General features: G+C 45.2%; 6 protein-coding genes, 3 long non-coding RNA genes and 1 pseudogene across 12 annotated transcripts in view; all 10 read right to left on the reverse strand.

The window, feature by feature from the left end:
- Nucleotides 1-6,711: 6,711 nt before the first annotated feature.
- Nucleotides 6,712-8,389, reverse strand: LOC133231110 (uncharacterized). The gene is made up of 3 exons (XR_009731033.1): nucleotides 8,371-8,389; nucleotides 7,562-7,614; nucleotides 6,712-7,451 (listed from the first exon to the last, which is right to left on the reverse strand). It is a non-coding gene; the product is annotated as an uncharacterized LOC133231110 (long non-coding RNA).
- Nucleotides 8,390-8,403: 14 nt separating this feature from the next.
- On the reverse strand, nucleotides 8,404-13,961 carry LOC133229484 (putative killer cell immunoglobulin-like receptor-like protein KIR3DX1). Its single transcript, XM_061385850.1, has 6 exons — nucleotides 13,928-13,961; nucleotides 13,750-13,785; nucleotides 12,359-12,625; nucleotides 11,183-11,482; nucleotides 9,232-9,839; nucleotides 8,404-8,488 (listed from the first exon to the last, which is right to left on the reverse strand). Exons 1-5 carry the CDS (start codon nucleotides 13,959-13,961, stop codon nucleotides 9,334-9,336), a joined length of 1,143 nt encoding a protein of 380 aa, XP_061241834.1. The 3' UTR covers nucleotides 8,404-8,488; nucleotides 9,232-9,333.
- Nucleotides 13,962-38,186: 24,225 nt separating this feature from the next.
- Nucleotides 38,187-42,916, reverse strand: LOC133229485 (killer cell immunoglobulin-like receptor 2DS5). The gene is made up of 7 exons (XM_061385852.1): nucleotides 42,805-42,916; nucleotides 42,417-42,737; nucleotides 40,772-41,071; nucleotides 40,464-40,514; nucleotides 39,602-39,719; nucleotides 38,793-38,845; nucleotides 38,187-38,682 (listed from the first exon to the last, which is right to left on the reverse strand). The coding sequence occupies exons 1-6, from the start codon at nucleotides 42,914-42,916 to the stop codon at nucleotides 38,794-38,796; spliced, it is 954 nt and encodes a 317-aa protein (XP_061241836.1). The 3' UTR covers nucleotides 38,187-38,682; nucleotide 38,793.
- Nucleotides 42,917-50,370: 7,454 nt separating this feature from the next.
- Nucleotides 50,371-60,121, reverse strand: LOC133231112 (uncharacterized). 2 transcript variants are annotated; one of them, XR_009731035.1, is made up of 3 exons: nucleotides 59,488-60,121; nucleotides 57,462-58,349; nucleotides 50,371-52,690 (listed from the first exon to the last, which is right to left on the reverse strand). It is a non-coding gene; the product is annotated as an uncharacterized LOC133231112 (long non-coding RNA). The 2 variants fall into 2 exon arrangements; XR_009731034.1 differs by lacking the exon at nucleotides 50,371-52,690 and adding an exon at nucleotides 55,937-57,191.
- A 10,011-nt stretch (nucleotides 60,122-70,132) lies between these two features.
- Nucleotides 70,133-84,171, reverse strand: LOC133231111 (killer cell immunoglobulin-like receptor 2DS2). Of its 3 annotated transcripts, XM_061389365.1 has the most exons (6): nucleotides 83,337-84,171; nucleotides 77,323-77,622; nucleotides 76,289-76,339; nucleotides 75,422-75,544; nucleotides 74,613-74,665; nucleotides 70,133-74,501 (listed from the first exon to the last, which is right to left on the reverse strand). In XM_061389365.1, exons 1-6 carry the CDS (start codon nucleotides 84,085-84,087, stop codon nucleotides 74,379-74,381), a joined length of 1,401 nt encoding a protein of 466 aa, XP_061245349.1. In that variant the 5' UTR covers nucleotides 84,088-84,171; the 3' UTR covers nucleotides 70,133-74,378. The 3 variants fall into 3 exon arrangements, with proteins under 3 accessions (XP_061245349.1, XP_061245348.1, XP_061245350.1); XM_061389364.1 differs by having other exon boundaries at nucleotides 70,133-74,665; nucleotides 83,337-84,165; XM_061389366.1 differs by lacking the exon at nucleotides 77,323-77,622 and having other exon boundaries at nucleotides 70,133-74,665; nucleotides 83,337-84,129.
- A 10,840-nt stretch (nucleotides 84,172-95,011) lies between these two features.
- LOC133229486 (killer cell immunoglobulin-like receptor 2DS1) lies at nucleotides 95,012-99,408 on the reverse strand (annotated as a pseudogene).
- Nucleotides 99,409-106,410: 7,002 nt separating this feature from the next.
- LOC133229487 (putative killer cell immunoglobulin-like receptor like protein KIR3DP1) lies at nucleotides 106,411-113,779 on the reverse strand. The gene is made up of 8 exons (XM_061385853.1): nucleotides 113,746-113,779; nucleotides 112,152-112,418; nucleotides 110,956-111,255; nucleotides 109,632-109,931; nucleotides 108,610-108,660; nucleotides 107,749-107,871; nucleotides 106,973-107,025; nucleotides 106,411-106,861 (listed from the first exon to the last, which is right to left on the reverse strand). Exons 1-8 carry the CDS (start codon nucleotides 113,777-113,779, stop codon nucleotides 106,706-106,708), a joined length of 1,284 nt encoding a protein of 427 aa, XP_061241837.1. The 3' UTR covers nucleotides 106,411-106,705.
- A 9,470-nt stretch (nucleotides 113,780-123,249) lies between these two features.
- LOC133229488 (putative killer cell immunoglobulin-like receptor-like protein KIR3DX1) lies at nucleotides 123,250-129,749 on the reverse strand. Its single transcript, XM_061385854.1, has 7 exons — nucleotides 129,184-129,749; nucleotides 129,006-129,041; nucleotides 127,588-127,854; nucleotides 126,392-126,691; nucleotides 125,068-125,367; nucleotides 123,984-124,096; nucleotides 123,250-123,309 (listed from the first exon to the last, which is right to left on the reverse strand). Exons 1-7 carry the CDS (start codon nucleotides 129,215-129,217, stop codon nucleotides 123,250-123,252), a joined length of 1,110 nt encoding a protein of 369 aa, XP_061241838.1. The 5' UTR covers nucleotides 129,218-129,749.
- Nucleotides 129,750-137,300: 7,551 nt separating this feature from the next.
- On the reverse strand, nucleotides 137,301-138,751 carry LOC133231114 (uncharacterized). The gene is made up of 3 exons (XR_009731036.1): nucleotides 138,646-138,751; nucleotides 137,793-137,845; nucleotides 137,301-137,683 (listed from the first exon to the last, which is right to left on the reverse strand). It is a non-coding gene; the product is annotated as an uncharacterized LOC133231114 (long non-coding RNA).
- A 1,452-nt stretch (nucleotides 138,752-140,203) lies between these two features.
- The window catches only part of LOC133231113 (killer cell immunoglobulin-like receptor 2DS2), a 2,271-nt gene continuing 16 nt past the window's right edge, over nucleotides 140,204-142,458 (reverse strand). Inside the window, exons 1-2 of the mRNA XM_061389367.1 lie at nucleotides 141,862-142,458; nucleotides 140,204-140,821 (exon numbers count right to left, since the gene is read on the reverse strand). The exon at nucleotides 141,862-142,458 is cut by the window's right edge and continues 16 nt beyond it. Of these exons, the coding sequence (XP_061245351.1) occupies nucleotides 140,376-140,821; nucleotides 141,862-142,342 (927 nt within the window). The 5' untranslated portion in view covers nucleotides 142,343-142,458 and the 3' untranslated portion in view covers nucleotides 140,204-140,375. The remainder of the gene's footprint in view (nucleotides 140,822-141,861) is intronic.

A 142,458-nucleotide genomic window follows, 5' to 3' on the forward strand; every position in this document is an offset into this window, starting at 1 on the left:
CCAGTTCTTAATCCCCGGGACCTATGAGTATTATCCTGTATGGTAACAGGGGCTTCAAAAATGGAACTAATTTAAGAATTTTCACATGGAGAGATTATCCTGGTTTATTTGGGTAGGTCCTAAATGTAATCACAAGTGTCCTTAATAAATGTATACGGAGGGAGATTCAAAGACAGAGAAGAAAAAACCATGTGATGATGCAAGGAGAGGGAGAAAAGATGATGTGATTCAAAGCCATGAGCTAAAGAATGAAGATGGCCACCATAAGCTGGAAAAGGCAAAGAAATGTTTGTCCCTTAGAGCCTCCAAAAGTTGCGTGGCCCCTCTTACATCTTGATTTCAGCCCAGAGAAATCCATTTCAACTTCCAGAACTGTAAGGGAATAAATACATGTTGTTATAAACCACCTGGACTGTGGTAATTTGTTTCAGCAGCCATAGGAAACTGATGCAGTCACCATTCATGAGGAACATTGCACTAATACATGGTAAAAAAAAAAATTAAACCTTTTTTTTTTGCAACCGTTCAAAAATGTATAATGATTGATATTCTATTCAAAGAATCTGACAGCTTTTTTGTCTACGAACACAGTGTTATGATAAGGCAAATGGATTTTTGAATCCAACTGAAGTTTTTTCTAGCAAGTATTTTAAAATAATGTTGAGGCTTTAATTTGTAAAACACACGTGCGTTGTTGGATCAGTCAAGCTGAAACTACTTTGGATGACATTAAGAGGGCACATCAGCTGCAAACAATCAGAAGAATCTGATGTCTGTGAAGTCAGAGTTTCAGAGCCATCAGAGTTGCACCATCTTGGAGCTCCATGCTGGTGACAATGTGCTGAGTACAGCCAAGGATGTATTCTACCATCTGGACGTCTACTTCAGCAGCCAACTGCTGAGCGTACTGCTATTCACCTTGGATAAGAGGCCTAGTGGAACTACTAGACATTTCTTTTTTTCTTCTTCTTCTTCTTTTCCTTTTTTTTTTTTTAAATTTTATTTTATTTTTAAACTTTACATAATTGTATTAGTTTTGCCAAATATCAAAATGAATCCGCCACAGGCATACCTGTGTTCCCCATCCTGAGCCCTCCTCCCTCCTCCCTCCCCACACCATCCCTCTGGGTCGTCCCAGTGCACCAGCCCCAAGCATCCAGTATCGTGCATCGAACCTGGACTGGCAACTCGTTTCTTACATGATATTCTACATGTTTCAATGTCACTCTCCCAAATCTCCCCACCCTCTCCCTCTCCCACAGAGTCCATAAGACTGATCTATACATCAGTGTCTCTTTTGCTGTCTCGTACACAGGGTTATTGTTGCCATCTTTCTAAATTCCATAGATATGCGTTAGTATACTGTATTGGTGTTTTTCTTTCTGGCTTACTTCACTCTGTATAATAGGCTCCAGTTTCATCCACCTCATTAGAACTGCTTCAAATGTATTCTTTTTAATGGCTGAGTAATACTCCATTGTGTATATGTACCACAGCTTTCTTATCCATTCATCTGCTGATGGGCATCTAGGTTGCTTCCATGTCCTGGCTATTATAAACAGTGCTGCAATGGCTTAAAAAACTGGAAATAGAACTGCCTTATGATCCAGCAATCCCACTGTTGGGCATACACACTGAGGAAACCAGAAGGGAAAGAGACACGTGTACCCCAATGTTCATCTCAGCACTGTTTATTTTTATTTTTTTAATTTTAAATTTATTATTTTAATTGGTGCTCATGCTTTACTCCGGAGAAGGCAATGGCACCCCACTCCAGTACTTTTGCCTGGAAAATCCCTTGGACAGAGGAGCCTGGTGGGCTGTAGTCCATGGGGTTGCTAGAGACACGACTGAGCGACTTCACTTTCACTTTTCACTTTCATGCATTGGAGAAGGAAATGGCAACCCACTCCAGTGTTCTTGCCTGGAGAATCCCAGGGACGGGGGAGCCTGGTGGGCTGCCATCTATGGGGTCGCACAGAGTCGGACACAACCGAAGCGACTTAGCAGCAGCAGCATGCTTTACTCATTCTATGTATAAATAGATTTCATCTGCTAATCCCAAGCTTCCAGTTCTTCCCTCCTTGGCAACCACAAGCCTGTTCTCTATGTCTGTGAGTCTGTTCCTGTTTCATTGATATGTTCCTTTTAGATTCCACATATGGGTGATATCACATGAAAATTGTCTTTCTCTTTCTGTCTTCTTCACTTAATATGTTAATCTCTAGGTTCATCCATGCTGCTACAAATGACATTATTTCATTTTTTAAACATCTGAATGGTATTCCATTCTCTGTGTGTATAAACATATACATCTTCTTTATCCATTCATTTCTCGATGGACAATTAGACTGTTCCCATGTCTTGGCTATCGTAAGTTTTGCTGCTATGAACATAGGGGCGCATGAATCTTTTCAAGGTATAGTCTTTTTACAGATATATGGTCGGGAATTGAAATTGTTGGATCATATGGAAACTCTGTTTTTACTTTTTTGAGGAACTTCCATACTGTTTTCCACGGTGACTGCACCAGTTTCCACTCCACCAACTGTGTAAGAGGGTTTCCCTCTTCTCCACACCCTTTCCAGCATGTTATTCACCAACTGTCTAATGATGGCCATTCTGATCACTATGAGGTGGTACCTCCTTGCAGTGTCGATTTGCCTTTCTCTACTAATGAGCAATGCTGAGCATCTTTTCATATGCCTGTTGGCCATCTGCATATCTTCTTTTAAACCACAGATATCAATTGTGAGAGTGACGTCTATGGATTTTGGCTAAAATGAATGACACCTCTGCTAATGTCTCATGAATGTGCTCTGATTCCAACCTCATGTTGCTTGTCAAGGAACAGAGTGATGAGGTCTTCAGGAAAGGAATAGTGACTTCATTTGGAAGGTCAGCAGACCAAGGTACAGTGAACTTCTGCCCCAAAGAATCGTCTTATCTGAGGTAGATGGGCTTTTTGGGGAGTGAGAGGGATGGTCAAACAGTGTTTACTGAATGTAAAATAACCCTACCCCATGTGGAAGAAAATTCCAAGGAAAAGAGAGAAGAATACAGATTAAACACCCACATGTGTGAACTCACACTTTCACACTTACACACACACTTACACACACACACACACACACACACACACACACACAGTAAAAGAGGAGGAGGTGTGGCTGGTTATTGCAGTGTTTTAATTAACTAATTAATGGCTGTGCTGGCTCTTCGTTGCTGTGCACAGGCTTTCTCTAGTTGTAGGAAGGGGGCTGCCCTTTTCTGTGGTTCAGGGTCTCTCACCACTGTGGCTTCTCTTGTTGTGAAGCACCTGCTCTAGGCACATGGGCTTGTGGCCCATGGGCTTAACTATCCCGAGGCATGTGGAATCTTCCCAGTCCTGGGATCGGGCCTGTGTCCCCTACACTGACAGGCATTTCCCAACCACTGGACCACCAGAGAAACCCTGTTGCAAGCTTTTTTCCCCCCTAATTTATTTATTTTTAGTTTAAGGACAACTACAATATTGTTAGTTTCTGCCATACATCAACATGGATCAGCCATAGCTATAGTTATGTCCCCCCCACTGGGGAAATCTTTTATTTCTGGAATTCTTTTTTCTTGAAGCTGTCCATGCAGGTCTGGTCATAATGTCCCTTTAAACCCCTGACAAGACAAAAGGTCTGTTTGTTCTGCCACTTTTTATCTCTATATGAATGGGAAAGTGTTATACCTTTTAAGTTCAGAGCCTTGAGAATAGTTTAGTCCCTCAGTCGTGTCTGACTCTTTGTGATCCCATGGGCTGCAACCCACCAGACTCCTCTTTCCATGGGGGTTCTCTAGGCAAGAATGCTGGGGTGGGTTGCCATTTCCTGCTCCAGGAGATCTTCCCAACTCAGGGATCGACTCAGGTCTCCTATGCTGCAGGCATATTCTTTATCATCTGAGTCACCAGGAAAGCCCACCAGTAACATAATGTGATTCAATATTTCCTCCCACAATTAACATTGCCATTGTTTTCCATTTACTTTTATCATGGACATGGTGGGATTTTGGCATCATGCTTTCACTCTCAGTGTAGCATAACACTGATGTGGCATATACCATAGATTTAAAAATAGAAGTATGAATACAATGCTAGATTTCTAATAAAACAATAAAGATATGCAACAAGCAACAAAGATTTACTATATAGCACAGGAACTATATGCAATATCTTGTAATAACCTAAAAAGGAGAATAATCTGAAAAATTATGTATGCATGTTTGTATAACTGAAAATCACCTTGCTGTGCACCTGAAACATTGTAAGTCAACTACACTTCAATAAAATATGTATATGATGAGATTAAAAAATGGAACCAGTGAAATAAATAAATTTTAAAACAAAATGAAAGAAAATGAAGTCACTCAGTCGTGTCCAACTCTTTGCAACCCTATGCGCTGTAGGCTGGCAGGCTCTAATGTTCATGGGATTTTCCAGGCAAGAATACTAGAGTGGGTTGCCATTTCCTTCTCCAAATAGTGCATGCCAACTGCAGCATACTCCCTGATGGTCTGTGTACTCACTCTCACATTCCAACTCTGCATACGGTGTATTCACATGGGCACCCTGAGCTGCCCCAAAGAGCCTGAACCCAGATGGTGAGTTTGTGGAAGGCCCTGGAAGGAAGTCAGAGGCTGAGTCCCAGAATCTCCCCACCCCTCACTCCCCAGCTCATCTCAGGAGCCCTTCCAGGTTTCACCAGCATCACTCTAGAATCTCAGGTCTCCCACCTCGCCCCCTACCAACTTCCCATGACTCAAGTGACATATGGGTCCCAGGAGACCCAGGAGGACCCACCTGCAAGGTTCGGGGCTTCTCGCCCAGACTCAGCCCTGCAAGTGAGAGATTTGCCACTGAAAGCTTGGGCTGATTCTCTCCCCATCAGGATCCCTGGCCCCTCCAGCTGTCTGAGCCCTGAAGTTCCCGTGAGGTGGGGGCAGGGTGGGCGTCCTGTGCCCTCCTGCAGTCCTCTCCCTGCCCTGCACATCTGGCCAAGGAGAGAAGCTCAGAGAGGACGGAAGGCATGTCTGCAGCTCTGAGCGCCCAGCCACCCCCGCCCCCACACTGTACAGATGAGGAGACCACGGGGCCCTAGAGGACAAACAGGATGTGGTCCCTGGAGGCCTGCCGCCACCCTTCAGAGTTCCCACGGCTGTGGACTCACAGCAGGGGGCAGGCCCTCCGTGGACCTGGCTCTGATGTCTCCAGGCAGGGCTCAAGAGGCATCTCAGCCCAGACCTCAGGTCTCAACTCTTTCTCTTTCTGCCTGGTCTGACCCCCTGCTCCAGAGGGTGGGACCCAGTTTCTCGTCCTGAGTCAGCTGTGACAGCCTGGCTCCAAATAAGACTCAGAACTTTATTTTCCCAGTCCCCTCCAGAAATGGAATTTACTTCTCATCTTCAGTCAGTTCATAAATTATTGCAGAGCACCTACTGTGTACCAGGCATTGGTGCCACACAGCAGAAATACACCCATGACCCAGGTACACCCATCTTCTGTGTGTGGTTGAAGAACTCAGATTCTGCAGAATGAAGGCATCAAATGCTAACATTCAATTATTATTTTTTTTTTAAGAAGTAATCTGAGAACAACTGGGGTTCAAATCTACACTGTGAACATTCAGAAAAATGAAGATCATGACTTTGGTCCCTCACCTAGAGGCAAGGGGAAAAAAAGGAAAAAAAAAAAAACCAATGGATAATTAGGGGAAACATGGAAACAGTGACAGTAGCAACACAGGAGCCCCAGAATGTCTTCACTTTAAGCGATCCTGACATTTCTTGGTAAAAGAGTTCTTGGGCGGTTTAGTTCTAAGCCAGGAGAGACATCACACACAGAGAGCTCAGTGAGCAACTAAGGCTCCGTGGAGCTTGATTTTCATCCCATTTGCCACTCAGTTCACACCGGGGTCCTCATGGTGTTATCCTCTTCAGCCCTCCACTTGGTTGAGCCAAGCCACATTGTGCCAACAGTTGATAACTTAAAAGGCACAAGATTCTCAAATCCTTGGCTTTGGAGAAAAGAAGCAGAAAAGACTAAACATGTGAATATCGATGGATTAACACAACATTTGCAAAGCCTCGCTGGGGCAGGTGTTCTCTCTGCAGCCCTCAGTGATCTGGCGTGGAATGTCCAGTAGTATTATCTGTGATGAGGGCCTTTTAAAACATCTGCTCTGTCCAGCACCTTGGCACCTGGCCACATGATGCTCCTGAGCACTTGAAATGTGGTGGGTGTGGCTGAAGAACTGAATGCTTTACTTCGTAGAGTCATTGTCTGTACCACGCGGCTGGGTAAGTACTTTATCGGCCAGTGCAGATCCAGACTAGGGGCATCTTGTTGTCTTGTTTCTACCCCTGGAACCCCAGCATCCTCAGTGCACACGGCTGGGAAAAGGCCGAGGGGCCTTCCCTGATGGCTCAGTGGTAAAGAATCCGCCTGCCAATGCAAGAGATATGAGAGACGTGGGTTCGATCCCTGGGTCAAGAAGATCCCCTTGAGAAGGGAATGGCAACTCACTCCAGGATTCTTGCCTGGAGAATCCCATGCACCTAGGAGCCTAGAGAGCTACACAATATCATGGGTCTGCCATGAGTCGGACATGACTGAAATGACTTAGCATGTAAACACACAGCCTCGTGTGGCAAGAGGCACCACACTAGATATCTCAGACAGAATATACTTCATCTTTTTATTTGGCCAACTTGCATTGCTTTTGTTATTGTTTCATGGAAGGCATTTTGTTTTAAATATAGCAGTCTGCACATGTCAATCTTAAACTTCCAATCTATCTCTCCCCTCATCCTTCCCCTCTGTAACTCTAAGTTTGTTCTCTAAGTCTACAAGTCTGTTTCTGTCTTGTAAACAAGTTCATTTTTGTAAGCTATTACTGAACAGAGGTTGTTTTAAATTGGCTTTATTTTATTTTAAACTGAATAATTTGAGGACTCAACTTGCAAATTGTTATGCTTTACTGGAATATTTGAAAAAGTAGGATGATCATGGTAAGCTACCCAGTATGTGCAATTGATTAGAATAACTTCTCCCAAAAGGTTACATAGTTAAAACAGAGTATTAGAATACCCATGGGATTACTAAGAGGTGGTGGGATTTTTGGAGACTATCCTATAATTGTTTTACTCCACTGTTCTACTCAGAGCTGCAGGGCTGCTTTGGAGGAGGAGAAGGAGTGCCCATGGAGGAACCCCTTTAAAAAGAGATGTAGCTCTTCAATTTTTAACATTCTGTGTGCTCAAAGGATGGGGCCAGGTCAGGGTCAGCATGGTCTTGGTTTGCATCGAATTCCTCATAGATAGTAGTCTCGGCAGAGCGGTGCATGAGGCTCAGGAATGAACACTGTCTCAGAGAGGGTCCTGTGGTTCAAGTGGGTGAATATCACATCCTCTGCTGATGGGTCCTGAGAGGAAGGAGATGTGAATGATGAAATGAAATGTGATCTTCGAAGGCTGGGGCATTGGGCATTGGAGGGGCTCAGGCTATGGCAAGGGTTTGGGTGGAAGGACTCACCTCACCATTCACTGTTCTGTCTTCTTTGGGCTCTCCTTCCATGATGGCAACATCTGCGAATGGAAGAGAGTCAAGGCTCTTGGGGTGGGGGCGATTCTTCTAGACCTCCATATCTTTGGTGGAGACATCAAAGCCAAAAAAAGCAGGGGTGTGCCCCAGGTTGCTGAGTCTGTCTACTCCACTAAATTTAAAAAAAATCCCATATACAAGCCCAGCCACTGACAGACTCTCTCAAGAATCTGTTGAAACCCAAGAAGTCCATCCTACATATTCTGTTATGGACCATTGTCTAATGCATATCAGCAGATTCCCGAGATCATAAAGGGGAGAAGAACGGATGGCTGTGGTTGAAGGGCAGAACAGGCCTTGGAATGTTCCTGGGGACCCAGGGATAAAGGGTCAACCTTCCAGTGCAGAGAGTATGGGTTCTATCCTAGGTAGGAGAACTGAGATCCCACATGCCTTGAAGCAACTATCCTCAATGCTGCAACTGCTGAGCCCACGAGCTCTGGAGCCTTGAACTGCACCCCAGCACAGCAGTGAGGATCCCTCATGCTGCAGCTGAGACCTGATGCAGCTAAGAATAAATTAACACATATTTTCATAAAAAGAACAGGGTTCCATGGGTCTCTGGAATATATTCATTCAGGGAGTACAACAATGGAAATCACTTTTTAACCTACAGGAAGTGAAAACGCCATTCTCTGCTATGAGCCCACCTCCCCCTCTGTCAGATGACACTGTGCTTCCCTCCTTCAGACTTATGATTGTGGGAGAACACCAGTGACAGTTTGGCTCTTCATACTTACTTTATGGGTAACCAGTGACATTCAAGAACAGCAAGGAAGATGCTGGTATAGATGAAGGCTACGGAGAGCCTAAGGAGAAGGTGCAGCTGGCTGGAGTGGCCTTGAGGAAGCCGTGCTTCTGCCAACGATCAAAGGGAAGAAGGTCTGGTTATTCGTTGCATCCACCCTGCCCCTACACACAGGAGTTATTGTATCCTTGTGTCAAAGTGTGTCAGCAGCTCTCAACCTGATCAGTATGGTCTCCACTTCCCAGGAGGTACCACAGCATCCAGGAGAGATGCTAGCAGTAGATGAAGTAAAGAGGCCATGGAAGACCAGCAGCGGTCTGAAACCAGGTCCCCCAGGCACCAATGCAGTTTATCTCTGCTGCCCCATGTGACAAGGCATGGTGATTTTGCATGAATGGGGACTGCTTTAATCCTCCATATATTTCCCCCTCCATCCACATATACCTGGAATGGAATCCTCAAGAAGACATGACACTTCTATTTCTGAACTGTGGAATGTTTAGTTCATAAAACACTAACAGAGGAATAGCACATATGAAGGTGCTCCCTAAAACTCTCCCCTTGTCCCCTGCATCCTTCCCCAGAGATACTGGTGGAGGGAGGGTAAGCATCTCCCTTAAGCATGGGGTCAAATCACTTGGTCTCGCTTTGTTCACTTTAGAAATTCCCAGTCCCAGAGAATGAGAAACTCAATGCCCTCTCTGGTTCTAATACAGACCATGATCTCAAATGCTGACATGACAGGGATGTTGAGGAGCCCAAAGTCACAACTGGGAGGTGGTAGAATGAACATTCACACAGGGACCCTCTGTCTTCTCAGAAATTTGTTGAGATAGGAGACTGTCTTGCTTACCTTCTGTGGTGTGTGGATCCATGATTGATGGGCAAGTAGTTGTAGTGGATCCTTAGAGAAAAAAGCCAGAAGGGGTGAACAGTAACTCTTCACTATGATCCGTCAGGCTTGGGTGGCCCTGCATGACTGGCTCATAGCTTCACTGAGGTACGAAGGCCCCTTCACCACTACAAGGCTGTGATCCATGTGGAGGAGATAGTGAAGGACAGAGGAGTCTGTTGTGCTGCAGGCCTCAGGGTGGCAAAGGGTTGGACAACATAGCGTCTGAACAGGAACAACAAAGCATGGGCCAGGAAGAGGTTGCTCACCTGTGACAGACAGGAACAGTGGGTCGCTGGAGTTTGACCACGAGTAGGGAGAGCGAGTGAAAGAGCCGTAACACCTGTAGACCCCGCTGTGGGCTGGGGTCCCAGGACCCAGAGGGAACTCTGCCTGGAGTGCTCTGCGGGGGCTCTGCCCTCCAGCGAGATGGCGTCCAAGGTTCACCCCCTCCCTGAGCAAATGGAACTGGTCAAAGGCACTCTCGGAGCTGCAGACCAAGGTCACGTTCTCTCCTGACCTCACCATGGGGCCCCCTTGGGCTGAGAGAGAGGGTTTTTTGGACAGACCTGGAAGGAGGAGAGCTTGATCTTAGAGCACAAAGTAACTCTACTCCTAAGTAGAGGACTAAAGCCTGAAGTGTGCAACAAGAGCAGCACTGCAATGAGAAGGCCGCCCACCGCCAGGAGAGAAAGCCCCACAGTAAGGGGTACCCAGCACAGAGAGGGTGGGTTGATTTGGGAGAATGGCATTGAAACATGTATAATATCATATATGAAACGAGTCACCAGTCCAGGTTCGAATCTTGATACTGGATGCTTGGGGCTGGTGCACTGGGACGACCCAGAGGGATGGTATGGGGAGGGAGGAGGGAGGAGGCTACAGGGTGGGGAACACATGTATACCTGTGGTGGATTCATGTTGATATATGGCAAAACCAATACAATATTGTAAAGTTAAAAAAACAATAAATAAAAAAAGAAAACTTAGAAATAACTTTAAAAATGGAGTGTCATTTAAAATCCTTTTAAAAAATAAATAATTTTTAAAATGGATTGTCATTTAATATTCTTTTTTAAAGAAAGAATATATGTATATGAATAACTGAATCACTCTGTTGTACAACAGGAATTAACAACATCTGAAATCAACTAGACTTCAACAAGCATAAATAAGATAAAATAAATTATAAAAATCAACCAGATGTGCCATTCTCTTGAAATAAGCAGACTACTACTAAATAGACTACTAACTACTGCTGGGGACCATCAGCAAACATGGCATTGACCCAGAAGAAGAGATTATGGAGTGAAAATTGCCAGAATCTCATTAATCTTTGACCACCTCTTTCTGGAGGGCGTGTTCAGTGCTGCCCTGCCCACCCCCAAAGGCTGGAAGGGATGGTTTAGCGGGGATGGTTGGAGGGACCACTCCCCCCGCCCCTTTGTGCAGAAGGACGCGTTAAACCGCGACGCTGAGCAATGTCAGGGTGTCAACCTCCATCACGATCACCCAGGGGCTGGACAGCAAGGGCGTCTGGTACCACAATGTGCTGCTGACAGAGGAAGGGAGCTCTGACATGAAAGCAGGAAACCAACCCCTTAACCAGCCATCGTTGGCTGCCTGAGCGGGGAATTTCCTGGGTCCCTGCTCTGGTTCATTTTTCTCTATTGGTCGTTCTTTCATGTTCTTGGTCCTTCAGTCTGTCACCAGCTGTGTCTTCTTAGCACATGGCAGGGACTCTGTTCTCTTTTCCCTTCCGTGTTCACACCTCCTCTCTCTCTGGTTTGTTCCCTCTCCTGAGATTTTGAGTGTCTCTGCACGCCTGTCATTCTCTCCCAGTACTGATGCTGGACTGGACACCAGACCTTCTGTGACACAGAGAGCAGAAGGGACGTATGGCCACACTCACCTGTGATCATGATGTCCACGGGGTCACTGGGGGCTGACCACTCATAGGGGGATCTTCTGAGAGAGCCGTAGCATCTGTAGGTGCTGGCACTCGCCAAAGTCATGGGGCCAATGGAGAAGTCAGCTGGGGCATACCCACCAGTGAGCATCTCTCCATGTCTCTGGAAATGCCCTGTGCTGTTTTCATGGTGCAGGATAAACTTGTCAAACATCACCAGTGAGTGACAGCGGAGGGTCACATTGTCTCCCTGCTGCACGAGGGGCCCTGGGTGGGCTGAGATGGAGGGTTTTGTGAACACACCTAGGAACAAAAGGTTGTGAGCTTCAGTGAGTCACCCACCTTGGCCCTTCCGCTGACATCTGAAGGTGTAAAACTCCTCCCCATTTACCAGCAGAGCCAATTACCCTTCCTGTGTGTTTTGTTGCATTCTCTTTAGCCTTGTTCTTGGACTTTGGCTCATGTTTCTTTTTGTTCAAGACCTCTGCCTCCTCTGTGCTCATTCTAAGCTCTTTAGCTGTTGGATCTGCTCTGGGGTTCATGCATGCTTACTCAGTCACTTCAGTTGAGTCCGACTCTGTGCAACTCCATGGACTGTAGCCAGCCAGGCTCCTCTGCCCATGGGATTCTCCAGTTGAGAATACTGGAGTGGGTTACCATGCTCTCAGCTTCATCCCATCCCTAATATGCGTGGTGGCGGCTGGGGTGGGTCTGAGGATGCATACCCTGGCTCCCTTCACACTCATCTAGAATGTGGGCGCTGACTGCAGGACATTGGGGTGGAGGTGGAGAAAAGGGAACATTTTCCCATCTGTGTCCCCACCTCATGCCTCTGAGACATTCCTGAGACTTCTCCCTGGGGCTCCAGCTCCTTCAAATGGGATTATAGATCCCTACCGGGTGGCAGGTGCTGGATCAGGGTTGTGCCCCATCCTCCCTGCTGGCAGGCAGTGGCAGCATCCTGTCTAACTCATGCCTAGGGAGGCTCCTCCTTCCTGCCCTGGGGCACCCCATCCCTCTATTCGACACCCTGAGTTTAAACTCTCAGAGTGGGTTCTCTTTCCCTGGTTTGGTCCTGGCTGGGAGTCCTGAGGAAGTCTTGCTCTGCATGGGCAAGTGGACCTAGGGTAGGATTGCCTGCAGGCACGGCTGTACTGGGCTGGGCTGGACCCCTCCTACCTGAGACCACAATCTGCAGGGGGTCACTGGGTGCAGACCAGTAGGCTTCAGAACATGTGTAGGACCCGGCATGTTCTCCGGTCACCGGGCCAAGGGTGAAGTTATTGAAATGATGTCCATGGAGCTCAGGCAAACGCCTTTCCCCATCTGTTTTGAACAGTCTGAATCTCTTAAGTGGGGAATGGGAGTGACACTGAAGAGTCACAGTCTGTCCTAAGGGAACCACGGGGCTTGGCCAGGCGGACAAAGACAGCTTCTCATATTCACCTAGGAGAGAAGGAGACACAGGCTTTGAGTAGAAAATGGGAACACTCAGCTCTCCCCACAGCCCTCGTGGGTGGGCTTCCCCTTTAATTCTTTGAACTCTCCTCCCCTAACGTGCATCACCCTGATGCTCAAGGACACCTGGGGCTTGGGGACAGACAGAGATACAGTCAATCCAGGACGGACATCATGGAAATTCTCAGGACATGAATCACTCCTTGGGTTGACAAAATGTTGAGAAGCTTTCTCTCAAAACACAAAAAACCTGGGCTGTACAGTGGTTAGGACTTGGCACTTTCTCTGCCAAGGGCCCACGTTGAAACCCTGATCAGGGAAAGATCTCACAAGCTGCATGATGAAGGCAAAATAAAATACCACAGAAAAATTGATGCATGGACAAGAAGTGAAAGGACTTCCCTGTTGCATTTGTTGTAGCTCAAAATGGTAAAGAATCTTCTGCAAGGCAGGAGACCAGGGTTCAGTCCCTGAGATGGCAAGATCCCCTGGATAAGGAAATGGCAACCACCTCCATATTCTTGCCTGGAGAATCCTATGGACAGAGGAGCCTGGTGAGCTACAGTCCATGGGGTCAAAAGGAGTAGGACATGACTGACTAACACTAACACAACAAAGCAGTGAAAAAGCCACTAGACTAAAAAGAAGGAAGTAAACCTTGAACCTCGCTCCTTTGTTAGCTAACCTACATCAAATGTGTGATAAGGTCCAAGTGGCCCTGCCTGATGACCAGACCTTTCCCTGGGGTCAGGTCTAGTGGGCGGTTCTGTAGATCCTGTTGTTAAGGGCCAGTTGGAGATGCCAGGAGCCAGCTTGTGGGGGAGGGTCTGTGGGCTGCAGCCTCTTGCTCCCCTCTCATGATAGAAATGACACTCAGTGGGCCTAGCTCCCAGCTCCCAGACTTCACACTGTGCCTTCAGGTCCAGAGTCCAGAGCTGGACTAACCTCTGGGGAGAGTGAAGATGACTATCAAGGCCAATAGGAGGACCTGGGATCCACAGGGTAGATGGCTCTCGCTGTACTGACAGGGGTCTCACCCCGGCCCCCAGTGTCATCTGCATCAGCCCCAACTACTTTGCTCAACAGAGAAATAAGGGATGGGGAGGACTCACCCACAGCTGCCCAGTTCCTCAGACTCACACAGAATCCTAGAAGGAAAAGCATGTCAGAGAAGGCTTGTCCTGATGGACCCCACGCTCCTTGCACCCTCATCCAGGGAACCTGGTCAGTGGTGTGAAGACCCCCCGGTTTCCACCATAACCCTCTCCGACTGTGTCTTTCTGGACTCACCGAGACTCAGGAGGCTGAGGAGTGTGGGGCACATGGCTCTGCTTCTGTGAGACAGGAGGCAGAACTGAGCAAAGCTGACAGAGGCACAGGATGCGGAAGCAGGCGGTGTTGTTGTTACAGTCAGCCTGGGTCATGTCACATGGGAAGATGGCCAGCCTTTTCTCACTCCAGGGATGGAAGTCTGACCTGAGCCACATCACGGAGCATGCCTCATGACCCGATCGTCACTTTTTGTTTCCCTAAACACTATAAACCTAAGAGGATTCAGACAGATCTTACTGCCTTTAGGAAGTAGTAACGGTGATTCAGTGTATCTCATGCAGGATGCTTTTCCCAAGCTCATGATAAATCTCATTAACCTTAACTCTTCAAAGAAGAGAAATCACATGTTCCCACCTCGTATGTCAGGCTCAGTGCAGGTTGCCAATTAAAGACTCATTAATACTTTTATTCTGCATTCTTTTTTTCCCCTATTTTTTCCTTTATTTTCTTTTATTTTTTAACTTTACAATATTGTATTGGTTTTGCCATATATCAACATGAATCTGGCACAGGTACACGTGTTCCCTATCCTGAACCCTCCTTCTCCCCAAACCATCCCGCTGGGTTATGGGAGGACCAGACATGCATATTATGGCTCTTTGAACATATGAAAAAATTCTATATTGTAATATATGTGATTAAGAAACTGTGTTAGTTTCAGATGTACAACAAAGTGAATCAGTGATACATATACATGCATCTATTGCTTTTCAAATTCTTTTCCCACTTAAGTAGTTACAGAATATTATGTAGAATTCTCTGTTTTATACAGTAGGTCCCTGTGGTCATGCGTTTTTAATATAGCCTTGTGTATACGTCAGTCCCAAACTTCCAATCTAACCTCCCCCTGACACTATCCCCCTGGTAACCGTAAGTTCATTCTCTGTGAGTCTGTGTTGTAAATAAGTTCATTTTTTTAGATGTCACAAATAAATGATATCATGTGATATTTGTCTTTCTCTGACTCTTCTTCATCTGAAATTATTTCGTGACTGTGAGTGGAAACTTCGCACACACAACACTCTCTATCTCTCTCTCTTCGTCCCTTTCCAATCCAAGGACCACACACGTACACAAAGATAATGTGTGTAAAGATGACTGTGGTGTTTTTTTGGGAGGGGGATTTGTTCTGCCTGAAAAGGTGGACAACCTTACTTCCGAGATACTCAAAGGTACACAAATATGTCAAGTAGAGACTTCCAAGCTCCAAAATGCTTGAGTGAGGAGCGTGTCCAGAACAATCAACTCCAAACTGGGGCAAAATGGCCCAGCTGTTTCAGGACTCCAAGGGCAGACATACACCCAGTTCAGCTGTTGTTCATAGACAGGAAAGAACCTCAGTAAGGGCAGCGATTCCACACCGTTTTTCTGGGGTTGGGGGTCGTTAAGATTAGTGATGCTTTGTAAGTAATAAATCTGGTCTCCCCTTGATCATTATGTATGTAATGGAGTAACAGTACAGTCGCTTTTCTTAAAATTTCCTCTTGTTTACTTAATATCATGTTTCAGAATTCGTCTGTATTCTTTGTCATTTCAGTTTGTGCATTTTTACTGCCATGTAATGTTTCATTGCAGATATAGAAACCACAAATTTTTAAAAATTAAAAAAAATTATTGTAGTATAATTCATTTCTGCTGTATAGCACATTGATTCAGCTCGACATATATATTCTTTCCTTTATGATTTATGCCAGGATACTGAATAAAATTCCCTGTGCCATACTGTAGGACCTCATTCTTTATCCATTCTGTGTATAAATAGATTTGATCTGCTAATCCCAAGCTCCCAGTCCTTCCCTCCTTGGCAACCACAAGCCTGTTCTCTATGTCTGTGAGTCTGTTCCTGTTTCATTGATATGTTCCTTTTAGATTCCACACATGGGTGATATCACAGAAAATTGTCTTTCTCTTTCTGTCTACTTCACTTAATATGTTAATCTCCAGGTTCATCCACGCTGCTGAAAATGGCATGATTTCATTTTTTTTAATGTCTGAGTGGTATTCCATTCTCTGTCTGTATAAGCATATACATCTTCTTTATCCAATCATCAGTCAGTGGACAATTAGGCTGTTCCCATGTCTTGGCTATTGTAAGTTTTGCTGCTATAGGCATAGGGGTGCATGAGTCATTTCAAGGTATAGTGTTTTTTCTAGATGTATGCTCGGGACTGGAATTGTTGGATCACATGGAAACTCTGTTTTTACTTTTTTTGAGGAACTTCCATACTGTTTTCAGCAGTGGCTGCACCAGTTTCCACTCCCCCAACAGTGTAAGGGGATTTCCCTCTTCTCCACACCCACTCCAGCATCTATTATTCATCAACTGTCTAATGATGGCCATTCTGATCGCTATGAGGTGGTGCCTCCTTGCAGTATCCATTTGCCTTTCTCTACTAATGAGCAATGCTGAGCATCTTTTCATATGCCTGTTGGCCATCTGCATATCTTCTTTTAAACCACAGATATCAATTGTGAGAGTGACGTCTATGGATTTTGTCTAAAATGAACGACATCTCTGCTAATGTCTCATGAATGTGCTCTGAGTCCAACCTCACGTTGTTTGTCAAGGGACAGAGTGATGAGGTCTTCAGGAAAAGAATAGTGACTTTATTGGAAAGCCAGCAGGCCAAGGAGATAGTGAACTTGTGCCCCATAGAATCATCTTAACTGACTTAGATGGGCTTTCTGGGGAGTGAGATTGATGGTCAAACAGTGTTTACTGAATGTAAAATAACCCTAGCCCATGAGGAAGAAAATTCCAAGAAAAGAGAACAATACACATTAAACACCCATGTGTGAACTCACACTTTCACACTTACACACACACACACACACATACACACACACTAAAACAGGAGAAGGTGTTGCTGGTTGTTGCAGTGTTTTAATTAACTAGTTAATGGCTGTGCTGGGTCTTCGTCACTGTGCACAGGCTTTTCTAGTTGTGGGCAGGGGGGCTGCTCTTTGCTGTGTGCACGGTCTCTTATCGCTGTGGCTTCTCTTGTTGTGGAGCACCCGCTCTAGGCACATGGGCTTGAGGTCCACTGGCTTAACAGCCCCGAGGCATGTGGAATCTTCTCTGTCCTGGGATCGGGCCCGTGTCCCCTACATGGGCAGGCAGATTCCCAACCAGTGGACCAGCAGGGAAGCCCTGTTGCAAGCTTTTTTCCCCCTTAATTTATTTATGTTTAATTAAAGGGCAATTACAATACTGTGATGGTTTCTGCCATACATCAGCATGGATCAGCCATAGCTATACTTATGTCCCCTCCACTGTGGAAATCTTTTAATCCTGGAATCCTTTGTTCTCCAAGCTGTCCATGCAGATCTGGTCATTAAGCCCCTGACAATGCAAAAGGTTCTGTCTGTTCTGTCACTTTTTATCTCTATACGAATGGGAAAGTGTTATACCTTTTAAGTTCAGAGCCTTGAGAATAGTTTAGGCCCTTAGTCATGTCTGACTCTTTGTGATCCCATGGGCTGCAACCCACCAGACTCCTCTGTTCATGGGGGTTCTCCAGGCAAGAATGCTGGGGTGGGTTGCTATTTCCAGCTCCAGGAGATCGTCCCAACTGAGGGATCGACTCAGGTCTCCTGTGTTGCAGGCAGAGTCTTTATCATCTGAGTCACCAGGAAAGCCCACCAGTAAAATAATGTGATTCAATATTTCCTCCCACAATTAACATTGCCATTGTTTCCCATTTACTTTTATCATGGACATGGTGGGATTTTGGCATCATGCTTTCACTCTCAGTGTAGCATAACACTGACGTGGTATACCTGTGGTGGATTCATTTCGATATTTGGCAAAACTAATACAATATTGTAAAGTTTAAAAATAAAATAAAATTAAAAAAAAGAAAAAAAATAAAAATAGAAGTATGAATACAATGCTAGATTTCTATTTTTTTTAAAAAATGTATGCAACAAGCAAAAAAGATTTACTGTATAGCATGGAGAACTATAGTCAATAAATTGTAATAACCTAAAATGGAAAATAATCTGAAAAATAATGTTTGTGTGCTTTATAACTGAAAATCACCTTGCTGTACACCTGAAACATTGTAAGTCAACTACACTTCAATAAAATATGTATATGATGAGATTAAAAAATGGAACCAGTAAAATAAATAAATTTTAAAACAAGATGAAAGAAAATGAAGTCACTCAGCCGTGTCCGACCCTTTGCAACCCTATGGACTGTAGGCTGGCAGGCTCCAATGTTCATGGGATTTTGCAGACAAGAATACTGGAATGCATTGCCATTTCCTTCTCCAAATAATGCAGGCCAACTGCAGCATACTCCCTGATGGTCTGTGTACTCACTGTCACATTCCAACTCTGCCTAGGGTGTATTCACATGGGAACCCGAGCTGCCCAAAAGAGTCTCAGCCCAGATGGTAGGTTTGTGGAAGGTCCCTGGAAGGAAATCAGAGGCTGAGTCCCAGGACTTCCCCACCCCTCACTCCCCAGCTCATCTCATGAGCCCTTCCAGGTTTCACCAGCATCACTCTAGAATCCCAGTGCCCTGACCTTGCCCCCTACCAACTTCCTGGGACTCAAGTGAGATATGGGTCCCAGGAGACCCAGGAGGACTCACCTGCAGGGTTAGGGGTCCTCTGGCCCAGATTCAGCCCTGGAACTGAAAGATTTGCTGCTGAAAGCTTGGGCCAATTCTCTCCCCATCAGGATCCCTGGCCCCTCACGCTGTCTGAACCCTGAGGTTCCCATGAACTGGGGACAGGGTGGGCATCATGTGCCCTCCTGCAGTGCCCTCCCTGCTCTGCACAACTGGCCGAGGAGAAGAAGCTCAGAGAAGATGGAAGGCATGTCTACAGCTCTGAGTGCCCAGCTGCCCCTGCCCCTGCCCTGTACAGATGAGGAGACCACGGGGCCCTAGAGGACAAACAGGATGTGGTCCCTGGGGGGCTGCCACCACCCCTCAGGGTTCCCACGGCCATGGACTCACAACAGGGTGCAGCCCCTCCGTGGACCTTGCTCTGATGTCTCCAGGCAGGGTTTAGGAGGCATCTCAGCCCAGACATGAGGTCTCAGCTCTTTCTCTTTCTACCTGGTCTAACCCCCTGCTCCAGAGGGTGGGACCAAGGTTCTCATTCTGAATCAGCCCTGGACAGTTTGGCTCCAAATAAGACTCAGAACTTTATTTTCCCTGTCCCCTACAGAAATGGAATTTACTTCTCACCTTTGATCAGTTCACAAATTATTGCAGAGACCTACTCTGTACCAGGCATTGGTGCCACACAGCAGAAATACACCCAGGACCCAGGTAAACCCATGTTCTATAGCTGGCTGAAGAATTGAGATTCTGCAGAATGCAGGCATCAAATGCTAACATTCAATTATTTTTTTAAAAGAAGATATATAAGAATAACTGGGGTTCATGTCTACACTGTGAACATGCAGAAGAAGGAAGATTATGACATCTGGTCCCTGAACCTAAAGGTCAAAAACAAATAAGGATAATTAGGGGAAAAAATGGAAACAGTGACAGTAGCAACACAGGAGCCCCAGAATGTCTTCACTTTAAGTGATCCTGACATTTCTTGGTAAAAGAGTTCTTGATAGGTTTAGTTCTAAGCCAGGAGAGACATCACACACAGAGAGCTCAGTGAGCAACTAAGGCTCTGTGGAGCTTGATTTTCACCCCACTGGCCAGCTCAGTTCACACCGGGGTCCTCATGTTGTTATCCTCTTCAGGCCTCCGCTTGGTTGAGCCAAGCCACATTGTGCCAACAGTTGATAACCTAAAAGGCACAAGATTCTCAAATCCTTGGCTTTGGAGAAAAGAAGCAAAAAAGACAAAACATGCAAATATCGATGGATTAACACAACATGTTCAAAGCCTCCCTGGGCAAGTGTTCTCTTTGCAGCCCTCAGTGATCTGGAGTGGAATATCCAGTATAATTCTCTGTGATGAGGGGACTTTTTAAACATCTGCTCTGTCCAGCACCATGGCACCTGGCCACATGATGCTTCTGAGCACTTGAAATGTGGTGGGTGTGACTGAAGAACTGAATGCTTTACTTCATATACGTGTAGAGTCATTGTCTGTACGGCATGGCTGGGTAACTACTTTATCGGCCAGTGTGGATCCAGACTGAGGGGGATCTTGTAGTCCTGTTTGTACCCCTGGAACCCCAGCACACTCAGTGCACATGACTGGAAAAGGGTTGAGGGGCCTTCCCTGATGGCTCAGGGGTAAAGAATCTGCCTGCAAATGCAAGAGACATGAGAGACATGGGTTCAATCCCTGGGTCAAGAAGATTCCCTCGAGAAGGGAATGGCAACCCACTCCAGGATTCTTGCCTGGAGAATCCCAGGCACAGAGGAGCCTATCGAGCTACACAACGTCATGGGTTTGCCAAGAGTTGGACATGACTGAATTGACTTAGCAAGCAGACATACAGCCTAATGGGACAAGAGGCACCGAACTGGATATCTCAAACAGAATATACTTCATCTTTTTATTTGGTCAACTTGTATTGCTTTTGTTATTGTTTCATGGAAATCATTTTGTTTTAAATATAGCAGTGTGCACATGTCAATCTTAAACTTCCAAAGTATCTCTCCCCTCATCCTTCCTCTCTGTCACTCTAAGTTTGTTCTCTAAGTCTACAAGTCTGTTTCTGTCTTGTAAGCAAGTTCATTTTTGTAAGCTATTACTGAACAGAGGTTTTTTTAAATTGGCTTTATTTTATTTTAAACTGAATAATTTGAAGACTCAACTTGCAAATTGTTATGCTTTACTGGAATTTTTGAAAAAGTAGGATGATCATGGTAACCTACCCAGTAAGTGCAATTGATTAGAATAACTTCCCCCAAAAGGTTAAATAGTTAAAATAGAGTGTTAGAATAGCCAGGGATTACTAAGAGCTGGTGGGATTTTTGAGGATGATCCTATAATTCTTGGACTCCACTCTTAACTTCAGAGCTGCAGGGCTGCTTTGGAGGAGGAGAAGGAGTGCCCATGGAGGAACCCCTTTAAAAAGAGATCTAGCTCTTCAATTTATAACACTCTGTGTGCTCAAAGGATGGGGCCAGATCAGGGTCAGCATGATCTGGTTTACATCAAATTCCTCATAGATACTGGTCTCGGCGGAGAGGTGCATGGGGCTCAGGGGAGTGGGAGTGAGCAGTCTCTCAGAGAGGGTCCTGTGGTTCAAGTGGGCGAATATCACACCCTCTGCTGATGGGTCCTGAGAGGAAGGAGATGTGAATGATGGAATGAAATGTGATCTTCGAAGGCTGGGGCATTGGGCATTGGAGGGGCTCAGGCTATGGCAAGGGTTTGGGCGGGAGGACTCACCTCTCCATTCACTGTTCTATCTTATTTGGGCTGTCCCTCCATGATGACAGCATGTGCAAATGGAAGAGAATCAAGGCTCTTGGGGTGGGGGCGATTCTTCTAGACCTCCATATCTTTGGTGGGGACATCAAAGCCAAAAAAATGCATGGGTGTGCCCCAGGTTGCTGAGTCTGTCTACTTCACCTAATTAAAAAAAAAAAAAAAGAAAAGAAAAGCATTCCATATATAAGACCAGTCAGTGACGGAGTCTCTCAGGAATCTGTGGAAACCCATAGAGCCCATCCTACATCTTCTATTATGGACCATCCTCTAATGTGAATCAGCAGATTCCCAAGATCATAAAGTGGAGAAGAACAGATGCCTGTGGTTGAAGGGAAGAACAGGGCTTGGAATGTCCCAGCTGGCCCAGGGATTAAGGGTCAACCTTCCAGTGCAGAGAATGTGGGTTCTATCCTGGGTGGGAGAACTGAGATCCCACATGCCTTGAAGCAACTATCCTCAATATTGCAACTGCTGAGCCCGTGAGCTCTGGAGCCTTGAACTGCACCGCAGCACCACAGTGAGGATCCCCCATGCTGCAGCTGAGACCTGATGCAGCTAAGAATAAATTAACACATATTTTCATAAAAAGAATAGGGTTCCATGGCTCTGTGGAAGATATTCATTCAGGGATTACAACAATGGAAATCAGTTTTTAACCTACAGGAAGTGAAAACGCCATTCTCTGCTATGAGCCCGCCTCCCCCTGTGTCACATGACACTGTGCTTCCCTCCTTCAAACTTATGATTTTGTGTAGAACACCAGTGACAGTTTGACTAAAGCCCGAAGTGTGCCACAAGATCAGCACTGCAATGAGAAGCCCGTCCACTGCCAGGAGAGAAAGCCCCACAGTAAGGGGTACCCAGCACAGGGGAAAGTTCAGAAATAACTTTTAAAATGGAGTGTCCTCGCTCTGTGAAAAATACCGTTGGTAGCTTGATAGAGATTGCATTGAATCTATAGATTGCTTTGGGTGGTATACTCATTTTCACTATATTGATTCTTCCAACCCATGAACATGGTATATATCTCCATCCATTAGTGTACTTTTTGATTCCTTTCACCAGTGTTTTATAGTTTTCTATATATAGGTGTTTAGTTTCTTTAGGTAGATATATTCCTAAGTATTTTATTCTTTTCGTTGCAATGGTGAATGGAATTGTTTCCTTAATTTCTCTATTTTCTCATTGTTAGTGTATAAGAATGCAAGGGATTTCTGTGTGTTGATTTTATATCCTGTAACTTTACTATATTCAGTGATTAGCTCTAGGAATTTTCTGGTGGCATCTTTAGTGTTTTCTATGTAGAGGATCTTGTCATCTGCAAACAGTGAGAGTTTTACATCATATTTTCCAATTTGGATTCCTTTTTTTTCTTGTTCTGCTCTGATTTCTGTGGCCAAAACTTCCAAAACTATGTTGAATAGTAGTGGTGAAAGTGGGCACCCTTGTTTTGTTCCTGATTTTAGGGGAAATGCTTTCACTTTTTCACCATTGAGGATAATGTTTGCTGTGGGTTTGTCATATATAGCTTTTATTATGTTGAGGTATGTTCCTTCTATTCCTGCTTTCTGGAGAGTTTTTATCATAAATGGATGTTGAATTTTGTCAAAGGCTTCCTCTGCATCTATTGAGATAATCATATGGCTTTTATTTTTCAATTTGTTAATGTGGTGTATTACACTGATTGATTTGCAGATATTGAAGAATCCTTGCATCCCTGGGATAAAGCCCACTTGGTCATGGTGTATGATGTTTTTAATGTGTTCTTGGATTCTGATTGCTAGAATTTTGTTAAGGGTTTTTGCATCTATGTTCATCAGTGATATTGGCCTGTAGTTTTCCCTTTTTTTTGTGTGTGTGTGGCATCTTTGTCAGGTTTTGGTATTAGGGTGATGGTGGCCTTATAGAATGAGCTTGGAAGTTTACCTACCTCTGCATTTTTCTGGAAGATTTTGAGTAGAATATGTGTTAGCGCTTCTCTAAAATTTTGGTAGAATTCACCTGTGAAGCCGTCTGGACCTGGGCTTTTGTTTGCTGGAAGATTTCTGATTACACTTTCAATTTCTGTGCTTGTGATGTGTCTGTTAAGATTTGCTATTTCTTTGTGGTTCAGTTTTGGAAAGTTGTACTTTTCTAAGAATTTGTGCATTTATTCCACGTTGTCCATTTTATTGGCATATAATTGTTGATAGTAGTCTCTTATGATCCTTTGTATTTCTGTGTTGTCTGTTGTGATGTCTCCATTTTCATTTCTAATTGTATTGATTTGATTTTTCTCCCTTGGTTTATTGATGAGTCTGGCTAATGGTTTGTCAATGTTATTTATCCTTTCAAAGAACCAGCTTTTGGCTTTGTAGATTTTTGCTATGGTCTCTTTTGCATTTATTTCTGCCCTAATTTTTAAGATTTCTTTCCTTCTACTAACCCTGGGGTTCTTCATTTCTTCCTTTTCTAGTTGCTTTAGGTGTAGAGTTAGGTTACTTATTTGACTTTTTTCTTGTTTCTTGAGGTATGCCTGTATTACTATGAACTTTCCCCTTAGCACTGCTTTTACAATGTCCCACAGGTTTTGGGTTGTTGTGTTTTCATTTTCATTCATTTCTATGCATATTTTCATTTCTTTTTTTGATCTCTTCTGTGATTTTTTGTTATTCAGCAGCATGTTGTTCAGAATGGGAGAAAATAATAGCAAATGAAGCAACTGACAAACAACTAATCTCAAAAATATACAAGCAACTCCTACAGCTCAATGCCAGAAAAATAAACCACCCAATCAAACAATGGGCCAAAGAACTAAATAGACATTTCTCCAAAGAAGACATATAGATGGCTAACAAACACATGAAAAGATGCTCGACATCACTCATTATCAGAGAAATGCAAATCAAAAGCACAATGAGGTACCATTTCACGACAGTCAGAATGCCTGTGATCCAAAAGTCTATAATCAATAAATGCTGGAGAGGGTGTGGAGAAAAGGAAACCCTCTTACATTGTTGGTGGGAATGCAAACTAGTATAGCCACTATGGAGAACAATGTGGAGATTCCTTGAAACACTGGAAATAGAACTGCCTTATGATCCAGCAATCCCACTGCTGGGCATACACACCGAGGAAACCAGAATTGAAAGAGACATGTGTACCCCAATGTTCATCACAGCACTGTTTATAATAGCCAGGACATGGAAGCAACCTAGATGTCCATCAGCAGATGAATGGGTAAGAAAGCTGTGGTACATATACACAAGGGAGTATTACTCAGCCATTAAAAAGAATACATTTGAATCAGTTCTAATGAGGTGGATGAAACTGGAGGTTTTTATACAGAGTGAAGTAAGCCAGAAAGAAAAACACCAATACAGTATACTAATGCATATCTATGGAATTTAGAAAGATGGTAACGATAACCCTGTATGTGAGACAGCAAAAGAGACACAGATATATAGAACAGTCTTTTGGACTCTGTGGGAGATGGAGAGGGTGGGATGATTTGGGAGAATGGCATTGAAACATGTATAATATCATATAAGAAAAGAATCACCAGTCCAAGGTCAATGCATGATACTGGTTGCTTGGGGCTGGTGCATTGGGATGACCCAGAGGGATGGTACAGGGAGGGAGCAGGGAGGGGGGTTCATGATGGGAACACGTGTACACCTGTGGCGGATTCATGTTGATGTATGGCAAAACCAATACAATATTTTAAAGTAATTAACCTCCAACTAAATAAATAAATTTATATTAAAAAAAGAAATTGCAAAAAAATTTAATAAAAATGGACTATCATTTAAAAAATAAATAATTTTTATAAAATGGATTTTATTTAATATCTTTTTTAAAAGAAAGAATATATGTATATGAATAACTGAATCACTCTGTTGTATAACAGGAATTAACAACATCTGAAATCAACTAGACTTCAACAAACATAAATAAGATAAAATAAATTTTAAAATCAACCAGATGTGCCGATCTCTTGAAATAAATGCAACCTACTAACTACTGCTGGGGACCATCAGAAAACATGACATTGACCCAGAAGAAGAGATTATGGGATGGAAATTGCCAGACTCTCATTTAATCTTTGACCTCCTCTTTCTTTTTTTTTTTTTAACCCATTTAAAAAAAAATTTTATTTTATTTTTAAACTTTACATAATTGTATTAGTTTTGCCAAATATCAAAATGAATCCGCCACAGGTATACATGTGTTCCCCATGCTGAACCCTCCTCCCTCCTCCCTCCCCATATCATCCCTCTGGAGGGCGTGTTTAGTGCTGCCCTGCCCACCCCCAGGGGCTAGAAGGGACTCCTTAGTGGGAGGGATGGAGGGACCACTCCCCCCTCTTTGTGCAGAAGGACGCGTTAAACCAAGAGGCTGAGCAACTTCAGGGTGTCAACATCCGTCTTGATCACTCAGGGGCCAGACTGCAAGGGCGTCTGGTACCACAGTGTGCTGCTAACACAGCAAGGGAGCTCTGACATGAAAGCAGGAAATCAACCCCTTAACCAACCATCGTTGGCTGCCTGAGCGGGGAATTTCCCGGGTCCCTGCTCTGGTACATTTTTCTCCATTGGTCGTTCTTTCACGTTCTTGCTCCTTCACTCTGTCACCGGCTGTGTCTTCTCCTTAGCACATGGCAGGGACTCTGTTCTCTTTTCCCTTCCGTGCTCACACCTCCTGTCTCTCTGGTTTGTTCCCTCTCCTGAGTTTGTGAGTGTCTCTGCAGCCTGTCATTCTCTCCCGGGACTGATGCTGGACTGGACACCAGACCATCTGTGACACAGAGAGCAGAAGGGACTGGTCTGGCCACACTCATCTGTGATGATGATGTCCACAGGGTCGCTGGGAGCTGACCACTCATAGGGGGAGTGGCTGAGAGAGCCAGAGCATCTGTAGGTGCCCGGTCTTGCCAAAGTCATGGGGCCAATGAAGAAGTCAGCTGGGGCATGCCCACCAGTGAGCATCTCTCCACATCTCTGGAAATGCCCTGTGCTGCTTTTTTCCTGCAGGATAAATTTGTCATGCAGCATTGATGAGTGATAGCGAAGGGTCACATTCTCTCCCACCTGCATGAGGGGCTCTGGGTGGGCTGAGATGGAGGGTTTTGTGAACACACCTAGAAGCAAAGAGCTTGTGAGCTTCAGTGAGTCACCCCGCCTCAGTGCTTCCCCTGACATCTGAAGGTGTGAAAAACCTCCCCATGAAGCAGCAAAGCCAATTACCCTTCCTGTCTGTTCCTTTACATTCTCTTTAGCCTTGTTCTCGGGCTCTGGCTCATGCATTTCTGTTTCTCTTTGCTCAAGACCTCCAGCCTCCACTGTGTTTATTCTAAGCTCTTTAGCTGTTCAATCTGCTCTCAGCTTCCATACATACTCAGTCACTTCAGTTGTGTCAGACTCTGTGGGGTCCTATGGACTGTAGCCCACCGTGTTCTTCTGTCCATGGGATTCTCCAGTTGAGAATACTGGAGTGGGTTGCAGTGCTCTTAACTTCATCCCATTCCTAATATGCATGGTGGGGGGCTGGGGTGGGTCTGCTTCTCTGGTAGAATACATACCAGGTGTAATACGTACCTTGTCTCCTTTCACACTCATCTCCTAGAAAGTTGGTGATGATTGGCAGGAGGTTGGGAAGGAGGTGGAGAAAAAAGGGACCACCTGTGATCCCCACTTCACACCTCTGGAAACATTCCTGGGCTGACTTGGTCTTAACTGGGACCCCAGCTCCTTCATATGGGATTACAGCTCCCTACTGGGTGGCAGATGCTGGATCAGGGTTCCTCCTCAGCCTCTGGGTTGACAGGCAGTGGCAGCATCCTGTCTAACTAATGCCTAGGGAGGGTCCTCTTTCCTGAGCCAGGGGAACACATCCCTCCATTCAACACCCTGAGTTTAAACTCTCAGACTTGGTCCTCTTTCCTTGGTTCGGTTCTGGCTGGGAATCCTGAGGACGTCTTTGGCTGCACTGGCACATGGATCTAGGGTAGGATTGCCTACAGGTACAGGTGTCCCAAGCTGGGCTGGACCCCTCCTACCTGTGACCATAATCTGCAGGGGGTCACTGACATAGGACCACACAGAGAGAGACATGTGTAGGACCTGGCATGTTTTCTGGTCACTGGCCCAGTGGTGAAGGTGTTGAAATGATATCCCGGGAGCTTGGGCAACATGGTCCCATCTCTTTTGAGCAGTCTGAATATCACAAATGGAGGACCGAAGTGACACTGAAGAGTCACAGTCTGTCCTAAGGTAACCACAGGGCTTGGCCAGGCTGACAAAGAGGGCTTCTCATATTCACCTAGGAGAGAAGGAGACACAGGCTTTGAGAGAAAAATAGGAATGATCCCCTCTCCCCACTGCCCTCGTGGGTGCTTCCCCTTCAATTCTTCCAACTCTCCTCCCCTAAAGTGCATCACCCTGATGCTCAGGGACACCTGGGGCCTGGGGACAGACAGAGACACAGTCAACCCAGGACGGACATCATGAGGATCTTAGAATACGATTCTTGGAAGTAGTTCTTGGGTTGACAAAATGTTGAGAAACTTTCTCTGAAAACACAAAACCCTGGGGATTCCCTGTTGGTCCAGTTGTTAGGACTCAGTACTTTTTCTTCCAAGGGCCCAAGTTGAATCCCTGATCAGGGAACTAAGATTCTGCAAGCTGCACAATGCAGGCAAAAGAAAGCAACAGCGAAAAATTGATGCATGGACAAGAAGGGGAAGGGCTTCCCTGTTGTATGCTTCCCTGCATTTGTTGTAGCTCAAATGGTAAAGAATCTTCCTGCAATGCAGGAGAGCAGGGTTCAGTCTCTGAGTTGGCCAGATCTCCTGGTCAAGGAAATGGCAACCCACTCTTGCATTCTTGCCTGGAGAATCCCATGGATAGAGTAGCCTGGTGAGCTACAGTCCACGAGGTCGCAAACAGTCGGACTTGACAGAGCGACTAACACTAACACAACTGAGCAGTGAAAAAGCCACTTGCCTGAAAAGAAGGAAGTAAACCTTGAACCTCGCTCCTTTGTTAGCTAACCTACATCAAATCTGTGACAAGGTCCAAGTGGCCATGCCTGATGGCTAGACCCTCCCCTGGGGTCAGCTTTAGTGGGTGCTCCTGCTGATCCTGTTGTTAAAGGCTGGTTGGAGAGGCCACGAACCACCTTGTAGGAGAGGGGTCTGTGGGGTGCAGCCTCTTGCTCCCCTCTCATGATTGAAATGGCACTCGGTGGCTCAGCTCCCAGCTGACAGACTTCACACTGTGCCTTCATGTCCAGAGTCCAGACCTGGGCTAACCCCTGGGGAGAGTGAAGATGAGTATCAAGGTCAAAAGAGATAAGGGATCCACAGGGCACACGGCTCTCACTGTACTGACAGGGGTCTCTCCCTGGTCCCCCAGTGTCCTCTGCATCAGCCCCAACTGCTCTGCTCAACAGAGAAATAAGGGATAGGGAGGACTCACCCACAGCTGCCCAGATCCTCAGACTCACACAGAATCCTAGAAGGAAAGCCCTGTCAGAGATGGCTTGTCCTGATGGATCCCACGTTCCTTGCACCCTCATCCAGGGAACCTGTTCAGTGAGGCGAGGACCCCCCAATTTCCACCATAACTTTCTCTGACTGTGTCTTTCCAGACTCACTGAGACTCAGGAGGCTGAGGAGCGTGGGGCACATGGCTCTGCTTCTGTGAGACAGAAGGCAGAACTGAGCAAAGCTGACCGAGTCACAGGATGAGGAAGGTGGGCGGTACTGTTGATACAGTCAGTTGGTTCATGTCACATGGGAAGATGGCCAGCCTCATCTCACTCCAGGGATGGAAGTCTGACCTGAGCCACATTACAGAGCACGCCTCATGACCCGACCATCACATTTTGTTTCCCTAAACACTATCAACCTCAGATATGCAGATGATACCACCCTTATGGCAGAAAGTGAAGAGGACCTCAAAAGCCTCTTGATGAAGGTGAAAGAGGAGACTGAAAAAGTTGGCATAAAGCTCAACATTCAGAAAATGAAGATCATGGCATCTGGTCCCATCACTTCATGGCATCTGGTCCCATCACTTCATGGCAAATAGGTGGGGAAACAGTGGAAACTGTCAGATTTTAGTTTTGGGGGCTTCAAAATCACTGCAGATGGTGACTGCAGCCATGAAATTGAAAGACGCTTACTCCTTGGAAGGAAAGTTATGACCAACCTCGGTAGCGTATTGAAAAGCAGAGACATTACTTTGCCAACAAAGGTCCATCTGGTCAAGGCTATGGTTTTTCCAGTGGTCATGTATGGATGTGAGAGTTGGACTGTAAAGAAAGCTGAGTGCCAAAGAATTGATGCTTTTGAACTGTGGTGTTGGAGAAGACTCTTGAGAGTCCCTTGGACTGCAAGGAGATCCAACCAGTCCATTCTGAAGGAGATCAGCCCTGGGATTTCTTTGGAAGGAATGATGCTAAAGCTGAAACTCCAGTACTTTGGCCACCTCATGCGAAGTGTGGCCTCATTGGAAAAGACCCTGATCCTGGGAGGGATTGGTGGGAGAGGAGAAGGGGATTACAAAGGATGAGATGGCTGGATGGCATCACTGACTCGATGGACGTGAGTCTGAGTGAACTCTGGGAGTTGGTGATGGACAGAGAGGCCTGGCGTGCTGCGATTCATGGGGTTGCAAAGATTCGGACATGACTGAGCTACTGAACTGAGCTGAAACACTATCAGCCTAAGAGGATTAGAAGAGATCTTGTTTCTTTTAGGAAGTAGTAATGGTGATTCAGTGTATATCATGCAGGATGCTTTTCCCAAGCTCATGATAAATCTGATTAACCTTAACTCTTTGTAGAAGAGAAATCACATGTACCCACATCATATTTCAGGCTCAGTGCAGGTTGGCAATTAAAGACTCATTAATAGAGACTTTTATTCTGCATTCTTATGAGAGGACCAGACATGCATATATGGCTCTTTGAAAATATATTGTAATACATGTGATCAAGAAACTAACTGTTAGTTTCAGGTGTACGACAAAGTGATTCAGTTATACATATACAAGCATCTATTGCTTCTCAAATTCTTTTCCCACTAAGGTAGTTACAGAATAATAAGTAGAATTCTCTGTTTTATACAGTAGGTCCTTCTTGCTCATCCATTTTTTTTATGTTGAAGATCTTCTTTATTTTTTTATTTTATTTTTTAACTTTACAATATTGTATTGGTTTTGCCATATATCAAAATGAATCCGCTGCAGGTATACATGTGTTCCCCATCCTGAACCCTCCTCCCTTCTCCCTCCCATACCATCCAGTTTAATACAGCCGTATGTATATGTCAGTCCCAAACTTCCAATTTAACCTCCCCCTGACACTATCCCCCCTGGTAACCATAAGTTCATTCTCTGTGAGTCTGTTTTGTAAGTAAGTTCATTTTTCTAGATGTCACAAATAAATGATATAATGTGATATTTGTCTTTCTCTGACTCTTCTTCATCTGAAATTATTTCGTGACTGAGTGGGAACTTTGCACACACAACACTCTCTCTGTCTCTCTCTCTTCGTCCCTTCCTAATCCAAGGACCGCACATGTACACAAAGATAATGTGTGTAAAGATGACTGTAGTGTATTTTTGGGAGGGGGATTTGTTCTGCCTGAAAAGGTGGACCACCTTGCTTCCTAGATACTCAGATGAACACAAAATATGTCAAGTAGAAACTTCCAAGCTGCAGAAGGCTGGAGTGAGGGGCGTGTCCACAGCAATCAACTCCAAACTGGGGCAAAATGGCCCAGCTGTTTCAGGACTCCAAGGGCAGACATACACCCAGTTCAGCTGTTGTTCATAGACAGGAAAGAACCTCAGTAAGGGCAGCGATTCCACACCATTTTGCTGGGGGTGGGGGTTGTTAACATTAGTGATGCTTCACAAGTAATAAATCTGGTCTCCCCTTGATCATTATTTATGTAATGGAGTAAGAGTACAGTCACCCTTCTTAAAATTTCCTTTTATTTACTTAATATCATTTTTCAGAATTGATCTGTATTCTTTGTCATTTCAGTTTGTGCATTTTTACTTTCATTGCAGATATATAAACCAGAAATTTTTAAAAATTAAAAAAATTTAATTTTATTATTTTTATTATTATTTTAAATATAAATGTATTTAATTGGAGGCTAATTTCTTTACAGTATTTGTACAGCAAATTGATTCAGGTCGACATTTATATTCTTTTCCATTATGATTTGTGGCAAGATACTGGATAGAATTCCCTGTGCCATACTGTAGGACTTCATTTTTTTTTTTTTTCATATTTAAAGGTAGGTTTTACTTTTATTTAAAATTTTTTTTTATTTTTTAAAATTTTATTTTATTTTTAAACTTTACAATATTGTATTAGTTTTGCCAAATATCGAAATGAATCCGCCACAGGTATACCTGTGTTCCCCATCCTGAACCCTCCTCCCTCCTCCTTCCCCATACCCTCCCTCTGGGTCGTCCCAGTGCACCAGCCCCAAGCATCCAGTATCGTGCATCGAACCTGGACTGGTGACTCATTTCATACATGATATTATACATGTTTCAATGCCATTCTCCCAAATTTCCCCACCCTCTCCCTCTCCCACAGAGTCCATAAGACTGATCTATACATCAGTGTCTCTTTTGCTGTCTCGTACACAGGGTTATTGTTGCCATCTTTCTAAATTCCATATATATGCGTTAGTATACTGTATTGGTGTTTTTCTTTCTGGCTTACTTCACTCTGTATAATAGGCTCCAGTTTCATCCACCTCATTAGAACTGATTCAAATTTTTTTTTTTTTTTTTGAAGTTCAAAAGACATGATTTATTTTTCCCTTCATTGTTCTGTACATTTTTTTTCTTTTTTTCCCTAATTTTATTTTATTTTTAAACTTTACATAATTGTATTAGTTTTGCCAAATATCAAAATGAATCCGCCACAGGTATACATGTGTTCCCCATCCTGAACCCTCCTCCCTCCTCCCTCCCCATACCATCCCTCTGGGTCGTCCCAGTGCACTAGCCCCAAGCATCCAGTATCGTGCATCGAACCTGGACTGGCAACTCGTTTCTTACATGATATTTTACATGTTTCAATGCCATTCTCCCAAATCTTCCCACCCTCTCCCTCTCCCACAGAGTCCATAAGACTGTTCTATACATCTGTGTCTCTTTTGCTGTCTCGTACACCGGGTTATTGTTACCATCTTTCTAAATTCCATATATATGCGTTAGTATACTGTATTTATGTTTTTCCTTCTGGCTTACTTCACTCTGTATAATAGGCTCCAGTTTCATCCACCTCATTAGAACTGATTCAAATGTATTCTTTTTAATGGCTGAGTAATACTCCCTTGTGTATATGTACCACAGCTTTCTTATCCATTCATCTGCTGATGGACATCTAGGTTGCTTCCATGTCCTGGCTATTATAAACAGTGCTGCGATGGCTTAAAAAACTGGAAATAGAACTGCCTTATGATCCAGCAATCCCACTGCTGGGCATACACACTGAGGAAACCAGAAGGGAAAGAGACACGTGTACCCCAATGTTCATCGCAGCACTGTTTATTTTTATTTTTTTAATTTTAAATTTATTTATTTTAATTGGTGCTCATGCTTTACTCCGGAGAAGGCAATGGCACCCCACTCCAGTACTTTTGCCTGGAAAATCCCTTGGACGGAGGAGCCTGGTGGGCTGTAGTCCATGGGGTCACTAGAGTCGGACACGACTGAGCCACTTCACTTTCACTTTTCATTTGCATGCATTGGAGAAGGAAATGGCAACCCACTCCAGTGTTCTTGCCTGGAGAATCCCAGGGACGGGGGAGCCTGGTGGGCTGCCGTCTATGGGGTCGCACAGAGTTGGACACAACTGAAGCGACTTAGCATCAGCAGCATGCTTTACTCATTCTATGTATAAATAGATTTCATCTGCTAATCCCAAGCTTCCAGTTCTTCCCTCCTTGGCAACCACAAGCCTGTTCTCTATGTCTGTGAGTCTGTTCCTGTTTCATTGATATGTTCCTTTTAGATTCCACATATGGGTGATATCACATGAAAATTGTCTTTCTCTTTCTGTCTTCTTCACTTAATATGTTAATCTCCAGGTTCATCCATGCTGCTACAAATGACATTATTTCATTTTTTAAACGTCTGAATGGTATTCCATTCTCTGTGTGTATAAACATATACATCTTCCTTATCCATTCATTTCTCGATGGACAATTAGACTGTTCCCATGTCTTGGCTATTATAAGTTTTGCTGCTATGAACATAGGGGTGCATGAATCTTTTCAAGGTATAGTTTTTTTACAGATATATGCTTGGGATTGGAATTGTTGGATCATATGGATACTCTGTTTTTGTTTTTTTGAGGAACTTCCATACTGTTTTCCACGGTGACTGCACCAGTTTACACTCCACCAACAGTGGAAGAGGGTTTCCCTCTCCTCCACACCCTCTCCAGCATGTTATTCACCAACTGTCTAATGATGGCCATTCTGATCACTATGAGGTGGTACCTCCCTACAGTGTCGATTTGCCTTCTCTACTAATGAGCAATGCTGAGCATCTTTTCACATGCCTGTTGGCCATCTGCGTATGTTCTTTTAAACCACAGATATCAATTGTGAGAGTGACGTCTATGGATTTTGACTAAAATGTATGACACCTCTGCTAATGTCTCATGAACGTGCTCTGATTCCAACCTCATGTTGCTTGTCAAGGAACAGAGTGATGAGGTCTTCAGGAAAGGAATAGTGACTTTATTTGGAAGGTCAGCAGACCAAGGTACAGTGAACTTCTGCCTCAAAGAATCGTCTTATCTGAGGTAGATGGGCTTTTTGGGGAGTGAGAGGGATGGTCAAACAGTGTTTACTGAATGTAAAATAACCCTACCCCATGCGGAAGAAAATTCCAAGGAAAAGAGAGAAGAATACAGATTAAACACCCACATGTGTGAACTCACATTTTCACACGTACACACACATTTACACACACACACACACACACACACACACACACTAAAAGAGGAGGAGGTGTGGCTGGTTATTGCAGTGTTTTAATTAACTAATTAATGGCTGTGCTGGCTCTTCGTCGATGTGCACAGGCTTTCTCTAGTTGTGGGAAGGGGGCTGCCCTTTTCTGTGGTTCAGGGTCTCTCACCACCGTGGCTTCTCTTGTTGTGGAGCACCTGCTCTAGGCACATGGGCTTGTGGCCCATGGGCTTAACTATCCCGAGGCATGTGGAATCTTCCCAGTCCCGGGATCGGGCCTGTGTCCCCCACATTGACAGGCATTTCCCAACCACTGGACCACTAGAGAAACCCTGTTGCAAGCTTTTTTTCCCCCTAATTTATTTATTTTTAGTTTAAGGACAACTACAATATTGTTAGTTTCTGCCATACATCAACATGGATCAGCCATAGCTATAGTTATGTCCCCTCCACTGGGGAAATCTTTTATTTCTGGAATTCTTTTTTCCTGAAGCTGTCCATGCAGGTCTGGTCATAATGTCCCTTTAAACCCCTGACAAGACAAAAGGTCTGTCTGTTCTGCCACTTTTTATCTCTATATGAATGGGAAAGTGTTATACCTTTTAAGTTCAGAGCCTTGAGAATAGTTTAGTCCCTCAGTCGTGTCTGACTCTTTGTGATCCCATGGGCTGCAACCCACCAGACTCCTCTTTCCATGGGGGTTCTCCAGGCAAGAATGCTGGGGTGGGTTGCTATTTCCTGCTCCAGGAGATCTTCCCAACTCAGGGATCGACTCAGGTCTCCTATGCTGCAGGCATATTCTTTATCATCTGAGTCACCAGGAAAGCCCACCAGTAACATAATGTGATTCAATATTTCCTCCCACAATTAACATTGCCATTGTTTTCCATTTACTTTTATCATGGACATGGTGGGATTTTGGCATCATGCTTTCACTCTCAGTGTAGCATAACACTGATGTGGCATATACCATAGATTTAAAAATAGAAGTATGAATACAATGCTAGATTTCTAATAAAACAATAAAGATATGCAACAAGCAACAAAGATTTACTATATAGCACAGGAACTATATGCAATATCTTGTAATAACCTAAAAAGGAGAATAATCTGAAAAATTATGTATGCATGTTTGTATAACTGAAAATCACCTTGCTGTGCACCTGAAACATTGTAAGTCAACTACACTTGAATAAAATATATCTATGATGAGATTAAAAAATGGAACCAGTGAAATAAATAAATTTTAAAACAAAATGAAAGAAAATGAAGTCACTCAGTCGTGTCCAACTCTTTGCAACCCTATGCGCTGTAGGCTGGCAGGCTCCAATGTTCATGGGATTTTCCAGGCAAGAATACTAGAGTGCGTTGCCATTTCCTTCTCCAAATAGTGCATGCCAACTGCAGCATACTCCCTGATGGTCTGTGTACTCACTCTCACATTCCAACTCTGCATACGGTGTATTCACATGGGCACCCTGAGCTGCCCCAAAGAGCCTGAACCCAGATGGTGAGTTTGTGGAAGGCCCTGGAAGGAAGTCAGAGGCTGAGTCCCAGAATCTCCCCACCCCTCACTCCCCAGCTCATCTCAGGAGCCCTTCCAGGTTTCACCAGCATCACTCTAGAATCTCAGGTCTCCCACCTCGCCCCCTACCAACTTCCCGTGACTCAAGTGACATATGGGTCCCAGGAGACCCAGGAGGACCCACCTGCAAGGTTCGGGGGCCTCTCGCCCAGACTCAGCCCTGCAAGTGAGAGATTTGCCACTGAAAGCTTGGGCTGATTCTCTCCCCATCAGGATCCCTGGCCCCTCAAGCTGTCTGAGCCCTGAAGTTCCCGTGAGGTGGGGGCAGGGTGGGGGTCCTGTGCCCTCCTGCAGTCCTCTCCCTGCCCTGCACATCTGGCCAAGGAGGAGAAACTCAGAGAGGACGGAAGGCATGTCTGCAGCTCTGAGTGCCCAGCCACCCCCGCCCCCACACTGTACAGATGAGGAGACCACGGGGCCCTAGAGGACAAACAGGATGTGGTCCCTGGAGGCCTGCCGCCACCCTTCAGAGTTCCCACGGCTGTGGACTCACAGCAGGGGGCAGGCCCTCCGTGGACCTGGCTCTGATGTCTCCAGGCAGGGCTCAAGAGGCATCTCAGCCCAGACCTCAGGTCTCAACTCTTTCTCTTTCTGCCTGGTCTGACCCCCTGCTCCAGAGGGTGGGACCCAGTTTCTCGTCCCGAGTCAGCTGTGACAGCCTGGCTCCAACTAAGACTCAGAACTTTATTTTCCCAGTCCCCTCCAGAAATGGAATTTACTTCTCATCTTCGGTCAGTTCATAAATTATTGCAGAGCACCTACTATGTACCAGGCATTGGTGCCACACAGCAGAAATACACCCATGACCCAGGTACACCCATCTTCTGTGTGTGGTTGAAGAACTCAGATTCTGCAGAATGAAGGCATCAAATGCTAACATTCAATTATCTTTTTTTTTAAAGAAGTAATCTGAGAACAACTGGGGTTCAAATCTACACTGTGAACATTCCGAAAAATGAAGATCATGACTTTGGTCCCTCACCTAGAGGCAAGAAAAAAAAAGAAAAGAAAAAAAAAACAACAACAAAAAAACAAAACCAATGGATAATTAGGGGAAACATGGAAACAGTGGCAGTAGCAACACAGGAGCCCCAGAATGTCTTCACTTTAAGCGATCCTGACATTTCTTGGTAAAAGAGTTCTTGGGCGGTTTAGTTCTAAGCCAGGAGAGACATCACACACAGAGAGCTCAGTGAGCAACTAAGGCTCCGTGGAGCTTGATTTTCATCCCATTTGCCACTCAGTTCACACCAGGGTCCTCATGGTGTTATCCTCTTCAGCCCTCTGCTTGGTTGAGCCAAGCCACATTGTGCCAACAGTTGATAACTTAAAAGGCACAAGATTCTCAAATCCTTGGCTTTGGAGAAAAGAAGCAAAAAAGACTAAACATGTGAATATCAATGGATTAACACAACATGTGCAAAGCCTCTCTGGGGCAGGTGTTCTCTCTGCAGCCCTCAGTGATCTGGCGTGGAATGTCCAGTAGTATTATCTGTGATGAGGGACTTTTAAAGCATCTGCTCTGTCCAGCACCTTGGCACCTGGCCACATGATGCTCCTGAGCACTTGAAATGTGGTGGGTGTGACTGAAGAACTGAATGCTTTACTTCGTAGAGTCATTGTCTGTACCACGTGGCTGGGTAAGTACTTTATCGGTCAGTGCAGATCCAGACTAGGGGCATCTTGTTGTCTTGTTTCTACCCCTGGAACCCCAGCATCCTCAGTGCACATGGCTGGGAAAAGGCCGAGGGGCCTTCCCCGATGGCTCAGTGGTAAAGAATCTGCCTGCCAATGCAAGAGATACGAGAGATGTGGGTTCGATCCCTGGGTCAAGAAGATCCCCTTGAGAAGGGAATGGCAACCCACTCCGGGATTCTTGCCTGGAGAATCCCATGCACCTAGGAGCCTAGAGAGCTACACAACGTCATGGGTCCGCCACGAGTCGGACATGACTGAATTGACTTAGCAGGCAGACACACAGCCTCATGTGGCAAGAGGCACCACACTGGATATCTCAAACAGAATATACTTCATCTTTTTATTTGGCCAACTTGCATTGCTTTTGTTATTGTTTCATGGAAAGCATTTTGTTTTAAATATAGCAGTGTGCACATGTCAATCTTAAACTTCCAATCTATCTCTCCCCTCATCCCTCCCCTCTGTAACTCTAAGTTTGTTCTCTAAGTCTACAAGTCTGTTTCTGTCTTGTAAACAAGTTCATTTTTGTAAGCTATTACTGAACAGAGGTTTTTTTTTAAATTGATTTATTTTATTTTAAACTGAATAATTTGAAGACTCAACTTGCAAATTGTTATGCTTTACTGGAATATTTGAAAAAGTAGGATGATCATGGTAAGCTACCCAGTATGTGCAATTGATTAGAATAACTTCTCCCAAAAGGTTACATAGTTAAAACAGACTATTAGAATACCCAGGGGATTACTAAGAGGTGATGGGATTTTTGGAGACTATCCTGTAATTGTTTTACTCCACTGTTCTCCTCAGATCTGCGGGGCTGCTTTGGAGGAGGAGAAGGCGTGCCCATGGAGGAACCCCTTTAAAAAGAGATCTAGCTCTTCAATTTTTAACATTCTGTGTGCTCAAAGGATGGGGCCAGGTCAGGGTCAGCATGGTCTTGGTTTGCATCGAATTCCTCATAGATAGTAGTCTCGGCAGAGAGGTGCATGAGGCTCAGGAGTGAACACTGTCTCAGAGAGGGTCCTGTGGTTCAAGTGGGTGAATATCACATCCTCTGCTGATGGGTCCTGAGAGGAAGGAGATGTGAATGATGGAATTAAATGTGATCTTCGAAGGCTGGGGCATTGGGCATTGGAAGGGCTCAGGCTATGGCAAGGGTTTGGGTGGAAGGACTCACCTCACCATTCACTGTTCTGTCTTCTTTGGGCTCTCCTTCCATGATGGCAACATCTGCGAATGGAAGAGAGTCAAGGCTCTTGGGGTGGGGGCGATTCTTCTAGACCTCCATATCTTTGGTGGAGACATCAAAGCCAAAAAAAGCAGGGGTGTGCCCCAGGTTGCTGAGTCTGTCTACTCCACTAAATTAAAAAAAAATCCCCTATACAAGCCCAGCCACTGACAGACTCTCTCAGGAATCTGTTGAAACCCAAGAAGTCCATCCTACATATTCTGTTATGAACCATCGTCTAATGCGTATCAGCAGATTCCCGAGATCATAAAGGGGAGAAGAACGGATGGCTGTAGTTGAAGGGCAGAACAGGCCTTGGAATGTTCCTGGGGACCCAGGGATAAAGGGTCAACCTTCCAGTGCAGAGAGTGTGGGTTCTATCCTAGGTGGGAGAACTGAGATCCCACATGCCTTGAAGCAACTATCCTCAATGCTGCAACTGCTGAGCCCACGAGCTCTGGAGCCTTGAACTGCACCCCAGCACAGCAGTGAGGATCCCTCATGCTGCAGCTGAGACCTGATGCAGCTAAGAATAAATTAACACATATTTTCATAAAAAGAACAGGGTTCCATGGGTCTCTGGAATATATTCATTCAGGGAGTACAACAATGGAAATCACTTTTTAACCTACAGGAAGTGAAAACGCCATTCTCTGCTATGAGCCCACCTCCCCCTGTGTCAGATGACACTGTGCTTCCCTCCTTCAGACTTATGATTGTGGGAGAACACCAGTGACAGCTTGGCTCTTCATACTTACTTTATGGGTAACCAGTGACAGACAAGAACAGCGAGGAAGATGCTGGTATAGATGAAGGCTACGGAGAGCCTAAGGAGAAGGTGCAGCTGGCTGGAGTGGCCTTGAGGAAGCCGTGCTTCTGCCAACGATCAAAGGGAAGAAGGTCTGGTTATTCGTTGCATCCACCCTGCCCCTACACACAGGAGTTATTGTATCCTTGTGTCAAAGTGTGTCAGCAGGTCTCAACCTGATCAGTATGGTCTCCACTTCCCAGGAGGTACCACAGCATCCAGGAGAGATGCTAGCAGTCGATGAAGTAAAGAGGCCATGGAAGACCAGCAGTGGTCTGAAACCAGGTCCCCCAGGCACCAATGCAGTTTATCTCTGCTGCCCCATGTGACAAGGCATGGTGATTTTGCATGAATGGGGACTGCTTTAATCCTCCATATATTTCCCCCTCCATCCACATATACCTGGAATGGAATCCTCAAGAAGACATGACACTTCTATTTCTGAACTGTGGAATGTTTAGTTCATAAAACACTAACAGAGGAATAGCACATATTGAAGGTGCTCCCTAAAACTCTCCCCTTGTCCCCTGCATCCTTCCCCAAAGATACTGGTGGAGGGAGGGTAAGCATCTCCCTTAAGCATGGGGTCAAATCACTTGGTCTCACTTTGTTCACTTTAGAAATTCCCAGTCCCAGAGAATGAGAAACTCAATGCCCTCTCTGGTTCTAATACAGACCATGATCTCAAATGCTGACATGACAGGGATGTTGAGGAGCCCAAAGTCACAACTGGGAGGTGGTAGAATGAACACTCACACAGAGACCCTCTGTCTTCTCAGAAATTTGCTGAGATAGGAGATCGTCTTGCTTACCTTCTGTGGTGTGTGGATCCATGATTGATGGGCAAGTACTTGTCGTGGATCCTTAGAGAAAAAAGCCAGAAGGGGTGAACAGTAACTCTTCACTATCATCCGTCAGGCTTGGGTGGCCCTGCATGACTGGCTCATAGCTTCACTGAGGTACGAAGGCCCCTTCACCACTACAAGGCTGTGATCCATGTGGAGGAGATAGTGAAGGACAGAGGAGTCTGTTGTGCTGCAGGCCTCAGGGTGGCAAAGGGTTGGACAACATAGCGTCTGAACAGGAACAACAAAGCATGGGCCAGGAAGAGGTTGCTCACCTGTGACAGACAGGAACAGTGGGTCGCTGGAGTTTGACCACGAGTAGGGAGAGCGAGTGAAAGAGCCGTAACACCTGTAGACCCCGCTGTGGGCTGGGGTCCCAGAACCCAGAGGGAACTCTGCCTGGAGTGCTCTGCGGGGGCTCTGCCCTCCAGTGAGATGGCGTCCAAGGTTCACCCCCTCCCTGAGCAAATGGAACTGGTCAAAGGCACTCTCAGAGCTGCAGAGCAAGGTCACGTTCTCTCCTGACCTCACCATAGGGCCCCCCTGGGCTGAGAGAGAGGGTTTTTTGGACAGACCTGGAAGGAGGAGAGCTTGATCTTAAAGCACAAAGTAACTCTACTCCTAAGTAGAGGACTAAAGCCTGAAGAGTGCAACAAGAGCAGCACTGCAATGAGAAGGCCGCCCACCGCCAGGAGAGAAAGCCCCACAGTAAGGGGTACCCAGCACAGAGAGGGTGGGCTGATTTGGGAGAATGGCATTGAAACATGTATAATATCATATATGAAACGAGTCACCAGTCCAGGTTCGAATCTCGATACTGGATGCTTGGGGCTGGTGCACTGGGACGACCCAGAGGGATGGTATGGGGAGGGAGGAGGGAGGAGGCTACAGGGTGCGGAACACATGTATACCTGTGGTGGATTCATGTTGATATATGGCAAAACCAATACAATATTGTACAGTTAATAAAATAATGAATAAAAAAGAAAACTTAGAAATAACTTTAAAAATGGATTGTCATTTAAAATCTTTTAAAAAAATAAATAATTTTTAAAATGGATTGTCATTTAATATTCTTTTTTAAAGAAAGAATATATGTATATGAATAACTGAATCACTCTGTTGTACAACAGGAATTACCAACATCTGAAATCAACTAGACTTCAACAAACATAAATAAGATAAAATAAATTATAAAAATCAACCAGATGTGCCATTCTCTTGAAATAAGCAGACTACTACTAAATAGACTACTAACTACTGCTGGGGACCATCAGCAAACATGGCATTGACCCAGAAGAAGAGATTATGGAGTGAAAATTGCCAGAATCTCATTAACCTTTGACCACCTCTTTCTTGAGGGCGTGTTCAGCGCTGCCCTGCCCACCCCCAAGGGCTGGAAGGGATGGTTTAGCGGGGATGGTTGGAGGGACCACTCCCCCTGCCTCTTTGTGCAGAAGGACGCGTTAAACCGTGACGCTGAGCAATGTCAGGGTGTCAACCTCCATCACGATCACCCAGGGGCTGGACAGCAAGGGCGTCTGGTACCACAATGTGCTGCTGACAGAGGAAGGGAGCTCTGACATGAAAGCAGGAAACCAACCCCTTAACCAACCATTGTTGGCTGCCTGAGCGGGGAATTTCCTGGGTCCCTGCTCTGGTACATTTTTCTCTATTGGTCGTTCTTTCATGTTCTTGGTCCTTCAGTCTGTCACCGGCTGTGTCTTCTCCTTAGTACACGGCAGGGACTCTGTTCTCTTTTCCCTTCCGTGTTCACACCTCCTCTCTCTCTGGTTTGTTCCCTTTCCTGAGTTTGTGAGTGTCTCTGCACGCCTGTCATTCTCTCCCAGTACTGATGCTGGACTGGACACCAGACCTTCTGTGACACAGAGAGCAGAAGGGACGTATGGCCACACTCACCTGTGATCATGATGTCCACAGGGTCGCTGGGGGCTGACCACTCATAGGGGGATCTTCTGAGAGAGCTGTAGCATCTGTAGGTGCGGGCACTCGCCAAAGTCATGGGGCCAATGGAGAAGTCAGCTGGGGCATACCCACCAGTGAGCATCTCTCTACGTCTCTGGAAATGCCCTGTGCTGTTTTCATGGTGCAGGATAAACTTGTCAAACATCACCAGTGAGTGACAGCGGAGGGTCACATTCTGTCCCTGCTGCACGAGGGGCCCTGGGTGGGCTGAGATGGAGGGTTTTTTGAACACACCTAGGAACAAAAGGTTGTGAGCTTCAGTGAGTCACCCACCTTGGCCCTTCCGCTGACATCTGAAGGTGTAAAACTCCTCCCCATTTACCAGGGAAGCCAACTACACTTCCTGTGTGTTTTGTTGCATTCTCTTTAGCCTTGTTCTCGGGTTTTGGCTCATGTTTCTTTTTGTTCAAGACCTCCCCTTCCTCTGTGCTCATTCTAAGCCCTTTAGCTGTTGGATCTGCTCTCGGGTTCATGCATGCTTACTCAGTCACTTCAGTTGAGTCCGACTCTGTGCAACTCCATGGACTGTAGCCAACCAGGCTCCTCTGCCCATGGGATTCTCCAGTTGAGAATACTGGAGTGCGTTACCATGCTCTTAGCTTCATCCCATCCCTAATATGTGTGGTGGGGGCTGGGGTGGGTCTATGGATGCATACCCTGGCTCCCTTCACACTCATCTAGAATGTGGGCGCTGACTGCAGGACATTGGGGTGGAGGTGGAGAAAAGGGAACATTTCCCCATCGGTGTCCCCACCTCATGCCTCTGAGACATTCCTGGGACTTGTCCCTGAGGCTCCAGCTCCTTCAAATGGGATTATAGCTCCCTAACGGGTGGCAGGTGCTGGATCAGGGTCATGCCCCATCCTCCCTGCTGGTAGGCAGTGGCAGCATCCTGTCTAACTCATGCCTAGGGAGGCTCCTCCTTCCTGCCTTGGGGCACCCCATCCCTCTATTCTACACCCTGAGTTTAAATGCTCAGAGTGGGTTCTCTTTCCCTGGTTTGGTCCTGGCTGGGGGTCCTGAGGAAGTCTTGCTCTGCAGGGGCAAGTGGACCTAGTGTAGGATTACCTGCAGGCACGGCTGTACTGGGCTGGGCTGGACCCCTCCTACCTGAGACCACAATCTGCAGGGGGTCAACTGGGTGCAGACCAGTAGGCTTCAGAACATGTGTAGGACCCAGCATGTTCTCCGGTCACCGGGCCAAGGGTGAAGTTATTGAAATGATGTCCTTGGAGCTCAGGCAAACGCCTTTCCCCATCTGTTTTGAACAGTCTGAATCTCTTAAGTGGAGAATGGGAGTGACACTGAAGAGTCACAGTCTGTCCTAAGGGAACCACGGGGCTTGGCCAGGCAGACAAAGACAGCTTCTCATATTTACCTAGGAGAAAAGGAGACACAGGCTTTGAGAAGAAAATGGGAACAGTCAGCTCTCCCCACAGCCCTCGTGGGTGGGCTTCCCCTTTAATTCTTCGAACTCTTCTCCCCTAAAGTGCATCACCCTGATGCTCAAGGACACCTGGGGCTTGGGGACAGACAGAGACACAGTCAATCCAGGACGGACATCATGGAAATTCTCAGGACATGAATCACTCCTTGGGTTGACAAAATGTTGAGAACCTTTCTCTCAAAACACAAAAAACCTGGGCTGTACAGTGGTTAGGACTTGGCACTTTCTCTGCCAAGGGCCCAAGTTGAAACCCTGATCCCGGAAAGATCCCACAAGCTGCACAATGAAGGCAAAATAAAATACCACAGAAAAATTGATGCATGGACAAGAAGCAAAAGGACTTCCCGGTTGCATTTGTTGTAGCTCAAAATGGTAAAGAATCTTCCTGCAAGGCAGGAGACCAGGGTTCAGTCCCTGAGATGGCAAGATCCCCTGGATAAGGAAATGGCAACCACCTCCATATTCTTGCCTGGAGAATCCTATGGACAGAGGAGCCTGGTGAGCTACAGTCCATGGAGTCGAAAGGAGTAGGACATGACTGACTAACACTAACACAACAAAGCAGTGAAAAAGCCACTAGACTAAAAAGAAGGAAGTAAACCTTGAACCTCGCTCCTTTGTTAACTAACCTACATCAAATGTGTGACAAGGTCCAAGTGGCCCTGCCTGATGACCAGACCCTTCCCTGGGGTCAGGTCTAGCGGGCGGTCCTGCAGATCCTGTTGTTAAGGGCCAGTTGGAGATGCCAGGAGCCAGCTTGTAGGGGAGGGTCTGTGGGCTGCAGCCTCTTGCTCCCCTCTCATGATAGAAATGGCACTCAGTGGGCCTAGCTCCCAGCTCCCAGACTTCACACTGTGCCTTCAGGTCCAGAGTCCAGAGCTGGGCTAACCTCTGGTGAGAGCAAAGATGACTATCAAGGCCAATAGGAGGACCTGGGATCCACAGGACACACAGCTCTCGCTGTACTGACAGGGGTCTCACCCCGGCCCCCAGTGTCATCTGCATCAGCCCCAACTACTCTGCTCAACAGAGAAATAAGGGATGGGGAGGACTCACCCACAGCTGCCCAGATCCTCAGACTCACACAGAATCCTAGAAGGAAAAGCCTGTCAGAAATGGCTTGTCCTGATGGACCCCACGCTCCTTGCACCCTCATCCAGGGAACCTGGTCAGTGGTGTGAAGACCCCTCGGTTTCCACCATAACCCTCTCCGACTGTGTCTTTCTGGACTCACCGAGACTCAGGAGGCTGAGGAGTGTGGGGCACATGGCTCTGCTTCTGTGAGACAGGAGGCAGAACTGAGCAAAGCTGACAGAGGCACAGGATGCGGAAGCGGGCGGTGTTATTGTTACAGTCAGCCTGGGTCATGTCACATGGGAAGATGGCCAGCCTCTTCTCACTCCAGGGATGGAAGTCTGACCTGAGGCGCATCACGGAGCATGCCTCATGACCCGATCGTCACTTTTTGTTTCCCTAAACACTATAAACCTAAGAGGATTCAGACAGATCTTGCTGCCTTTAGGAAGTAGTATCGGTGATTCAGTGTATACCATGCAGGATGCTGTTCCCAAGCTCATGATAAATCTCATTAACCTTAACTCTTCAAAGAAGAGAAATCACATGTTCCCACCTCGTATGTCAGGCTCAGTGCAGGTTGCCAATTAAAGACTCATTAATACTTTTATTCTGCATTCTTTTTTCCCCCTATTTTTCCCTTTATTTTCTTTTATTTTTTAACTTTACAATCTTGTATTGGTTTTGCCATATATCAACATGAATCTGGCACAGGTACACGTGTTCCCTATCCTGAACCCTCCTTCTCCCCATACCATCCCGCTGGGTTATGGGAGGACCAGACATGCATATTATGGCTCTTTGAACATATGAAAAAATTCTATATTGTAATATATGTGATTAAGAAACTAACTGTGTTAGTTTCAGATGTACAACAAAGTGAATCAGTGATACATATACATGCATCTATTGCTTTTCAAATTCTTTTCCCACTTAGGTAGTTACAGAATATTATGTAGAATTCTCTGTTTTATACAGTAGGTCCCTGTGGTCATGCGTTTTTAATATAGCCTTGTGTATACGTCAGTCCCAAACTTCCAATCTAACCTCCCCCTGACACTATTCCCCTGGTAACCGTAAATTCATTCTCTGTGAGTCTGTGTTGTAAATAAGTTCATTTTTTTAGATGTCACAAATAAATGATATCATGTGATATTTGTCTTTCTCTGACTCTTCTTCATCTGAAATTATTTCGTGACTGTGAGTGGAAACTTCGCACACACAACACTCTCTATCTCTCTCTCTTCCTCCTTTTCTAATCCAAGGACCACACATGTACACAAAGATAATGTGTGTAAAGATGACTGTGGTGTTTTTTTGGGAGGGGGATTTGTTCTGCCTGAAAAGGTGGACAACCTTACTTCCTAGATACTCAAAGGTACACAAATATGTCAAGTAGAGACTTCCAAACTCCAAAATGCTTGAGTGAGGAGCGTGTCCAGAACAATCAACTCCAAACTGGGGCAAAATGGCCCAGCCCTTTCAGGACTCCAAGGGCAGACATACACCCAGTTCAGCTGTTGTTCATAGACAGGAAAGAACCTCAGTAAGGGCAGCGATTCCACACCATTTTACTGGGGTTGGGGGTCATTAAGATTAGTGATGCTTTGTAAGTAATAAATCTGGTCTCCCCTTGATCATTATGTATGTAATGGAGTAACAGTACAGTCGCTTTTCTTAAAATTTCCTCTTATTTACTTAATATCATGTTTCAGAATTGGTCTGTATTCTTTGTCATTTCAGTTTGTGCATTTTTACTGCCATTAATGTTTCATTGCAGATATAGAAACCACAAATTTTTAAAAATTAAAAAAAATTATTGTAGTATAGTTCATTTCTGCTGTACAGCACAGTGATTCAGCTTGACATATATATTCTTTCCTTTATGATTTATGCCAGGATACTGAATAAAATTCCCTGTGCCATACTGTAGGACCTCATTCTTTATCCATTCTATGTATAAATAGATTTCATCTGCTAATCCCAAGCTCCCAGTCCTTCCCTCCTTGGCAACCACAAGCCTGTTCTCTATGTCTGTGAGTCTGTTCCTGTTTCATTGATATGTTCCTTTTAGATTCCACACATGGGTGATATCACAGAAAATTGTCTTTCTCTTTCTGTCTACTTCACTTAATATGTTAATCTCGAGGTTCATCCATGCTGCTGCAAATGGCATGATTTCATTTTTTTAATGTCTGAGTGGTATTCCATTCTCTGTCTGTATAAGCATATACATCTTCTTTATCCCATCATCAGTCAGTGGACAATTAGGCTGTTCCCATGTCTTGGCTATTGTAAGTTTTGCTGCTATAGGCATAGGGGTGCATGAGTCATTTCAAGGTATAGTTTTTTTCCAGATATATGCTTGGTACTGGAATTGTTGGATCATATGGAAACTCTGTTTTTACTTATTTTGAGGAACTTCCATACTGTTTTCTGCAGTGGCTGCACCAGTTTCCACTCCCCCCAGCAATGTAAGAGGGTTTCCCTCTTCTCCACACCCTCTCCAGCATCTATTATTCGGCAACTGTCTAATGTTGGCCATTCTGATCGGTATGAGGTGGTACCTCCTTGCAGTGTCGATTTGCCTTTCTCTACTAATGAGCAATGCTGAGCATCTCTTCATATGCCTGTTGGCCATCTGCGTATCTTCTTTTAAACCACAGATATCAATTGTGAGAGTGACGTCTATGGATTTTCGCTAAAATGAACGACATCTCTGCCAATGTCTCATGAATGTGCTCTGAGTCCAACCTCACGTTGTTTGTCAAGGGACAGAGTGATGAGGTCTTCAGGAAAGGAATAGTGACTTTATTGGAAAGCCAGCAGGCCAAGGAGATCATGAACTTGTGCCCCATAGAATCATCTTACCTGACTTAGATGGGCTTCTTGGGGAATGAGAGGGATGGTCAAACAGTGTTTACTGAATGTAAAATAACCCTAGCCCATGAGGAAGAAAATTCCAAGAAAAGAGAACAATACACATTAAACACCCATGTGTGAACTCACACTTTCACACTTACACACACACACACAGACACACACACACTAAAACAGGAGGAGGTGTTGCTGGTTGTTGCAGTGTTTTAATTAACTAGTTAATGGCTGTGCTGGGTCTTCTTCGCTGTACACAGGCTTTCTCTAGTTGTGGGAAGTTGGGCAGCTCTTTGCTGTGTGCACGGTCTCTTATCGCTGTGGCTTCTCTTGTTGTGGAGCACCTGCTCTAGGCACATGGGCTTGAGGCCCACTGGCTTAACAGCCCCAAGGCATGTGAAATCTTCTCGGTCCTGGGATCGGGCCCATGTCCCCCACATGGGCAGGCAGATTCCCAACCAGTGGACCAGCAGGGAAGCCCTGTTGCAAGCTTTTTCCCCCCTTAATTTATTCACGTTTAATTAAAGGGCAATTACAATACTGTGATGGTTTCTGCCATACATCAGCATGGATCAGCCATAGCTATACTTACGTCCCCTCTACTGTGGAAATCTTTTAATCCTGGAATCCTTTGTTCTTGAAGCTGTCCATGCAGATCTGGTCATTAAGCCCCTGACAATGCAAAAGGTTCTGTCTGTTCTGTCACTTTTTATCTCTATATGAATGGGAAAGTGTTATACCTTTTAAGTTCAGAGCCTTGAGAATAGTTTAGGCCCTTAGTCATGTCTGACTCTTTGTGATCCCATGGGCTGCAACCCACCAGACTCCTCTGTCCATGGGGGTTCTCCAGGCAAGAATGCTGGGGTGGGTTGCTATTTCCAGCTCCAGGAGATTGTCCCAACTGAGGGATCGACTCAGGTCTCCTGTGTTGCAGGCAGAGTCTTTATCATCTGAGTCACCAGGAAAGCCCACCAGTAAAATAATGTGATTCAATATTTCCTCCCACAATTAACATTGCCATTGTTTTCCATTTACTTTTATCATGGACATGGTGGGATTTGGGCATCATGCTTTCACTCTCAGTGTAGCATAACACTGACGTGGTATACCTGTGGTGGATTCATTTCGATATTTGGCAAAACTAATACAATATTGTAAAGTTTAAAAATAAAAGAAAAAAAGAAAAAAAATAGAAGTATGAATACAATGCTAGATTTCTAATTTTTTAAAAACTGTATGCAACAAGCAAAAAAGATTTACTGTATAGCATGGAGAACTATAGTCAATATCTTGTAATAACCTAAAATGGAAAATAATCTGAAAAATAATGTTTGTGTGCTTTATAACTGAAAATCACCTTGCTGTGCACCTGAAACATTGTAAGTCAACTACACTTCAATAAAATATGTATATGATGAGATTAAAAAATGGAACCAGTAAAATAAATAAATTTTAAAACAAGATGAAAGAAAATGAAGTCACTCAGCCGTGTCCGACTTTTTGCAACCCTATGGACGGTAGGCTGGCAGGCTCCAATGTTCATGGGATTTTGCAGACAAGAATACTGGAATGCATTGCCATTTCCTTCTCCAAATAATGCAGGCCAACTGCAGCATAGTCCTTGATGGTCTGTGTACTCACTCTCACATTCCAACTCTGCCTAGGGTGTATTCACATGGGTACCCGAGCTGCACAAAAGAGTCTCAGCCCAGATGGTGGGTTTGTGGAAGGTCCCTGGAGGGAAATCAGAGGCTGAGTCCCAGGACTTCCCCACCCCTCACTCCCCAGCTCATCTCATGAGCCCTTCCAGGTTTCACCAGCATCACTCTAGAATCCCAGTGCCCTGACCTTGCCCCCTACCAACTTCCTGGGACTCAAGTGAGATATGGGTCCCAGGAGACCCAGGAGGACTCACCTGCAGGGTTAGGGGTCCTCTGGCCCAGGCTCAGCCCTGGAAGTGAAAGATTTGCCACCGAAAGCTTGGGCCAATTCTCTCCCCATCAGAATCCCTGGCCCCTCACGCTGTCTGAACCCTGAGGTTCCCGTGAACTGGGGGCAGGGTGAGCATCATGTGCCCCCCTGCAGTGCCCTCCCTGCTCTGCACAACTGGCAAAGGAGAAGAAGCTCAGAGAAGATGGAAGGCATGTCTACAGCTCTGAGTGCCCAGCTGCCCCTGCCCCTGCCCTGTACAGATGAGGAGACCACGGGGCCCTAGAGGACAAACAGGATGTGGTCCCTGGGGGGCTGCCGCCACCCCTCAGGGTTCCCACGGCCATGGACTCACAACAGGGTGTGGCCCCTCCGTGGACCTGGCTCTGATGTCTCCAGGCAGGGCTCAGGAGGCATCTCAGCCCAGACATGAGGTCTCAGCTCTTTCTCTTTCTGCCTGGTCTAACCCCCTGCTCCAGAGGGTGGGACCCATGTTCTCGCTCTTAATCAGCCCTGGACAGTTTGGCTCCAAATAAGACTCAGAACTTTATTTTCCCTGTCCCCTACAGAAATGGAATTTACTTCTCACCTTTGATCAGTTCATAAATTATTGCAGAGACCTACTCTGTACCAGGCATAGGTGCCACACAGCAGAAATACACCCAGGACCCAGGTAAACCCATGTTCTATAGTTGGCTGAAGAATTGAGATTCTGCAGAATGCAGGCATCAAATGCTAACATTCAATTATTTTTTTAAAAGAAGATATATAAGAATAACTGGGGTTCATGTCTACACTGTGAACATGCAGAAGAAGGAAGATTATGACATCTGGTCCCCGAACCTAAAGGCCAAAAACAAATAAGGATAATTAGGGGAAAAAATGGAAACAGTGACAGTAGCAACACAGGAGCCCCAGAATGTCTTCACTTTAAGCGATCCTGACATTTCTTGGTAAAAGAGTTCTTGGAGGGTTTAGTTCTAAGCCAGGAGAGACATCACACACAGAGAGCTCAGTGAGCAACTAAGGCTCTGTGGAGCTTGATTTTCACCCCATTGGCCAGCTCAGTTCACACTGGGGTCCTCATGGTGTTATCCTCTTCAGGCCTCCGCTTGGTTGAGCCAAGCCACATTGTGCCAACAGTTGATAACCTAAAAGGCACAAGATTCTCAAATCTTTGGCTTTGGTGAAAAGAAGCAAAAAAGACAAAACACACAAATATCGATGGATTAAGACAACATGTTCAAAGCCTCCCTGGGCAAGTGTTCTCTTTGCAGCCCTCAGTGATCTGGAGTGGAATATCCAGTAGAATTCTCTGTGATGAGGGGACTTTTTAAACATCTGCTCTGTCCAGCACCATGGCACCTGGCTGCATGATGCTCCTGAGCACTTGAAATGTGGTGGGTGTGACTGAAGAACTGAATGCTTTACTTCATATACGTGTAGAGTCATGGCTGGGTAACTACTTTATCGGCCAGTGTGGATCCAGACTGAGGGGGATCTTGTAGTCCTGTTTGTACCCCTGGAACCCCAGCACACTCAGTGCACATGACTGGAAAAGGGTTGAGGGGCCTTCCCTGATGGCTCAGTGGTAAAGAACCCGCCTGCCAATGCAAGAGACATGAGAGACATGGGTTCAATCCCTGGGTCAAGAAGATTCCCTCGAGAAGGGAATGGCAACCCACTCCAGGATTCCTGCCTGGAGAATCCCAGGCACAGAGGAGCCTATCGAGCTACACAACGTCATGGGTTTGCCAAGAGTTGGACATGACTGAATTGACTTAGCAAGCAGACATACAGCCTAATGGGACAAGAGGCACCGCACTGGATATCTCAAACAGAATATACTTCATCTTTTTATTTGGTCAACTTGTATTGCTTTTGTTATTGTTTCATGGAAATAATTTTGTTTTAAATATAGCAGTGTGCACATGTCAATCTTAAACTTCCAAAGTATCTCTCCCCTCATCCTTCCTCTCTGTAACTCTAAGTTTGTTCTCTAAGTCTACAAGTCTGTTTCTGTCTTGTAAGCAAGTTCATTTTTGTAAGCTATTACTGAACAGAGGTTTTTTTAAAATTGGCTTTATTTTATTTTAAACTGAATAATTTGAAGACTCAACTTGCAAATTGTTATGCTTTACTGGAATTTTTGAAAAAGTAGGATGATCATGGTAACCTACCCAGTAAGTGCAATTGATTAGAATAACTTCCCCCAAAAGGTTAGATAGTTAAAATAGAGTGTTAGAATAGCCAGGGATTACTAAGAGCTGGTGGGATTTTTGAGGATGATCCTATAATTCTTGGACTCCACTCTTAACTTCAGAGCTGCGGGGCTACTTTGGAGTAGGAGAAGGAGTGCCCACGGAGGAACCCCTTTAAAAAGAGGTCTAGCTCTTCAATTTATAACACTCTGTGTGCTCAAAGGATGGGGCCAGATCAGGGTCAGCATGATCTGGTTTACATCAAATTCCTCATAGATACTGGTCTCGGCGGAGAGGTACATGGGGCTCAGGGGAGTGGGAGTGAGCAGTCTCTCAGAGAGGGTCCTGTGGTTCAAGTGGGCGAATATCATACCCTCTGCTGATGGGTCCTGAGAGGAAGGAGATGTGAATGATGGAATGAAATGTGATCTTCGAAGGCTTGGGCATTGGGCATTGGAGGGGCTCAGGCTATGGCAAGGGTTTGGGCGGGAGGACTCACCTCTCCATTCACTGTTCTATCTTCTTTGGGCTGTCCCTCCATGATGACAGCATGTGCAAATGGAAGAGTATCAAGGCTCTTGGGGTGGGGGCGATTCTTCTAGACCTCCATATCTTTGGTGGGGACATCAAAGCCAAAAAAATGCATGGGTGTGCCCCAGGTTACTGAGTCTGTCTACTCCAACCTAATTAAAAAAAAAAAAAGAAAAGAAAAGCATTCCATATATAAGACCAGTCAGTGACGGACTCTGTCAGGAATCTGTGGAAACCCATGGAGCCCATCCTACATCTTCTATTATGGACCATCCTCTAATGTGAATCAGCAGATTCCCAAGATCATAAAGTGGAGAAGAACAGATGCCTGTGGTTGAAGGGAAGAACAGGGCTTGAATGTCCCAGCTGGCCCAGGGATTAAGGGTCAACCTTCCAGTGCAGAGAATGTGGGTTCTATCCTGGGTGGGAGAACTGAGATCCCACATGCCTTGAAGCAACTATCCTCAATATTGCAACTGCTGAGCCCGTGAGCTCTGGAGCCTTGAACTGCACCCCAGCACCACAATGAGGATCCCCCATGCTGCAGCTGAGACCTGATGCAGCTAAGAATAAATTAACACATATTTTCATAAAAAGAATAGGGTTCCATGGCTCTCTGGAAGATATTCATTCAGGGATTACAACAATGGAAATCAGTTTTTAACCTACAGGAAGTGAAAACGCCATTCTCTGCTATGAGCCCGCCTCCCCCTGTGTCACATGACGCTGTGCTTCCCTCCTACAAACTTATGATTTTGTGTAGAACACCAGTGACAGTTTGACTAAAGCCCGAAGTGTGCCACAAGATCAGCACTGCAATGAGAAGCCCGTCCACTGCCAGGAGAGAAAGCCCCACAGTAAGGGGTACCCAGCACAGGGAAAAGTTCAGAAATAACTTTAAAAATGGAGTGTCCTCGCTCTGTGAAAAATACCATTGGTAGCTTGATAGAGATTGCATTGAATCTATAGATTGCTTTGGGTGCTATACTCATTTTCACTATATTGATTCTTCCGACCCATGAACATGGTATATTTCTCCATCCATTAGTGTCCTTTTTGATTCCTTTCACCAGTGTTTTATAGTTTTCTATATATAGGTTTTTAGTTTCTTTAGGTAGATATATTCCTAAGTATTTTATTCTTTTCGTTGCAATGGTGAATGGAATTGTTTCCTTAATTTCTCTATTTTCTCATTGTTAGTGTATAAGAATGCAAGGGATTTCTGTGTGTTGATTTTATATCCTGTAACTTTACTCTATTCAGTGATTAGCTCTAGGAATTTTCTGGTGGCATCTTTAGTGTTTTCTATGTAGAGGATCTTGTCATCTGCAAACATTGAGAGTTTTACATCATATTTTCCAATTTGGATTCCTTTTTTTTCTTTTTCTGCTCTGATTGCTCTGGCCAAAACTTCCAAAACTATGTTGAATAGTAGTGGTGAAAGTGGGCACCCTTGTTTTGTTCCTGACTTTAGGGGAAATGCTTTCACTTTTTCACCATTGAGGATAATGTTTGCTGTGGGTTTGTCATATATAGCTCTTTTTATGTTGAGGTATGTTCCTTCTATTCCTGCTTTCTGGAGAGTTTTTATCATGAATGGATGTTGAATTTTGTCAAAGGCTTCCTCTGCATCTATTGAGATAATCATATGGCTTTTATTTTTCAATTTGTTAATGTGGTGTATTACATTGATTGATTTGCAGATATTGAAGAATCCTTGCATCCCTGGGATAAAGCCCACTTGGTCATTGTGTATGATGTTTTTAATTTGTTCTTGGATTCTGATTGCTAGAATTTTGTTAAGGGTTTTTGCATCTATGTTCATCAGTGATATTGGCCTGTAGTTTTCCTTTTTTTTTTTTTTTTTTTGTGGCATCTTTGTCAGGTTTTGGTATTAGGGTGATGGTGGCCTTATAGAATGAGCTTGGAAGTTTACCTACCTCTGCATTTTTCTGGAAGATTTTGAGTAGGATATGTGTTAGCGCTTCTCTAAAATTTTGGTAGAATTCACCTGTGAAGCCGTCTGGACCTGGGCTTTTGTTTGCTGGAAGATTTCTGATTACAGTTTCAATTTCTGTGCTTGTGATGTGTCTGTTAAGATTTGCTATTTCTTTGTGGTTCAGTTTTGGAAAGTTGTACTTTTCTAAGAATTTGTGCATTTATTCCACGTTGTCCATTTTATTGGCATATAATTGCTGATAGTAGTCTCTTATGATCCTTTGTATTTCTGTGTTGTCTGTTGTGATGTCTCCATTTTCATTTCTAATTGTATTGATTTGATTTTTCTCCCTTGGTTTATTGATGAGTCTGGCTAATGGTTTGTCAATGTTATTTATCCTTTCAAAGAACCAGCTTTTGGCTTTGTTGATTTTTGCTATGGTCTCTTTTGCATTTATTTCTGCCCTAATTTTTAAGATTTCTTTCCTTCTACTAACCCTGGGGTTCTTCATTTCTTCCTTTTCTAGTTGCTTTAGGTGTAGAGTTAGGTTACTTATTTGACTTTTTTCTTGTTTCTTGAGGTAAGGAACCCTCTTACACTGTTGGTGGGAATGCAAACTAGTATAGCCACTATGGAGAACAATGTGGAGATTCCTTGAAACACTGGAAATAGAACTGCCTTATGATCCAGCAATCCCACTGCTGGGCATACACACAGAATTGAAAGAGACATGTGTACTCCAATGTTCATCGCAGCACTGTTTATAATAGCCAGGACATGGAAGCAACCTATATGTCCATCAGCAGATGAATGGGTAAGAAAGCTGTGGTACATATACACAAGGGAGTATTACTCAGCCATTAAAAAGAATACATTTGAATCAGTTCTAATGAGGTGGATGAAACTGGAGGTTTTTATACAGAGTGAAGTAAGCCAGAAAGAAAAACACCAATACAGTATACTAATGCATATCTATGGAATTTAGAAAGATGGTAACGATAACCCTGTATGTGAGACAGCAAAAGAGACACAGATATATAGAACAGTCTTTTGGACTCTGTGGGAGATGGAGAGGGTGGGATGATTTGGGAGAATGGCATTGAAACATGTATAATATCATATAAGAAAAGAATCACCAGTCCAAGGTCAATGCATGATACTGGTTGCTTGGGGCTGGTGCATTGGGATGACCCAGAGGGATGGTACAGGGAGGGAGCAGGGAGGGGGGTTCATGATGGGAACACGTGTACACCTGTGGCGGATTCATGTTGATGTATGGCAAAACCAATACAATATTTTAAAGTAATTAACCTCCAACTAAATAAATAAATTTATATTAAAAAAGAAATTGCAAAAAAATTTAATAAAAATGGAATATCATTTAAAAAATAAATAATTTTTATAAAATGGATTTTATTTAATATCTTTTTTAAAAGAAAGAATATATGTATATGAATAACTGTATCACTCTGTTGTATAACAGGAATTAACAACATCTGAAATCAACTAGACTTCAACAAACATAAATAAGATAAAATAAATTTTAAAATCAACCAGATGTGCCGATCTCTTGAAATAAACGCAACCTACTAACTACTGCTGGGGACCATCAGAAAACATGGCATTGACCCAGCAGAAGAGATTATGGAATGGAAATTGCCAGACTCTCATTTAATCTTTGACCACCTCTTTCTTTTTTCTTTTTTTAACCCATTTTTAAAAAAGTTTTATTTTATTTTTAAACTTTACATAATTGTATTAGTTTTGCCAAATATCAAAATGAATCCGCCACAGGTATACATGTGTTCCCCATGCTGAACCCTCCTCCCTCCTCCCTCCCCATATCATCCCTCTGGAGGGCGTGTTTAGTGCTGCCCTGCCCACCCCCAGGGGCTAGAAGGGACTCCTTAGTGGGAGGGATGGAGGGACCACTCCCCCCTCTTTGTGCAGAAGGACATGTTAAACCAAGAGGCTGAGCAACTTCAGGGTGTCAACATCCGTCTTGATCACCCAGGGGCCAGACTGCAAGGGCGTCTGGTACCACAGTGTGCTGCTGACAGAGGAAGGGAGCTCTGACATGAAAGCAGGAAACCAACCCCTTAACCAACCATCGTTGGCTGCCTGAGCGGGGAATTGCCCGGGTCCCTGCTCTGGTACATTTTTCTCCATTGGTCGTTCTTTCACGTTCTTGCTCCTTCACTCTGTCACCGGCTGTGTCTTCTCCTTAGCACATGGCAGGTACTCTGTTCTCTTTTCCCTTCCGTGCTCACACCTCCTCTCTCTCTGGTTTGTTCCCTCTCCTGAGTTTGTGAGTGTCTCTGCAGCCTGTCATTCTCTCCCGGGACTGATGCTGGACTGGACACCAGACCATCTGTGATACAGAGAGCAGAAGGGACTTGTCTGGCCACACTCATCTGTGATGATGATGTCCACAGGGTCGCTGGGAGCTGACCACTCATAGGGGGACTGGCTGAGAGAGCCAGAGCATCTGTAGGTGCCCGGTCTTGCCAAAGTCATGGGGCCAATGGAGAAGTCAGCTGGGGCATGCCCACGAGTGAGCATCTCTCCAGGTCTCTGGAAATGCCCTGTGCTGCTTTCCTGGTGCAGGGTAAACTTGTCAAACAACAGCGGTGAGTGACAGCGGAGGGTCACATTCTCTCCCACCTCCATGAGGGGCCGTGGGTGGGCTGAGATGGAGGGTTTTGTGAACACACCTAGGAGCAAAGAGCTTGTGAGCTTCAGTGAGTCACCCACCTTGGCCATTCCCCTGACATCTGAAGGTGTAAAACTCCTCCCCATTTGCCAGAGGAGCCAGTTACCCTTCCTGTGTGTTTTGTTGCATTCTCTTTAGCCTTGTTCTCGGGCTCTGGCTCATGTTTTTCCTTCTGGCTCATGTTTCTCTTTGCTCAAGATCTCCAGCCTCCTCTGTCCTCATTCTAAGCTCTTTAGCTGTTGGACCTGCTCTGGGGTTCATGCATACTTACTCAGTCACTTCAGTTGAGTCTGTGCAACTCCATGGACTGTAGTCAGCCAGGCTCCTCTGCCCATGGGATTCTCCAGTTGAGAATACTGGAGTGGGTTGCCATGCTCTCAGCTTCATCCCATCCCTAATATGTGTGGTGGGGGCTGGGGTGGGTCTATGGATGCATACCCTGGCTCCCTTCACACTCATCTAGAATGTGGGTGATGACTGCAGGACGTTGGGATGGAGGTGGAGAAAAGGGAACATTTCCCACCTGTTACCCCACCTCATGCCTCTGAGACATTCCTGGGACTCCTCCCTGGGGCTCCAACTCGTTCAAATGGGATTATAGCTCCCTACTGGGTGGCAGGTGCTGGATCAGGGTCATGCCCCATCCTCCCTGCGGGTAGGCAGTGGCAGCATCCTGTCTAACTCATGCCTAGGGAGGCTCCTCCTTCCTGCCCTGGGGCACCCCATCCCTCTATTCAACACCCTGAGTTTAAACGCTCAGAGTGGGTTCTCTTTCCCTGGTTCAGTGGTGCCTGGGAATCCTGAGGAAGTCTTGGGCTGCACTGGGACATGGACCTAGGGAAGGGTTGCCTGCAGGCACGGCTGTACTGGGCTGGGCTGGACCCCTCCTACCTGAGACCACAATCTGCAGGGGGTCAACTGGGTGCAGACCAGTAGGTTTCAGAACATGTGTAGGACCCGGCATGTTCTCCGGTCACCGGGCCAAGGGTGAAGTTATTGAAATGATGTCCTTGGAACTCAGGCAAACACCTTTTCCCATCTGTTTTGAACAGTCTGAATCTCTTAAGTGGGGAATGGGAGTGACACTGAAGAGTCACAGTCTGTCCTAAGGGAACCACGGGGCTTGGCCAGGAGGACAAAGACAGCTTCTCATATTTACCTAGGAGAGAAGGAGACACAGGCTTTGAGTAGAAAATGGGAACAGTCAGCTCTCCCCACAGCCCTCGTGGGTGGGCTTCCCCTTTAATTCTTCGAACTCTTCTCCCCTAAAGTGCATCACCCTGATGCTCAAGGACACCTGGGGCTTGGGGACAGACAGAGACACAGTCAATCCAGGAGAGACATCATGGAAACTCTCAGGACATGAATCACTTCTTGGGTTGACAAAATAATGAAAACCTATCTCTCAAAACACAAAAAATTTGGGATTTCTGGGCAGTCCAGTGGTTAGGACTTGGCACTTTCTCTGCCAAGGGCCCGAGTTGAAACCCTGATCAGGGATCTAAGATCCCGCAAGCTGCACGATGAAGGCAAAATAAAACCCCACAGAAAAATTGATCTATGGAGAAGAAGCAAAAGGACTTCCCGGTTGCATTTGTTGTAGCTCAAAATGGTAAAGAATCTTCCTGCAAGGCAGGAGACCAGGGTTCAGTCCCTGAGATGGCAAGATCCCCTGGTTAAGGAAATGGCAACCACCTCCATATTCTTGCCTGGAGAATCCCATGGACAGAGGAGCCTGGTGAGCTACAGTCCATGGAGTTGAAAGGAGTCGGACACGACCCACTAACACTACCACAACTAAGCAGTGAAAAAGCCACTTGATTAAAAAGAAGGAAGTAAACCTTGAACCTCGCTCCTTTGTTAGCTAACCTAGATCAAATGTGTGACAAGGTCCAAGTGGCCCTGCCTGATGACCAGACCCTTCCCTGGAGTCAGGTCTAGTGGGCAGTCCTGCAGATCCTGTTGTTAAGGGCCAGTTGGAGATGCCAGGAGCCAGCTTGTAGGGGAGGGTCTGTGGGCTGCAGCCTCTTGCTCCCCACTCATGATAGAAATGGCACTCAGTGGGCCTAGCTCCCAGCTCCCAGACTTCACACTGTGCCTTCAGGTCCAGAGTCTAGAGCTGGGGTAACCTCTGGGGAGAGTGAAGATGAGTATCATTGCCAATAGGAGGACCGGGGATCCACAGGGTAGATGGCTCTCACTGTACTGACAGGGGGTCTCACCCCAGCCCTCAGTGTAATCTGCATCAGCCCCAACTGCTTTGCTCAACAGAGAAATAAGGGATGGGGAGGACTCACCCACAGCTGCCCAGATCCTCACACAGAATCCTAGAAGGTAAAGCATGTCAGAGAAGGCTTGTCCTGATGGACCCCACACTCTTTGCACCTTCATCCAGGGATTCTGGTTAGTGGTGTGAAGACCCTCTGATTTCCACAATAACCCTCTCCTACTGTGTCTTTCTGGATTCACTGAGACTCAGGAGGCTGAGGAGTGTGGGGCACATGGCTCTGCTTCTGTGAGACAGGAGGCAGAACTGAACAAAGCTGACAGAGTCACAGGATGTGGAAGGTGGGTGGTGCTGTTGGTATAGTCAGCCTGGGTCATGTCACATGGGAAGATGGCCGGCCTCTTCTCACGCCAGGTATGGAAGTCTGACCTGAGCCACATCATGGAGCACACCTCATGACCCAATCGTCACCTTGTTTCCCTAAATATTGTAAAACTAAGAGGATTCAGACAGATCTTGCTGCCTTTAGGAAGTAGAAACGGTGATTCAGTGTATACCATGCAGGATGCTTTTCCCAAGCTCATGATAAATCTCATTAACCTTAACTCTTCAAAAAAGAGAAATCATGTGTTCCCACCTCGTTTGTCAGGCTCACTGCAGGTGGCCAATTAAAAACTCATTAATAGAGACTTTTATTCTGCATTCTTATGAGAGGACCAGACATGCATATTATGGCTTTTTGAAAATATGAAAAACTTCTATATTGTAATGTTTGTGATTAAGAAACTGTGTTAATTTTAGGTGTACAACAAAGTGAATCAATTATACAGATACATGCCTCTATTGTTTTTCAAATTATTTTCCCACTTAGGTAGTTACAGAATATTAAGTAGAATTCTCTGTTTATACAGTAGGTCCTTGTTGGTCATCCATTTTTTTTTATCTTAAAAATTTTTTTAAATTTATTTTTGGTTGTGCTGCGTCTTCATTGCTGCACTGGGTTTTTGCTACTTGCAGTGAGTGGTAGTTACTTTCCAGCTGTGGTGTGCGGGCTGCTTATTGCAGTGGCTTCTCTTGTGGAGCACAGGCTCTAGGGTGCGTGGGCTTCAGTGGTTGCAGCAGGTGGTCAGCAGTTGAGCTCACAGGCTCCCAGAAATCCCACTGCTGGGCATACACACTGAGGAAACCAGAAGGGAAAGAGACACGTGTACCCCCGTGTTCATCGCAGCACTGTTTATAATAGCCAGGACATGGAAGCAACCTAGATGTCCATCAGCAGATGAATGGATAAGGAAGCTGTGGTACATATACACAATGGAGTATTACTCAGCCATTAAAAAGAATACAATTGAATCAGTTCTAATGAGGTGGATGAAACTGGAGCCTGTTATACAGAGTGAAGTAAGCCAGAAAGAAAAACACCAATACAGTACACTATTGCACATATATGGAATTTAGAAAGATGGTAACGATAACCCTGTATGTGAGACCGCAAAAGAGACACAGATGTGTAGAACAGTCTTTTGGACTCTGTGGGAGAGGGAGAGGGTGGGATGATTTGGGAGAATGGCATTGAAACATGTATAATATCATATAAGAAACGAATCACCAGTCCAGGCTCAATGCAGGATACAGGATGATTGGGGCTGGTGCACTGTGATGACCCAGAGGGCTGGTACGGTAGAGAGGTGGGAGGGGGGTTCAGGATGGGGAACACGTGTACACCCATGGCAGATTCAGGTTGATGTATGGCAAAACCAACACATATTTTAAAGTAACTGGTCATCCATTTTTAATATAGCCGTGTGTATATGTGAGTCCCAAACTTCCAATCCAATCTTCCCCTGACACTATTCCCCCTGGTAGCCGTAAGTTCATTCTCTGTGAGTCTGTTTTGTAAATAAGTTCATTTTTTTAAATGTCACAAGTAAGCGATATCATGTGATATTTGTCTTTCTCTGACTCTTCTTCATCTGAAATTATTTCCTAACTGTGAGTGGAAACTTTGCACACAGACACTTTCTCTGTCTCTCTCTCTTCCTCCCTTTCCAATCCAAGGACCACACATGTACACAAAGATAATGTGTGTAAAGATGACTGTGGTGGTTTTTTGGGAGGGGGATTTGTTCTGCCTGAAAAGCCTTGCTTCCTAGGTACTCAGATGAACACAAAATATGTCAAGTAGGGACTTCCAAGCTCCAGAATGCTGGAGTGAGGGGCGTGTCCACAACAATCAACTCCAAACTGGGGCAAAATGGCCCAGCTGTTTCAGGACTCCAAGGGCAGACATACACCCAGTTCAGCTGTTGTTCATAGACAGGAAATAACCTCAGTAAGGGCAGCGATTCCACACCATTTTGCTGGGGGTGGGGGTTGTTAAGATTAGTGATGCTCCCTAAGTAATAAATCTGGTCTCCTCTTGATTATTATCTATGTAATGGAGTAACAGTACAGTCACCCTTCTTAAAATTTCCTCTTATTTACTTAATATCATGTTTCAGAATTGATGTGTATTCTTGGTCCTTTCAGTTTGTGCATTTTTACTGCCATGTAATGTTCCATTGCAGATGTAGAAACCACAAATTTTTAAAAATTAAGACAAATTATTGAAGTATAGCTCATTTCTGCAGTACAGCAAATGGATTCAGCTTGACATGTATATTCTTTTCCATTATGACTTATGGCAAGATACCTAATAGAATTCCCTGTGCCATACTGTAGGACCTCATTCTTTATCCATTCTATGTATAAATAGATTTCATCTGCTAATCCCAAGCTCCCAGTCCTTCCCTCCTTGGCAACCACAAGCCTATTCTCTGTCTCTGAGTCTGTTCCTGTTTCATTGATATGTTCCTTTTAGATTTCACATATGGGTGATATCACCTGAAAATTGTCTTTCTCTTTCTGTCTTCTTCACTTAATATGTTAATCTCCAGGTCCATCCATGCTGCTGCAAAAGGCATAATTTCATTTTTAAAATGCCTGAGTAGTATTCCATTGTGTGTGTGTGTAGGCACATACAACATCTTCTTTACTCATTCATCTGTCGATGGACATTTAGGTTGTTTCCATGTCTTGGGTATTATAAGTTGTGCTGCTATGAACATAGGGGTGCATGAATCTTTTCAAGGTATAGTTTTTTTTCCAAATATATGCTCTGGATTGGAATTGTTGGATCATGTGGAAATTCTGTTTTTGGTTTTTTGAGGAACTTCCATAATGTTTTCCACAGTGGCTGCACCAGTTTCCACTCCACCAACAGTGTAAGAGGGTTTCCCTCTTCTCCACACCCTCTCAGCATCTATTATTCATCAACTGTCTAATGATGGCCATTCTGATTGGTATGAGGTGGTACATCCTTGCAGTGTCGATTTGCCTTTCTCTACTAATGAGCAATGCTGAGCATCTTTTCATATGCCTATTGGCAATCTGTATATCTTCTTTAAACCACACATACCAATTGTGAGTGTGACGTCTATGGATTTTGTCTACAATGAATGACACCTCTGCCAATGTCTCATGAATGTGCTTTGAGTCCAACCTCACATTGCTTGTCATTGGGCAGAATGATGAGGTCTTTGGGCAAGGAATAGTGACCTTATTTGGAAAGCCAGCAGACCAAAAAGATGGTGAACTCGTGCCCCAAAGAATCATCTTATCTGAGTTAGATGGGCTTTTTTTTTGAAGGGGTGGGATGGTCCAACAGTGTTTACTGAATGTAAAATAACCCTATGGGGAAGAATTTTCCAAGGAGAGGAGAGAAAAATACAGGTTAAATACCCACCTGTGAACTCATACTTTCACACTTACACACACACACACACACACACACACACTAAAAGGGGAAGAGGTTGTAGCTGGTTGTTTCATCACTGTGCACTGGCTTTCTCTAGTTGCAGGAAGGGGGGCAGCTCTTTGCTGTGGTGCAGAGTCTCTCATCGCTGTGGCTTCTCTTGTTGTGGAGCACCCACTATAGGCACATGGACTTGTGGCCCACGGGCTTACTTGCCCCATGGGATGTGGAATAGTCCCATTCTGGGGATTGAACCAGTGTCCCCTACTTGGGCAGGCGGATTCCCAAACACTGGACCACCAGAGAATTCCTGTCCAAGCTTTCCCCCCCCCTTAATTTATTTATTTTTAATTAAAGGACAATTACAATACTGGGATGACTTCTGCCATACATCAACATGGATCAGCTATAGCTATACTTACGTCCCCACCACTGTGGAAAACTTTTAATGCTGGAATCCTTTGTTTTCGAAGCTGTCCATGCACATCTGGTCGTAATATCCCTTTAAGTCCCCAACAAGACAAAAGTTTCTGTCTGTTATGTAACTTTTTATCTCTATAGGAATGGGAAAGTGTTATACCTTTCAAGTTCAGAACCTTGAAAATAGTCTTAGTCCCTCAGTCATGTCCGATTCTTTGCGACCCTAAGGATTGTAGGCCACCAGGCTCCTTGTCCATGGAATTCTCCAGGCAGGAATATTAGAGTGTGTTGCCATTTACTTCTCCGGCCTTGAGAATGGGTTCTCCTATATTACAAGCTCTAGGCAACATTCTTTTACCAAAGAGTCAGCATGACTAAGCACAGACAGCAGAGCGCAAGGGTTAGAGCTGAAGGAACAGATGCAATGGGAAGTCAGGTCCAGAGATGTGTGGCTCTCCCTTTGAACGGATAAATGTTATCGACTCCCCAACTACTGCAATCACTTGTCCTCCCACCAGTAACATTGTGCTTGTGCTTGGTCGCTCAGTCGTGTCTGACTCTCTGTGATCCCATGGGCTGCAGCCCGCCAGGCTCCTCTGTCAATGGGGATTCTCCAGGCAAGAATACTGCAGTGGGTTGCCATTTCCTTCCATGGGGGATCTTCCTCAACCGAGGGCTTGAGCTCAGGTCGCCCACATTGCAGGCGGATTCTTTATCATCTGAGTCAACAGGGAAGCCCACCAGTAACATAAAGCGATTCAATATTTCCTCCCACATAACATTGCCATTGCTTTCCACTTACTTTTAACGTGGGCGTGGTGGGATTTTGGCATCATGCTTTCACTATCAGTGTAGCATAACACTAATGTGGAATTTATATCTTAAATTTTAAAATTGAAGTATGAATAGCATGCTAGCTTTCTAATTAAACTAAAAATTGATATGCAACAAACAACAAAGATTTACTGCATAGCACAGGGTACTATTGTCAATATCTTGTAATAACCAAAATGGAAAATAATCTGAAAAAACTATGTGTGTATATGTATAACTGAATCACCTTACTGTGCACCTGGAACATTGTAAGTCAGTTACACTTCAATAAAATGCATATATTATGAAATTTAAAGATGTAACTAGCAAAATAAATAAATTTTAAAATGAAATGAAAGAAAGTAAAGTTTTCCAGTCGTGTCTGACTCTTTGAGACCCCAAGTACTCTAGCCTGGCAGGCTCCTCCATCTATGGGATTTTCCAAGCAAGAATACTGGTATGCCTTGCCATTTCCTTCTCCAAATAGTGCAAGCAAACTACAGCATACTCCCTGATGTTCTATGTGCTTACTTGTACATTCCAACTCTGCATACAGTGTATTCACATGGGCATCTTGAAACTGCCCAATACTGGCTCAGCCCAGATGGTGGTTTGTGAAAGGTCCCTGGAAGGAAGTCAGAGGCTGAGTCCTAGGACCTCTCCACCCCTCAGTCCCCAGCTCAGCTCAGGAGCCCTTCCAGGTTTCACCAGCATCACTCTAGAATCCCAGTAACCCCACCTCACCCACCACCAAGTTTCCAGGGCTCAAGTGAGACATGGGTTCTGGGAGCCCCAGGAGGACTTACCTGCAGGGTTCGGGGTCCTCTGGCCCAGACTCAGCCTTGGAAGTGAGATTTCCCACTGGAACCTTCGGCTGATTATCTCCCAATCAGGGTCCCCAGTTCCTCCAGCTGCCCAAGCACTGAAACAGGTTGAGTGCTGAAGAACTGATGCTTTCGGACTGTGGTGCTGGAGAGGATTCTTCTTCTTCTTCTTTTTTTAATTAGTTTATTTATTTTCAGTTCAGTTCAGTTCAATTGCTCAGTCATGTCTGACTCTTTGTGACCTCATGAATCACAGCACGCCAGGTCTCCCTGTCCATCACCAACTCCCGGAGTCTACCCAAACCCATGCCCATTGTAGTCAGTGATGCCATCTAACCATCTCATCCTCTGTTATCCCCTTCTCCTCCTGCCTTCAATCTTTCCCAGAATCAGGGTCCTTTCAAATGAGTCAGCTCTTCGCATCAGGTGGCCAAAGTATTGGAGTTTCAGCTTCAACATCAAGCCTTCCAATGAACACCGAGGGCTGATCTCCTTTAGGGTGGACTGGTTGCATCTCCTTGCAGTCCAAGGGACTCTCAAGAGTCTTCTGCAACACCACAGTTCAAAAGCATCAATTCTTTGGCGCTTAACTTTCTTTATAGTCCAACTCTCACATCCACACATGACTACTGGAAGAACCATAGCCTTGACTAGATGGACCTTTGTTGACTAAGTAATGTCTCTGCTTTTTAATACGCTGTCTTTGTTGGTCAGAACTTTCCTTCTAAGGAGTAAGTGTCTTTTAATTTCATGGCTGCAATCACCATCTACAGTGATTTTGGAGCCCAGAAAAATAAAGTCTGACACTGTTTCCACTATCTGCTTATCTATTTGCCATGAAGTGATGGGACCGGATGCCATGATCTTACTTTTCTGAATGTTGAGCTTTAAGTCAATATTTTCACTCTCCTCTTTCACTTCCATCAAGAGGCTCTTTAGTTCTTCTTCAATTTTGGCCATAAGGGTAGTGTTATCTGCATATCTGAGGTTATTGATATTTCTCCCAGAAATCTTGATTCCAGCTTGTTCTTCCTCCAGCCCAGTGTTTCTCATGATGTACTCTGCATATAAGTTAAATAAGCAGGGTGACAATATACAGCCTTGACATACTCCTTTTCCTATTTGGAACCAGTCTGTTGTTCCATGTCCAGTTCTAACTGTTGCTTCTTGACCCGCACACAGGTTTCTCAAGAGGTAGGTCAGGTGGTCTCATATTCCCATCTCTTTCAGAATTTTCCACAGTTTATTGTGATCCACACAGTCAAAGGCTTTGACATAGTCAATAAAGCAGATGTTTTTTCCTGGAAGTCTCTTGCTTTTTCAATGATCCAGAAGATGTTGGCAGTTTGATCTCTGTTTCCTCTGCTTTTTCTAAAACCAGCTTGAACATCTGGAAATTCACAGTTCATGCATTGCTGAAGCCTGACTTGGAGAATTTTGAGCATTACTTTACTAGTGGATGAGATGAGTGCAATAGTAGTTTGAGCATTCTTTGGCATTGCCTTTCTTTGGGATTGCAATGAAAACTGAACTTTTTGAGTCCTGTGGCCACTGCTGAGTTTTCCAGATTTGCTGGCATATTGAGTGCAGCACTTTCACAGTGTCATCTTTTAGGATTTGAAATAGCTCAACTGGAATTCCATTGCCGGAGCCAGCCGGCAAAGTCAATCAGGTCCCGAGAACGTGCACGGCGTGGCTGAGAAAGAAAACTACAGCAAAAGAAATTCTACAACAAAGATGCGGTCGAGAGGTTCAGACACGTCTCCACAAAGGGAAGCAGTCTGACCACGACTTTATTCAGCATCTCATATTTATACAGGAGAGCGTGAGAAAGACAAGACAGTTAACTTTTTTCTTGGTTGACCTATACATCTTACAAAAAGTCACAAGAAATCTTGAGAGCATGGGAATGGCACCCTGTTATTATTTCTTACACCAGATAACATTTCCCTGTGCATGAGAAGTTTGCCCAGAACTCCAGGTGTCTGCAGTAGATAGTCGCCTAATCTCTGGGGGTGGCGGGACAGAGAGCTATGTTTGCAAGCAAACCCTCAAGGACTGAGGCAGCTCCCAGAGCTGTGTCCTTCAGACAAAGGACCCCGTTCTCATGGGCAGCTCCCCGCATTCCATCACCTCCACTAGCTTTGTTGATAGTGATGCTTCCTAGGGCCCACTTGACTTCATATTCCAGCATGTCTGGCTCTAGGTGAGTATGAGTGATCACACCAGCATGATTTTCTGGGTCGTGAAGATCTTTTTTTTCTACAGTTTTTCTGTGTATTCTTGCCACCTCTTCTTAATATCTTCTGCTTCTGTTAGGTCCATACCATTTCTGTACTTTACCGAGCCCATCTTTGCATGAAATGTTCCCTTGGCCTTTCTAATTTTCTTGAAGAGATATTTAGTCTTTCCCATTCTGTTGTTTTCCTCTATTTCATTGCATTGATTGCTAAGGAAGGCTTTCTTATCTCTCCTTGCTATTCTTAGGAACTCTGCATTGGAAGCTAATTACTTTACAATATTGTGGTGGTTTTTGCAAAAAATTGACATGCATCAGCCATGGGCGCACATGTATTCCCCATCTGGAACCTTCCTCTCACCTCCCTCCCCATCCCATCCCCCAGAGTCATCCCAGTGCACCAGCCCTGAGCACCCTGTCTCATGCATCAAGCCTGGACTGGTGATCCACTTCACATATGATAATATACACGTTTCAACATTACCCTCTCAAAGCATCCCACCCTCACCCTCTCCCACAGAATCCAAAAGACTGTTCTTTACATCTGTGTCTCTTGCTGTCTCACATATAGGGTCATCATTACCATCATTCTAAATTCCATGTTTGTGTGTTAGTACACTGTATTGGTGTTTTAGTTTCTGACTTACTTCACTCTGTATAATAGGCTCCAGTTTCATCCATCTCATTAGAACTGATTCAACTGCATTCTTTTTAATGGCTGAGTAATGCTCCTTGGTGATGGACACGGGGGCCTGGAGTGCTGCAATTCATGGGGTCGCAGAGTCGGACACGACTGAGCGACTGAACTGAACTGAATAATATTGTTAGTTTCTGCCATACATCAACATGGATCAGCCATAGCTATACTTACGTCCCCTCCACTGGGAAATCTTTTAATCCTGGAATCCTCTGTTCTTGAAGCTGTCCATGCATGTCTGGTCATAATGTCCCTTTAAGCCCCTGACAAGACAAAAGGTTCTGTCTGTTCTGCCACTTTTTATCTCTATATGAATGGGAAAGTGTTATACCTTTCAAGTCAGAGCCTTGAGAATAGTTTAGTCCATCAGTCGTGTCTGACTCTTTGTGATCCTATGGGCTGCAACCCGCCAGGTTCCTCTGTCCATGGGGCTTCTCCAGGCAAGAATGCTGGGGTGGGTTGCCATTTCATTCTCCAGGAGATCTTTCTGTGCTGCAGGCAGATTCTTTATCATCTGAGTCCCCAGGAAAGCCCACCAGTAACATAATGCGAGTCAATATTTCCTCCCACAATTAACATTGCCATTGTTTTCCGTTTACTTTTAATGTACATAACATAAAACATTACTTTTAGTGTAGCATAACACTGATGTGGAATATACCATAAATTTAAAAATAGAAGTACGAATACAATGCTAGATTTCTAATTAAAAAAAAAAGATATGCAACAAGCAACAAAGATTTACTGTATAGCATGGGGAACTATAGTCAATATCTTGCAATAACCTAAAATGGAAAGTAATCTGCAAAATAATGTATGCATACTTGTATAACTGAAAATCACCTTGCTGTGCACCTGAAACATTGTAAGTCAACTACACTTCAATAAAATATAAATATTATGAGATTAAAAAATGGAACCAGTAAAACAAATAAATTTTAAAATAAAATGAAAGAAAATGAAGTCACTCAGTAATGTCCAACTCTTTGCAACCGTATGGACTGTAGGCTGGCAGGCTCCAATATTCATGGGATTTTCCAGGCAAGAATACTGGAATGCATTGCCATTTGTTTCTTCAAATAGTGCAGGCCAACTGCAGTATAATCTCTGATTGTCTGCGTACTCACTCTCACATTCCATCTGTGCATATGGTGTATCACATGGGCACCCTGAACTGCCCAAGAGATTCTCAGCCCAGATGGTGAGTTTGTGGAAGGTCCCTGGAAGGGAGTCAGAGGCTGAGTCCAAGGACCTCCCCACCCCTCACTCCCCAGGTCAGCTCAGGAGCCCTTCCAGGTTTCACCAGCATCACTCTAGAATCCCAGTGCCCCCACCTCCTCCCCCACCGATTTCCTGGGACTGAAGTGAGACATGGGGACCCAGGAGCCATGAGAAGACTCATCTGCAGGGCTTGGGGTCCTCTGGCCCAGACTCAGCCCTGAAAGTGAGAGATTTGCCACCAAAAGCTTGGGCTGATTCTCTCCCCGTCAGGATCCCTGGCTCCTCCAGTGCTCAAGCACTGAGGTTCCCATGAACTGGGGGTGGAGTGGGCATCCCGTGCCCTCATGCGGTTCCCTCCCTGCCCATCACATCTGGACAAGGAGGAGAAGCTCAGAGAGGATAAAAGTCATGTCTGCAGCTCTGGCCTCCCAGCTGCCCCCGCCCTGTGCAGATGAAGAGACCATGGGGCCTTAGAGGACAAACAGGATGTGGTCCCTGGGGGGCGACTGCAGCCCTTCAGGGTTCCCACAGCTGTGGACCTGCAGCAACAGGGCTGCCCCTCCATGGACCTGGCGCCGATGTCTCCAGGCAGGGCTCAGGAGGCATCTCAGCCCAGACCTGAGGTCTCAGCTCTTTTTCTGCCCAGTCTGACTGTCTGCTCTAGAGGGTGGGACCCAGGTTCTCGCCCTGAGTCAGTCCCGAACAGTCTGGCTCCAAATACAACTCAGAACTTTATTTTCCCAGTCCCCTCCAGAAATGGAATTTACTTCTCATCTTCAGTCAGCTCACAAATTATTGCAGAGCACCTACTCTGTACCAGGCATTGATGCTACACAACAGAAATACACCCATGACCCAGGTAAACCCATCTTCTGTAGGTGCTCGAAGAACTCAGATTCTGCAGAATGAGGGCATCAAATGCTAATAATCAATTATTTTTAAAATAGAAGAAACAAGAAAATAACTGGGTTCCATGTCTACACTGTAAACATTTTAAAAAATGAAGCTCCTGAACTGTGGTCCAAGCACTTCATGGCAAAAAAAGAAAAAAAAATATTAGGGAAAAAGTGGAAACAGTGACAGATTTTCTTTTCTTGGGCTCCAAAATTACTGTGGACAGTGACAGCAGCCATGAAATTAAAAGACCCTTCTCCTTTGATGAAAAGCTGTGACAAACCTAGACACTGTATTAGAAAGTGCTGTGCCAACACAGTTCCTTATAGTCAAAGCTATGGTGTGTGTAGTAGGCATATATAGATGTAAGAGTTGGACATAAAGAAGGCTGAGCACTGAGGAACACGTTTTTAGACTGTAATGCTGGGGAAGACTTTTGAGAATCTCATGAACAGCAAGGAGACCAACCGATCAATCCTAAAGGAAATCAACCCTGAGAATATTCATTGGTAGGACTAATGCTAAAGCTGAAGCTGCAATAATTTGACCACATGATGCAAAGAACTGACTATTGGAAAAGACCCTGATGTTGGGAAAGATTGAGGGCAAGAGGAGAAGAGGGCGACAGAGGATGAGATGGTTGGATGACATCAAGACCCAATGGACTTGAGTTTGAGCAAACTGTGGGAGATAGTGAAGGACAGAGAAGCCTGGCATGCTGCAGTCCATGGGGTTGCAAAAGTCACACATGACTTAGTGACCGAACAATGACAACAACGTCTACACTACTTGAGAGAACAGCTGCTTGAGGAGCTGGAGAGCCATGGGTAGGAGCAGGTACATTCTAGAGAGAAAAGAACATTCCATAGAACCCTGGGACACAGGGGCTTACTGAAGGGGACAGGGGGAATTGATGTGGTCATGTACAGTGCTGTCCACTGTTCAAGGGTGATGATTTTATTTTTAAGAAAAAATGGAAGATATAAGCAAGAAACTGTATGATAAGAAAACTTTATGAAGGTCATATTATATTAGATGCTGTAGAGAAAAGGGAAATGACAGTATAAATTTAATTTTTTTAATTAAAAATAAATAATTTTGACCTTCAGTTATTCTGATATGGGTGTGTCAACCAGCATTCTAAATGATTTATGTGGATTTTTCTTATGAAAATTGCCCCTTAATAAGGCAAAAACCCATTAACAAGTGATGGAAATGATAGTGTCTACCTTTGTGTCTACTTTCGATTGGGAGTACAAAAGGAACTTGTTGAGTCTGAGTGTTCTCAGAAGAGCTGATGTGAGAGAGCACACAAATGTTAAATGGCCCATTTTCCGTGTGTGTGTGTGTGTGTGTGTGTGTGGTGTAATTGTACCAGTATCGTTTGGAAGAAAAGGTGCAAGCTGAGGTTGGGGGTGGGGGTCAACTCTGGAGGACCATGAACAGGATTGAATTTAGATAGAAGAGTTTGGAGTTTGCCCTGAAGATGTGGGCACCATGGAGGGATTTGGGGGCAGAAAGCAGATTCTGAAATGTGAGTTAGAAAGATGAAATGTGGAGGGTGAACTGGAGATGGGAGTGTGGGTCTGGAGCTCAGAACCCAGGGAGGTTGTGGCTGGAATCCAGGTGTGGCTGTGGGTGGACTCTGTGGATGGAGAAGACAGCAGGGGCCAGGGGGACCCTGGGGGCTGAATTCTTTTACTGTGTGATTGAATATGAGATGTAAGAGTGGAGGTGTTGAGTGTGACCTTCAGCGATGCCCTTAGAGAACTGGTGAACCAAGGGGTGGACAAGCAAGGAGGCCTGGAGAGTTTTTCAAAGTACACTCTGCTCCCACAAGAAAGCACAACTCTTCCTCTTGGGCCCAGAGGGCAGGCTTTATTTCTCCCAGTGACAGGCCAATGTCTGTAAAAAGCAGATTGTGTCTCTGTCCCCTTGAGGGGAAGCATGTGAGTCATTTCTGTCTCTTCAAAGCATCCTTTGATGCTGCATGTTGCTCTCCTCTTCAACCAACAAAGACTCCAGGGTCAGACAAGAATGGACCTTGTCAGAGCTCCTGATCAAGGACAGATGCATATATTAATACATATGATATACTTCCATGAAGCAAAATTTAAGAAAGACAGGAAATAGCCTGCTAAAGTCATCAACTGCCTCAGGAAGTGGTATTGCAACCACTGAAATCTATTGATCTATCTATGTGTCTGTCTACATATCATCATGGAGAATGAAATGCCAACCACTCCAGTATTCTTGCTTGGAGAATCCCATGGACAGAGGACCCTATAAGGTTTCAGTCCAAAGGGTCACAAAGAGTTGGATATGACTGAGCAACTAAGCACATGTATCGTCTATCTATCCAGTTTCACACAGTTATAATTGACATAGAGCCGTGTGGTATCCAAGGTAATGACCTGATTTACATATATTATGAAATGAATGCACGTTCAGATATATCACACAGCAGTGTGGTATATGCTCTCTCACAGCAGCAACACAGAAGCCCCAGCATGTCTTCACTTCTAGCGATCCTGACATTTCTCTTGGTAAAACAGTTCTTGGGTGATTTAGTTCTAAGCCAGGGGAAAGATCACATGCACAACCTCAGGGAGCAACTAAGGCTCCATGGAGCTTGATTTTCATCCCATTTGCCAGCTCAGTTCATGCTGGGGTCCTCATGGTGTTATGCTCTTCAGCCCTCCTCTTCGTTGAGCCAAGCCATATTGTGCCAATAGTTGATAATTTAAAAGGCATAAGATTCTCAAATCATTTGCTTCAGTGAAAAGAAGCAAAAAAGAAAAAAATGTACAAGTATTGATAGATTAACACAACACATGCAAAGCCTCCCTGGGGCAAGTGTTGTCTCTGCAGCCTTTCAGTGATCTGGAGTGGAATGTCCAGTAAAATTCTCTGTGATGACTGGACTTTTTAAACATCTGCTCTGAACAACACCATAGCACCTGGGCACATGACGCTACTGAGCACTTGAAATGTGGTGGATGTGAGTGAGGAACTGAATGCTTTACTTCATATACATGTAGAGTCATTGTACAGCGTGGCTGGGTAACTACTTTATTGGCCACTGTGGATCCAGACTGAAGGAGATTTTGTTATCATGTTTCTACCCCTGGAACCCAGCACCCTCAGGGCACACAGCTGGGAAAGGTTGAGGGGGCTTCCCCAATGGCTCAGTGATAACGAATCTGCCTGCCAACGCAAGAGACCTGAGAGACATGGGTTCAATCCCTGGGTCAAGAAGATCCCCTCAAGAAGGTAATGGCAACCCACTCCAGTATCCTTGCCTAGAGAATCCCATGGACAGAGGAGTCTAACGAGCTACACATCATCCATGGCTTTTCAAAGAGTCAGATATGACTGAATTGCCTTAGCACGTACACACACAGCCTCACATGGCTAGTGCCACCACACTGGATATCTCAAACAGAATATACTTCATCTTTTTAAAGGCCATCTAGCATTGATTTTATTATTCTTCATGGAAAGCATTTTATTTTAAATATAACACTGCACATGTCAATCTTAAACTTCCAATCTATCGCTCCCCCAACCCTTCCCGTCTGTAACTCTAAGATTGTTCTCTAAGTCTAGAAGTCTGTTTCTGTCTTGTAAATATGTTCATCCTTGTAAAACATTACTGAATAGACATTTTATTTTTTGGTTTTGTTTTTTTCCCACTGAATAATTTGAAGAATCAACTGGCAATTTTTTTATGCTTTATTGGAACTTTAGAAAAAGTAGGATGATCATAGTAACCTACCAGATGTGTGATTGATTATACCTTCTCCCCAAATGGTGAGATAGATAAAATGTAGTCCTAGAATAGCCAGGAGATTACTAAGAGGTTGTGGGATTTTTGAAGACGATCCTATAATTCTTGGACTGCACTGTTACCTCAGAGTTGCTGGGCTGCTTTGGAGGAGTAGGAGTTTCCACGGAGGAACCCCTTAAAAAAGAGATCTAAGTCCTCAATTTGTAACACTCTATGTGCTCACAGCCTGGGGCCAGGTCAGGGCTCAGCATGGTCTTGGTTTACCTTGAATTATTCATCGATAATGGGCTCAGTGAAGGGATGCATGTGGCTCAGGGGAGCGGGAGTGAACAGTCTCTTGGAGACGGTCCCGTGGTTCAGGTGGGCGTATATCACGTCTTCTGCTGCAGGATCCTGAGAGGAAGGAGGTGTGAATGATCGACTGAGACGTGATCTTCGAAGGCTGGGGCATTGGGCATTGGAAGGGCTTAGGCTATGGCAAGGGTTTGGCCTGGGAGGATTCACCTCGCTGTTTACTGTTCGGTCTTCATTGGGCTCTCCTTCCATGATGGCAACATCTGCGAATGGAAGAGAGTCAAGGCTCTTCGGGGTGGAGGCAGTTATTCCAGACCTCCGTATCTTTGGTGGGGATATCAAAGCCAGAAAAAGGCAGGGGTATACCCCAGGTGTAGAGACTGTCTACTACACACACACACACACACACACACACACACACACACACACACATACACACAAACAACCATATACAAGCCCAGCCTTTCACAGACTGTCTCATGAACCTGTGCAAACCCATGGGCCCATCCTATGTCTTCTGTTATGGACCATCATTTTCTGTGTAACAGCAGATTCCCAAGATCATGTAGGGAATAAGAACAGATGGCTGTGGTTGAAGAGAAGAACAGGGCTTGGAATGTCCCTGGTGGCCCGGGGATTAAGACACCCCCCCCCCCCATCCAGTGCAGGGGCCACAGGCTCTATCCCTGGTGGGAGAACTATGATCCCACCTGCCTTGGAGCAACTAAGCCCCACGTGCTGCACCTGCTGAGCCCACAAGCTCTGCAGCCTTGAACTGCACCCCAGCTCCACAATGAGGATCCCCCATGCTGCAGCCAAGACCTGATGCAGCCAAGAATAAATCAACACATATTTTCATAAAAAGAACAGGGTTCCATGGGTCTCTGGAAGATGTTCCATCTGGGATCTCAACACCAGAAATCAGTTTTTAACCTACAGGAAGTGAAAACTCCATTCTCTCCTATGAGTCCACCTCCCACTGGGTCAGATGATGCTGAGCTCGCCACCTTCAGACTTACGATTTTGGGTAGAAAACCAGTGACAGACAAGAGCAGCGAGGATGATGCTGGTAGAGGTGAAGGCTATGACAAGCCCAAGGAAAATGTACCACGTGCTGGAGTGTTTTTGAGGAAGCAGTGCTTCTACCAACAAGCAAAAGGAAGAAAATCTGGTTATTTGTTGAGTAGGCTGTGTGCCTACACACTGGATTTATTGTATCCTTGTGTCAAACTGTCAGCATCTGTCAACCTGATCAGTTATGGTCTCCACTTCCCAGGAGGTACCAAAACATCCAGGAGAGATGCTAGCAGTGGATAAAGTAAAGAGGCTGTGCAAGACCAGCTGAGGTCTGAATCAAGGTCTCCTGGGCATCAAAGCAGTTATTGTCTGCTGCCCCGTATGACAAGGCATGGCATTTTTGCATGAATGGAGACCACGTTAATGCACAATACATTTCCCCTCCATCCACATAGACCTGGAATGGAATCCTCAAGAAGACATGACACTTATATATCTGAACTGTGGAATGTTTAGTTCATAAAACACTAACAGAGGAATAACACATATTTAAGGTGCTCCCTAAAATTCTCCCCTTGTCCTCCCACATCCATCTCCAAAGATCCTGGTGGAGGGAAGGTAAGCATCTCCCTTAAGCATGGGATCAGGTCACTCTGACCCACTTGTCCAGTTTAGAAATTTCCAGTCACAGAGCATGAGAAGCTCAATGCCCCCTGTGGGTCTCCTGCAGACCATGGTCTCAAATGCTAACTTAACAGGGATGTTGAGGAGCCCAAAGTCACAGAGCTGGGAGGTGGCAGAGCCAACACTCACACAGGAACCCTCTGTCTTCTCAGAAATTTGCTGAGATAGGAGACCGTCTTGCTTACCTTCTGTGGTATGTGGATCCATGGTTGATTGGCAAGTACTTGTAGTGGATCCTAGGAGAAAAAAGACAGGGGTGAATAAGTAACCTTCCTCATACTGACTGAATGAGGAATATTCTTTCTGGAAGGTTGACCTCCTGGCTGTCCTTGACTCTGTCATCCCTCAGAGCACTACTGATGGGATGAGAGGAGACCTTCTGGCTCCTCCCCGTGAATGCGTTGAGTAGACCCTCCATCCTGGAGATGTGATGGTGGAAGGATGTGGGATGGATATGTCTGGTGGTGAAAGACAGGTGTAAGCTAGAGACATTCTCTCTGCTCCAGGAATGAATGTCTATGCTCCTTAATTGGGAAATCACCTGTATGTCAGAGCTGCTTCTGGGAAAAGACTAAGAGCAAGGAGCCAATGCAATCTCTGATCTTCCCAAATCAGCCCAGCCTCTCCTCCTCCTGGGTCTACCCTGACCTTTTTCTTTATTGCCTGGATAGACAGGATTCTGATGTGGAGCATCCATACTGAAGGTGGAAGAGGATTGAGATCCCATCTACCATCTCTCTTCCTCTCTGGTTCTCATTGCCTCCATTTCTCCAGAAGCCCTAACGTTCCCCTGACACCAGCACAGAGCCCTAGAGATAGAGCTCAGTGATACAGTAAGATGTTATGGAAAAACCCAAATGGACTTCTTGGCCAACGCAATGTGATTTAGTGCATCGTGAAGCATGGGAATCTTCTTGGGGTTCTGGAAACAAGAACATTGGAGTGGGTTGCCATTTCCTCCTGTAGGGGACTACATGTTGTTCAAACTCTTCACTATGACCCGTCAGTCTTGGTGGCCCTGCATGACATGGCTGATAGCTTCGTTGAGTTACGCAAGCCCCTTCACCAGGACAAGGCTGTGGTACATGAAGTGGAGATAGTGAAGGACAGAGGAGTCTGTTGTGCTGCAGTCCAGGGGGTCGCTAAGAATTGGACACAGCTTAGCGGCAGCAAGCTGGAACAGCAACAAGAAAGCATGGGCCAGGAAGAGGTTCTTCACCTGTGACAGACAGGAACAGTGGGTCGCTGAAGTCTGACCACGAGTAGGGAGAGTGAGTGAAGGAGCCGTAGCACCTGTAGACACCGCTGTGGGCTGGGGTCCCAGGACCAAGACGGAACTCTGCCTGGAGTGCTCCATGGGGGCTCCACCCTCCAGCAAGTGGGCACCCAAGGTTCTGCCCCTCTCTGAGCAGATGGAACTGGTCAAAGGTGCTTTCGGAGCTGCAGACCAAGGTCACATTCTCTCCTGACCTCACCACGGGGCCCCCCTGGGCTGAGAGAGAGGGTTTCTTTGACCAACCTGGAAGGAGGAGACCTTGATCTTAGAGCACAAAGTAACTCTAGTCCTAAGTATAGGACTAAAGCCAGAAGTGTGCAACAAGAGAAGCACTGCAGTGAGAAGGCCGCCCACTGGCAGGAGAGAAAGACCCACAGTAACAGATACCCAGTACAGGGAAAAATTCAAACATAACTTTAAATATGGGTGTCGTTTAAAATCCTTTTTAAAAAAAATAAATAATTTTTAAAATGGAGTGTCATTTAATATCCTTTTTTAATGATCTGTTTCAAGAACTGAGATTTTTTAAATTTTTTAATATAAATTCATTTATTTTAATTGGAGGCTAATTACTTTACAATATTGTATTGGTTTTGCCATACATCAACATGAATCTGCCATAGGTGTACACGTGTTCCCCATCCTGAGCCTCCCTCCCACCTCCCTCCCCATACCATCCCTCTGGTCATCCCAGTGCACCAGCCCTGTATCCTATATCATGTATCATGAGCATCCTGTATCATACATTGAACCTGGACTGGCGATTCATTTCTTATATGATATTATACATGTTTCAATGCCATTCTCCCAAATCATCCCACCCTCGCCCTCTCCCACAGAGTCCAAAAGACTGTCTATACATCTGTGTCTCTTTTGCTGTCTCACATACAGGGTTATTGTTACCATCTTTCTAAATTCCATAGATATGCATTAGTATGCTGTATTGGTGTTTTTCTTTCTGGCTTACTTCACTCTGTATAATAGGCTCCAGTTTCATCCACCTCATTAGAACTGATTCAATTGTATTCTTTTTAATGGCTGAGTAATACTCCATTGTGTATATGTACCATGGCTTTCTTATCCATTCATCTGCTGATGGACATCTAGGTTGCTTCCATGTCCTGGCTATTATAAACAGTGCTGCGATGAACACTGTGGCACACGTGTCTCTTTCAATTCTGGTTTCCTCGGTGTGTATGCCCAGCAGTGGGATTGCTGGGTCATAAGGCAGTTCTATTTCCAGTTTTTTAAGGAATCTCCACACTGTTCTCACTAAAGTCAGGAACAAGACAAGGGTGCCCACTTTCAACACTACTATTCAACATAGTTTTGGAAGTTTTGGCCACAGCAATCAGAGCAGAAAGAGAAATAAAAGAATGCAAATTGGAAAAGAAGAAGTAAAACTCACTGTTTGCAGATGACGTGATCCTCTACATAGAAAACCCTAAAGACTCCACCAGAAAATTTCTAGAGCCAATCAAGAAATATAATAAAGTTTAAGGATATAATATCAACACACAGAAATCCTTTCCATTCCTATACAATAATAATGAGAAAATAGAAAGAGAAGTTAAGGAAACAATTCCATTCACCATTGCAATGAAAAGAATAAAATACTTAGGAATATATCTACCTAAAGAAACAAAAGACCTATATATAGAAAACTATAAAACACTGGTGAAAGAAATCAAAGAGGACACAAATAGATGGAGAAATATACTGTGGTCATGGATTGGAAGAATCAATATAGTGAAAATGAGTATACTACCCAAAGCAATCTATAGATTCAATGCAATTCTATAGAGCTATCAAGGGTATTTTTCACAGAGCTAGAACAAATAATTTCACAATTTGTATGGAAATACAAAAAACCTCGAATAGTCAAAGCAATCATGAAAAAGAAGAATGGAACTGGAGGAATCACCCTGCCTGACTTCAGGATCTACTACAAAGCCACAGTCATCAAGACAGTATGGTACTGGCACAAAGATAGAAATATAGATCAATGGAACAAAATAGAAAGCCCAGAGATAAATCCACACTCCTATGCACACCTTATCTTTTTTTTTTTAATACAAGTATATAGTTTGCAATTAATACAAGTTACATAACGCAAAAGTCTTATTAAATTGTAAATTTTCTATGGCTATAACAAAAGGATTTGGGACACAGGCCTGTATAAAATATGACTGACTGTAGCGAAAGAAATAGGTACTATGACGACTGGTCCTTATGAAATGTCCGGTCCAAGTTCCAAGTTCTTCTGTGCTCTGATGCTCGCAGCAAGTTTCCAAGTGGCCCATTGTTCAGGCCCACTCTGTTTATGGGGGACGATCTTAGGAGGAGGTGGGGCTAATCCACGGTCAAGCCACTCAAGAAGTCGTTTGTCATAGTAATGTTCCATCATAGTGTCAGTGACCTTCCATATCACACACAGTGTTGTTAATATCATCTGAGCAGTCAGATAACCACATACCATGGGGTCCCCAATCAACAATAGTATGATTAGCCACAAACATTGATTTTCTTGATTTGGTTTGACATTTGTCCCAAGGAATGGGAGTATAAGTAAAGTTTTTATAAGTAAACCCTTTGCATAAAGTTCTTTGTTCTTTCCCTAACTCTTTCCCTAAAGTTTCAATAGTATAAACATGGTTTACAGACAAAGAAAGGGCAGTAAATAATCCAAGCAGTGTCTGAAAGTCTTCTTTTGGAGGCAGGACGAAAGCCCAAATTTGTCGGCTGACGTTTATGCACAATTTTGCTGGGCCCATGCACAAGGGAAGGACTTCATAGCCTAGAGAAATATTAATTAGTTTTCTTTCCTTCCCAGGGTGTGAAGGCCCATTCATGTACTAGGGAGAAAGCATATGTATAGAGTCATTAGTTGAAATGATTGGTCCTCTCTTCGTCCATTCGACCACCTGTAATAGAAGGGGGTTGGGTGTTAGTCCGAGCTTGAGCAGGGGGAGGTACAGGCCAAAAGACTGAGCATTGCCAGGAGAATGTATTCAGGACTCGGAGGCAACCCCTGTTGAGAGACCAAATTTTCAGCTTGATTAGTAGGGCTTTTATTTGTCTCCAAGTGAGGAGATCATCGGGGTGCACACCTTATCTTTGACAAGGGAGGCAAGAATATACAATGGAGAAAAGACAATCTCTTTAACAAGTGGTGCTGGGAAAACTGGTCAATCACTTGTAAAAGAATGAAACTAGAGGACTTTCTAACACCATACACAAAAATAAACTCAAAATGAATTAAAGATCTAAACGTAAGACCAGAAACTATAAAACTCCTAGAGGAGAACATAGGCAAAACACTCTTCGACATAAATCACAGCAGGATCCTCTATGACCCACCTTTCAGAATATTGGAAATAAAAGCAAAAATAAACAAATGGGACCTAATTAAAATTAAAAGCTTCTGCACAACAAAGGAAACTATAAGCTAGGTGAAAAGACAGCCTTCAGAATGGGAGAAAATAATAGCAAATGAAGCAACTGACAAAGAATTAATCTCAAAAACAGACAAGCAGCTCCTGCAGCTCAATTCCAGAAAAATAAAGGACCCAATCAAAAAGTGGGCCAAAGAACAAAATAGACATTTCTCCAAAGAAGACATACAGATGGCTAACAAACACATGAAAAGATGCTCAACATCACTCATTATCAGAGAAATGCAAATCAAAACCACAATGGGGAACCATTTCATACAGTCAGAATGGCTGCTGCCGGGGAGCCAGAGTGAGGAACTCCGCCCGTGGCAAAGGTCATGAGGAAGGAGGCTTGGCATAAGCAAAGGTGGGATCGAGCCTGAGGAGTCCCCCTGGAAATTCTCGAGCATCTACCCCCAAAACCAGAGTCTGCCTACTTTACTACCTTGTGCTCTCACCTACACCTCTGACTTTACGAGGGGCTGTCCCCCACCATCTCTTTTGGAGAAGGAGTTAACTTAGAGCTCCAGTTAATAATAATTCCTGGGCATGATAGGAGTGTTTCAACCTACAAACTCCTCTGAAGGTTCTCTAGCCTGCCTGACAGGCTTGTCCGGCCATATGTGATTGTTCACAGCCTCCCAACCGTGATAGGCATGAGATGCTTTAAACCTTCTAAAAACAGGTTTTTAGAGAAGTTAGAAAACTATTAGTATAAGTATAGTGGGCTGATTAGAAATTGTATTGGTGAAGGGTTTTTCATTTGTTGAGCCAATGTTTGCTGCTAAGTCTCCACATCCCCTGCCCTTATACACATTAATGAATATATAGAAGAAATAAGTATTAACCTTTGATATTAATCACGTTAGACCTTAGGCTAAGCAAATTCTTTCCTTAATTATAACCCACTACACCCTCACCCTATAGGAATGTAATTTTATCTGGTACCTTCGGAAGGTGGCGTCTGTTTTAAAAATAATCACCCCTGGAGAAATAAGTGTTCTGGTTGACTGGCCGCTGTCACAAGGAGAGGGTCATAAATCGTCAGCAGGCCCCCTGGCCAGAAGATGATGTAACACCCCTAAGACCTCTGTATACATTTGTATGAAGCACCTGACTTTAATAAAAATCAGGACAGTTTACCCCGTGTGACTTTTGTATAACATCTCAGTGTATAAAAACAGACCCTGGAAAAATAAAAAATGGGATCAGTTCCTCGAAAGACTGGTCTCCCCATGTCGTTCTTTCTCTCACCTTCTGGCTGAATCCCCATCTGGAACGTGGAGGCTCGTCAAGCCTACTAATTATGCCTGGGGTTCTAAGATCTGACCGGGGAGGCCTTAGTGTCTCCTCTCCTTCAGGAGAATGGAAGGACGCCTGCGGCCTGTGTAGGTGACATAAATTCCTTATTTTGGGATTTTATTAGCTTTCCACGTAAACCAAGTTATTCAGCCTCTTTTCTCCACTGAATTTTCTCACTGAGCTATCCCTATTTAACCACTCTTTATATCTTTAATAAACGCTTAATTGACCTATTGTTTCCTGATCTCTGAAGCCGTCTCCCCTTCGAATTTCCCTGGGTCCACCAGGGCTGGACCCCGGCAAGGCTGCTATCCCAAAGTCTACAAGCAATAAATGCTGGAGAGGGTGTGGAGAAAAGGGAAACCTCTTATACTGTTGGTGGGAATGCAAACTAGTAATATCCTTTAAAAAAAAAATATATGTATATGAATAGCTGAATCATTCTGTTGTACAACAGGAATTAACAACATCTTAAATCAACTAAACTTCAACAAAAATAAGTAAGAAAAAATAGATTTAAAAAATCAGCCAGAATGGGCTGTTCTTGAAAAACAACCTACTAACTACAGCTGGGACCATCAGAAAACATGGTATTGACCCAGAAGCAGACATTATGGAGTGGAAATTGCCAGAATCTCACAGGGTCTTTGACCACCTCATTCTTAAGGGAGTGTTCAGTGCTGTCCTGCACGATCCCAGGGGCTGGACATGACTCCTTAGTGGGAGGGTTGGGGGGACCACCCCCCCGCTTTGTGCAGAAGGATGCATTAAACCACAAGGCTGAGCAACTTCAGGGTGTCAACCTCCATCTCGATCACACAGGGGCCAGACTGCAAGGGCGTCTGGTACCACAGTGTGCTGCTGACAGAGCAAGGGAGCTCTGACATGAAAGCAGGAAACCAACCCCTTAACCAACCATCATTGGCTGCCTGAGCGGGGAATTGCCCGGGTCCCTGCTCTGGTACATTTTTCTCCGTTGGTCATTCTTTCACATTCTTGCTCCTTCACTCTATCACCAGCTGTGTCTTCTCCTTAGCACATGGCAGGGACTCTGTTCTCTTTACCCTTCTGCTTTCACACCTCCTCTCTCTCTGGTTTGTTCCCTCTCCCGAGTGTGAGTGTATCTGCATGCCTGTCCTTCTCTCCCGGTACCGATGGTGGACTAGACACCAGACCATCTGTGACACAGAGAGCAGAAGGGACTGGTCCTGCCACACTCACCTGTGATGACGATGTCCACAGGATCGCTGGGAGCTGACCACTTATAGGGGGAGTGTCTGAGAGAGCCGTAGCATCTGTAGGTGCCTGCACTCGCCAAAGTCATGGGGCCAATGACGAAGTCAGCTGGGGCATGCCCATGAGTGAGCATCTCTCCATGTCTCTGGAAATGTCCTGTGCTGTTTTCTTGGTGAAGAATAAATTTGTCCAACAGCTGTGAATGACAGCATAGGGTCACATTCTCTCCTGCACTCATGAGGGGGCTGATGTGGGCTGAGATGGAGGGTTTTGTGAACACACCTAGGAGCAAAGAGCTTGTGAGCTTCAGTGAGTCACCCCACCTCAGCGTTTCCCCTGACATCTGAAGGTGTGAAAAATGTCCCTGTGAACCATCAAAGTCAATTACCCTTCCTGTGTGTTTTGTTGCATTTTCTTTAGCCTTGTTCTCAGGTTCTGGCTCATGCTTTTCTGTTTCTCTTTGCTCAAGACCTCCAGCCTCTTTTATATTTATTGTAAACTGTTTAGCTGTTGGAGCTGCTCTCAGCTTCATGCATGCATACTCAGACACTTCAGTCCTGTCCAACTCTCTGCAACCCCATGAACCATAGCCTGCCAGGCTCCTCTGTCCATAGGATTCTCCAGGCGAGAATACTGGACTGGGTTGCCATGCTCTCAGCTTCATCCTGTCCCTAATATGTGTGGTGGGGAGCTGGGTGGTTCTGACGATGCATTCTCTGTCTCTGTTCACACTCATCTAGAATGTGGGTGATGACTGGCAGGAGATTGGAAAGGAGGTGGAGAAAAAAGGGAACATTTCCCCATCTGTGACCCCATCTCATGCCTCTGGAGACATTCCTGGGACTCCTCCCTGGGGCTCCAGCTCCTTTATATGGGATTACAGCTCCCTACTGGGTGGCAGGTGCTGGATCAGGGTCGTTCCCCATCCTCCCTGGTGGCAGGCAGTAGCAGCATCCTGTCTAACTAATGCCTAGGGAGACTCCTCCTTTCTTTGCTGGAGGACCCCATCTATTCAACACCCTGAGTTTAAACTCTCAGAGTGGGTTCTCTTTCCTGGTTCATTCCTGGCTGGAAATCCTGAGTAAATCTTGGACCACATAAGGAACTTGGACCTAGGATGTGATTGCCTGCATAGATGGCTGTACCAGGCTGGGCTGGACCCCTCCTACCTGTGACCACAATCTGCAGGGGGTCACTGCTTCTGGAAAACACAGGGAGAGACCTGGACAATCCGGAACATGTGTAGGACCCTGCATGTTCTCTGGTCACCGGGCCAAGCGTGAAGGTGTTGAAATGATGTCCCTGGAGCTCGGGCAAACTTGTCCCATCTGTTTTGAACAGTCTGAATCTCTTAAGTGGAGAACGGAAGTGACACTGAAGAGTCACAGTCTGTCCTAAGGGAACCATGGGGCTTGGCCAGGCTGACAAAGAGGGCTTGTCATATTCACCTAGGAGAGAAGGAGGCACAGGTTTTGAGAGGAAAACAAGAATGGTCCCCTCTCCCCACTGGTCTTGTTAGAGTGCTTCCCCTTCAATTCTTCCAAGGCACCAACCCTAAAATGCATCACTCTGATATTCAAGGACACCTGGGGCTTGGGGACAGACAGAGACACAGTCAACCCAGGACAGACATCACGGAGATTCTAAGAATATGTTTCTCAGCAGTGATTCTTATCAGAAGAATAACTCCTTGGGTTGACAAAATGTTTTTTTTTTTTGTTGTTGTTGTTGTTTTTTTGTTTTGTTTTGTTTTGTTGATAAAATGTTGAAAACTCACTCAGAACACAAAACACTGGGGATTCCTGGGTGGTCCGGTCATTAGGACTCAGCACTTTCTCTGCTAAGGGCCCAGGTTGAGTCCCTAATCATGGAACTGAGATCCTGCATGCTGTACGATGCAAGCAAAAGAAAACACCACAAAAAAACTGACACATGGAAAAGAAATGAGAGTGCTTCCCTGTTGGATTTTCTGTAGCTCAAACGGTAAAGAAATTTCCTGCAAGGCAGGAGAGCAGGTTCAGTCCCCAGGTAGGGAAGATCCCCTGAAGAAGCAAATGGCAACCCCGTCCAGTATTCTTGCCTGGAGAATCCCATGGACAGAGGAGCCTGGTGAGCTACAGTCCGTGGGGTCGCAAAGAGTCGGACACGACTGAGTGACTAACAGTGACACAGGTAACAAGTGATGGAGCCACTTGACTGAAAAGAAGGAAATAAAGCTTGAACATGGCTCCTTTGTTAGCTAACCTACATCAAATGTGTGACAAGGTCCAGGTGGCCCTGCCTGATGAGCAGATCCTTCCCTGGGGTCAGGTCTAGAGGGCGGTCCTGCAGATCCTGTTGTTAAGGGCCAGTTGGAGATGCCAGGAGCCAGCTTGTAGGGGAGGGTCTGTGGGCTTCAGCCTCTTGCTCCCCTCTCATGATAGAAATGGCACCCAGTGGGCCTAGCTCCCAGCTCCCAGACTTCACAATGTGCCTTCAGGTCCAGAGTCCAGAGGTGGGCTAACCTCTGGGGAGAGTGAAGATGAGTATCAAGGCCAATAGGAAGACCTGGGATCCACAGGGCACACGGCTCTCACTGCATCGACAGGGGACTCACCCCAGCCCCCAGTGTCATCTGCATCAGCCCCAACTACTCTGCTCAATAGAGAAATAAGGGATGGGGAAGACCCACCCACAGCTGCCCAGATCCTGAGACTGACACAGAACCCTAGAAGAAAACCACATCAGAGATGGCTTGTCCTGATGGACCCCACACTCCTTGCACCTTCATGCAGGGAACCTGGTCAGTGATGCGAGGATCCCCCGATTTCCACCATAACCCTCTCCAACCGTGTCTTTCTGGATTCACTGAGACTCAGGAGGTTGAGGAGTGTGGGGCACATGGCTCGGCTTCTGTGAGACAGGAGGCAGAACTGAGCGGAAGGTGGGCGGTGTTGGTACATTTCGCCTGGCTCATGTCACATGGGAAGATGACCAGCCTCTTCTCATGCCAGGGATGGAAGTCCGACTTGAGCCGCATCACGGAGCACACCTCATGATCCAAACATCACTTTTTGTTTCCCTAAACACTGTTAACCTAAGAAGATTCAAACAGATCTTACCGCCTTTAGGAAGTAGAAATGGTGATTCAGTGTATACCATGCAGGATGCTTTTCCCAAGCTCTTGATAAATCTCATTAACCTTAACTCTTTGCAGAAGAGAAATCACATGTTCCCTCCTCGTATGTCAGGCTCTGTGCAGGTTGCCAATTAAAAACTCATTAATAGAGACTTTTATTCTGCATTCTTATGAGAGGACCAGACTTGCAAATTATGGTTCTCTGAAAATATTTAAAAATTCTACATCGTAATATGTGTGTTTAAGAAACTAACTGTGTTAATTTCAGGTGTACAACAAAGTGACTCAGTTATACATGTACATACATCTATTGCTTTTCAAGTTCTTTTCCCACTTAGGGAGTTACAGAATATTAAGTAGAATTCTCTGTTTTATACAGTAGGTTCTTGTGGTCATGCATTTTAAATATAGCCGTGTGTATATGTAAGTCCCAAACTTCCAATCTAACCTCCTCCTGACACTATCTCCCTTGGTAACATTAAGTTCATTCTTTGTGAGTCTGTGTTGTAAATAAGTTCATTTTTTTAGATGTCACAAATAAATGATATCATGTGATATTTGTCTTTCTCTGACTCTTCTTCATCTGAAATTATTTCGTGACTGTGAGTGGAAACTTTGCACACACAACACTCTCTCTATCTCTCTTTCTTCCTCCCTTTCCAATCCAAGGACCACACATGTGCACAAAGATAATGTGTGTAAAGATGACTGTGGTGTTTTTTTGGGAGGGGGATTTGTTCTGCCTTCAAAGGTGGACAACCTTGCTTACTAGATACTCATGAACACAAAATATGTCAAGTAGAGACTTCCAAGCTCCAGAATGCTTGAGTGAGGGGTGTGTCCGCAGCAATCAACTCCAAACTGGGGCAAAATTGCCCAGCTGTTTCAGGACTCCAAGGGCAGACATACATCCAGTTCAGCTGTTGTTCATAGACAGGAAAGAACCTCAGTAAGGGCAGCGATTCCACACAATTTTACTGGGGTTGGGGGTTGTTAAGATTAGTGATGCTCCCTAAGTAATAAATCTGGTCTCCTCTTGATCATTATGTATGTAATGGAGTAACAGTACAGTCAACTTTCTTAAAATTTCCTCTTATTTACTTAATATCATGTTTCAGAATTGATCTGTATTCTTTGTCATTTCAGTTTGTGCATTTTTACTGCCATGTATTGTTTCATTGCAGATATAGATACCACAAATTTTAAAAAATTAAAAAAAATTATTGAAGTATAGTTCATTTCTGCTGTACAGCAAATTGATTCAGCTTGACATATATATTTTTTCCATTGTGATTTATGGCAAGATACTGAATAAAATTCCCTGTGCCATACTGTAGACCTCATTCTTTATCCATTCTATGTATAAATAGATTTCATCTGCTAATCCCAAGATCACAGTTCTTCCCTCCTTGGCGACCACAAGCCTATTCTCTATGAGTTTGTTCCTGTTTCATTGATATGTTCCTTTTAGATTCCACACATGGGTGATATCACAGAAAATTGTCTTTCTCTTTCTGTCTACTTCACTTAATATGTTATTCTCCAGGTTCACCCATGCTGCTGCAAATGGCATGATTTCATTTTTTTAATGTCTGAGTGGTATTCCATTCTCTGTGCGTATAAGCATATACATCTTCTTTATCCATTCATCTGTTGATGGACAATTAGGCTGTTCCCATGTCATGGATATTGTAAGTTTTGTTGCTATAGACATAGGGGTGTATGAATCTTTTCAAGGTATAGTTTTTTTTTCTTCCAGATATATGCTAGGGACTGGAATTGTTGGATCATATGGAAACTGTTTTTACTTTTTTTGAGGAACTTCCATACTGTTTTCTACAGTGGCTGCACCAGTTTCCACTCCTCCAACAGTGTAAGAGGGATTCCCTCTTCTCCACACTCTGTCCAGCATGTTATTCATCAACTGTCTAATGATGGCCATTCTGATCGGTGTGAGGTGGTGCCTCCTTGCAGTGTCGATTTGCCTTTCTCTGCTAATGAGCAATGCTGAGCATCTTTTCATATGCCTGTTGGCCATCTGCGTATCTTCTTTTAAACCACAGGTATCAATTGTGAGAGTGACGTCTATGGATTTTGTCTAAAATGAATGACGTCTCTGCTAATGTCTCATGAACGTGCTCTGAGTCCAACCTCACGTTGTTTGTCAAGGGACAGAGTGATGAGGTCCTCAGGAAAGGAAGAGTGACTTTATTTGGAAAGCCAGCAGACCAAGGAGATTGTGAACTTGTGCCCCAAAGAATCATATTACCTGAGTTAGATGGGCTTTTTGGGGAGTGAGAGGGATGTTCCAACAGTGTTTACTGAATGTAAAATAACCCTAGCCCATGGGGAAGAAAATTCCAGAAAAGAGAACAATACCGATTAAACACCCATGTGTGAACTCACACTTTCACACTTATACACACATACACACACACACACATACACACACACTAAAAGAGGAGGATGTTTTGCTTTTTGTTGCAGTGTTTTAATTAACTAGTTAATGGCTGTGCTGGGTCTTTGTTACTGTGCACAGGCTTTCTCTAGTTGTGGGAAGAGGGGCTGCTCTTTTCTGTGTGCAGGGTCTCTTTTCGCTGTGGTTTCTCTTGTTGTGGAGCGCCCATTCTAGGCACATGAGCTTGAGGCCCACAGGCTTAACAGCCCTGAGGCATGTGGAATCTTCTCGGTCTTGGGATTGGGCCTGTGTCCCCCACATGGGCAGGCAGATTTCCAAGCACTGGACCACCAGGGAAGCCCGGTTGCAAGCTTTTTTCCCCCCTAATTTATTTATGTTTAATTAAGGGCAATTATAATACTGTGATGGTTTCTGCCATGCATCAACACGGATCAGCCATAGCTATACTTATGTCCCCTCCACTGGGGAAATCTTTTAATTCTGGAATCCTTTGTTCTTGAAGCTGTCCATGCAGGTCTGGTCATAATGTCCCTTTAAGCCCCTAACAAGACAAAAGGTTCTGTCCTTTCTGTCACTTTTTATCTCTATACGAATGGGAAATTGTTATACCTTTTAAGTTCAGAGCCTTGAGAATAGTCTGACTCTTTCTGATCCCATGGGCTGTGACCTGCCAGGCTCCTCTGTCCATGGGGGTTCTCCAGGCAAGAATTCTGGGGTGGGTTGCTATTTCCATTTTCAGGAGATCTTCCCAACCAAGGGATTGAGTCAGGTTTCCTGTATTGCAGGCAGATTCTTTATCATCTGTGTCACTAGGAAAGCCCACCAGTAAAATAATGGGATTCAATATTTCCTCCCACAGTTAACATTGCCATTGTTTCCCATTTACTTTTATCATGGACATGGTGGGATTTTGGCATCATGCTTTCACTCTCAGTGTAGCATAACACTGACGTGGAATATACCATAAATTTAAAAATAGAAGTATGAATACAATGCTAGATTTCTAATTAAAAAAAAAGGTATGCAACAAGCAAAGAAGATTTACTGTATAGCATGGAGAACTATAGTCAATATCTTGTAATAACCTAAAATGGAAAATAATCTGAAAAATAATATATGGTGTTTGTATAACTGAAAATCACATTGCTGTGCAACTGAAACATTGTAAGTCAACTATACTTCAATAAAATATGTATATGATGAGATTAAAAAATGGAACCAGTAAATAAATAAATTTTAAAACAAGATGAAAGAAAATGAAGTCACTCAGCCGTGTCTGACTCTATGCAACCCTATGGACTGTAGGCTGGCAGGCTCCAATGTTCATGGGATTTTGCATGCAAGAACACTGGAATGCACTGCCATTTCCTTCTCCAAATAGTGCAGGCCAACTGCAGCATACTCCCTGATGGTCTGTGTACTCACTCTCACATTCCAACTCTGCATACAGTGTATTCACATGGGCACCCTGAGCTTCCCAAAAGAGTCTCAGCCCAGATGGTGGGTTTGTGGAAGGTCCCTGGAAGGAAATCAGAGGCTGAGTCCCAGGACTTCCCCACCCCTCACTCCCCAGCTCATCTCATGAGCCCTTCCAGGTTTCACCAGCATCACTCTAGAATCCCAGTGCCCTGCCTTGCCCCCACCAAGTTCCTGGGAATCAAGTGAGAGGACTCACCTGCAGGGTTCGGGGTCCTCTGGCCCAGACTCAGCCCTCAAGTGAAAGATTTGCCGCCAAAAGCTTGGGCTAATTCTCTCCCCATCAGGATCCCTGGCCCCTCACGCTGTCTGAACCCTGAGGTTCCCATGAACTGGGGGCAGGGTGGGTGTCCCATGCCCTCCTGTGGTGCCCTCCCTGCTCTGCACAACTGGCCGAGGAAGAAAAGCTAAGAGAAGATGGAAGACATGTCTGCAGCTCTGAGTGCCCAGCTGCCCCCCTCCCTGCTCTGTACAGATGAGGAGACCACGGGGCCCTAGAGGACAAACAGGATGTGGTCCCTGGGGGGCTGCTGCCGCCCCTCAGGACTCCCACAGCCATAGACTCACAACAGGGTGTGGCCCCTCTCTGGACCCAGTGCTGATGTCTCCAGACAGGGCTCAGGAGGCATCTCACCCAGACATGAGGTCTCAGCTCTTTCTCTTTCTGCCTGGTCTAATCCCCTGCTCCAGAGGGTGGGACCCAGGTTCTCATTCTGAATCAGCCCTGGACAGTTTGGCTCCAAATAGGACTCAGAACTTTATTTTCCCTGTCCCCTCCAGAAATGGAATTTACCTCTCATCTTGGGTCATTTCATAAATTATTGCAGAGCACCTACTATGTACCAGGCATTGGTGCCACACAGCAGAAATACACCCATGACCTAGGTTAACCCATCTTCTGTAGTTGGTTGAAGAACTTAGATTCTGCAGAATATAGGCATCAAATGCTAACATTCAATTATTTTTTTAAAAGAAGATATATAAGAATAACTGGGGTGCATGTCTACACTGTGAACATTCAGAAAAAGGAAGATTATGATATCTGGTACCTGCACCTAAAGGCCAAAAACAAATAAGGATAATTAGGGGGGGAAAATGGAAACAGTGATAGTAGCAACACAGGAGCCCCAGAATGTCTTCACTTTAAGCAATCTTGACATTTCTTGGTAAAAGAGTTCTTGGGTGGTTTAGTTCTAAGCCAGGAGAGACTTCACACACACAGAGCTCAATGAGCAACTAAGGCTCCGTGGAGCTTGATTTTCATCCCATTGGCCAGCTCAGTTCACACCGGGGTCCTCATGGTGTTATCCTCTTCAGGCCCCCGCTTGGTTTAGCCAAGCCACATTGTGCCAACAGTTGATAACTTAAAAGGCACAAGACTCTCAAATCCTTGGCTTTGGTGAAAAGAAGCAAAAAAGACAAAACATGCAAATATTGATGGATTAACATAACATGTGCAAAGCCTCCCTGGGGCAACTGTTCTCTCTGTAGCCCTCAGTGATCTGGAGTGGAATGACCAGTAGAATTCTCTCTGATTATGGGAATTTTAAAACATCTGCTCTGTCCAGCACCATGGCACCTGGCCACATGATGCTACTGAGCACTTGAAATGTGGTGGGTGTGACTAAAGAACTTAATGGTTTACTTCATATACACGTAGAGTCATTGTCTGTACCACGTGGCTGGGTAAGTACTTTATCGGCCAGTGCAGATCCAGACTGAGGGGGATCTTGTTGTCCTGCTTGTACCCCTGGAATCCCAGCACCCTCAGTGCACACGGCTGGGAAAAAGTTGAGGGGCCTTCCCCGATGGCTCAGTGGTAAAGAATCCTCCTGCCAATGCAAGAGACATGAGAGACGTAGGTTCGATCCCTGGGTCAAGAAGGTCCCCTAGAGAAGGGAATGGCAACCCACTCCAGGATTCTTACTGGGAGAATCCCATGCACAGAGGAGCCTAGCGAGCTACACAACGTCATGGGTTCGCAAAGAGTCGGACATGACTGATCGACTTAGCATGAAGACACACACAGCCTCCTGTGGCAAGTGGCACCACACTGGATATCTCAAACAGAATATACTTCATCTTTTATTTGGACAACTTGCATTGCTTTTGTTATTGTTTCATGGAAAGCATTTTTTTTTTTTTTTGGTATTATTTATTTTATTTTATTTATTTTTTTTTTATTTTTTTATTCTTCCAATTTTATTTTATTTTTAAACTTTACATAATTGTATTAGTTTTGCCAAATATCAAAATGAATCCGCCACAGGTATACATGTGTTCCCCATCCCGAACCCTCCTCCCTCCTCCCTCCCCATACCATCCCTCTGGGCCGTCCCAGTGCACCAGCCCCAAGCATCCAGCATCATGCATCGAACCTGGACTGGCAACTCGTTTCCTACATGATATTTTACATGTTTCACTGCCATTCTCCCACATCTTCCCACCCTCTCCCTCTCCCACAGAGTCCATAAGACTGTTCTATACATCAGTGTCTCTTTTGCTGTCTCGTACACCGGGTTATTGTTACCATCTTTCTAAATTCCATATATATGCGTTAGTATACTGTATTTATGTTTTTCCTTCTGGCTTACTTCACTCTGTATAATAGGCTCCAGTTTCATCCACCTCATTAGAACTGATTCAAATGTATTCTTTTTAATGGCTGAGTAATACTCCATTGTGTATATGTACCACAGCTTTCTTATCCATTCATCTGCTGATGGACATCTAGGTTGCTTCCACGTCTTGGCTATTATAAACAGTGCTGCGATGAACATTGGGGTACACGTGTCTCTTTCCCTTCTGGTTTCCTCAGTGTGTATGCCCAGCAGTGGGGTTGCTGGATCATAAGGCAGTTCTATTTCCAGTTTTTTAAGGAATCTCCACACTGTTCTCCATAGTGGCTGTACTAGTTTGCATTCTCACCAACAGTGTAAGAGGGTTCCCTTTTCTCCACACCCTCTCCAGCATTTATTATTTGTAGACTTTTGGATCGCAGCCATTCTGACTGGTGTGAAATGGTACCTCATAGTGGTTTTGATTTGCATTTCTCTGATAATGAGTGATGTTGAGCATCTTTTCATGTGTTTGTTAGCCATCTGTATGTCTTTTTTGGAGAAATGTCTATTTAGTTCTTTGGCCCATTTTTTGATTGGGTCGTTTATTTTTCTGGAGTTGAGCTGTAGGAGTTGCTTGTATATTTTTGAGATTAGTTGTTTGTCAGTTGCTTCATTTGCTATTATTTTCTCCCATTCTGAAGACTGTCTTTTCACCTTGCTAATAGTTTCCTTTGATGTGCAGAAGCTTTTAAGGTTAATTAGGTCCCATTTGTTTATTTTTGCTTTTATTTCCAATATTCTGGGAGGTGGGTCATAGAGGATCCTGCTGTGATGTATGTCGGAGAGTGTTTTGCCTATGTTCTCCTCTAGGAGTTTTATAGTTTCTGGTCTTACGTTTAGATCTTTAATCCATTTTGAGTTTATTTTTGTGTATGGTGTTAGAAAGTGGTCCAGCTTCATTCTTTTACAAGTGGTTGACCAGATTTCCCAGCACCACTTGTTAAAGAGATTGTCTTTAATCCATTGTATATTCTTGCCTCCTTTGTCGAAGATAAGGTGTCCATATGTGCATGGATTTATCTCTGGGCTTTCTATTTTATTCCATTGATCAATATTTCTGTCTTTGTGCCAGTACCATACTGTCTTGATAACTGTGGCTTTGTAGTAGAGCCTGAAGTCAGGTAAGTTGATTCCTCCAGTTCCATTCTTCTTTCTCAAGATCGCTTTGGCTATTCGAGGTTTTTTGTATTTCCATACAAATTGTGAAATTATTTGTTCTAGCTCTGTGAAGAATACTGTTGGTAGCTTGATAGGGATTGCGTTGAATCTATAAATTGCTTTGGGTAGTATACTCATTTTCACTATATTGATTCTTCCAATCCATGAACATGGTATATTTCTCCATCTATTAGTGTCCTCTTTGATTTCTTTCACCAGTGTTTTATAGTTTTCTATATATAGGTCTTTAGTTTCTTTAGGTAGATATATTCCTAAGTATTTTATTCTTTCCGTTGCAATGGTGAATGGAATTGTTTCCTTAATTTCTCTTTCTGTTTTCTCATTATTAGTGTATAGGAATGCAAGGGATTTCTGTGTGTTGATTTTATATCCTGCAACTTTACTGTAGTCATTGATTATTTCCAGTAATTTTCTGGTGGACTCTTTAGGGTTTTCTATGTAGAGGATCATGTCATCTGCAAATAGTGAGAGTTTTACTTCTTCTTTTCCAATTTGGATTCCTTTTATTTCTTTTTCTGCTCTGATTGCTGTGGCCAAAACTTCCAAAACTATGTTGAATAGTAATGGTGAAAGTGGGCACCCTTGTCTTGTTCCTGACTTTAGAGGAAATGCTTTCAATTTTTCACCATTGAGGATAATGTTTGCAGTGGGTTTGTCATATATAGCTTTTATTATGTTGAGGTATGTTCCTTCTATTCCTGCTTTCTGGAGAGTTTTTATCATAAATGGATGTTGAATTTTGTCAAAGGCTTTCTCTGCATCTATTGAGATAATCATATGGTTTTTATTTTTCAATTTGTTAATGTGGTGTATTACATTGATTGATTTGCGGATATTGATAGCAGTCTGCACATGTCAATCTTAAACTTCCAGTCTATCTCTCCCCCTCATCCTTCCCCTCTGTAACTCTGTTTGTTCTGTAAGTCTACAAATCTGTTTCTGTCTTGTAAACAAGTTTATTTTTGTAAACTATTACTGAACACAGGTTTTTTTTAATTGGCTTTCTTTTATTTTAAACTGAATAATTTGAAGACTCAACTTCTAAATTTTTATGCTTTACTGGAATTTTCAAAAAAGTAGGATAATTATGGTAACCTACCCTGTATGTGCAATTGATCAGAATAAATTCTCCCAAAAGGTTAGATAGTTAAAATAGAGTATTAGAAAGGCCAGGAATTACTAAGAGGTGGTGGGATTTTTGAAGTCGATCCTATAATTCTTGGACTCCACTCTTAACTTCAGAGCTGCTGGGCTGCTTTGGAGGATGAGAAGGAGTGCCCTTTAAAAAGAGGGCACATCCTTTAAAAAGAGATGTAGCTCTTCAATTTATAACACTCTGTGTGCTCAAAGGATGGGGCCAGGTCAGGGTCAGCATGGTCTTGGTTTACATCGAATTCCTCATAGATACGGGTCTTGGCGACGAGGTGCAAGAGGCCCAGGGGAGTGGGAGTGAACACTGTCTGAGAGAGGGTCCTGTGATCCACGTGGGTGAATATCACATCCTCTGCTTATGGGTCCTGAAGGAAGGAGATGTGAATGATGGAATGAAATGTGATCTTCGAAGGCTGGGGCATTGGGCATTGGAGGGGCTCGGGCTATGGCAAGGGTTTAGTCTGGGAGGACTCACCTCACCATTCACTGTTCTGTCTTCTTTGGGCTCTCCTTCCATGACAGCAACATATGAGAATGGAAGAGAGTCAAGACTCTTGGGATGGGGGTGATTCTTGTAGACCTCTATATCTTTGTCGGGACATCAAAGCCAAAAAAAGCAGGGTTGTGCCCCAGGTTGCTGAGTCTGTCTACTCCACTAAATTAAAAAAAAAAAAAAAAGTCAACATCCCATATACAAGCCCAGCCACTGACGGACTCTCTCAGGAATCTGTGGAAATCCACGGAGCCCATCCTACATCTCCTGTTATGGACCATTCTCTAATGTGTATCAGCAGATTCCCAAGATCATAGAGTGGAGAAGAACAGATTGCTGTGGTTGGAGGGAAGAACAGGCCTTAGAATGTCCCTGGTGGCCCAGGGATTAAGGGTCAACCTTCCAGTGCAGAGAGTGTGCATTCTATCCTGGGTGTGAGAACTGAGATCCCACATGCCTTGAAGCAACTATCCTCAATGCTGCAACTGCTGAGCCCGCGAGCTCTGGAGCCTTGAACGGCACCCCAGCACAGCAGTGAGGATCCCTCATGCTGCAGCTGAGACCTGATGCAGCTAAGAATAAATTAACACATATTTTCATAAAAAGAACAGGGTTCCATAGTTCTCTGGAAGATATTCATTCAGGGTTTACAACAATGGAAATCAGTTTTTAACCTACAGGAAGTGAAACGCCATTCTCTGCTATGAGCCCACCTCCCCCTGTGTCAGATTACGCTGTGCTTCCCTCCTTCACACTTATGATTTTGCGTAGAACACCAGTGACAGTTTGGCTCTTCATACTTACTTTATGGGTAACCAGTGACAGACAAGAACAGTGAGGAAGATGCTGGTATAGATGAAGGCTACGGAGAGCCTAAGGAGAAGGTGCAGCTGGCTGGAGTGGCCTTGAGGAAGCTGTGATTCTGCCAACAAGCCAACGGAAGAAGGTCTGGTTATTCATTGCATACACCCTGCCCCTACACACAGGAGTTATTGTATCCTTGTGTCAAAGTGCGTCAGCATCTCTCAACCTGATCATTATGGTCTCCACCTCCCAGGAGGTACCAAAGCATCCAGGAGAGATGTTAGCAGTGGATGAACTAAGGAGGCCATGCAAGACCAGCAGCAGTCTGAAACCAGGTCCCCCTGGTTCCCATGCAGTTTTTCTCTGCTGCCCCATATGACAAGGCATGGTGATTTTGCATGAATGGGGACTGCTTTAATCCTGCATATATTTCCCCCTCCATCCACATATACCTGGAATGGAATCCTCAAGAAGACACGACACTTCTATTTCTGAACTGTGAAATGTTTAGTTCATAAAATACTAACAGAGGAATAGCACATATTGAAGGTGCTCCCTAAAACTCTCCCCTTGTCCCCCCCCGCCATCCTTCCCCAAAGATCCTGGTGGAGGGAGGGTAAGCATCTCCCTTAAGCATGGGGTCAAGTCACTCTGTGTCACTCTGTTCAATTTAGAAATTCCCAGTCCCAGAGAATGAGAAACTCAATACCCCCTCTGGTTCTCATACGGACTATGATCTCAAATGCTGACATGACAGGGACGTTGTGGAGCCCAAAGTCACAGAAATGGGAGGTAGTAGAACCAACACTCACACAGGGACCCTTTTCTTCTCAGAAATTTGCTGAGCAGGAAACCGTCTTGCTTACCTTCAGTGGTGTGTGGATCCATGGTTGATGGGCATGTCCTTGTAGTGGATCCTAGGGGAAAAAAGCCAGAAGGGGTGAACAGTAACCTTCCTCGCCTCCCCCCCCCATAGGAGGCCTCTTGTTTCTGGAAGGTTGGCCTCCTGCCTGTCCTTGACTCTGTCATCTCTCAGAGCACTGATGGGGGAAAGGAGATCTGGCCCCTCCTCATCAATGCATTGAGTAGACCTTCCATCCCGGAGAAGAGATGGTGGAAGGAGGCGTGAAGGATATGCCTGGTGATGAAAGACAGCTATAAGCAAGAGACATCCTCTCTGCACCAGGAATGAGTATCTATGCTCCTTAATTGGAAAATCACCTGTATGTCATAGGTGCTATTGGGAAATATTAAGAGCAAGGGGCCAATGCAATCTTCATCCTCCCAAATGAGCCCACCCACTCCTCCTCCTGGGTCCACCTGGAACCTTTTCTTTATTTGCCTGGATAGACAGGACTCTGATGTGGAGCATCCATACAGGAGGTGCAAGAGGGTTGAGATGCCATCTACCATCTCTCTTCCTCTCTGGTTCTCATCGCCTCCATTTCTCCAGAAGCCCTAAGGTCCCCTGATGCCAGCATGGATCCCTTGAGGTAGAGCTCAGTGATACAGTAAGATGTTGTGGGAAAAGTCAAACTGCCTTTTGGGCCACCACAATGTGATTTAGTGTATTGTAAAGCATGGGACTCTTCATGGGGTTCTGGAGGCAAGAATACTGCACAACAAAACTGACCACATTTTGTCAGAACTCTTCACTATGACCCGTCAGGCTTGGGTGGCCCTGCTCGACATGGCTCATAGCTTCATTGAGTTGCACAAGCCCCTTCACCATGACAAAGTTGCGATCCATGAGGGGAAAAAGTGAAGGACAGAGAAGTTTGTCGTGCAGGACAGAGGAGTCTGTTGTGCTGCAGTCCATGGGGTCACAAAGAGTGAGACGCATCTTAGCGACTGAACAGGAACAACAAAGCATGGGCCAGGAAGAGGTTCCTCACCTGTGACAGACAGGAATAGTTGGTCGCTGAAGTCTGACCACGAGTAGGGAGAGCGAGTGAAGGAGCCGTAGCACCTGTAGACCCCGCTGTGTGCTGGGGTCCCAGGACCCAGAGGGAACTCTGCCTGGAGTGCTCCATGGGAGCCCCACCCTCCAGCGAGCAGTCGCCCAAGTTCGTCCCACTCCATGAGCAGATGAAACTGGTTAAAGGCGCTTTCAGAGCTGCAGACCAAGGTCACATTCTCCCCTGACCTCACCACCGGCCCCTCTGGGCTGAGAGAGAGGGTTTTTTGGACAGACCTAGAAGAAGGAGAGGCACTTTCGTGAGACAGTCTCTTCCTGAATCCCACGTCCTTCACCCCTGAACTGAGAATTCACACCCTTGGTTCTTCTCAACTCTCTCTCTCTCTCTTGCTCTCACTCTGTAATTCTCCCCTATCTCTCTCCTACTTTCTCTCTCTAGGTCTCTGAAATTGCCTCCCTCCTAATAGTTTTCCTTCTTGTATTTTTTTTTTTTAACTCTCTCTACTTCTCCTTGGATTGGTTGATTTGATCTGTCTTCTTTGATTCTGAGGTGCTCATTCTCTATCTCGTCTCTATCTTTCAGCATTATTCATCTATCTATTCTACTATCTGTTTATATCTCCATCCACCGTTCTATCTACCCATCTTATTATCTATCTATATATCCATCCATCGTTCCACCATCTATCTACCTTTCTATGTATGTATCTATCTACCTATTTTATCATCTATGTATATGTTCATCCATCATTTTACCTATCTATCTATCATCTATTTCCACTTTCATGACTTCCTCTGCTTCTCTGTCTCTCTGGGTCTCTTTTGTTATCCCTATTATCCACCCCACATCACCATCTTTCTCAATCTTTACACCCATCCACCCTTACAAGTCTCTTATTTTTAGGGCTTCTCTGTCCCATCCTTTTTTTTTTTTTAATTTTATTTTATTTTTAAACTTTACAATATTGTATTAGTTTTGCCAAATATCGAAATGAATCCACCACAGGTATACCTTTGTTCCCCATCCTGAACCCTCCTCCCTCCTCCCTCCCCATACCCTCCCTCTGGGTCGTCCCAGTGCACCAGCCCCAAGCATCCAGTATCGTGCATCGAACCTGGACTGGCGACTCATTTTATACATGATATTATACATGTTTCACTGCTATCCTCCCAAATCTCCCCACCCTCTCCCTCTCCCACAGAGTCCATAAGACTGATCTATACATCAGTGTCTCTTTTGCTGTCTCGTACACAGGGTTATTGTTACCATCTTTCTAAATTCCATATATATGCGTTAGTATACTGTATTGGTGTTTTTCTTTCTGGCTTACTTCACTCTGTATAATAGGTTCCAGTTTCATCCATCTCATTAGAACTGATTCAAATGTATTCTTTTTAATGGCTGAGTAATACTCCATTGTGTATATGTACCACAGCTTTCTTATCCATTCATCTGCTGATGGGTATCTAGGTTGCTTCCATGTCCTGGCTATTATAAACAGTGCTGCGATGAACATTGGGGTACACGTGTCTCTTTCCTTTCTAGTTTCCTCAGTGTGTATGCCCAGCAGTGGGATTGCTGGATCATAAGGCATTTCTATTTCTAGTTTTTTAGGGAATCTCCACACTGTTCTCCATAGTGGCTTTACTAGTTTGCATTCCCACCAACAGTGTAAGAGAGTTCCCTTTTTCTCCACACCATCTCCAGTATTTATTGCTTGTAGACTTATGGATCGCAGCCATTCTGACTGGCGTGAAATGGTACCTCATAGTGGTTTTGATTTGCATTTCTCTGATAATGAGTGATGTTGAGCATCTTTTCATGTGTTTGTTAGCCATCTGTATGTCTTCTAAATTGAAAGCATTTCCTCTAAAGTCAGGAACAAGACAAGGGTGCCCACTTTCACCATTACTATTCAACATAGTTTTGGAAGTTTTGGCCACAGCAATCAGAGCAGAAAAAGAAATAAAAGGAATCCAAATTGGAAAAGAAGAAGTAAAACTCTCACTGTTTGCAGATGACATGATCCTCTACATAGAAAACCCTAAAGACTCCACCAGAAAATTACTAGAACTAATCAATGATTATAGTAAAGTTGCAGTATATAAAATCAACACACAGAAATCCCTTGCATTTCTATACACTAATAATGAGAAAACTGAAAGAGAAATTAAGGAAACAATTCCATTCACCATTGCAATGGAAAGAATAAAATACTTAGGAATATATCTACCTAAAGAAACTAAAGACCTATATATAGAAAACTATAAAACACTGGTGAAAGAAATCAAAGAGGACACTAATAGTTGGAGAAATAGACCATGTTCATGGATTGGAAGAATCAATATAGTGAAAATGAGTATACTACCCAAAGCAATTTATAGATTCAGTGCAATCCATATCAAGCTACCAATGGTATTCTTCACAGAGCTAGAACAAATAATTTCACAATTTATATGGAAATACAAAAAACCTCGAATAGCCAAAGTGATCTTGAGAAAGAAGAATGGAACTGGAGGAATCAACCTACCCGACTTCAGGCTCTACTACAAAGCCACAGTTGTCAAGACAGTATGGTACTGGCACAAAGACAGAAATATTGATCAATGGAACAAAATAGAAAGCCCAGAGATAAATCCACACACATATGGACACCTTATCTTTGACAAAGGAGGCAAGAATATACAATGGATTAAAGACAATCTCTTTAACAAGTGGTGCTGGGAAAACTGGTCAACCATTTGTAAAAGAATGAAACTAGAACACTTTCTAACACCATACACAAAAATAAACTCAAAATGGATTAAAGATCTCATCGTAAGACCAGAAACTATAAAACTCCTAGAGGAGAACATAGGCAAAACACTCTCCGACATACATCACAGCAGGATCCTCTATGACCCACCTCCCAGAATATTGGAAATAAAAGCAAAAATAAACAAACGGGACCTAATTAAAATTAAAAGCTTCTGCACAACAAAGGAAACTATAAGCTAGGTGAAAAGACAGCCTTCAGAATGGGAGAAAATAATAGCAAATGAAGCAACGGACAAACAACTAATCTCAAAAATATACAAGCAACTCCTACAGCTCAACTCCAGAAAAATAAATGACCCAATCAAAAAATGGGCCAAAGAACCATCCCTTCTTTCTCATTAATTCTCTATCCCTTTTTCTATTTACCTTTATTTTTTCATGTTTCTCCCACAGCCCCCAGTCCCTCTGGCTTATTTTCTGTGTGTGTGCACAGCAACTGTGTTTCTGCCTCTGCTTTTCATTGACTCTGTTTTCTCTCTGATTCCATCTCTCTGTGGGCTTTGACCATGATAATCTTACAGCGTTTGGTGTGACCTTGCACGTGGGCTTGAAAATACCGCATGAGAACTCATGAAACACACAACATACAGGAGCTGGCGTTTGGCTCCGTCACCAGGGACCTTGGTGTCCTGGGGCACAGTGTGGCTCAACCACCTGGAACGAAGCCACATCTGAGTGAACACAGTATCTGTGCCTCACCCGGGGCATGGGGACACAGGGCTCCTGGGGAAACAGCCTGAGACAGATCAACCTGGTCATGAAGTCCTGGGTAGATACATGGTGTATCCTTGGGTTCTTTGAGTAAAGAAGAGAGTGTAGAGTTAAAATGGAAACCAGGCTCCTAAACTGTTTCTTGTCTCTGAGCAAAGTCAGGGTGGAAAGGCACCCTCTCTGCTACCTTTCTGTCTGTGTCTCTTACTTCACTCTTTATCTCCATCTCTGAGTTCCTCTCTCTCAGCCCCTGCCCCTGTCTTCTCTGTCATATCAGGTGGTCTATACTTGCTTCTCCTCTATCTTTGCCTCTCGGATGCAACTCTCACCAAGTCAGTTTCTCTCCATGAAAAGCACTCTTCTCTCATCTCCCACACCACCACCTGGGGCTTCCACGTCCTGGTACATCCAGTCTGTATGCCAGCTCTTGACATTCTCACCTGTGATCACCATGTCCAGAGGGTCACTGAGGGGCTGACCACTCAGAGTGGGAGAGATCGAAAGCACAGAACATCTGCAGGAAAACCTCCTCATCTCAAGGTCACCTGCTTACCAACCTTAGTTCCACATGCGGTTTCATTTCCCTTGGAATGGGACGTAGCAATCGTAGATTTGGGATTTTAGGATGCGGGCATCACGGGGCACCATCATTCTGCCCACTGTGGGACCCAATCTCCTCTGTTAAATATACTTTTATTTAGAATGCCTGGAGCACTTCCTGTCGTTCTGACTGGACCCTGACTCACACTCCCACCGGAAATCTCTGGGGTCTGGGGGACTCGGACAATGGGTGGCCTCTCTGGAAGAGAGCTCTCTGGCCTGTGATCACAATCTCCAGGGTTCACTGGGTTTTGATCACGCAGGGGGGAGATGACTGTAGTGACCATGACACCTGTAGGTCCCCACGTGTGCTTCGGTCATGGGGTCCATGACGAAGTCCTTCCAGAATATGATGCCCTGGAGCTCAGCGACAACAGTTCTGTCACCCTTGTGCAGCCTGAAGCTGTCAAATCCGAGAGGGGAGTGACACCAGAGAGTCACATGCTGTCTTTGAGGAATCACAGGGCTTGGACAGGCTGACAGGGAGGGCTTGTAGTGATCACCTGGGGGGAAAGAATGCATGGTTTACAGTAGAAAATGGGGAACCCCTTCCTCTCACTGGGCTCAGATGACCCACCCTTTCCCATATCTTTAAGACTCCTTTTCAAACCAGGAGAACCCATGCTCCATGGAGATTCCCACACCACAGAGGCATAGCACACCCTACATGAAAAACATCTGCTGAGAATTTTGAGAGTGTGTGTGTGCTCAGCCATGTCTGTGACCCCATGGACTGTAGCCCACCAGGCTCCTCTGTGCATGGGGATTCTCCAAGCAAGAATACTGAAGTGGGTTGCCATTTCCTTCTCCAGAGGATCTTCCAACCCCAAGATTGGACCCACATCTTCTGCAGCACCTGCAGTGCAGGCAGGTTATTCACCACTGAGCTACCCGGGAAGCCTGAGAATTTTGAGTGTCAACTAACAGATTCTTCCTGGATGTTGATAATGTAAAATTTGTTTTATAAAACAAGACGGAGTAGACACCCAATGGAAAAACAACCTGTGTGAGTGAAATGATGTCAGCTCACATGAGAAACACAGGACATGATGGAGCCTGTGCTAGATTAGAACCTTCTGGAATCTCAGGGGGCAGGACATAGATTCTCGTCTTCTTCTGAATGGAGGGCAGCAGCAGTTCTCTGCAATGCCTATCCATGGAACTGCTGGAGAGCTTGAGTCATCACCTTGTCCTCCAAGGGTCTGTGGTTCCTGGCCCTGCTGCCTTCCCTCAGTCTACAGTAACAGCAGTCCCTCACAGTCACCCCAGCTGTGAGCATCACAGTCTCCTGTAGGTGCCCATAGGGCTTGGCTCAGCAGAAGGAAGAGTATCTGGGGGAGGGTCTCTGGGCCAGAACTGGGGGCTAGATTTCCCTGAAAGTGTTAGTCAACCAGTCATGTCTGACTTCTTGTGACCCCATGGGCTATAGCCCACCAGACTCCTGTATCCATGGAATTGTCTAGGCAAGAATACTGGAGTGGCTTGCCATTTCCTTCTCCAGGGGATCTTCCTGACTCAGGTATCAAGCCCAGGTCTCCCTCACTGCAAGCAGACTTTTTACCATCAAAGCCACCTTGGGCTCCCATTTTCTACTTCCAAAAGACCACCCTCATATGGTTATGACTTCCCATGGTTGACCCATCACCCTACCTTCTGTACCATCTCCCTTCTTATTACAAGAGAGTCTTACTTGAGGAGGATGGCAACCACAGTTTGGGGGAAAGACTCACCCTCTTGTGCCCAGATGCTCTGGATCAAGAAGAAACCTGGAAAGAAAGACTCATGATGGATGATCCATCTCATGTCAGACCTGGCCTTCTACTCCCCCAGCCTGTTCTATGGGCCTTGTCGGCAAGGATGTTGCTCGGCCTTGATGAACCCAACCATCAAGGTCCACTTTGCCCCTGTGGAGGCAGGGCTCTCTGTTAAGGTGGACCCAGTGCTCCAGGTCAATATTTGCACCAGGCTTCATTCTGTTCCAGGACTCAACAAGACATGTCAGGCTGACGATGGCAGACAGCATGGCGCTGCTCCTAATGATCAGGAGGCAGCAGCTCTGCAGATCTGAAGAGTACACAGGATGTTATGATGACACCCAAACTAACATCGTGTGCAAGCTGACCACAGGACGGAAAGGTGACTCACACAGGCTCTTCGTACCTTAAAAAAGGCAGTGTGTGGGGGTCATGGCTGAAGGAGGAATTGGGCTTCCTGGAAAATGTTAAGTCCAGTGCTGTCTCTTCAGATTGTTTAACAAACTTGAACCACAACCTCTGACCCAACCCACCTTTGGCCACGTTTTCAAGTTTACCAAAAATGTATGCCTCAATATCTAATCTGTGACGACCTTGAGGCACTGAATTATTTTCTGTTTTCATTCTTGATATGATTTTCATAGAATTTCTTATTTCATTCCTATATTAAAAAATTTCCAAGCATTATATTTTATCTTTAATGTTCAACCATCTCTATGACATCCACAGTAAAAATGTCTTTATTTAAAATGCTAATTTCATGATTTTTAAAAATTTATGGATTTTCCTATATTGTATTTTCTTTTCCCTGTATGTGTGCACTGCCAATTTCCTTGAACATGTAACAATTTGTAAAAATTTATGAATAGTTGGCTTACCATATTGTATTAGCTACAGGTGTATTACATAGTGATTCAGTATTTTCATAGATTACACACAGTACAAAATATTATAAAATATTGACTATATTCCCTGTGCCAGACATTATAGCCCCGTGACTTATTTATTTTATAAATAATTGCTGTTGGTATTTCTTAATCCAGTCTACATACTTTGCTGCCCCTCACACCTACCCCTCTCCCCTCTGGTAACCACTAGTTTCTTCTTTGAATCTGTGAGCCTGATTCTCTTTTGTTATATTTGTTCGTCTATTTTTATTTTCTTAATACTTGTTTTTGTTTATCTGGCTGTGTCAGATCTGAGATACGTGGTATCCTTTTAGTTGTAGCTTGTGGGATCTAGTTCTCTGACCAGGGATTGAACCTGGACCCCCTGCATTGCAAACCCAGAGTCTTAGTCACTGGACCATCACGGAAATCACTATTTTGATTTTTAGATTCCACATAGAAGTGAAAATATACAGCATTTCTCTTTCCCTGTCTGACTTATTTCACTAAGCATAATGACCTCCAAGTCAATCCATGTTCTCAAAAGTCAGGATTTTGGTCTTTTTAGAAAGCTGAGGGGGCTTCTCTGGTGGCACAGTGGTAAACAATCTGCCTATCATTGCAAGAGACCTGAGAGACCTGAGTTCGATGGGTCGAGAAGATCCCCTGGAGAAAGGAATGGAAACCGATTCCAGTATTCTTGCCTGGAGAATCCCATGCACACAGGAGCCTGGGCGGCTACAGACCATGGGTCGAAAAAATGACCGAGTTGACTTAGCATGCATGTATTCAGCCTATTATGGTTAGTGGCACCATACTGGCTATCTCAGAGTATACTTCATCTTTTTGTTTTGCCAACTAACATTATTATTTTTCCATGGAAAGCATTTTATTTTAAATATAACGGTGTGCACATGTTAATCCCAAACTCCCAAACTATCTGTCCCACCACTCCTCCCCTCTGGTAACTCTAAGTTTGTTCTCTAAGTCTACAAGTCTGTTTCAGTCTTGTAAATAAGTTTACCCTTGTAAAATGTTACTGAATAGAGGGGTTTACTTTTATTCATTTTGTTTTATTTTAAACTGAATAATTTGAAGAGTCAACTGGCAAACTTTTTATGCTTTATTGGAATTGTAGAAAAAGTAGGGTGACCATGATAAGCTACCTAGTATGAGCGATTGATTATAGCATCTCCCCAAAAGGTGAGATAGTTACAATAGAGTCCCAGAATAGCCAGGAGATCATTAAGAGGTGGTGGGATTTTTGAAGACGATACTGTAATTCTTGGACTCCACTCCTCACCTCAGAGCTGCTGGGCTGCTTTGGAGGAGAAGGAACCCCTTTAACAAGAGATCTAGGTCCTTGATTTGTAAGACTCTGTGTGCTCAGAGGATGGGGCCAATTCAGGGCTCAGCATGGTCTCGGTTTGCATCGAATTCCTCATAAATAATGGGCTCAGTGGAGGGGTGCACGGGCCTCAGGGGAGTGGGAGTGAACCGTCTCTCAGAGAGGGTCCCGAGGTCCAAGTGAGCGTATATCACATCTTCTACTGCAGAGTCCTGAGAGGAGAGAGGTGAGAATGATGGACTGAGATGTGATTTTCAAAGGCTGGGATATTGGGCGTTGGAAGGGCTCAGACTATGGCAAGGGTTTGGGCTGGGAGGACTCACCTCGCCATTCACTGTTCTGTCTTCCATGGGCTCTCCTTCCATGATGGCAACATCTGCAAATGGAAGAGAGTCAAGGCTCTTCAGGGTGGAGGCAGTTATTCCAGGCCTCCATAACTTTGATAGTTACTTCAAAGCCAAAAAAAGGCAGGGGTGTGCCCCAGGTTGCTGAGCCTGTCTACTCCACTAAATGAAAACAAAACAAAACAAACATTCCATAAACAAGCCCAGCCATTCACAGTCTGTCTCAGGATTCTGTGCAAACCCACGGACCCATCCTACATCTTCTGTTATTGACCATCCTCTTCTACATATCAGCAGATTCCCAAGAGCATGTAGGGGAGAAAAATGGATGGTTGTACTGGAAGGGAAGAACAGGGCTTGAAATGTCCCTGGTGGCCCAGGGATTAAGAGTCAACCTTCCAGTTCAGGGAGCGCAGGTTCTATCCCTGGTGGGAGAATTGAGATCCCAAATGCCTTGAAGCAAGTATCCTCAATGATGCAACTGCTGAGCCCGTGAGCTCTGGAGCCTTGAACTGCACCCAGCACCACAATGAGGATCCCCCATGCTGCAGCCAAGACCTGATGCAGCCAAGAATAAATCAACACATAGTTTCATAACAAATAACAGGGTTCCATGGGCCTCTGGAAGATGTTCCATCAGGGATTACAACAACGGAAATCAGTTTTTAACCTACAAGAAGTGAAAATGCCATTCTCTGCTATGAGCCCACTCCCCCTGGGTCAGATGATGCTGAGCTCACCACCTTCAGACTTACGATTTTGGGTAGAAAACCAGTGACAGACAAGAGCAGCGAGGAGGATGCTGGTAGAGGTGAAGGCTATGATGAGCCCAAGGAAAATGTACCATGTGCAGGAGTGTGCTTGAGGAAGCTGTGCTTCTGCCAACAAGCCAAGAGAAGAAGGTCTGGTTATTCGTTGCATACACCCTGCCCCTACACACAGGAGTTATTGTTTCCTTGTGTCAAAGTGCGTCAGCATCTGTCAACCTGATCAGTTATGGCCTCCACTTCCCAGGAGGTACCAAAGCATCCAGGAGAGATGCTAGCAGTGGATGAAGTAAGGAGGCCATGCAAGACCAGCTGAGGTCTGAAACAAGGTCTCCCAGGCACCAATGCAGTTTTTCTCTGCTGCCCCATATGACAAGGCCTTGTGTTTTTGAATGAATGCGACCCTTTAATCCACAATACATTTTGCCCTCCATCCACATAGATCTCGAATGGAAACTCATGAAGTTATGACACTTTTATTTCTGACCTGTGGAATGCTTAGTTCACAAAAACTAAGAGGAATAACACATATATAAGGCGCTCCCTAAAATTCTCTGCTTGCCCCGGCATCCATCCCCAAAGATCTTGGTGGAGGGAGGGTAAGCATCTCCCTTAAGCATGGGGTTAGGTCACTCTGATCCACTGTCTTCAATTTAGAAATTCCCAGTCACAGAGCATGAGAAGCTCAATGTCCCCTCTGGTTCTAGGCAGACCACAGTCTTAAATCCTGACATGACAGGGACATTGAGGAGCCCAAAGTCACAGAGCTGGGAGGTGGCAAGCCAACACTCACACAGGACCCCTCTGTCTTCTCATAAATTTGCTGAGATAGGAGACCATCTTGCTTACCTTCTGTGGTGTGTGGTTCCATGGTTGATGGGCAAGTACTTGTAGTGGATCCTTGGGGAAAAAAAGAGAGAAGGGATGAACAGTAACCTTCCTCATACTAACTGAAGGAGGAATGTTGTTTCTGGAAGGTTGACCTCCTGCCCGCCTTTGACTCTGTCATCCCTCAGAGCACTGACGGTGGAGGGGAGAGCTTCTGGTCCCTCCCTGTGAATGAGTTGAGTAGACCCTCCATCCTGGAGAAGGGATGGTGGAAGGAGGCAGGAAAGATATGCCTGGTGGTGAAAGACAGCTGTAAGCAAGAGACATTCTCTCTGCTCCAGGCATGAGTATTTATGCTCCTTAATTGGGAAATCACCTGTATGTCAGAGATGCTTCTGGGAAAACTTTAAGAGCAAGTGGCCAATGCAATCTCTGATCTTTCCGAATGAGCCCAGCCTCTCCTCCTCCTGGGTCTACTCTGACCCTTTTCCTTATTTGCATGGATAGACAGGACTCTGATGTGGAGCATCCATACAGGAGGTGAAAGAGGGTTGAGATGCCATATACGATCTGTGTTCCTCTCTGGTTCTCATTGCCTCCATTTCTCCAGAAGCCCAAAGGTTCCCCTAACACCAGCATGGAGCCCTTGATATAGAGCTCATCATACAGTAACATGTTATGCAAAAACCCAAATGGACTTTTTGCCCAGTACAATCTCATTTTCTATATTGTAAAGCACGGGACTCTTCATGGGTTCTCCAGGCAAGAATACTGGAATGGGTTGCCACTTTTAACTCCAGGGGACCACATTTTGTCAGGACTCTTCACTATGACCCTTCAGGCTTGGGTGACCCTGCATGACTGGCTCATAGCTTCAGTAAGGTACGAAAGGCCCCTTCACCACTTAAGGCTGTGATCCATGTGGAAGAGATAGTGAAGGACAGAGGAGTCTGTCGTGCTGCAGTCCACAAGGTGGCAAAGGGTTGGACAACATAGCGACTGAACAGGAACAACAAAGCATGGGCCAGGAAGAGGTTTCTCACCTGTGACAGACAGGAACAGTGGGTCGCTGGAGTCTGACCACGAGTAGGGAGAGCGAGTGAAAGAGCCATAGCACCTGTAGATCCCGCTGTGGGCCGGGATCCCAGGACCCAGAGGGAACTCTGCCTGGAGGGCTCCGCGGTGGCCCCGCCCTCCAGCGAGCAGTCGCCCAAGGTCCTCACCCTCCATGAGCAGATGGAACTGGTCAAAGGCTCTCTCGGAGCTGCAGACCAAGGTCACGTTCTCTCCTGACCTCACCACGGGGCCCCCCTGGGCTGAGAGAGAGGGTTTCTTGGACCGACCTGGAAGGAGGAGACCTTGACCTTAGAGCACAAAATAACTCTAGTCCTAAGTATAGTACTAACCGGAAGTGTGCAACAAGAGAAGCACTGCAATGAGAAGGCCGCCTACCGCCAGGAGAGAAAGCCCCACTAAGGGAGACCCAGCACAGGGAAAAATAGAGAAATAACTTTAAAAATGGAGTGTCATTTAATATCCTTTTTAAAAGAAAGAATATATGTATATGAATAATTGAATCACTCTGTTGTACAAAAGGAATTAACAACATCTGAAATCAACTAAACTTCAACAAACATAAATAAGATAAAATAAATTTAAAAAATCAACCAGATGTGCGGTTCTCTTGAAATAAATGGAACCTACTACCTACTGCTGGAGACCATCAGAAAACATGGCATTGACCCAGAAGAAGAGATAATGGAGTGAAAATTGCCAGAATCTCACAGGATCTTGGACCACCTCTTTCTGAGGGCATGTTCAGCACTGCCCTGCCCACCCCCAGGGGCTGGAAGGGACTCCTTAGTGGGGAGGGTTGGAGGGATATCTCCCCATCTCTTTCTGCAGAAGGACAGTTAAGCCACGAGGCTGAGCAACTTCAGGGTGTTGACATTCAACTCGATCACACAAGGGCCAGACTGCAAGGGCATCTGGTACCACAGTGTGCTGCTGACAGAGGAAGGGAACTCTGACATGAAAGCAGGAAATCAACCCCTCAACCAACCATCATTGGCTGCCTGAGCCGGGGAATTGCCCGGGTCCCTGCTCTGGTACATTTTTCTCTGTTGGTCGTCTATCACGTTCTTGCTCCTTCACTCTGTCACCGGCTGTGTCTTCTCCTTAGCACACGGCACAGTCTCTGTTCTCTTTTCCCTTTCGTGTTCACACCTCCTCTCTCTGGTTTGTTCCCTCTCTCGAGTTTGTGAGTGTCGCCACACGCCTGTCATTCTCTCCCGGGACTGATGCTGGACTGGACACCAGACCTTCTGTGACATAGAGAGCAGAAGGGACTGGTCTGGCCACACTCACCTGTGATGACAATGTCCACAGGGTCGCTGGGGGCTGACCACTCATAGGGGGAGCTGCTGAGTGAGCTGTAGCATCTGTAGGTGCCCGCACTTGCCAAAGTCATAGGGCCAATGACAAAGTCAGCTGGGGCATGCCCACTAGTGAGCATCTCTCCACGTCTCTGGAAATGCCCTGTGCTGCTTTCCTGGTGCAGGATAAACTTGTCACACACCACCGGTGAGTGACAGCGGAGGGTCACATTCTCTGCCACCTGCACGAGGGGTCCTGGGTGGGCTGAGATGGAGGGTTTTGTGAACACACCTAGGAGCAAAGAGGTTGTGAGCTTCAGTGAGTCACCCCACCTTGGCCATTCCCCTGACATCTGAAGGTGTAAAACTCCTCCCCATTTGCCAGAGGAGCCAGTTACCCTTCCTGTGTGTTTTGTTGCATTCTCTTTAGCCTTGTTCTCGGGCTCTGGCTCATGTTTTTCCTTCTGTCTCATGTTTCTCTTTGCTCAAGACCTCCAGCCTCCTCTGTGCTCATTCTAAGCTCTTTAGCTGTTGGACCTGCTCCTGGGTTCATGCATGCATACTCAGTCACTTCAGTTGAGTCCAACTCTGTGCAACTCCATGGACTGTAGCCAGCCAGGCTCCTCTGCCCATGGGATTCTCCAGTTGAGAATACTGAGTGGGTAGCCATGCTCTCAGCTTCATCCCATCCCTAATATGCATGGTGGGGGCTGGGGTGGGTCTGAGGATGATACCCTGGCTCCTTTCACACTCATCTAGAATGTGGGCGATGACTGCAGGACGTTGGGGTGGAGGTGGAGAAAAGAGAACATTTCCCCACCTGTGACCCCACCTCATGTCTCTGGAGACATTCCTGGGACTCCTCCCTGGGGCTTCAGCTCCTTCATATGGGATTACAGCTCTCTACTGGGTGGCAGGTGCTGGATCAGGGTCGTGCCCCATCCTCCCTGCTGGCAGGCAGTGGCAGCATCCTGTCTAACTCATGCCTAGGGAGGCTCCTCCTTCCTGAGCTGGGGCACCCCATACCTCTATTCGACACCCTGAGTTTAAACTCTCAGAGTGGGTTCTCTTTCCTGGTTCGGTCCTGGCTGGGAATCCTGAGGAAGTTTTCGGCTGCACTGGGACGTGGACCTAGGGAAGGGTTGCCTGCAGGCACGCCTGTACCCAGCTGGGCTGCACCCCTCCTACCTGTGACCACAATCTGCAGGGGATCACTGTGTGCAGACCAGTAGGCTCCAGAACACGTGTAGGACCCGGCATGTTCTCTGGTCACAGGGCCAAGGGTGAAGTTGTTGAAATAATATCCCTGGAACTGAGGCAAACCCCTTCTCCCATCTGTTTTGAACAGTATGAATCTCTTAAGTGGAGAACGGGAGTGACACTGAAGAGTCACAGTCTGTCCTAAGGGAACCACGGGGCTTGGCCAGGCGGACAAAGACAGCTTCACATATTCACCTAGGAGAGAAGGAGACACAGGCTTTGAGAAGAAAATGGGAACAGTCAGCTCTCCCCACTGCTCTCGTGGGTGGGCTTCCCCTTTAATTCTTTGAACTCTCCTCCCCTAAAATGCATCACCCTGATGCTCAAGGACACCTGGGGCTTGGGGACAGAGACACAGTCAATCCAGGATGGACATCATGGAAATTCTCAGGACATGAATCACTCTTTGGGTTGACAAAATGTTGAAAACCTTTCTCTCAAAACACAAAACACCTGGGGATTCCTGGGCAGTCCAGTGGTTAGGACTTGGCACTTTCTCTGCCAAGGGCCCAAGTTGATCCCTGATCAGGGAACTAAGATCTCGGATCTCGCAAGCTGCATGATGAAGGCAAATAAAACACCACAGAAAAACTGATGCATGGACAAGAAGCGAAAGGACTTCCCTGTTGCATTTGTTGTAGCTCAAAACGGTAAAGAATCTTCCTGCAAAGAAGGAGACCAGGGTTCAGTCCCTGAGATGGCAAGATCCCCTGGACAAGGAAATGGCAACCACCTCCATATTCTTGCCTGGAGAATTTCATGGACAGAGGAGCCTGGTGAGCTACAGTCCGTGGGGTAGAAAGGAGTCAGACTCGACCGACTAACACTAAAACAACTAAGCAGTGAAAAAGGCACTTGACTAAAAAGAAGGAAGTAAACCTTGAACCTCACTCCTTTGTTAGCTAACCTACAATCACACATAAAATGTGGGACAAGGTCAAGGTGGCCCTGCCTGATGACCAGACCCTTCCCTGGGGTCAGGACTAGCAGGCGGTCCTGCAGACCCTGTTGTTAAGGGCTGGTTGGAGGTGCCAGGAGCCAGCTTGTAGGGGAGGGTCTGTGGGATGCAGCCTCTTGCTCCCCTCTCATGATAGAAATGGCACACAGTGGGCCTAGCTTCCAGCTCCCAGACTTCACACTGTGCCTTCAGGTCCAGAGTCCAGAGCTGGGCTAACCTCTGGGGAGAGTGAAGATGAGTATCAAGGCCAATAGGAGGACCTGGGATCCACAGGGCATGCAGCCCTCACTGTACTGACAGGTGTCTCACCCCAGCCCCCAGTGTCATCTGCATCAGCCCCAAATGCTCTGTTGAACAGAGAAATAAGGGATGGGGAGGACTCACCTACAGTTGCCCAGATCCTCAGACTCACAAAGAATCCTAGAAAGAAAAGCATGTCAGAGATTGCTTGTCCTGATGGACCCCATGCTCCCTGCACCCTCATCCAGAGAACCTGGTCAGTGGTGTGTGAGGACCTCCCAATTTCAACCATAACCCTCTCTGACCGTGTCTTTCTGGACTCACCGAGACTCAGGAGGCTGAGGAGTGTGGGGCGCATGGCTCTGCTTCTTTGAGACAGGAGGCACAACTGAGCAAAGCTGACAGAGTCACAGGATGCGGAAGCGGGCGGTGTTGATACAGTCTGCCTGGGTCATGTCACATGGGAAGATAGCCAGCCTCTTCTCACTCCAGGGATGGAACTCTGACTTGAGCCGCATCATGGAGCACGGCTCATGACCCAATCATCACTTTTTGTTTCCCTAAACACTGTAAACCTAAGAGGATTCAGACAGATCTTGCTGCCTTAGGAAGTAGAAACGGTGCTTCAGTGTATACCATGCAGGATGCTTTTCCCAAGCTCATGATAAATCTCATTAACCTTAACTCTTCAAAGAAGAGAAATCACATGTTCCCACCTCATATGTCAGGCTCAGTGCAGGTTGCCAATTAAAGACTCATTAATACAGACTTTTATTCTGCATTCTTATGAAAGGACCAGACATGCATATTATGGCTCTTTGAAAACATGAAAAAATTCTATATTGTAATATATGTGATTAAGAAACTAACTGTGTTAGTTTCAGATGTACAACAAAGTGAATCAGTGATACATATACATGCATCTATTGCTTTTCAAATTCTTTTCCCACTTAGGTAGTTATAGAATATTAAGTAGAAAATCTGTTTTATACAGGAGGTCCCTGTGGTTATGCATTTTTAATATAGCCGTGTGTATATGTAAGACCCAAACTTCCAATCTAACCTCCCCCTAACACTATCCCCCCTGGTAACTGTAAGTTCATTCTCTGTGAGTCTGTGTTGTAAATAAGTTCATTTTTTTAGATGTCACAAATAAATGATATCATGTGATATTTGTCTTTCTCTGACTCTTCCTCATCTGAAATTATTTCATGACTCTGAGTGGAAACTTTGCACACACAACACTCTCTCTGTCTCTCTCTCTTCCTCCCTTTCCAATCCAAGGACCACACATGTACACAAAGATAAAGTGTGTAAAGGTGACTGTGGTGTTTTTATGCGAGGGGGGTTTGTTCTGCCTGAAAAGGTGGACCACCTTGCTTCCTAGATACTCAGATGAACACAAAATATGTCAAGTAGGGACTTCCACACTCCAGAATGCTTGAGTGAGGAGCGTGTCCAGAACAATCAACTCCAAAGTGGGACAAAATGGCCCAGCTGTTTCAGGACTCCAAGGGCAGACACACAGCCAGTTCAGCTGTTGTTCATAGACAGGAAAGAGCCTCAGTAAGGGCAGCAATTCCACACCATTTTACTGGGGGTGGGGGTCGTTAAGATTAGTGATGCTTTGTAAGTAATAAATCTGGTCTCCTCTTGATCATTATGTATGTAATGGAGTAACAGTACAATCACACTTCTTAAAATTTCCTTTTATTTACTTAATATCGTTTTTCAGAATTGACCTGCATTATTTGTCCTTTCTGTTTGTGCATTATTACTGCCATGTAATGTTTCATTGCAGATACAGATAACACAAATTTTTAAAAATTAAAACAAATTATTGAAGTATAGTCCACTTCTGCTGTACAGCAAACTGATTCAGCTTGACATATATATTCTTTTCCAATATGATTTATGCCAAGATGCTGAATAAAATTCCCTGTGGCATACTGTAGGACCTCATTATTTATCCATTCTATGTATAAATAGATTTCATCTGCTAATCCCAAGCTCCCAGTGCTTCCTTCCTTGGCAACTACAAGCCTGTTCTCTATGTCTGTGAGTCTGTTCCTGTTTCATTGATATGTTCCTTTTAGATTCCACACATGGGTGATATCACAGAAAATTGTCTTTCTCTTTCTGTCTACTTCACTTAATATATTAATCTCCACGTTCTTCCATGCTGCTGTAAATGGCATGATTTCATTTTTTAAATGTCTGAGTGGTATTCATTTAAATGTCTGAGACAATTAGACAATTAGGCTGTTTCCATGTCTTGGCTATTGTAAGTTTTGCTGCTATGAACATAGGGGTGCATGAATCATTTCAAGGTATAGTTTTTTCCAGATATATGCTCGGGATTGGAATTGTTGGATCATATGGAAACTCTGTTTTTACTTTTTTTGAGGAACTTCCATACTGTTTTCTACAGTGGCTGCACCAGTTTCCAGTCCCCTCAACAGTGTAAGAGGGTTTCCCTCTTCTCCACACCCTCTCCAGCATGTTATTCATCAACTGTCTAATGATGGCTATTCTGATCAGTGTGAGGTGGTACCTCCTTGCAGTGTCGATTTGCCTCTCTACTAATGAGCAATGCTGAGCATCTTTTCATATGCCTGTTGGCCATCTGCGTATCTTCTTTTAAACCACAGATATCAATTGTGAGAGTGACGTCTATGGATTTTGTCTAAAATGAATGACGCCTCTGCTAATCTCATGAATGTGTTCTGAGTCCAACCTCAGATTGTTTGTCAAGGGACAGAGTGATGAGGTCCTCAGGAAAGGAATAGTGACTTTATTTGGAAAGCCAGCAGACCAATGAGATTGTGAACTTGTGCCCCAAAGAATCATCTTACCTGAGTTAGATGGGCTTTTGGGGGAGTGAGAGGGATGGTCAAACAGTGTTTACTGAATGTAAAATAACCCTAGCCCATGGGGAAGAAAATTCCAAGGAGAAGAGAGAACAGTATAGATTAAATACCCACACATGAACTCACACTTTCACACTTACACACACACACATACACTAAAAGAGGAGGAGGTGTTGATGGTTGTTGCAGTGTTTTAATTAACTAATTAATGGCTGTGCTGGGTCATCAATCTGCGCACAGGCTTTCTCTATTTGCAGGAAGTGGGGCTGCTCTTTGCTGTGTGCAGGGTCTCTCATCACCGTGGCTTCTCTTGTTGTGGAGCACCCGCTCTAGGCATGTGGGCTTGTGGCCCACGGGCTGAACTGCCCCGAGGCATGTGGAATCTTCCCATTCCCGGGATCGGGCCCGTGTCCCCCACATAGGCAGGCAGATTCTCAACCAATGCACCACCAGGGAAGTCCTGTTGCAAGCTTTGTTTCCCCTTAATTAATTAATTTTTAAATTTAAATTTATTTATTTTAATTAGAGGCTAATTACTTTACAATATTGTACTGGTTTTGCCATACATTAACATGAATCTGCCACGGGTATACACGTGTTCCCAATCCTAAACCCCCTCCCACCTCCCTCCCCATACCACCCCTCTGGGTCATCCCAGTGCACCAGCCCCAAGCATTCTGTATCCTGCATCAAACCTGGACTGGCGATTCATTTCTTACATGATATTACACATGTTTCATTGCCATTCTCCCAAATCATCCCACCCTCCCTCTCCCACAGAGTCCAAAAGGCTGTTCTATATATCTGAGTCTCTTGCTGTCTCGCATACAGGGTTATCGTTACCATCTTTCTAAATTCCATATATATGCGTTATTGTACTGTATTGGTGTTTTTCTTTCTGGCTTACTTCACTCTGTATAATCGGCTCCAGGGCAATTACACTACTGTGATGGCTTCTGCCATACATCAACATGGATCAGCCATAGCTATACTTATGTCCCCTCCACTGGGGAAATCCTTTAATTCTGGAATCCTTTGTTCTTGAAGCTGTCCTTGCAGGTCTGGTCATAATGTCCCTTTAAGCCCCTGACAAGACAAAAGGTTCTGTCTGTTCTGCCACTTATTATCTCTATACGAATGGGAAAGTGTTATACCTTTCAAGTTCAGACCCTTGAGAATAGTTTAGTCCCTCAGTCGTGTCTGGCTCTTTGTGATCCCATGGGCTGCAACCTGCCAGGCTCCTCTGTCCATGGGGGTTCTCCAGGCAAGAATGCTGGGGTGGGTTGCCATTTCCTTCTCTGGGAGATCTTCCCAACTGAGGGGTTGACTCAAGTCTCCTGCGTTGCAGGCAGATTCTTTATCCCCTGAGTCACCAGGAATGCCCACCAGTAACATAATGCGATTCAGTATTTCCTCCCCTCAATTAACATTGCCATTGTTTTCCATTTACCTTAACATGGACATGGTGGGATTTTGGCATCATGCTTTCACTCTCAGTGTAGTATAACACAGAAGTGGTATATACCATAAATTTAAAAATAGAAGTATGAATACAATGCTAGATTTCTAATTTTAAAAAAAGATATGGAACAAGCAACAGAGATTTACTGTATAGCATGGGGAACTATAGTCAATATCTTGTAATCACCTAAAATGGAAAATAATCTGAAAAATAATGTCTGCATATTTGTATAATTGAAAATCACCTTGCTGTGCACCTGAAACATTGTAAGTCAACTACACTTCAATAAAATATGTATACGATGAGATTAAAAATAGAACCAGTGAAATAAATAAATTTTAAAATAAAATGAAAGAAAATGAAGTCACTCAGTCGCGTCTGACTCTTTGTAACCCTATGGACTGTCGGCTGGCAGGCTCCAATGTACATGGGATTTTCCAGGCAAGAATACTGGAATGCATTGCCATTTCCTTCTCCAAATAGTGCAGGCCAACTGCAGCATACTCCCTGATGGTCTGTGTACTCACTCTCACATTCTAACTCTGCATACAGTGTATTCACATGGGCACCCTGAGCTGCCCAAAAGAGTCTCAGCCCAGATGGTGAGTTTGTGAAAGGTCCCTGGAAGGAAGTCAGAGGCTGAGTCCCTGGACTTCCCCACCCCTCACTCCCCAGCTCAGCTCAGGAGTCCTTCCAGATTTCACCAGCATCACTCTAGAATCCCAGTGCCCTGCCTTGCCCCCCACCAAGTTCCTGGGACTCAAGTGAGATATGGGTCCCAGGAGACCCGGGAGAACACACCTGCAGGGTTCAGGGTCCCTTGGCCCAGACTCAGCCCTGGAAGTGAGAGATTTGCCACTGAAAACTTGGGCTGATTCTCTCCCAAAAAAGATCCCTGGCCCCTCAAGCTGCCCGAGCCCTGTGGTTCCCGTGAACTGGGGGCAGGGTGGGTGTCCCGTGCCCTCCTGCGGTCACCTCCCTGCCCTGCACATCTGGCCAAGGAGGAGAACCTCAGAGAGGATGGAAGGCATGTCTGCAGCTCTGAGCGCCCAGCCGCCCCACCCACCCCTGCCCTGTACAGATGAGGAGACCACAGGGCCCTAGAGGACAAACAGGATGTGGTCCCTGGGGGGCTGCTGCCACCCCTTGGGGTTCCCACAGCCGTGGAGCTTCGGAGGGGGCAGCCCCTCCATGGACCCAGCACAGATGTCTCCAGGCAGGGCTCAGGAGACATCTCAGCCCAGACCTGAGGTCTCAGCTCTTTCTCTTTCTGCTGGTCTGACCCCCTGCTCTAGAGGGTGGGACCCAGGTTCTCATCCTGAGTCACCGTCGACAGTCTGGCTCCAACTAGGACTCATAAGTTTATTTTCCCAGTTCCTTCCAGAAATGGAATTGACTTCTCATCTTGGGTCAGTTCATAAATTATTATTATTTTTTTGAAATTTTATTTTATTTTTTTTCATTTACTTAGATTTTATTTGATTTTTTCCCACACTGTTTGATCGTCTTCTGGACATAGATATGTGCATATCATGTTAGATTTATAATTAGTATTTCATTTTTTGTTGCTATTGTAAATGGTATTTTTTAAAATTTCAGTTCTAAATACTTGGAACAAACATAATGTTTTGTCAACTATACAATATTGTATTGGTTTTGCCATACATCAACATGAATCCACCATGGGTGTACACATGTACTCCATCCTGAACCCCCCCTCACACCTCCCTCCCCATACCATCCCTTTGGGTCATCACAGTGCATTAGCCCCAAGCATCCTGTATCATGCATCGAACCTGGACTGGTGATTCGTTTCTTATATGATACTATACATGTTTCAATGCCATTCTCCCAAATCGTCCCACCCTCGCCCTCTCCCACCGAGTCCAAAAGACTGTTCTATACATCTGTGTCTCTTTTGCTGTCTTGCATATAGGGTTATCATTACCATCTTTCTAAATTCCATATATATGCGTTAGTATACTGTATTGGTGTTCTTCTTTCCGGCTTACTTCACTCTGTATAATAGGCTCCAGTTTCATCCACTTCATTAGAATGGATTCAAATGTATTCTTCTTAATGGCTGAGTAATACTCCACGGTGTATATGTACCACAGCTTTCTTATCCATTTGTCTGCTGATGGACGTCTAGTTTGCTTCCATGTCCTGGCTATTATAAACAGTGCTGCGATGAACATTGGGGTACATGTGTCTCTTTCAATTTTGGTTTCCTCGGTGTGTATGCCCAGCAGTGGGATTGCTGGGTCATAAGGCAGTTCTATTTCCAGTTTTTGAAGGAATCTCCACACTGTTCTGCATAGTGGCTGTAGTAGCTTGCATTCTCACCAACAGTGTAAGAGGGTTCCATTTACTCCACACACTCTCCAGCATTTATTGCTTGTACACTTTTGGATAGCACCCGTTCTGTTATGGAATTTACTTCTCATCTTCAGTCAGTTCATAAATTATTGCAGAGCACCTACTGTGTACCAGGCATTGGTGCCACACAGTAGAAAGACACCCACGACCCAGGTAAACCCATCTTCTTTAGCTGTTTGAAGAATTCAGATTCTGCAGAATGTGGCATCAAATGCTAACATTCAAATATATTTTAAAAAGAAGATATATGAGAATAACTGGTGTTCATGTCTACACTGTGAACATTCAGAAAAATGAAGATCATGACATCTGTTCCTGCACCTAAAGGCCCAAAGGAAAAAAAAAAGATAATTAGGGGAAAAATGGAAACAGTGACAGTAGCAACCCAGGAGACCCAGAATGTCTTCACTTTAAGTGATCTAACATTTCTTGGTAAAAGAGTTCTTGGGTGGCTTAGTTCTAAGCCAGGAGAGACACCACACACAGACAGCTCAGTGAGCAACTAAGGTTCCATGGAGCTTGATTTTTACCCTATTGGCCAGCTCAGTTCACACTGGGGTCCTCATGGTGTTATTCTGTTCAGCCTTCTGCTTGGTTGAGCCAAGCCACATTGTGCCAACAGTTGATAACCTAAAAGGCACAAGATTCTCAAATCCTTGGCTTTGGTGAAGAGAAGCAAAAGAGACAAAACATGCAAATATCGATGCATTAACACAACACACGCAAAGCCTCCCTGGGGCAAGTGTTCTCTCTGCAGCCCTCAGTGATCTGGAGTGGAATGTCCAGTAGAATTCTCTGTGATGAGGGGACTTTTTAAACATCTGCTCTGTCCAGCACCATAGCACGTGGCCACAAGATGTTCCTGAGCACCTGAAATGTGGTGGGTGTGACTGAAGAACTGAACGCTTTGCTTCCTATACGTGTAGAGTCATTGTCTGTACCGGGTGGCTGGGTAAGTACTTTATTGGCCAGTGCAGATCCAGACTGAGGGGGATCTTGTTGTCTTGTTTCTACCCCTGGAACCCCAACACCCTCAGTGCACACAGCTGGAAAAGGTTGAAGGGGCTTCCCTGATGGGTCAGTGGTAAAGTATCCGCCTGCCAATGCAAGAGACATGAGAGACGTGGGTTAGACCCCTGGGTCAAGAAGGTCCCCTTGAGAAGGGAATGGCAACCCACTCCAGGATTCTTGCCTGGAGAATCCCATGCACAGGGAGCCTAGCCAGCTCCACAGCCTCATACGTTTGCAAAGCGTCGGACATGACTGAATCGACTTAGCACACAGACACACAGCCTCATATGGCAAGTGGCACCACACTGGATATCTCAAACAGAATATACTTCATCTTTTTATTTGGCCAACTTGCATTGCTTTTTCTTTCTTGCATTGCTTTTATTATTGTTTCATGGGAAGCATTTTGTTTTAAATATAGCAGTGTGCACATGTCACTCTTAAACTTCCAATCTATCTCTCCCCTCATCCTTTCCCTCTGTAACTCTAAGTTTGTTCTCTAAGTCTACAAGTCCGTTTCTGTCTTGTAAACAAGTTCATCCTTGTAAACTATTGCTGAACACAGGTTTTTTTTTTTTAAAGGCTTTCTTTTATTTTAAACTGAATAATTTGAAGACTCAACTTGCAGTTTTTATGCTTTACTGGAATTTTCAAAAAAATAGGATGATCATGGTAATCTACTCAGTATGTGCAATTTATTAGAATAACTTCTCCCAAAAGGTTACATAGTTAAAATAGAGTATTAGAATAGCCAGGGGATTCCTAAGATTTGGTGGGATTTTTGAAGACGATCCTATAATTCTTGGAATCCACTCTTGACTGCAGAGCTGCGGGGCTGCATTGGAGGAGGAGAAGGAGTGCCCACGGAGGAACCCTTCTAAAAAGAGATCTAGCTCTTCAATTTATAACACTCTGTGCGCTCAAAGGATGGGGCCTGGTCAGGGTCAGCATGGTCTTGGTTTACATCGAATTCCTCATAGATACTGGTCTCAGCGAAGAGGTGCATGTGGTTCAGGGGAGTGGGAGTGAACAATCTCTCGGAGAGGGTCCTGTAGTTCAAGTGGACGAATATCACATCCTCTGTTGATGGGTCCTGAGAGGAAGCAGATGTGAATGATTTAATGAAATGTGATCTTTGAAGGTGGGGGCATTGGGGATTGGAGGGGTTTGGGCTATGACAAGGGTGGGCTAGGAGGACTCACCTCGCCATTCACTGTCCTGTCTTATTTGGGCTCTCCTTCCATGATGGCAACATCTGGGAATGGAAGAGAGACGGCTCTTGGGGTGGGGGCCATTCTTTTAGACCTCCATATCTTCGGTAGGGACATCAAAACCCAAAAAAGCAGAGGTGTGCCCCAGGTTGCTAAGTCTGTCTACTCCACTAAATTAAAACACACACACACACACACACACACACACACACACAAAAACATTCCATATATAATCCCAGCACTGATGGACTCTCTCTCTCAGGAATGTGTGGAAAACCATGGAGCCCGTCCTACATCTTCTGTTATGGACCATCGTCTAATGCATATCAGTAGATTCCCAAGATCATACATGGGAGAAGAACAGATGGCTGTGGTTGAAAGGAAGAACAGGGCTTGGAATGTCCCTGGTGGCCTAGGGAGTAAGGGTCAACCTTCCAGTTCAGGGAGCATGAGATCTGTCTCTGGTGGGAGAACTGAGATCCCACATGCCTTGAAGCAACTATCCTCAATGCTGCAACTGCTGAGCCTGCGAGCTCTGGAGCCTTGAACTGCACCCCAGCACTGCAGTGAGGATCCCCCATGCTGCAGCTGAGACCTGATGTAGCTAAGAATAAATTAACACATATTTTCATAAAAAGAATAGGGTCCCCTGGGTCTCTGGAAGATATTCATTCAGGGATTACAACAATGGAAATCAGTTTTTAACCTACAGGAAGTGAAAACACCATTCTCTGCTATGAGTCCACCTCCCCCTGGGTCAGATGACACTGTGCTTCCCTCCTTCATACTTACGATTTTGCGTAGACCACCAGTGACAGTCTGGCTCGTCATACTTACTTTATAGGTAACCAGTGACAGACAAGAACAGCGAGGAAGATGCTGGTATAGATGAAGGCTACGGAGAGCCTAAGGAGAAGGTGCAGCTGGCTGGAGTGGTCTTGAGGAAGCCATGCTTCTGCCAAAAAGCCAACAGAAGAAGGTCTGGTTATTCATTGCATACACCCTGCCCCTACACACAGGAGTTATTGTATCCTTGTGTCAAAGTGTGCCAGCAGCTCTCAATCTGATCAGTATGGTCTCCACTTCCCAGGAGGTACCAAAGCATCCAGGAGAGATGCTAGCAGTGGATGAAGTAAGGAGGCCATGCAAGACCAGCAGAGGTCTGAAACCAGGACCCCAGGCACCGATGCAGTTTATCTCTGCTGCCCCATGTGACAAGGCCTGGTGTTTTTGGATGAATGTGACCCTTTAATCCACAATACATTTTCCCCTCCATCCACATAGATCTCGAATGGAAACTCATGAAGTTATGACACTTTTATTTCTGACCTGTGGAATGCTTAGTTCACAAAAACTAAGAGGAATAACACATATATAAGGTGCTCCCTAAAATTCTCTGCTTGCCCCGCCATCCATCCCCAAAGATCCTAGTGGAGGGAGGGTTAGCATCTCCCTTAAGCATGGGGTTAGGTCACTCTGATCCACTGTCTTCAATTTAGAAATTCCCAGTCACAGAGCATGAGAAGCTCAATGTCCCCTCTGGTTCTAGGCAGACCACAGTCTTAAATCCTGACATGACAGGGACATTGAGGAGCCCAAAGTCGCAGAGCTGGGAGGTGGCAAGCCAACATTCACACAGGACCCCTCTGTCTTCTCATAAATTTGCTGAGATAGGAGACCATCTTGCTTACCTTCTGTGGTGTGTGGTTCCATGGTTGATGGGCAAGTACTTGTAGTGGATCCTTGGGGAAAAAAAGAGAGAAGGGATGAACAGTAACCTTCCTCATACTGACTGAAGGAGGAATGTTGTTTCTGGAAGGTTGACCTCCTGCCTGCCTTTGACTCTGTCATCCCTCAGAGCACTGACGGTGGAGGGGAGAGCTTCTGGTCCCTCCCTGTGAATGAGTTGAGTAGACCCTCCATCCTGGAGAAGGGATGGTGGAAGGAGGCAGGAAAGATATGCCTGGTGGTGAAAGACAGCTGTAAGCAAGAGACATTCTCTCTGCTCCAGGCATGAGTATTTATGCTCCTTAATTGGGAAATCACCTGTATGTCAGAGATGCTTCTGGGAAAACTTTAAGAGCAAGTGGCCAATGCAATCTCTGATCTTTCCGAATGAGCCCAGCCTCTCCTCCTCCTGGGTCTACTCTGACCCTTTTCCTTATTTGCATGGATAGACAGGACTCTGATGTGGAGCATCCATACAGGAGGTGAAAGAGGGTTGAGATGCCATATACGATCTGTGTTCCTCTCTGGTTCTCATTGCCTCCATTTCTCCAGAAGACCAAAGGTTCCCCTAACACCAGCATGGAGCCCTTGATATAGAGCTCATCATACAGTAACATGTTATGCAAAAACCCAAATGGACTTTTTGCCCAGTACAATCTCATTTTCTATATTGTAAAGCACGGGACTCTTCATGGGTTCTCCAGGCAAGAATACTGGAATGGGTTGCCACTTTTAACTCCAGGGGACCACATTTCGTCAGGACTCTTCACTATGATCCTTCAGGCTTCGGTGACCCTGCATGACTGGCTCATAGCTTCAGTAAGGTACGAAAGGCCCCTTCACCACTTAAGGCTGTGATCCATGTGGAAGAGATAGTGAAGGACAGAGGAGTCTGTCGTGCTGCAGTCCACAAGGTGGCAAAGGGTTGGACAACATAGCGACTGAACAGGAACAACAAAGCATGGGCCAGGAAGAGGTTTCTCACCTGTGACAGACAGGAACAGTGGGTCGCTGGAGTCTGACCACGAGTAGGGAGAGCCAGTGAAAGAGCCATAGCACCTGTAGATCCCGCTGTGGGCCGGGATCCCAGGACCCAGAGGGAACTCTGCCTGGAGGGCTCCGCAGTGGCCCCGCCCTCCAGCGAGCAGTCGCCCAAGGTCCTCACCCTCCATGAGCAGATGGAACTGGTCAAAGGCTCTCTCGGAGCTGCAGACCAAGGTCACGTTCTCTCCTGACCTCACCACGGGGCCCCCCTGGGCTGAGAGAGAGGGTTTCTTGGACCGACCTGGAAGGAGGAGACCTTGACCTTAGAGCACAAAATAACTCTAGTCCTAAGTATAGTACTAACCGGAAGTGTGCAACAAGAGAAGCACTGCAATGAGAAGGCCGCCTACCGCCAGGAGAGAAAGCCCCACTAAGGGAGACCCAGCACAGGGAAAAATAGAGAAATAACTTTAAAAATGGAGTGTCATTTAATATCCTTTTTAAAAGAAAGAATATATGTATATGAATAACTGAATCACTCTGTTGTACAAAAGGAATTAACAACATCTGAAATCAACTAAACTTCAACAAACATAAATAAGATAAAATAAATTTAAAAAATCAACCAGATGTGCGGTTCTCTTGAAATAAACGGAACCTACTACCTACTGCTGGAGACCATCAGAAAACATGGCATTGACCCAGAAGAAGAGATAATGGAGTGAAAATTGCCAGAATCTCACAGGATCTTGGACCACCTCTTTCTGAGGGCATGTTCAGCACTGCCCTGCCCACCCCCAGGGGCTGGAAGGGACTCCTTAGCGGGGAGGGTTGGAGGGACATCTCCCCATCTCTTTCTGCAGAAGGACAGTTAAGCCACGAGGCTGAGCAACTTCAGGGTGTTGACATTCAACTCGATCACACAAGGGCCAGACTGCAAGGGCATCTGGTACCACAGTGTGCTGCTGACAGAGGAAGGGAGCTCTGACATGAAAGCAGGAAATCAACCCCTCAACCAACCATCATTGGCTGCCTGAGCCGGGGAATTGCCCGGGTCCCTGCTCTGGTACATTTTTCTCTGTTGGTCGTCTATCACGTTCTTGCTCCTTCACTCTGTCACCGGCTGTGTCTTCTCCTTAGCACATGGCACAGTCTCTGTTCTCTTTTCCCTTTCGTGTTCACACCTCCTCTCTCTGGTTTGTTCCCTCTCTCGAGTTTGTGAGTGTCGCTACACGCCTGTCATTCTCTCCCGGGACTGATGCTGGACTGGACACCAGACCTTCTGTGACACAGAGAGCAGAAGGGACTGGTCTGGCCACACTCACCTGTGATGACAATGTCCACAGGGTCGCTGGGGGCTGACCACTCATAGGGGGAGCTGCTGAGTGAGCTGTAGCATCTGTAGGTGCCCGCACTTGCCAAAGTCATAGGGCCAATGACAAAGTCAGCTGGGGCATGCCCACTAGTGAGCATCTCTCCACGTCTCTGGAAATGCCCTGTGCTGCTTTCCTGGTGCAGGATAAACTTGTCACACACCACCGGTGAGTGACAGCGGAGGGTCACATTCTCTGCCACCTGCACGAGGGGTCCTGGGTGGGCTGAGATGGAGGGTTTTGTGAACACACCTAGGAGCAAAGAGGTTGTGAGCTTCAGTGAGTCACCCCACCTTGGCCATTCCCCTGACATCTGAAGGTGTAAAACTCCTCCCCATTTGCCAGAGGAGCCAGTTACCCTTCCTGTGTGTTTTGTTGCATTCTCTTTAGCCTTGTACTCAGGCTCTGGCTCATGTTTTTCCTTCTGTCTCATGTTTCTCTTTGCTCAAGACCTCCAGCCTCCTCTGTGCTCATTCTAAGCTCTTTAGCTGTTGGACCTGCTCCTGGGTTCATGCATGCATACTCAGTCACTTCAGCTGAGTCCAACTCTGTGCAACTCCATGGACTGTAGCCAGCCAGGCTCCTCTGCCAATGGGATTCTCCAGTTGAGAATACTGAGTGGGTAGCCCTGCTCTCAGCTTCATCCCATCCCTAATATGCGTGGTGGGGGCTGGGGTGGATCTGAGGATGATACCCTGGCTCCTTTCACACTCATCTAGAATGTGGGCGATGACTGCAGGACGTTGGGGTGGAGGTGGAGAAAAGGGAACATTTCCCCACCTGTGACCCCACCTCATGTCTCTGGAGACATTCCTGGGACTCCTCCCTGGGGCTTCAGCTCCTTCGTATGGGATTACAGCTCTCTACTGGGTGGCAGGTGCTGGATCAGGGTCGTGCCCCATCCTCCCTGCTGGCAGGCAGTGGCAGCATCCTGTCTAACTCATGCCTAGGGAGGCTCCTCCTTCCTGAGCTGGGGCACCCCATCCCTCTATTCGACACCCTGAGTTTAAACTCTCAGAGTGGGTTCTCTTTCCTGGTTCGGTCCTGGCTGGGAATCCTGAGGAAGTTTTCGGCTGCACTGGGACGTGGACCTAGGGAAGGGTTGCCTGCAGGCACGCCTGTACCCGGCTGGGCTGCACCCCTCCTACCTGTGACCACAATCTGCAGGGGATCACTGTGTGCAGACCAGTAGGCTCTAGAACACGTGTAGGACCCGGCATGTTCTCTGGTCACAGGGCCAAGGGTGAAGTTGTTGAAATAATATCCCTGGAACTGAGGCAAACCCCTTCTCCCATCTGTTTTGAACAGTATGAATCTCTTAAGTGGAGAACGGGAGTGACACTGAAGAGTCACAGTCTGTCCTAAGGGAACCACGGGGCTTGGCCAGGCGGACAAAGACAGCTTCTCATATTCACCTAGGAGAGAAGGAGACACAGGCTTTGAGAAGAAAATGGGAACAGTCAGCTCTCCCCACTGCTCTCATGGGTGGGCTTCCCCTTTAATTCTTTGAACTCTCCTCCCCTAAAATGCATCACCCTGATGCTCAAGGACACCTGGGGCTTGGGGACAGACAGAGACACAGTCAATCCAGGATGGACATCATGGAAATTCTCAGGACATGAATCAGTCTTTGGGTTGACAAAATGTTGAAAACCTTTCTCTCAAAACACAAAACACCTGGGCATTCCTGGGCAGTCCAGTGGTTAGGTCTTGGCACTTTCTTTGCCAAGGCCCCACGTTGATCCCTGATCAGGGAACTAAGATCTCGGATCTCGCAAGCTGCATGATGAAGGCAAATAAAACACCACAGAAAAACTGATGCATGGACAAGAAGCGAAAGGACTTCCCTGTTGCATTTGTTGTAGCTCAAAACGGTAAAGAATCTTCCTGCAAAGAAGGAGACCAGAGTTCAGTCCCTGAGATGGCAAGATCCCCTGGACAAGGAAATGGCAACCACCTCCATATTCTTGCCTGGAGAATTTCATGGACAGAGGAGCCTGGTGAGCTACAGTCCGTGGGGTAGAAAGGAGTCAGACTCGACCGACTAACACTAACACAACTAAGCACTGAAAAAGGCACTTGACTAAAAAGAAGGAAGTAAACCTTGAACCTCACTCCTTTGTTAGCTAACCGACAATCACACATAAAATGTGGGACAAGGTCAAGGTGGCCCTGCCTGATGACCAGACCCTTCCCTGGGGTCAGGACTAGCAGGCGGTCCTGCAGACCCTGTTGTTAAGGGCTGGTTGGAGGTGCCAGGAGCCAGCTTGTAGGGGAGGGTCTGTGGGATGCAGCCTCTTGCTCCCCTCTCATGATAGAAATGGCACACAGTGGGCCTAGCTTCCAGCTCCCAGACTTCACACTGTGCCTTCAGGTCCAGAGTCCAGAGCTGGGCTAACCTCTGGGGAGAGTGAAGATGAGTATCAAGGCCAATAGGAGGACCTGGGATCCACAGGGCATGCAGCTCTCACTGTACTGACAGGTGTCTCACCCCAGCCCCCAGTGTCATCTGCATCAGCCCCAAATGCTCTGTTGAACAGAGAAATAAGGGATGGGGAGGACTCACCTACAGTTGCCCAGATCCTCAGACTCACACAGAATCCTAGAAAGAAAAGCATGTCAGAGATTGCTTGTCCTGATGGACCCCATGCTCCCTGCACCCTCATCCAGAGAACCTGGTCAGTGGTGTGAGGACCTCCCAATTTCAACCATAACCCTCTCTGACCGTGTCTTTCTGGACTCACCGAGACTCAGGAGGCTGAGGAGTGTGGGGCGCATGGCTCTGCTTCTTTGAGACAGGAGGCACAACTGAGCAAAGCTGACAGAGTCACAGGATGCGGAAGCGGGCGGTGTTGATACAGTCTGCCTGGGTCATGTCACATGGGAAGATAGCCAGCCTCTTCTCACTCCAGGGATGGAACTCTGACTTGAGCCGCATCATGGAGCACGGCTCATGACCCAATCATCACTTTTTGTTTCCCTAAACACTGTAAACCTAAGAGGATTCAGACAGATCTTGCTGCCTTAGGAAGTAGATATGGTGCTTCAGTGTATACCATGCAGGATGCTTTTCCCAAGCTCATGATAAATCTCATTAACCTTAACTCTTCAAAGAAGAGAAATCACATGTTCCCACCTCATATGTCAGGCTCAGTGCAGGTTGCCAATTAAAGACTCATTAATAGAGACTTTTATTCTGCATTCTTATGAAAGGACCAGACATGCATATTATGGCTCTTTGAAAATAAGAAAAAATTCTATATTGTAATATATGTGATTAAGAAACTAACTGTGTTAGTTTCAGATGTACAACAAAGTGAATCAGTGATACATATACATGCATCTATTACTTTTCAAATTCTTTTCCCACTTAGGTAGTTATAGAATATTAAGTAGAAAATCTGTTTTATACAGGAGGTCCCTGTGGTTATGCATTTTTAATATAGCCGTGTGTATATGTAAGACCCAAACTTCCAATCTAACCTCCCCCTAACACTATCCCCCCTGGTAACTGTAAGTTCATTCTCTGTGAGTCTGTGTTGTAAATAAGTTCATTTTTTTAGATGTCACAAATAAATGATATCATGTGATATTTGTCTTTCTCTGACTCTTCCTCATCTGAAATTATTTCATGACTCTGAGTGGAAACTTCGCACACACAACACTCTCTCTGTCTCTCTCTCTTCCTCCCTTTCCAATCCAAGGACCACACATGTACACAAAGATAACGTGTGTAAAGGTGACTGTGGTGTTTTTATGGGAGGGGGCTTTGTTCTGCCTGAAAAGGTGGACCACCTTGCTTCCTAGATACTCAGATGAACACAAAATATGTCAAGTAGGGACTTCCACACTCCAGAATGCTTGAGTGAGGGGCGTGTCCAGAACAATCAACTCCAAAGTGGGACAAAATGGCCCAGCTGTTTCAGGACTCCAAGGGCAGACACACAGCCAGTTCAGCTGTTGTTCATAGACAGGAAAGAGCCTCAGTAAGGGCAGCAATCCCACACCATTTTACTGGGGGTGGGGGTCGTTAAGATTAGTGATGCTTTGTAAGTAATAAATCTGGTCTCCTCTTGATCATTATGTATGTAATGGAGTAACAGTATAATCGCACTTCTTAAAATTTCCTTTTATTTACTTAATATCGTTTTTCAGAATTGACCTGCATTATTTGTCCTTTCTGTTTGTGCATTATTACTGCCATGTAATGTTTCATTGCAGATACAGATAACACAAATTTTTAAAAATTAAAACAAATTATTGAAGTATAGTCCATTTCTGCTGTACAGCAAATTGATTCAGCTTGACATATATATTCTTTTCCAATATGATTTATGCCAAGATGCTGAATAAAATTCCCTGTGGCATACTGTAGGACCTCATTATTTATCCATTCTATGTATAAATAGATTTCATCTGCTAATCCCAAGCTCCCAGTGCTTCCTTCCTTGGCAACTACAAGCCTGTTCTCTATGTCTGTGAGTCTGTTCCTGTTTCATTGATATGTTCCTTTTAGATTTCACATATGGGTGATATGACATAAAATTGTCTTTCTCTTTCTGTCTACTTCACTTAATATGTTAATCTCCACGTTCTTCCATGCTGCTGTAAATGGCATGATTTCATTTTTTAAATGTCTGAGTGGTATTCATTTAAATGTCTGAGACAATTAGACAATTAGGCTGTTTCCATGTCTTGGCTATTGTAAGTTTTGCTGCTATGAACATAGGGGTGCATGAATCATTTCAAGGTATAGTTTTTTCCAGATATATGCTCGGGATTGGAATTGTTGGATCATATGGAAACTCTGTTTTTACTTTTTTTGAGGAACTTCCATACTGTTTTCTACAGTGGCTGCACCAGTTTCCAGTCCCCTCAACAGTGTAAGAGGGTTTCCTCTTCTCCACACCCTCTCCAGCATGTTATTCATCAACTGTCTAATGATGGCTATTCTGATCGGTTTGAGGTGGTACCTCCTTGCAGTGTCGATTTGCCTCTCTACTAATGAGCAATGCTGAGCATCTTTTCATATGCCTGTTGGCCATCTGCGTATCTTCTTTTAAACCACAGATATCAATTGTGAGAGTGACGTCTATGGATTTTGTCTAAAATGAATGACACCTCTGCTAATCTCATGAATGTGTTCTGAGTCCAACCTCAGATTGTTTGTCAAGGGACAGAGTGATGAGGTCCTCAGGAAAGGAATAGTGACTTTATTTGGAAAGCCAGCAGACCAAGGAGATTGTGAACTTGTGCCCCAAAGAATCATCTTACCTGAGTTAGATGGGCTTTTTTGGGAGTGAGAGGGATGGTCAAACAGTGTTTACTGAATGTAAAATAACCCTAGCCCATGGGGAAGAAAATTCCAAGGAGAAGAGGGAACAATACAGATTAAATACCCACACATGAACTCACACTTTCACACTTACACACACACACACATACACTAAAAGAGGAGGAGGTGTTGATGGTTGTTGCAGTGTTTTAATTAACTAATTAATGGCTGTGCTGGGTCATCAATCTGCACACAGGCTTTCTCTATTTGCAGGAAGTGGGGCTGCTCTTTGCTGTGTGCAGGGTCTCTCATCACCGTGGCTTCTCTTGTTGTGGAGCACCTGCTCTAGGCATGTGGGCTTGTGGCCCACGGGCTGAACTGCCCCGAGGCATGTGGAATCTTCCCATTCCCGGGATCGGGCCCATGTCCCCCACATAGGCAGGCAGATTCCCAATCAGTGGACCACCAGAGGAGTCCTGTTGCAAGCTTTGTTTCCCCTTAATTAATTAATTTTTAAATTTAAATTTATTTATTTTAATTAGAGGCTAATTACTTTACAATATTGTACTGGTTTTGCCATACATTAACATGAATCTGCCACGGGTGTACACGTGTTCCCAATCCTAAACCCCCCTCCCACCTCCCTCCCCATACCACCCCTCTGGGTCATCCCAGTGCACCAGCCCCAAGCATTCTGTATCCTGCATCAAACCTGGACTGCCGATTCATTTCTTACATGATATTACACATGTTTCATTGCCATTCTCCCAAATCATCCCACCCTCCCTCTCCCACAGAGTCCAAAAGGCTGTTCTATACATCTGAGTCTCTTGCTGTCTCGTATACAGGGTTATCGTTACCATCTTTCTAAATTCCATATATATGCATTATTGTACTGTATTGGTGTTTTTCCTTCTGGCTTACTTCACTCTGTATAATCGGCTCCAGGGCAATTACAGTACTGTGATGGCTTCTGCCATACATCAACATGGATCAGCCATAGCTATACTTATGTCCCCTCCACTGGGGAAATCCTTTAATTCTGGAATCCTTTGTTCTTGAAGCTGTCCTTGCAGGTCTGGTCATAATGTCCCTTTAAGCCCCTGACAAGACAAAAGGTTCTGTCTGTTCTGCCACTTATTATCTCTATACGAATGGGAAAGTGTTATACCTTTCAAGTTCAGACCCTTGAGAATAGTTTAGTCCCTCAGTCGTGTCTGGCTCTTTGTGATCCCATGGGCTGCAACCTGCCAGGCTCCTCTGTCCATGGGGGTTCTCCAGGCAAGAATGCTGGGGTGGGTTGCCATTTCCTTCTCTGGGAGATCTTCCCAACTGAGGGGTTGACTCAAGTCTCCTGCGTTGCAGGCAGATTCTTTATCCCCTGAGTCACCAGGAATGCCCACCAGTAACATAATGCGATTCAGTATTTCCTCCCCTCAATTAACATTGCCATTGTTTTCCATTTACCTTAACATGGACATGGTGGGATTTTGGCATCATGCTTTCACTCTCAGTGTAGTATAACACAGAAGTGGTATATACCATAAATTTAAAAATAGAAGTATGAATACAATGCTAGATTTCTAATTTTAAAAAAAGATATGGAACAAGCAACAGAGATTTACTGTATAGCATGGGGAACTATAGTCAATATCTTGTAATCACCTAAAATGGAAAATAATCTGAAAAATAATGTCTGCATATTTGTATAATTGAAAATCACCTTGCTGTGCACCTGAAACATTGTAAGTCAACTACACTTCAATAAAATATGTATACGATGAGATTAAAAATGGAACCAGTGAAATAAATAAGTTTTAAAATAAAATGAAAGAAAATGAAGTCACTCAGTCGCGTCTGACTCTTTGTAACCCTATGGACTGTCGGCTGGCAGGCTCCAATGTACATGGGATTTTCCAGGCAAGAATACTGGAATGCATTGCCATTTCCTTCTCCAAATAGTGCAGGCCAACTGCAGCATACTCCCTGATGGTCTGTGTACTCACTCTCACATTCTAACTCTGCATACAGTGTATTCACATGGGCACCCTGAGCTGCCCAAAAGAGTCTCAGCCCAGATGGTGAGTTTGTGAAAGGTCCCTGGAAGGAAGTCAGAGGCTGAGTCCCTGGACTTCCCCACCCCTCACTCCCCAGCTCAGCTCAGGAGTCCTTCCAGATTTCACCAGCATCACTCTAGAATCCCAATGCCCTGCCTTGCCCCCCACCAAGTTCCTGGGACTCAAGTGAGATATGGGTCCCAGGAGACCCAGGAGAACACACCTGCAGGGTTCAGGGTCCCTTGGCCCAGACTCAGCCCTGGAAGTGAGAGATTTGCCACTGAAAACTTGGGCTGATTCTCTCCCAAAAAAGATCCCTGGCCCCTCAAGCTGCCCAAGCCCTGTGGTTCCCGTGAACTGGGGGCAGGGTGGGTGTCCCGTGCCCTCCTGCGGTCACCTCCCTGCCCTGCACATCTGGCCAAGGAGGACAACCTCAGAGAGGATGGAAGGCATGTCTGCAGCTCTGAGCGCCCAGGCGCCCCACCCGCCCCTGCCCTGTACAGATGAGGAGACCACAGGGCCCTAGAGGACAAACAGGATGTGGTCCCTGGGGGGCTGCTGCCACCCCTTGGGGTTCCCACAGCTGTGGAGCTGCGGAGGGGGCAACCCCTCCATGGACCCAGCACAGATGTCTCCAGGCAGGGCTCAGGAGACATCTCAGCCCAGACCTGAGGTCTCAGCTCTTTCTCTTTCTGCTGGTCTGACCCCCTGCTCTAGAGGGTGGGACCCAGGTTCTCATCCTGAGTCAGCGTCGACAGTCTGGCTCCAACTAGGACTCATAAGTTTATTTTCCCAGTTCCTTCCAGAAATGGAATTGACTTCTCATCTTGGGTCAGTTCATAAATTATTATTATTTTTTTGAAATTTTATTTTATTTTTTTTTCATTTACTTAGATTTTATTTGATTTTTTCCCACACTGTTTGATCGTCTTCTGGACATAGATATGTGCATATCATGTTAGATTTATAATTAGGTATTTCATTTTTTGTTGCTATTGTAAATGGTATTTTTTAAAATTTCAGTTCTAAATACTTGGAACAAACATAATGTTTTTTGTCAACTATACAATATTGTATTGGTTTTGCCATACATCAACATGAATCCACCATGGGTGTACACATGTTCTCCATCCTGAACCCCCCCTCACACCTCCCTCCCCATACCATCCCTTTGGGTCATCACAGTGCATTAGCCCCAAGCATCCTGTATCATGCATCGAACCTGGACTGGTGATTCGTTTCTTATATGATACTATACATGTTTCAATGCCATTCTCCCAAATCATCCCACCCTTGCCCTCTCCCACAGAGTCCAAAAGACTGTTCTATACATCTGTGTCTCTTTTGCTGTCTTGCATATAGGGTTATCATTACCATCTTTCTAAATTCCATATATATATGCGTTAGTATACTGTATTGGTGTTCTTCTTTCCGGCTTACTTCACTCTGTATAATAGGCTCCAGTTTCATCCACTTCATTAGAATGGATTCAAATGTATTCTTCTTAATGGCTGAGTAATACTCCACTGTGTATATGTACCACAGCTTTCTTATCCATTTGTCTGCTGATGGACGTCTAGTTTGCTTCCATGTCCTGGCTATTATAAACAGTGCTGTGATGAACATTGGGGTACATGTGTCTCTTTCAATTTTGGTTTCCTCGGTGTGTATGCCCAGCAGTGGGATTGCTGGGTCATAAGGCAGTTCTATTTCCAGTTTTTGAAGGAATCTCCACACTGTTCTGCATAGTGGCTGTAGTAGCTTGCATTCTCACCAACAGTGTAAGAGGGTTCCATTTACTCCACACACTCTCCAGCATTTATTGCTTGTAGACTTTTGGATAGCACCCGTTCTGTTATGGAATTTACTTCTCATCTTCAGTCAGTTCATAAATTATTGCAGAGCACCTACTGTGTACCAGGCATTGGTGCCACACAGTACAAAGACACCCATGACCCAGGTAAACCCATCTTCTTTAGCTGTTTGAAGAATTCAGATTCTGCAGAATGCGGCATCAAATGCTAACATTCAAATATATTTTAAAAAGAAGATATATGAGAATAACTGGGGTTCATGTCTACACTGTGAACATTCAGAAAAATGAAGATCATGACATCTGTTCCTGCACCTAAAGGCCCAAAGGAAAAAAAAAAAAAGATAATTAGGGGAAAAATGGAAACAGTGACAGTAGCAACACAGGAGACCCAGAATGTCTTCACTTTAAGTGATCTAACATTTCTTGGTAAAAGAGTTCTTGGGTGGCTTAGTTCTAAGCCAGGAGAGACATCACACACAGACAGCTCAGTGAGCAACTAAGGCTCCATGGAGCTTGAATTTCACCCCATTGGCGACCTCAGTTCACACCGGGGTCCTCATGGTGTTATCCTGTTCAGCCCTCCGCTTGGTTGAGCCAAGCCACATTGTGCCAACAGTTGATAACTTAAAAGGCACAAGATTCTCAAATCCTTGGCTTTGGTGAAGAGAAGCAAAAGAGACAAAACATGCAAATATCGATGCATTAACACAACACACGCAAAGCCTCCCTGGGGCAAGTGTTCTCTCTGCAGCCCTCAGTGATCTGGAGTGGAATGTCCAGTAGAATTCTCTGTGATGAGGGGACTTTTTAAACATCTGCTCTGTCCAGCACCATAGCACGTGGCCACAAGATGCTCCTGAGCACCTGAAATGTGGTGGGTGTGACTGAAGAACTGAACGCTTTGCTTCCTATATGTGTAGAGTCATTGTCTGTACCGGGTGGCTGGGTAAGTACTTTATTGGCCAGTGCGGATCCAGACTGAGGGGGATCTTGTTGTCTTGTTTCTACCCCGGGAACCCCAACACCCTCAGTGCACACAGCTGGAAAAGGTTGAAGGGGCTCCCCGATGGGTCAGTGGTAAAGAATCCGCCTGCCAATGCAAGAGACGTGAGAGACGTGGGTTAGACCCCTGGGTCAAGAAGGTCCCCTTGAGAAGGGAATGGCAACCCACTCCAGGATTCTTGCCTGGAGAATCCCATGCACAGGGAGCCTAGCCAGCTCCACAGCCTCATACGTTTGCAAAGCGTCGGACATGACTGAATCGACTTAGCACACAGACACACAGCCTCATATGGCAAGTGGCACCACACTGGATATCTCAAACAGAATATACTTCATCTTTTTATTTGGCCAACTTGCATTGCTTTTTCTTTCTTGCATTGCTTTTATTATTGTTTCATGGGAAGCATTTTGTTTTAAATATAGCAGTGTGCACATGTCACTCTTAAACTTCCAATCTATCTCTCCACTCATCCTTTCCCTCTGTAACTCTAAATTTGTTCTCCAAGTCTCCAAGTCTGTTTCTGTCTTGTAAACAAGTTCATCCTTGTAAACTATTACTGAACACAGGTTTTTTTTTAAAAGGCTTTCTTTTATTTTAAACTGAATAATTTGAAGACTCAACTTGCAATTTTTATGCTTTACTGGAATTTTCAAAAAAAATAGGATGATCATGGTAATCTACTCAGTATGTGCAATTTATTAGAGTAACTTCTCCCAAAAGGTTACATAGTTAAAATAGAGTATTAGAATAGCCAGGGGATTCCTAAGATTTGGTGGGATTTTTGAAGACGATCCTATAATTCTTGGAATCTACTCTTGACTGCAGAGCTGCGGGGCTGCATTGGAGGAGGAGAAGGAGTGCCCACGGAGGAACCCTTCTAAAAAGAGATCTAGCTCTTCAATTTATAACACTCTGTGCACTCAAAGGATGGGGCCTGGTCAGGGTCAGCGTGGTCTTGGTTTACATCGAATTCCTCATAGATACTGGTCTCAGCGAAGAGGTGCATGTGGTTCAGGGGAGTGGGAGTGAACAATCTCTCAGAGAGGGTCCTGTAGTTCAAGTGGACGAATATCACATCCTCTGTTGATGGGTCCTGAGAGGAAGGAGATGTGAATGATTTAATGAAATGTGATCTTTGAAAGTGGGGGCATTGGGGATTGGAGGGGTTTGGGCTATGACAAGGGTGGGCTAGGAGGACTCACCTCGCCATTCACTGTCCTGTCTTATTTGGGCTCTCCTTCCATGATGGCAACATCTGGGAATGGAAGAGAGACGGCTCTTGGGGTGGGGGCGATTCTTTTAGACCTCCATATCTTTGGTAGGGACATCAAAACCCAAAAAAGCAGAGGTGTGCCCCAGGTTGCTAAGTCTGTCTACTCCACTAAATTAAAACACACACACACACACACACACACACACACACACACACACAAAAAACATTCCATATATAATCCCAGCACTGATGGACTCTCTCTCTCAGGAATGTGTGGAAAACCATGGAGCCCATCCTACATCTTCTGTTATGGACCATCCTCTAATGCGTATCAGTAGATTCCCAAGATCATACATGGGAGAAGAACAGATGGCTGTGGTTGAAAGGAAGAACAGGGCTTGGAATGTCCCTGGTGGCCTAGGGAGTAAGGGTCAACCTTCCAGTTCAGGGAGCATGGGTTCTGTCTCTGGTGGGAGAACTGAGATCCCACATGCCTTGAAGCAACTATCCTCAATGCTGCAACTGCTGAGCCTGTGAGCTCTGGAGCCTTGAACTGCACCCCAGCACTGCAGTGAGGATCCCCCATGCTGCAGCTGAGACCTGATGCAGCTAAGAATAAATTAACACAGATTTTCATAAAAAGAACAGGGTCCCATGGGTCTCTGAAAGATATTCATTCAGGGATTACAACAATGGAAATCAGTTTTTAACCTACAGGAAGTGAAAACACCATTCTCTGCTATGAGTCCACCTCCCCCTGGGTCAGATGACACTGTGCTTCCCTCCTTCATACTTACGATTTTGCGTAGACCACCAGTGACAGTCTGGCTCGTCATACTTACTTTATGGGTAACCAGTGACAGACAAGAACAGCGAGGAAGATGCTGGTATAGATGAAGGCTACGGAGAGCCTAAGGAGAAGGTGCAGCTGGCTGGAGTGGTCTTGAGGAAGCCATGCTTCTGCCAAAAAGCCAACAGAAGAAGGTCTGGTTATTCATTGCATACACCCTGCCCCTACACACAGGAGTTATTGTATCCTTGTGTCAAAGTGTGCCAGCAGCTCTCAATCTGATCAGTATGGTCTCCACTTCCCAGGAGGTACCAAAGCATCCAGGAGAGATGCTAGCAGTGGATGAAGTAAGGAGGCCATGCAAGACCAGCAGAGGTCTGAAACCAGGACCCCAGGCACCGATGCAGTTTATCTCTGCTGCCCCATGTGACAAGGCCTGGTGTTTTTGGATGAATGTGACCCTTTAATCCACAATACATTTTCCCCTCCATCCACATAGATCTCGAATGGAAACTCATGAAGTTATGACACTTTTATTTCTGACCTGTGGAATGCTTAGTTCACAAAAACTAAGAGGAATAACACATATATAAGGTGCTCCCTAAAATTCTCTGCTTGCCCCGCCATCCATCCCCAAAGATCCTGGTGGAGGGAGGGTAAGCATCTCCCTTAAGCATGGGGTTAGGTCACTCTGATCCACTGTCTTCAATTTAGAAATTCCCAGTCACAGAGCATGAGAAGCTCAATGTCCCCTCTGGTTCTAGGCAGACCACAGTCTTAAATCCTGACATGACAGGGACATTGAGGAGCCCAAAGTCACAGAGCTGGGAGGTGGCAAGCCAACACTCACACAGGACCCCTCTGTCTTCTCATAAATTTGCTGAGATAGGAGACCATCTTGCTTACCTTCTGTGGTGTGTGGTTCCATGGTTGATGGGCAAATACTTGTAGTGGATCCTTGGGGAAAAAAAGAGAGAAGGGATGAACAGTAACCTTCCTCATACTGACTGAAGGAGGAATGTTGTTTCTGGAAGGTTGACCTCCTGCCTGCCTTTGACTCTGTCATCCCTCAGAGCACTGACGGTGGAGGGGAGAGCTTCTGGTCCCTCCCTGTGAATGAGTTGAGTAGACCCTCCATCCTGGAGAAGGGATGGTGGAAGGAGGCAGGAAAGATATGCCTGGTGGTGAAACACAGCTGTAAGCAAGAGACATTCTCTCTGCTCCAGGAATGAGTATTTATGCTCCTTAATTGGGAAACCACCTGTATGTCAGAGATGCTTCTGGGAAAACTTTAAGAGCAAGTGGCCAATGCAATCTCTGATCTTCCCGAATGAGCCCAGCCTCTCCTCCTCCAGGGTCTACTCTGACCCTTTTCCTTATTTGCATGGATAGACAGGACTCTGATGTGGAGCATCCATACAGGAGGTGAAAGAGGGTTGAGATGCCATATACGATCTGTGTTCCTCTCTGGTTCTCATTGCCTCTGTTTCTCCAGAAGCCCAAAGGTTCCCCTAACACCAGCATGGAGCCCTTGATATAGAGCTCATCATACAGTAACATGTTATGCAAAAACCCAAATGGACTTTTTGCCCAGTACTATCTCATTTTCTATATTGTAAAGCACGGGACTCTTCATGGGTTCTCCAGGCAAGAATACTGGAATGGGTTGCCACTTTTAACTCCAGGGGACCACATTTTGTCAGGACTCTTCACTATGACCCTTCAGGCTTGGGTGACCCTGCATGACTGGCTCATAGCTTCAGTAAGGTACGAAAGGCCCCTTCACCACTTAAGGCTGTGATCCATGTGGAAGAGATAGTGAAGGACAGAGGAGTCTGTCGTGCTGCAGTCCACAAGGTGGCAAAGGGTTGGACAACATAGCGACTGAACAGGAACAACAAAGCATGGGCCAGGAAGAGGTTTCTCACCTGTGACAGACAGGAACAGTGGGTCGCTGGAGTCTGACCACGAGTAGGGAGAGCCAGTGAAAGAGCCATAGCACCTGTAGATCCCGCTGTGGGCCGGGATCCCAGGACCCAGAGGGAACTCTGCCTGGAGGGCTCCGCGGTGGCCCCGCCCTCCAGCGAGCAGTCGCCCAAGGTCCTCACCCTCCATGAGCAGATGGAACTGGTCAAAGGCTCTCTCGGAGCTGCAGACCAAGGTCACGTTCTCTCCTGACCTCACCACGGGGCCCCCCTGGGCTGAGAGAGAGGGTTTCTTGGACCGACCTGGAAGGAGGACAAGGAGGACAAGGAGGACCTTGACCTTAGAGCACAAAATAACTCTAGTCCTAAGTATAGTACTAACCGGAAGTGTGCAACAAGAGAAGCACTGCAATGAGAAGGCCGCCTACCGCCAGGAGAGAAAGCCCCACTAAGGGAGACCCAGCACAGGGAAAAATAGAGAAATAACTTTAAAAATGGAGTGTCACTTAATATCCTTTTTAAAAGAAAGAATATATGTACATGAATAACTGAATCACTCTGTTGTACAAAAGGAATTAACAACATCTGAAATCAACTAAACTTCAACAAACATAAATAAGATAAAATAAATTTAAAAAATCAACCAGATGTGCGGTTCTCTTGAAATAAACGGAACCTACTAACTACTGCTGGAGACCATCAGAAAACATGGCATTGACCCAGAAGAAGAGATAATGGAGTGAAAATTGCCAGAATCTCACAGGATCTTGGACCACCTCTTTCTGAGGGCATGTTCAGCACTGCCCTGCCCACCCCCAGGGGCTGGAAGGGACTCCTTAGCGGGGAGGGTTGGAGGGATATCTCCCCATCTCTTTCTGCAGAAGGACAGTTAAGCCACGAGGCTGAGCAACTTCAGGGTGTTGACATTCAACTCGATCACACAAGGGCCAGACTGCAAGGGCGTCTGGTACCACAGTGTGCTGCTGACAGAGGAAGGGAGCTCTGACATGAAAGCAGGAAATCAACCCCTCAACCAACCATCATTGGCTGCCTGAGCCGGGGAATTGCCCGGGTCCCTGCCCTGGTACATTTTTCTCTGTTGGTCGTCTATCACGTTCTTGCTCCTTCACTCTGTCACCGGCTGTGTCTTCTCCTTAGCACATGGCACAGTCTCTGTTCTCTTTTCCCTTTCATGTTCACACCTCCTCTCTCTGGTTTGTTCCCTCTCTCGAGTTTGTGAGTGTCGCTACACGCCTGTCATTCTCTCCCGGGACTGATGCTGGACTGGACACCAGACCTTCTGTGACACAGAGAGCAGAAGGGACTGGTCTGGCCACACTCACCTGTGATGACAATGTCCACAGGGTCGCTGGGGGCTGACCACTCATAGGGGGAGCTGCTGAGTGAGCTGTAGCATCTGTAGGTGCCCGCACTTGCCAAAGTCATAGGGCCAATGACAAAGTCAGCTGGGGCATGCCCACTAGTGAGCATCTCTCCACGTCTCTGGAAATGCCCTGTGCTGCTTTCCTGGTGCAGGATAAACTTGTCACACACCACCGGTGAGTGACAGCGGAGGGTCACATTCTCTGCCACCTGCACGAGGGGTCCTGGGTGGGCTGAGATGGAGGGTTTTGTGAACACACCTAGGAGCAAAGAGGTTGTGAGCTTCAGTGAGTCACCCCACCTTGGCCATTCCCCTGACATCTGAAGGTGTAAAACTCCTCCCCATTTGCCAGAGGAGCCAGTTACCCTTCCTGTGTGTTTTGTTGCATTCTCTTTAGCCTTGTACTCAGGCTCTGGCTCATGTTTTTCCTTCTGGCTCATGTTTCTCTTTGCTCAAGACCTCCAGCCTCCTCTGTGCTCATTCTAAGCTCTTTAGCTGTTGGATCTGCTCTCGGGTTCATGCATGCATACTCAGTCACTTCAGTTGAGTCCAACTC

Source organism: Bos javanicus, chromosome 18 (assembly GCF_032452875.1).
Source record: "Bos javanicus breed banteng chromosome 18, ARS-OSU_banteng_1.0, whole genome shotgun sequence".
Lineage (NCBI taxonomy): Eukaryota > Metazoa > Chordata > Mammalia > Artiodactyla > Bovidae > Bos > Bos javanicus.

Coding starts and splice junctions, on each gene's coding strand:
- LOC133229484 (XM_061385850.1), bottom strand. CDS start 13,961: ATGTGCCCCACACTCCTCAGCCTCCTGAGTCTCG. Junction 12,626..13,749: donor GAGGAACTGGGCAGCTGTGG/GTGAGTCCTCCC, acceptor CTTCTCTCCTAG/GTGAATATGAGAAGCTGTCT. Junction 9,840..11,182: donor CGTGGACATCATGATCACAG/GTGAGTGTGGCC, acceptor TCCTCCTTCCAG/GTCTGTCCAAAAAACCCTCT.
- LOC133229485 (XM_061385852.1), bottom strand. CDS start 42,916: ATGAGCACAGAGGAAGGGGAGGTCTTGAACAAAAAGAAACATGAGCCA. Junction 42,738..42,804: donor AAGTGTAGTTGGCTTCCCTG/GTAAATGGGGAG, acceptor GACTCACTGAAG/CTCACAACCTTTTGTTCCTA. Junction 39,720..40,463: donor GGATCCACACACCACAGAAG/GTAAGCAAGACG, acceptor GATCGTTGGCAG/AAGCACGGCTTCCTCAAGGC.
- LOC133231111 (XM_061389364.1), bottom strand. CDS start 84,087: ATGAGTGTGAACAGAGACAGAGAATGCATCGTCAGAACCACCCAGCTC. Junction 77,623..83,336: donor TGTGGACATCGTCATCACAG/GTGAGTGTGGCA, acceptor TCCTCCTTCCAG/GTTGGTCAAAGAAACCCTCT. Junction 75,545..76,288: donor GGATCCACATACCACAGAAG/GTAAGCAAGACG, acceptor GCTTGTTGGTAG/AAGCACTGCTTCCTCAAAAA.
- LOC133229487 (XM_061385853.1), bottom strand. CDS start 113,779: ATGCGCCCCACACTCCTCAGCCTCCTGAGTCTCG. Junction 107,872..108,609: donor GGAACCACACACCACAGAAG/GTAAGCAAGATG, acceptor GCTTGTTGGCAG/AAGCACAGCTTCCTCAAGCA. Junction 106,862..106,972: donor ACAGAACAGTGAATGGCGAG/GTGAGTCCTCCC, acceptor CTCTCCTCTCAG/GACTCTGCAGTAGAAGATGT.
- LOC133229488 (XM_061385854.1), bottom strand. CDS start 129,217: ATGCGCCCCACACTCCTCAGCCTCCTGAGTCTCG. Junction 129,042..129,183: donor CCTCAGCCTCCTGAGTCTCG/GTGAGTCCAGAA, acceptor TTTTCTTTCTAG/GATTCTGTGTGAGTCTGAGG. Junction 123,310..123,983: donor CAGAGGGGTCCTGTGTGAAT/GTTGGCTTGCCA, acceptor GCTTTTTGGCAG/AAGCATGGCTTCCTCAAGAC.